Source organism: Conger conger, chromosome 10 (assembly GCF_963514075.1).
Source record: "Conger conger chromosome 10, fConCon1.1, whole genome shotgun sequence".
Lineage (NCBI taxonomy): Eukaryota > Metazoa > Chordata > Actinopteri > Anguilliformes > Congridae > Conger > Conger conger.
In genome coordinates, this window is record NC_083769.1 from 14,789,359 (window position 1) to 14,928,227 (window position 138,869).

Sequence of the window (138,869 nt, forward strand, 5' to 3'; positions counted from 1 at the left end):
TGCTTGTGTCTTTTGAAAGTTACTTTTCACTTATATTTACCCTTGTATTGGATGTTCAACCACTATGACTATGATCTGAATTATTTTATATTACTGCAAATTGGTAACTTTCTCCACACCATCCTACTACAGGACATACATTATATTATCATATATGATCAATATGTTTAATACCATTGATGACTGCAGCTGAATTGAGATGTGATTGAGATTCATGAGATCCTTAAAGCAAGTCGATTTTGAAAAAAATTATACAAATAATCTATTTCTTCATATTCCCTCATAATCTCTGGTTGCTTCATTCATTGATTTCAGGCTTAATTACAGACTCACATTGTAAGAAGTCCTGTCTGGTCTGGGGCTCTAGAACAGAGACTTCTTCCACTGTGGAGAGAGAGATCAAGTTTAGCTTCTAAAGATTAACCTTTTTTTAAGATCCCGGAGAAATTGAATGCTTGTTTCAATCTGCAAGTAAATGACAACTGATGTCACCCAGAATACAGTATCAGAATGGGTCTCAAATGTTACACTAAAACAGAGCAGAGAGAGGAGACAGGATGGTTTCATCATAACACTACTGAGGAATTTGACTTGTGTTCTCTCCTCTCATCTCTATGCAGTATCTTGCATCCTAGTAAACAAAAACATACTGGTCATACTGCATTTTGTTCTCTCAAGATTAAACAAAGCTTTCATTGAAAACATTTAGGGTTATGCCCTAGCCAGAAGAACTGCCCCTAACATACTGGGTACTTTTATAGATTTCATCCCTATTCACACTGAACACCTCTGTGATATTCTGGATCATCTGGAGCTTGTGAGCACTTGAAATGTCCCTCCACACTGTAATATATAAACCTTTATGTGACTAGGAAGTCACATTGAGATTAAAACCTCTTTTACAAATGAGACCGAGCCAAGACAGGGTCAAACAGCAGCATAAGATCACAGAATCACAATCACGGATCCATTACAATAATATACATAATTATGTAGGTATATACAGAACAAAGTGCATTACAATACATACAATATGACAGAACATAACACAGGGAAACAGTGAATTAAACATATCCGTGCAACTTAAAGCAGTAGCAGCTTAACATGAGAACATGCATTATTCTCAATTTAAAATCATTTAAAGACATGTCACTCACCCCTCTCATTAATAATATATAACCTGTGAGACAGACTGAAATGTCACTCACCCCTCTCATTAATAATATATAACCTGTGAGACAGACTGAAATGTCACTCACCCCTCTCATCAATAATATATAACCTGTGAAACAGACTGAAATGTCACTCACCCCTCTCATCAATAATATATAACCTGTGAAACAGACTGAAATGTCACTCACCCCTCTGATTAATAATATATAACCTGTGAGACAGACTGAAATGTCACTCACCCCTCACATTAATAATAAACATCGAACAAAAAGTTTGGTAATCCGTGTTTGGTAGATTACTTCTCTGTTGTAACAATGCTTTTGGCAACACATTTTATACCGTTAGAAAGCCTGTTCATTTCCCTTTTAAATGCTGCCCCAGTTGTAAGGAAAATTTGTGGGATGAGCAGCACAGCTTAGTATGTGGGTTGCGCTCATGTAAAATTTGTCAAATCTTCTGAAACGGGCGATGTCAGAGACAGACCGCGAAGTGGGCGTCCCAAGAAGACCGGTTCCTCACCCTTTCAGCACTTAGGAACCGTAGGCTGTCTTCTACAGATTTGCAGTCAAGGTTTGCAGGACGATATGGCACACGCCTTTCGGCCCAGACAATCCGGAACAGACTGTACGCAGCCAATCTCCGGGCTCATAGGGCTGCCAGGAGGCCTGCCATGACTGCCCTTCACCGTCAGGCCCGTTTGCACTGGTGTCAGCAACACCTGCACTGGAACCTGAACATGTGGAGGAACGCTATGTTCAGCCATGAGTCCAGATTCTGCCTACGGAAGTTGGATCGAAAGGCCAAAATGTGGAGAAGACGGGGAGAACGCTATGCTGATTGTTGCACCGATAGAGGAACACCTTTTGGTGGAGGCAGTGTGATGGTGTGGGGCGGCATCTCCATCACTGGAAAAACCAGGCTTGTCATCATTGGAGGCAATCTCAATGCAGAGAGATATCGAGATGAGATTCTGCAACCAGTGGCAATCCCATATCTCCACAGTCTGGGACCGAACTCCATCCTCCAAGATGACAACGCTCGCCCCCACAGAGCGGGGTTTATCATAGACTACTATTTGGGAGTAGAGAGAATGGAGTGGCCTGCCAACAGTCCTGACCTCAACCCAACTGAACATTTGTGGGATCAGCTGGGGCGTGCTGTTGGTGCTAGAGTGACCAACACAACCACATTGGCTGACTTGCGACAAATCCTGGTTGAGGAGTGGAATGCCTCCCACAACAGTGTGCGACCAGGCTGGTGACCAGGATGAGGAGGTGCCAGGCTGTTGTGGCTGTGTATGGTTCTTCCACACACTACTGAGGCCCCTGACTGTTTGTTAAATGAATAAATTGCTAAATTGTACAATATGTCTTGTTTCTTCCTTGTTACTGATAGACTTCAATCATCCAATCCACCAAACAACACCAAACAAGAGTCAATAGCAACAGCAGAATAAGCTGTTTGCATTGGCAGAGAAGATTTGGCAAGTTTTACATGAGTGCTACCCACATACTCAGTTGTGCTGCTCATCCCACAAATGCATGTTCCTTACAAATGGGGCACCATTCAAAAAAAACTTATTGCCAAAAAGTATTGTTACAACAGAGAAATAACACAAATTTCCGAACTCTTTGTTCGATGTTTATATAACCTGCGAGGCAGACTGAAATAAACAAAGCAGCTGTCGCTATTACAAGCAATACAGACAGCATATATGGGTAATAACTGCCATTCACCTCTGCCAGACCATATTTATCAATAAAAGAGCTATTCGCTATTTGTGGTAAAATGTGATTTTTGAAAATCAATCAATTATAATCAAGAAATGGGAGGAATAAATCATGTTAATCTTGTACAAATATAAATTAAATAAGGTTTTCGTCACGATTGATGTTTATTGCTTTGAACTGAACAAATTGGAAAAACTAATTTTACACAGTATTTTATGGAAATGATAAAGGAGCCCCAACAAATATTCATACTGGTCTACACAGCACATGAGAGACAGAGTTTAACTAAGAGCTGCACATGTATTCCCTGCACTTTACACAAGTGTACAGTGTTCTTCTCTCTTTCTTGGGACCACAGACATTGCAGCACTTCTTCTTGCTCCCGGCTGCAATCTAAAATGAGGGAACACTTCAGCAATTTTACTAACACCTCTCTCTCTCACTCACTATCACTGACAGCCACAGATCCTCCATCCCTATGCAGTAAACTCCTGAGTAGCACCTTTTGGCTTTTCTTTGTCAGGTAGGACAGCGGGGACGTGTCGGCCATGAACACAAACGTAGATGTTCTGTGTGGTCAACAGTTGAGGCGGGAGCTCTGGCTGATTTCTTCATGGTGTTCCTGCCATCATCGGCTTCCTCTTGGGGAGCTCCTGCCCCAGCTTGTACAAAGTGAAAAAGGCATGTGATGTTTTATTCACGGAGAGCCTGATGTGCTGGCTGCTGATGCACTGGTCCTGGGGCTGGCTGAGGGTCAGTCTCATCCTCTTCTTCAAACTCACTGTCACACTCTCAATCCAGAGACATGATTCTGACGTGCAGTGTTGCTGGAGTAGTGCTTAGCATAGCTGCCTTCCACGCCGTGGCCAGTGCCTCTTATCTCCTAAGCCAATGTCGCTCTAGAACAATATGCTGCTGCTGCAGTAGCATATCCGTGTTTGACGTGTTGTGTGCTCAGAGAAGCTCTTCTGCATCCCACTGTTGTAATGTGTGCTTATTTGTGTTACTGTTACCTTCCTGTCAGCTTTGACCAGTCTGGCCCTTCTCCTCTGACCTCCTTCATTTACATGGTGTTTCTGCCCGCACAACTGCTGCTCACTGGATGTTTTTTGTTTTTCACACAATTCTCTGCAAATCCGCTGATATTGATCTCTGTGTGGCTGGTGGCCTCTGGAACTGCCAGTCCGCCATCCAGAAAGCAGACTTCATATCAGCCTCCCACTTCAACCTTGACTTTCTTGCTTTTACAGTGGCTCTCATCAGAGAACACAGCCCTTTCCTCTGCCTTCTCTTTTTCCCACTATCACTGACGGCACACAATTCTCTGCAAACTCTAGATTCTGCTTGAACAGAATTTTTTGAGATACTGATACTCCCTGGCATCAACAATCATTCCACTGTCAAAGCCACTTAGATCATATTTCTTCCCCATTCTGATTTTGGTCTGAACAACAACTGAACCTCTTGACCATGTCTGCATGCTTTCATGCATTTAGTTCTGCCACATGATTGGCTAATTAAATGACTGAATTAACAAGCTGGTGTACAGGCCTACCTAATAAAGTGATCACTGAGTGTCTGTCATATAAATGTGAAGGGGGGTGCAGTGTGCATTAAATTAAATTTTGTTCTTTTAAATGAGGCCAGGCCAATGAGTCTCAGGTTGAAAAAAATATTTCAATGTATCATTTTTCTTTTAATAAACATTGAAAACAGGTCCCACAGACCCAAACACCGCACAATGGTTAATAATATATAACGTGTGTAAGTTCCTTTCATGTTGTAAGAGTGAATCTTAGGCAGATCACCTCACCACTGTGTTGTGTGCAGTGACTAAACACACTTTCTGCAGCAGGGTTTGCCCACCAACCCCTTCCAGAAACTTTGAACTCCACCTTGAAAACATCCTCCAGTCGCTCTTTCAGTTCAGAGACAGATTTCCTCACAGCCTCAAAAGAGACGTTTGGACTGACAGTGATGCTGGGTAAGTCTCCAGGTCCAGGAGGGGCACAGAACGACTGACAGCTCTGCAGCCAGACAGACAGAAAGAGACAGACAGTGAACACAGATTGCTGTGCAGATACCAGGAGCAGATCTTTGTAAAAGAGGAACACACCTCACCATGTATGTACAGTGTACACAGAGAGCCAGTGATGTTACCTGGAGGAAATGGATGTGATCCTCTGTGTGTGAAAGCTGCTCCAGCTCAGCCTCTCTCCTCCTCAGCTCAGCAATCTCCTGCTCCAGTCGCTCCAGGAGTCCTTCAGCCCGACTTACTTCAGCCTTCTCCTGATCTCTGATCAGCTCTTTCACCTCAGAGCGCCTTCTCTCAATGGAGCGGATCAGCTCAGTAAAGATCCTCTCACTGTCCTCCACTGCTGTCTGTGCAGAGCACTGTTAGGAGGAACAGAAGGAGGAGGGTTGTACATTTTAACAAGGCCTTTCACTCAGCTCTTACTGGGACCCCAGACAGCCTGTTCCCCACAATGTGGCTCAGTGGCATTGAGCCCCACAGGGCTGGAAAGTGGCCCAACACTGGGCTCCTCGCTGGCTGACTATCTTGTCTATCTACGGGTGTCCATCGAGGCTGTCTGAGAGCCTGATGATTGATTTTTGTTTTTGCTGCCTGCCCTCACTTCACTGTGTAGGATTCCTCTTGTCCCCCTTGTCCATGTGTTTCCTTCCCATCCCTGTCCTCTCTCCTCTCCCCAGGTCCCAGTCAGGTAGGAGGTTCGCTTCCCGCCAACATGGGAAGAATATCTCAAACCTCATCTTCCCTCCCAGATCCGCTGATATTGATCTCTGTGTGGCTGGTGGCCTCTGGAACTGCCAGTCCGCCGTCCAGAAAGCAGACTTCATATCAGCCTAAGCCTCCCACCTCAACCTTGACTTTCTTGCTTTTATCGAAACGTGGCTTTCACCAGAGAACACAGCCCTTTCCTCTGCCTTCTCTTTTTCCCACACATCCAGAACCTCTGGCAGAGGAGGTGGCACAATTCTCCTAATCTCATCTTCATGGAGATCTAGTGTCTTCTCCTCATCCTTCGCCTTCTCCTCTTTTGAATTTCATGCGGTTTCTGTTACTTTGCCGTGCAAACTGTTTATTATTGTTGTTTATCGCCCCGGGTCCTCTGGGGAGCTTCTTGGATGAGATGGACATCCTCCTTAGCTCCTCACCAGTCAATTACACTCCTCCTACTGGGTGACTTCAATCTGAACTCAGAGTCCACCCAGTCTACCTTTCTCTCCCTCCTTTCTTCTTTTGACCTTACCCTCACACTTTCCCCTCCCACCCACAAAGCAGGCAACCTTCTTGACCTCACCTTCACAAGGAGCTGCACAACAACCAACCTCTCTGTAACACCACTCATATATCTGACCACTCCTTCATCTCTTTTTCTCTTCCACTCTCCTCTAACACCCATCCATCACTCCCACCATCCACTGTCACCTGTCGGCGGAACCTACGCCACTTGTCTATCTCCACCCTCTCATCTTCAATCCTCTCCTCCCTACCATCCGCGGAGTCTTTCTCTCGACTGTCTCCCGATGATGCTGCTACAACTCTCATGTCCTCCCTCTCATCTTCCTTTGACTCTCTGTGTCCCCTCACCACCAAATTAGCTTCGGCCTCCCCCCCAAATCCTTGGCTTTCTGATGCTCTATGAGCTGTCCGAACCAAACTGCGGGCAGCGGAGAGAAAATGGAAAAAGTCCTGTCTCCCCAGTGATATAGCTTCCTTCCATGCCCTCTTATAATCTTTCCACTCCTCTGTCTCTCTAGCTAAATATTCCTTCTTTCACTCGAAAATTAACACGGCCGCCTCTAATCCCCGCAAACTGTTTTCAACCTTGTCCTCTCTTCTGCCCCCCCCCCCCACCTCCCTCATCACTCACACCCAACGACTTTGTCTCCTTCTTTGAAAAGAAGGTTGACGCCATTCGCAATTCGTTCTCCCAACCCTCTCCCCCTGCTGACCCTCTTCCCTAACTCCCTAACCTCCTTTTCTCCCCTCTCTGACCCATTGAAACACCTTACATCCCACCGCCCGACCACCTGTCCTCTTGACCCCATCCCCTCTCCCCTTCTACAATCTATATCTATTGACATTCTCCCTTTTCTCTCCTCTCTAATCAATACCTCCCTCTCTTCCGGCACCATGCCCTCTTCCCCGAAGAGGGCCAGAGTCACTCCCCTGCTCAAAAAACCTACTCTTGACCCCTCTGCTCTGAGCAACTACCGGCCTGTCTCTCTTCTTCCCTTTCTCGCCAAGACTCTGGAACGGCCGGTCTGCTCCCAAATGTCCACTTATCTTCTTCTCAACAATCTCCATGACCCCAAAAAGTCCGGCTTCAAGAGTGGCCACTCCACTGAGACCGCCCTGCTCGCAGTCACTGAGGCACTCCACTCTGCTAAAGCCAAATCCCTCTCCTCTGTCCTCATCTTCCTCGACCTGTCGGCCATCTTCAATACAGTCAACCATGAGATTCTTCTCTCATCGCTGTCTGGGATGGGTGTCACAGGATCTGCACTTGCTTGGTTTTCCTCCTACCTCTCTGGTCACTCCTACCAGGTGACTTGGAGGGGCTCAGTCTCTGACCCTCACCCCCTACAAACTGGAGTCCCGCAGGGCTCAGTTCTTGGTCCTCTCCACTTCCCCTGGCTTTTCTTATCACTCTTATGCCGATGATACCCAACTCTTTATTTCCTTCCCCCCCGACACCCAAATCACCACACGGATCTCTGCCTGCTTGGCTGATATCTCTGCGTGGATGACTTCCCATCACCTGAAGCTCAACCTTGCCAAAACTGAGCTTCTCTACATCCCTGCTAAGTCCTCTCCGTCAATCGACCTCTCATTGACTGTTGAGGACTTTGTAGTTTCCTCCTCCCGTACGGCAAAGAATCTTGGGGTGACTCTTGATAACTGCCTCACCCTGGCTCCACAAGTATCCTCCACTGCCAGAACCTGCAGGTTCTTTCTGTACAATATACGCCGTATCCATCATCTCCTGACTGAGAAAGCCACCCAGCTCCTAGTCCAGGCGCTCGTCATTTCCCGCCTGGATTACTGCAACTCCCTCCTAGCCGGTCTCCCAGCGTGTGCCATCAAGCCCCTCCAGCTGGTCCAGAATGCTGCAGCCCGCCTGATCACCAATCAGCCCAGGTCGGCTCATGTCACCCCGCTTCTCATTGGCCTCCACTGGCTTCCCATTGCCGCACGCATCCGCTGTACGATTGATGCTTCTCTTTCACCCATTAATACACACACTCACACACCAACGGCGATTAGCTGCCATGCAAGGCATCAACCAGCTCGTCAGGAGCATTTCGGGGTTAGGTGTCTTGCTCAGGGACACCTCAACACACCTAGGGAGGGATTGAACTGGCAACCCTCCGACTGCTCTTACCGCCTGATCCAATGTCGCATTTCCCTCACAAATCCCTGGAGGGGAAACAAATATGTTTGCCCAATTATGTTAACTGGTTAAATACTGGCAGCGCACAGTAGCCGGCATCTTGCTTTTATAAACCAGTTAGCCAGTTAAGTTGCTGTCGCTACAAACATAGTGCTCTATAAGCTAACAAAGAAGACAAGCAAAGTCCAGCCGTTTTGGAATGGCTAAACTAAATAGATATTTAAACATCCATCCATCCATCCATTATCTGAACCCGCTTATCCTGATCAGGGTCGCAGGGGGGCTGGAGCCCATCCCAGCATACATTGGGCGAAAGGCAGGAATACACCCTGGACAGGTCGCCAATGTTAGATATTTTGAAAAGCCAATGTTAGATATTTTGAATATTCAAAATATTTTTTATGAAAAAAAAAGAAAGAATATATATATATATATTTACTCACCAAGCACTTTATTTTTACTTTATTACACCTACTTATTCATGCGATTATCTAATCAGCCAATTGTGTGGCAGCAGTGCAATGCAGACAATCCTGTAGATATGGGTCAGGAGCTTCAGTTCCCATCAACCATTAGAATGGGGAAACATTTTTATCTCAGTGACTTTGACCGTGGAATGATTGTTGTTGGCAGACAGGGTGGTTTGAGTGTCTCAGAAACTGCTGATATCTTGGGATTTTCACGCACACTAGTGTCTAGAGTTTGCAAAGAATGGTGCGAAAAACCAAAAAAAATCCAGTGAGCAGCAGTTTCTGCAGACAGAAACGCCTTGTTAATGAGAGAGGTCAGAGGAGAATGGCCAGACTGGTCAAAGCTGATAGGAAGGTGACAGTAACGCAAAAAACCACACATTACAACAGTGGTATGGAGAAGAGCATCGCTGAACACACAACGCATCATAACTTTAAGTGGATTGGCTACAGCAGTAGAAGTCCCATCCATCCATCCATCCATCCATTATCTTAACCTGCTTATCCTGAACAGGGTCGCAGGGGGGCTGGAGCCTATCCCAGCATACATTGGGCGAAAGGCAGGAATACACCCTGGACAGGTCGCCAGTCCATCGCAGGGCACACACACCATTCACTCACACACTCACACCTATGGGCAATTTAGACTCTCCAATCAGCCTAACCTGCATGTCTTTGGACTGTGGGAGGAAACCGGAGTACCCAGAGGAAACCCACGCAGACACAGGGAGAACATGCAAACTCCACACAGAGAGGCCCCGGCCGACGGGGATTCGAACCCAGGACCTCCTTGCTGTGAGGCGGCAGTGCTACCCACTGCACCATCCGTGCCGCCCTAGCAGTAGAAGTCATGTCTTATAAATACCTAATAAAGTGATCGGTGAGTGCGTGTATATATATATATATATATATATATATATATATATATATATATAATTTTGGTCTGCCCTGACAGATTGGGGTGGGGCGGCGCCCTCTGTGCTCCTATTGACCAGCCGCACTGGTCAGTACCCACCTTGAGTGACTGCACTGCCTGTCTCAGATCCTGCAGCTCCTTCTCTCTCTCCTGGATTCTCTGCTGGAACTTACTCTGTGTCACCCCCAGCTGCTTCTGTGTCACAAATGACAATACAATGAAGAACTTTTCAACTACATTTTAATCTTCCATATGAAAATAAGACAAAATAAAATATATGGCATTCAGCTGGTCAGTGTGTAGAATTGTGCCGGTCTTATAGGTAAAACTGTGTGTGTGTGTGTGTGTAGGTGTGTGTGTGTGTGTGTGTGTGTGTGTATGTGTGTGTGTGTGTGTGAACTAGCGGCTCCAGCCCTGTAGATTCCAATTCAGGGAGTGAATAGGGGGGTAAGGGGTGTGAACATAGCTGTCACAGAGAGATGACTTTGGCTCACTTCATGATCTTTATCACTGTGGACTTCAGACCTGGAAATCACTGTGTTGTAGGGATAAGCAAATGAAATGTCAATCGTCACTGAATATTATTTCGAGTTTCAGTTCTTACCTGTTTCTCAGTCCTTTCTGCTGCAGCTGAGACCGTATCATGGCCTCTGTGTTCATCATCCATCACACACAGCATACAGATACACTGCTGATCAGTACGACAGTAAACTTCCAATAGTTTGTCATGATTAGAGCAGATCTTCTCCTGCAGGTTTACAGTGGCTTTGACCAGTTTGTGTTTCTTAAGAGGAGGAGATTCATAGTGAGTCTGGAGGTGAGTTTCACAGTAAGATGCCAGACACACCAGACAGGACTTGATGGCTTTGTGCTTTCTCCCAGTACAAACATCACACTCCACGTCTCCAGGTCCAGCGTAACAGTGAGCAGGAGGAGCAGCTTGGAGTCCTGTCTTCTTCAGTTTCTCCAACACTTCAGCCAGCATGGTGTTTCTGCCCAGAACAGGCCTAGGGGTGAAGGTCTGTCTGCACTGGGGACAGCTGTAGACACCAATATGATCATCCTGATCCCAACAGTCCTTAATACAGCCCATACAGTAACTGTGTCCACAGTGAATAGTCACTGGATCCTTCAGTATATCCAGACAGATTGAACAGCTGAACTGGTCCTGATCCACCGAGATATTGGCCTCAGCCATTTCACTGCTCACACTGACAGAGACATATTTTTTCTGTGGTTTTCTGACAGACACTGAGCTAAGTTTTGTTTCTGTGAAAGAGATTGAGTAATGTTTTGTTTCTCTGAAACTGCGTAACAGAGAGAGTCGCAGAGAATTCCTGCTTGTGCAAATAGCTCTAGGAGGTGAGGCCAGGCTGAGCAGAGCAGGCTGAGGGCAGATTCATGAGGAACAGATTCATGAGGGCAGATTCATGAGGAACTTTTTTTTTTTATAAACATTTATTTATTGAACCTTTTCGTTTTCACCCCCCCCCCAACATCTCATCACAGTTTACAATCTTACAATGATTTAAAAAAATAATAAAAATTATAATAATTATAATATTTTTGACAAAAAAAAAAAGGATAGTATATGGATACTCAACTACAAAAACTAAGAATGGAAATATGTGGTTACAACACACAGTGTCACAGGTCAATATAATACAGAATAGAAAAACAACAGAGAAATGCTTTACATATGTTCAAGCTGGGTCCACACCCACAACCACACTCGACATTGAATACCATTATTAACCATTATTATTATTAGGGATCTGAATCCAGAGCATCTTGTCCTCACTTTCAAGGAACTGTAGGAAAAGCCCCCAAATTTTATAAAATATCTTAAGCTTGCGTTTGACAGAGTATGTTATTTTGTCTAATGCAAGGCCATACGAAAGCTCTCTCAGCCACAGGTTGATGGAAGGGCAAGACACACTTTTCCAATGAAGAGCAATGAGTCGTTTTGCATAAATTAAACATAAATCAAGCATTTTAATTTCATGCCTCCTCAGGGACAAACCGTCGGGGTAAAGGCCCAAGATACACAATTTAGGGCAGAGAGGGATATTTTTAAAGGTGATGGAGGATAGCAACCTAAGGACTCCCTTCCAAAATACTTGCAACGCCTCACATTCCCAAAGACAGTGAAATAATGTGCCCTTATGAGTTCGACATTTAACACAGACGTCCGATAAATTTGGGTTGAATTTATTAAGCTTTGCCGGGGTCAGGTAAGTTCTCATTATCCAATTGAATTGGACCATTTTAAGTTTTGTATTTACTGTAAAACATTGTGCCTCTTTGCATATCTGGTACCATTCACGATCCAGTATCACATCATTCAAATCCTCGCTCCATGCTATCCTTTTGGAGTCCGAAGATTCATTGGAAGCGGATAAGAATTTTCCATAAAGAAAAGAGATCTGGCCCCGACCCTGTTGATAATGGAGTGCAAATTGTTCCAAAGTTGTTAAAGGGGGGCAGTCCAGGGAATAATTCTGTTTTGAGCTGATAAAGCTGTGCAGCTGAAGAAATTTAAAGAAATGTGTCTGTGGCACATTGTATTTCTCCTTGAGCTCATTAAATGTCATAAGTGTCTCCCTACTATACAGATCCATTATCCGACTGACACCCTTCTGTGCCCACTGCCTAAATCCTGCATCATTTTTCCCCGGGCTGAAGCTAGCATTGCCCCAAATAGGGGAAAAACGGGACACCGGTGGAACTTTGCCTAGGACGTGCTGTGCCTCATGCCAAACCATCAAAGTGTTTCTGACAAAAGGGTTGAGAGTATTTTTCTTTAAGTTTTTACAAGAGTCAGAGTACATGTATGTAACCAAGTCTAGCCCCTTCGTAGTTAATGATTCCATTTTAACCCAGGGCACTGTAGACTCTGAAGAGAACCACGAGAGAGCAGCCCTCAGCTGGGTCGACCAATAGTACCACATCAGGTTGGGCATTCTCGTGCTCCCACACACATCGGCTAATAAAACATGAGACATAATATTCAGTAAACTAGGCTACCCTTCCTATAATTGTTGGCTTTATGACCGCTCAAACAGTTTGACGTTACCTTGTTATATCCAGGATGCGAAAAGGAAGGGTGCCGAAAAAAAACAATCTGAAATAGTTCAGTCCTCGCCACTTGGTAGGTTATAATGCCAGGCTAGTCTCCCCCGGCCTGGACAGTATGAATGTAGGCTATGACGTCGTCTGGGCAGTCAAAGGTCTGGGAGCGACCATCACGCGTCGCCCTGAGCTTGGCTGGATGAATTGACCCATATTGAATGTTCAGAGCCCGTAGCTGCTGCTTCACCCCGTCGTAGCGCTTCCTCTTTAGGTGTGTCTCTTTGGCAACGTCTTGAAAGAACTTCACCTCTTGTTCATCGAACAGCACCTTCCCTTTAGCTCGAGCTGCTCTAGTCACCCTGTCCTTGTCGCTTGAGTTCAGGAATCGTGCAATGAGAACTCGGGGAAAGTTGCCGTTCACTCGGCCCTGCAAGCGCTGTGCCCTTTCAACAATGATCGACTTGGGAAAGTTGTCAGGGCCCAATGCCTCTGGGAGCCACTTCTCCAGGAATGCCACAGCGTCGCGTCCTTCAGCACCCTCCGGGATGTTAACAAGTCGTAGATTATTGCGACGACTCCGGTTCTCTTGATCCTCTAATTTCAAGGTTAGTGTCTCCACTTGCTTCTTGAGAGAGGACCTTAAGGTTTTTAGGGTGTTAACACTGTCTTCTGCATCACTAATGCGTTGCTCGGCTCCTGAGAGTCTGCACGAGAATCTGTTAATATCTTTCTTAACGTCTTGGATAGCAGTTAATACCCCCGTAATTTTCTGATTGAAATCCTCCCGCATGCCGTTGATAGCTAGTACCTAAATCCGAGTTAGCCGAAGAAGTTTGATTTTCTTTCTTCCTCGCACGACCACCAGTATGATTTTTGTCCGACATTTTCTGATCCCAAAAGTATTCAATGCACCTTATAACCACTTTCTGACCGAACTTATCGAAATTTACATGAATGAAATTATATTAGTTCGCCGAGTGTGTTGGGAGCAAAAGTTAACGCATGTGCTCAGCTCACCGCCATATTGGATCTCCATGAGGAACTATTTAATCTTAAGGGTCGAAGGGCAGATTTACTGAAGGACTGTGTGGTTTGAACCCCGGTGTAGCCACAGTAAGATTCACACAGCCCTTGGGCCCTTGAGCAAGGCCCTTAACCCTGCATTGCCCCAGGGGAGGATTGTCTCCTGCTTAATCTAAATCAACTGTAAGTCACTTTGGATAAAAGCATCAGCCAAATGATATGTAATGTAATGTAATGTATTGTGAGCAGTAAAGGCCTGTATACACATGCATGGGATTTAATGTGGCTGCGTCTGATCTGAGTACCCAGTCAGACATGCACAGATAATATGTATGGTATAATATGAGTATTCAGGTATTTTGTTGAGCATATATATGAGGTCTATGAACAATGAAAATGCAAAGTGGTCTCAGGTTTTATGTCCAATAATGTTGAAGAAAAGAATAAGATTAAATGTAAATTTTGGAGAATAATCATTTACACATGTAAGGCCTCTGGGGTATTCTGTGGCTTTACAAGCAGCTTTGGAGTCACTTCAGGTTTATTTTCTTGCTTAAAACTCACAAACTTGCAAATGGCAGCAGGTGATCTGAAATCTCTCTATTTTAAATATTCTTCCTTGTACTGCACTGACACACCTGCAGAAATGTAACTATTTTGCTTTTCAGAGAGAGAGATTGAGAGAGAAAGAGATTTTATAGATTTAAAAGAAGGTTTAAAGACTCCATGATACGGCCACACAATGACCCAGTTACCTCGCCTGGAAAAGGGAAACCGGGGCCCCCTTCTGGAGCCAGACCCGGGAGGGGAGCTCGTCGGTGAGCGTCTGGTGGCAACAGACTACGTCCTCGCCTACCGTTTTTGTACTTTTGCTTCGCTGATTGTTTCATGGTTTCGACTCCCGCTTCGCCCACGACTACGCCTCTGCCCGCCGTCCGTCTGTTCATCTGCCCCGCTGACAGCTCTCCTGCTACCGGACCTCCCTGCACGTCTACCGACTACGAGTTTGCCTCTTCCCTCGGCACCGTGCTTTTTGTTTGTTTACCTTTTGTTTGGCTGGATCTACGTGTATGGACTTTGCTTGTGTTGACTACTCTCCTGGGATTCGTCCCGAATAAAGCCCTGAGGGGTCTTTATATTACTATTGTTTCTGAGTCGTGCATTTTGGGTCCAACCCCCACGCACCCGTCTCAGAACAATTTCGCCACAATGGACCCTGCTGACTCTACTGCCATGTTCCACGCCCTCCAGGAACAAGGAGCCATCGTCCAGCAGCATTCACAAGGAATCTCCGAGCTTCACCTGGAGATTCGTGAACTGTGTGCGGAGATGAAGAAGCTCGCTGTCGCGGTCCTGCTACAACCACGGGAGGAGCCTACCCACCCACCCACATCCCCAGCGTTCAACCCCATGGAAACCTGGCAATTCCGGGAGCCCCAACAACCCCCCACGGAGAGGTTCGGTGGAGAACCTGAGAGGTGCAAGGCTTTCCTACTCCAATGTGACTTCGTATTCAGGCAACAGCCCCAGACCTACAACAGCGACGACCGTCGGATAGGCTATGTGATGGGACTGCTGAAGGGGAGGGCATTGGACTGGGCTACTGCGGTGTGGACCCGGGGTTCATCTCCTCCTCGTTACCCGGCCTTCGTCGAGGAGATTCGGAAGGTTTTCCAACACGCAAACCAGCGACCAGGAGCCATCCCAGAGATTGATTGCTCTGCGCCAGGGACGGAAGACCGCGGCAGACCACTCCATCGACTTCCGCACCCTCGCGGCGGCCACTAGTTGGAACAATGCGGCGTTGGCGAATCTCTTCCTGGCCAGCCTGAGTGAGACGCTCCAGGACGAGTTGGCGCGACTGGACCCCATCACCCAGCTCGACCAACTTGTGCGCACCACGATCCGCCTGGACAACCGTGCCAGACAACGCCGGTCGGAGAGACCGATCCTTCCCGGCAACCCACACCCCAGGCAGGGGCCAAATCCTCGACAAGAGGAGCAGCAGTCGGAGGGACCCGAACCCATGGACCTGTCCCGGGCCGGTACCAAGATCTCTAGCGAGGAACGAGCACGCTGCAGAACCACCGGCTCGTGCTTCTACTGTGGGAGGCCGGGTCACACCCAGGCTCGGTGCTCCTTCAGGACCAGGCGACCAGTAGAGGTGAGAGCAGTCGACAGGCATGAGGGTTCTGACAGAGACAACCATCGTCCCACGCTCACCACCCTGCTGATTCTCCCTGACGGAACAACCCGGGTTAACGCATTGGTGGATTCTGGAGCGGACGCCAACCTCATCGACAAAGTTCTGGTGTCTGAACTGAACATTCCCACCCTCCCTCTACCCCACCCTGAGAATGCGCGGTCGCTGGATGGAAGGACGTTCTGCCGCATGACTCACATCACTATTCCCGTACCACTGATCATTTCTGGGAACCATCGGGAGATGATCCAGTTCCGCGTCATCCAGTCCCCTAATGACCAACTCATCTTGGGATTACCCTGGCTCCAGAAACACAACCCCACGATCAACTGGAGTTCTAACCAAGTGCAAGCATGGGATCCTAAGTGCCATCATTTTGGGTCCAACCCCCACGCACCCGTCTCACAGGGCTCTATTTTCCAGAATCACTGTCGCATGGGTGCAGTCAGTAGCGTGTGGCGGGGGCACACTGGGCGTGGTGATGTAGTTCTGGTGTATTCATGACCAGAGGTGAGGACTGACAGCTGAAACCTTGTGGAGCAGCTGGGAAACGAGCTGAATAATGCTGAATCAGTGGGTGGGTTGCAGCTGGACTCACAGCCAATCAAATGTCCTCTTTTCATTCCCTTTAAGAGCCGTGTGCTTTGCGTAGGACATGGTACCAATTTCCATATTATATGACTGCCGTGGAGGATATGGAAGATCCTATCCTCAGGATATACTAATCAGAGGTCTCCCCCAAGACGTTATTATTTTGTGGGAGGTGCAGAGTTGGACAGTCCATTTTTTCCTATAGCATGACCCACATATTTGAAGTTTATTTTTAGGCTACCTAAGGATGTACCCTCCAGACAACACAATAACATGACTTGTTGTTTGTTGTCTCTCTGATTTTGAGCACTACCAGATTATGTTAGCCTGGGATGAGATAACTAATGGAGGTAATGCATGTAGCTTGCTGTAGTGGCACAAATTATGAACACATACTTTTTGCTCAACACACATTTTCTCACACATGAAGAGGTTCTTTAATTATTATAACTGGGAAAAATGATTCTGAATTTAAAACATTACACGATTACACATTCCAGTAAGTTTCTGTGCAGAGTACAGTACCTCACCTTCATTTGGTTTCTGTTTTTACCTTCTGCATTTATATTTCATTTTATTGTTTAGCTTGTGTGTTATGTTGCACCACATGTCCCAGAAATAAAAGCAGTGTGGCTGTGTGTGTGTTTGCACACATGTGTGGATGTATGTGTGTGAAGTGTGCATGTGTATGTGTGTGTGTGTGTGTGTGTGTGTGTGTGTGCATGCATGTGTGTTTGTGTGTGTGTGTGTGTGTGTGTGTGTGTGAGTTTTGTATGCATACATGCATCTCAGAATGAGATGTGATATTTAAATTATTTTTTACCTGTACTTCTGCATTGTACATACTTGTTCTGATAATGGAGTTTAACAGGTATATCAGTTCTGAAAGGTGACACATTTTTTTATTATTATTTTTTAAGCTAAATGCTTCCCCCCTTTGGACATTATATAAATAACTGAAACACCAATCCAAAACTAAGAAAGGATAATATTATCCTGTTCAGGGGAATGTTGATGGAATGTCTAAAATGGCAGTTTTGTGTAAAATGGGTACAGCCATGATCCCCTCACCTTTTCTTTGTACCAGATTTTGTTTGAAGGGAGTTTGGAGGCAGAAAGATCCATGGCACAGACAGACACACAGCTGCACATATCTTATTGTGGTCACACTGGGGCTTGAACCACCAACCTTCCGGGTCTCAGTGAAGCACCTTAGTCACTTGGGCTAGGCGCTAGGCTGCCCATGTTTGACATGGCATTTTGATGACCCCTGTCAACAGTGTTGATGGATTTTTATTTCAGTCATAGGCTGTATCTTCAAGCACTTGTTGCTGTTCCTACAGTTGTGCATGTTATTGTTCCCCACTGCTGCACGTGAGATCTATTAATTAATTTAATAGATTAATAAGTCCTGAAATAAAGTTGTGTGCCACATCAATAAACAACAAATAGGCCTGCTTGTTCTGAAAACAGATTAGCCTGAAACGATTGTCTCAATATAAGGTGCATATTACAACCACTAGAGGGGGCTGTAGAGTCGACATTAGGCTTATAATGATTTTTTTATGATTACTAAGAGACATTTAAGAAACAATTCAACCTTTTCTCAAAACTATTAACACAGTCCCACGCCAAACTCAAATTATCTTCTTAAGAACATATACTCTTCCATCAAAATTAAACTTTGCCTTCATATGGCACAAACAAGCCATCAAAAACACAGAAAATGTAGACTACCCCCAACACAACAGTCAGATAAATTCACAGCAATAAATTCAAAACTTTTTATAGCAGTGAGTTAGGATTCATAAGCTTATTTTCTGGTTCTCAGATTTTGATCTTTACAATGTTACACTACTAACAAATGAGGAAGTGTGCAAATTTCCATATATTTGATTTGCAGGACTGAAAAGTACTGTCCAGTAAACACAACACCGTCGAAGGAACAAAAAACTGTAGTCATTTAAAAGAGGAGTATCATTCAAAAAAAGGAACTCAGTATATGCAGTACTACAAACAAAAAGAGTAATTTAGAGAATAGTTCACAATTGACTGGACTCATTGTCAGCTTGACTCCTGTCTTGTCTCTGGGCTGGGTCAGGCCACATAATGTCATCCACATCACACATGATGTTCGCTCTTTCAAGGCAGCGTGGGAAATATGTCCTGGTATGCCTGATCCTCCCTGGGATGTATTCAAGTGCAGCACCTCCACACGCCTCCCCCACAGCCTGCACCTCCACCTGCACCTCCACACGCCTCCCCCACAGCCTGCACCTCCACACGCCTCCTCCATGGTCTGGACGAGAGTTTCCTGCACTTAAGGGCTGTGATCGTACACCCTCCACCGCCATGCAGAGAGAAATTCAATAGGGTTGAGGAATGAATATGCAGGCAGAAATAACACCAAGATATCTTGCCTGGTCAGTGAGCCAGGCAGGAACCAGAGCAGCAGGATGGAAACTGACGTTCTCCCAAATGACAACATCGTGCAACTGCTCTGGCCGCCCTGGCTCCCCTTCTTTCTGTTGCTGCATGTTGTTTTCTGTGTTATTTAGGATTACAACCAGGTGTGCCATGTTGTTTTCTGTGTTATTTAGGAATGCAACCAGGTGTGCCATGGTGTTTTCTGTGTTATTTAGGAATGCAACCAGGTGTACCATGTTGTTTTCTGTGTTATTTAGGATTACAACCAGGTGTACCATGTTGTTTTCTGTGTTATTTAGGATTACAACCAGGTGTACCATGTTGTTTTCTGTGTTATTTAGGATTACAACCAGGTGTGCCATGTTGTTTTCTGTGTTATTTAGTAATGCAACCAGGTGTACCATGTTGTTTTCTGTGTTATTTAGTAATGCAACCAGGTGTACCATGTTGTTTTCTGTGTTATTTAGGATTACAACCAGGGGTACCATGTTGTTTTCTGTGTTATTTAGGATTACAACCAGGTGTGCCATGTTGTTTTCTGTGTTATTTAGGATTACAACCAGGTGTGCCATGTTGTTTTCTGTGTTATTTAGTAATGCAACCAGGTGTACCATGTTGTTTTCTGTGTTATTTAGTAATGCAACCAGGTGTACCATGTTGTTTTCTGTGTTATTTAGGATTACAACCAGGTGTACCATGTTGTTTTCTGTGTTATTTAGTAATGCAGCCAGGTGTACCATGTTGTTTTCTGTGTTATTTAGGATTACAACCAGGTGTACCATGTTGTTTTCTGTGTTATTTAGGATTACAACCAGGTGTACCATGTTGTTTTTCTGTGTTATTTAGGATTACAACCAGGTGTGCCATGTTGTTTTCTGTGTTATTTAGTAATGCAACCAGGTGTACCATGTTGTTTTCTGTGTTATTTAGTAATGCAACCAGGTGTACCATGTTGTTTTCTGTGTTATTTAGGATTACAACCAGGGGTACCATGTTGTTTTCTGTGTTATTTAGGATTACAACCAGGTGTGCCATGTTGTTTTCTGTGTTATTTAGTAATGCAACCAGGTGTACCATGTTGTTTTCTGTGTTATTTAGTAATGCAGCCAGGTGTACCATGTTGTTTTCTGTGTTATTTAGGATTACAACCAGGTGTACCATGTTGTTTTCCATGTTATTTAGGAATGCAACCAGATGTACCATGTTGTTTTCCAGATTATTTAGGAATGCAACCAGGTGTACCATGTTGTTTTCCATGTTATTTAGGAATGAAGCCAGGTGTACCATGTTGTAAGGCAAGGCGGTGGAGGAAGCCCCACTAACTGATGGAGGCACATTGGCTCACGTTGCCTCCTCGTTGTTCTGGCACCTCAACAATGGCATGCTGGCCAATTATATTTCTTCCTCTGCTCTGCCTTTTCGTCAGGTTAAACTCTGTCGTGTCAACAAAGACATATTCGTGGGGTTCGGCCAGAGCATCAAGCTCAAAAATTCTCAACAAAAAATGGTATATATATTGTAAATACAGTAATACAGTAAGGTAGACATATTCGTGTTATTTACAGTAGGGCACTTCAGCACTCTAGCTCACTGGGCAGCTTGTTCATTTTGAGAATCCATTGTTCAGAAGCTCACAGACACAAACTGTGGCCGTATTGATTGATCCTGAGATGGTGACTGATTTGTGTTTACATCTGGAGAAAGGTGTGACCTGAGTTTAGGTTGTGTATGTTTGTTGTAAGAGCACAGCATGTAACCACTGATTCATGAGGGCACTTGTTTGTAGAGATTTGCAGGAAACATTTGAGCATCTGCAGCATGGGCTAAAACAAGTGAAAAGTGTTTTTAGTTTTGAGAGATGTGTTGGTCCTCTGTGAGCTGAAGTAATCACTTGGGAGTTTTTGCTCAAAGATCCAGTTTTAGTGAGTTAGCAATTGAAAAAAACTGTAATAAAGCAACCCATCAATTTACTCATGAAAAAATGACACCTACATTTTTATTTTATTTTAGAGATTTTACAGAGACAACAAACAATGCATGCAGGGCAGAATTAGGTCAATATCCATTATTCATCAAAATATCAAAGAGGACAATCAAGTTCTGGAAGCATCTAAACAATAGTGACACCAACTCTTACCATTACAAAGCCCTGCGATGCTAAGAGCTGAGCAAAGGAAAGAGTCCCCTCTCACAGCTGGTCCTGAGGCTCAGTTCACTAACCTCCCCTAACAGAGAGAGAATCATGATGTAATAACATTGTGTTGAGTTATTTTAGCTCATCAGGGTTAGTCCCTTCTTCAGTTTTAAGTACACTTTGTACAGTGTTCAGATGTGCCAGCACCAGCACCTACCTGACTGGAATGCCCTTTCGTTTTTCTCTGGCATAGAATCCATTCTGTTTATTGATACTGCATTGAAATTTATACATATGACCTTTGGAGAGGGGAGTTATGTACTGGCTTATCCTGTGGCAAAAGTCTATTTACCTGGGGGTCTGTGTTTTCCCATGACCGGATGCCACTGATTTTTCAGAGTTGTGTGGATTAGGGACATTGACCTAAATGAAGAGGGCACTGTGGCTTTCGTGTAATGCTTTAGGAGCAGGTAACATCATATTTATCAGCGATATGATGAGTAAAATAGACTGACATCGATTCCGTTTTAGAGATGAGGCGCTGAACAAAACTTGGCATCATCATTTGAAAGTTGTGACATGTCCTGAAAGCGCGAGGCCCATTGCGGAGTTTAAACAGATAAAGATAACACCTGTAGACTCACGTGTACATCTACAATACAGTGGGTGAGTGTACACCCTACAGCACAATTTCAGCACTGTTGCTGGGAAACCTCCGGCCAGAACGGCCAGTCTCCTGCGCACACAAAAGCTGCACTCAGGGCAGGTCAAGATCGCATCAGGGAGCCCGCTGTCTAAACTCCCCCCTCCTCCTGCATTTTTGGGTGGGTTTCACTCGCTGCTCCTCCTGGCTACTGTGTTTCTACCTTTCATTCACTGATTCCACCACTTAAAGTCCTTCTGATTGTTCATTACCTACATACTTCATCACATTTAACTGTGAAAGAGCTGCTGTAATGATCTGGAACAAATGACAAGCTTTCATGAAATACTGAACAAAAAACTGAGAGAAACTATTTGAGAGAAAATCATGTTTGGTTCATGGTGAATAAACGTACAGAAGATTGTATGGCGTGAATGTGTTTGGGTTTGATTTGCAAGTGCTGTTCCTGAATTCTGGGTTGCAGGGTGAAACCACAGATTTGAAAGACATCCTGCATGGCTTCTGTCCTCTACATCCTAACTCCAGAAGGTTTCTGGTTGGGAAAGTGAGTTTGGGGCTCTGGTGACAGGAAGGAAAAGTAGGGTGCTGTCCACCAGGTGGCAGCACCGCCCCTTCATACAGGGATGGCCACTGTAGTCTTGCTGTGTCCAAATAGCAGGTTATGAGGGCTACAAGAGGCCTGGCCTTTTCAGTAGAGGGAGAGTGGGGTTTGGGAGTGCTTCTGTGGACACTGTAGCAGGGCTGCTGATGATTACAATGGTTATTTTCCTTATCTCCATTTTCAGCCCCCTTGTGAAGATTAGAGGTTGCCAGATTCTTAATACTGCCGTTATATTTCTTCATAGGACTTTTGGAGAGGTTATGTATTGGCTCATGCTTTCTGGCAATAGTCAATTTGCCTGGCGGTCTGTGTTTACCCATGTGTTGCAAAAGCATCCATTCCCCTCTCTCTCTCTCAAATTGAAATTGAAATTGAAATTGAAATTGAAATTGAAATTGAAATTGAAATCGAAATCGAAATCGAAATCGAAATCGAAATCGAAATTGAAATTTGCTTCATTGGCATGAAACGAAAAAATACCAATGTTGCCAAAGCAATACAATAAATATAATAAACATTGACATATTATCAGTAAATAAATGATAATATGTGAATATAAACAAAATAAGAATATAATAATATAAAAATTAATTAAATAATTGAATCCAAAAAGTAAAATGACAGTTATATATAATAATTAATTAGTAACATACAAAGTGATATAGAGTATACATTTATCCCTGATTTTTCTCTCAGAGATTGTGGCATTCTAACACAAACTTTGCCACTAATGGCAAGGATTGTTCATGCTCTCCAAGAACAAATAACAGTTTTTGTTCTTGAGGGATCAAGCAAAAATGAGGGATTCTTTTTTTTAATTTGGGGAAATATTCTCTTCCAATTGTCTGACAGCAGAAAACGTGTCTCTGTCTCCACCTCCTGCGAATCACAATGGTTACCCAGTCTTTGCTCTCTTGGCTTCCAAGATTTAGTGTGTCTCCCTTTCTCAATTTCTAATTTATGATCCACACTCTGAATTTGGTCAGTGTTTTCCTTTCTCTTAATGTAGGGAGTTGAAGGTAGTTTGCCAATTTGATGTCTCTGTTTACTTGATTCTAGCATTCAGTTTTGGTTTGTGATTCAATTTCGGTTCTCCAATGTTTTGTGTAGTTTGATTTTAGGTGGTGGTCGATCAGTTTGATTTGTGGTATTTTTGGATCATGGCTCTGATTAATGCTAGTGAGCTGATCAGCAAGTTAGTCAAGAGGGTGAGACGGGTGTGTGGGGGTTGGACCCAAAATGCACGACTCAGAAACAATGGTAATATAAAGTCCCATCAGGGCTTTATTCGGGACGAATCCCAGGAGCGTATTCAAAACAAACAAAGTCCATACACGTAGATCCAGCCAATAAATCCAGCCAATAAAACACAGTGCTGAGGGAAGAGGCAAACTCGTAGTCGGTAGACATGCAGGGAGGTCCGGTAGCAGGAGAGCTGTCAGCGGGGCAGAAGTACAGGAGGGCGGCAGGCAGGGTCGTAGTCGAGGGCGATGCGGAAGTCGTAACCGTAAACAGAGCAGCGAGGCAAAGGTACAATAACAGTAGGCAAGGACGTAGTCAAAAACAGGCCATGGTCAACGAAACAGAAATCAATAAACGATGGTCGAAAAACAGGCTTGGATCTTAACGTGAATCAATCAGTACATAATGCTCAAGAGTTGCTATGACGGACAAGAGGCAGACAATTTTGCAAAGAACAGAAGTGCGACTGGGCTATAAATGCGGGTGTAGACAGGTGTAGACAATTAGTTAGAGAGCAGCAAGGGAATGGAAAACAGGTGCGATGGATGACAAGTTAAGTGTCTTGCTCAGAGACACTTTGACACACCCAGGGCAGGATTGAACCAGCGATCCTCCAACTGCCAGCTCCTACCACCTGAGCCAATGTCGCTAATGTCGAGGAACTCCACCCTGATTTAATGCTATTTCATTGATCCCTCCAGAGCTGGATGTTTAGAAATGCAGTGGCTGTGCAGAGATCACACTGCTGTGTAACACCTATAAATGGTAAATGGTTGGCATTTATATAGCGCCTTTATCCAAAGCGCTGTACGATTGATGCTTCTCATTCACCCATTCATACACGCACTCACACACCAACAGCGATTGGCTGCCATGCAAGGCACCGACCAGCTCTTCAGGAGAATTTAGGGGTTAGGTGTCGTGCTCAGGGACACTTCGACACACCCAGAGCGGGAATCGAACCAGCAACCCTCCAAATGCCAGAGGACTGCTCTTACCGCCTGAGCCAATGTGGCCCTATGTGGCCCTATGTGGCCTTATGTCTGGAGGCAGACCCCCACGGCTCTCAGTGATCCCCTGTGTCTCCTGGAGCTCCTCTGGGCTGCCCTGCACATCTCAGCCACACAGCTCCTGCAGTCTGCCTCCAGGACCGCTGGATTCCCCACAGGCCTTCTGTCCACCAGCAGCAGCATAACAAGTATCGGGGTTGATACTGTTTGTTTGTTTTACTGTTGGCATAGGCCTACAGAATGCATACACTACTAAAATGGCATTATGTATTCATTACATATGCAGTAGAGTGATGTCAGCAGGGGAGTGACAGGTGAGAGGGTTGGGAATGTTTAGGTGGGCAAGTTGAGGATGCGGTGAGAAGGTTGAAGACCACTTGGCCAACCATGTTCTGGATGAGCTATAGCACCCACATAATTACGATGCCAACATAAAACTGCAAATCAAAGCATTAGCAAATTATATCAAGTCTGCGTTATTCTTTTACAGGAAGCAAAGAAAAGGAATATTAATCTGTTAAAAAAAAATGGCTGTCGACATTTTTCTCTTCAAACTCTCTTCAAACTGTATAAACTGAAGACATTTTTCAAGATTTAAACTCTTCACTTTAAATTACTGAACTAATATTTAGCTGCATAACCATTGTTTTTGATAACTGCTGTGCATCTGTGTTGCATTGAGTCAACCAACTTCTGGCACCTAGAAACAGGTATTTCAGCCCAGGATGAACAAACTACATTCCACACTTCCTGTGAATTTTTGTGCTTGTGTGTATGTGTTTGTGTGTGTGTATGTTTGTGTGTATGTGTGTGTGCGTATGTTTGTGTGTATGTGTATGTTTGTGTGTGTGCATGTTTGTGTGTTTGTATGTGTATGTTTGTGTGTATATGTTTGTGTGTGTGTGTATGTGTGTGTGTGTGTGTATGTGTGTGTGTGTGTGTGTGTGTATGTGTTTGTATGTGTATGTGTGTGTGTGTGTATGTATGTGTGTGTGTGTGTGTATGTGTGTGTATGCATGAATGCCTGTGACTGACATACTGTTACAGGCATCCTGTCTTTGCAGACGTTCTTTCAGCACAGCGATCATTTATAATGCATCACATTTTACATTTTAGTCATTTGGCAGACGCTTTTAATCCAAAGCGACTTACAAGTGCATAGGTTCTTCCACAAGTCAAAGCATCACATCCATAACAAGGAAAATACATAGGAAGTGCTGTTCTAAACATATAGTCGTCATAAGTGCATCATAAGGGGGGTTAGACAAGAGGGATAGGGATATCAGAAAGGGGGGCGGGGGAAATCAGGAGGGAGGACTAAGGTAGAGCGCATCAAGTGCAGGGACAAGATGGCGTCTCGTTCTCCTGCTACGGTATGCCAGGGAAACTGCTGTTCTAATTAACATGCTCACTGACCCAGAATAAACATTTTATTTTCTATCTTCTGCACACGTGGGGGATTTCTGACATTGTCCTCGGATATCATTTTCAACACCCCCCGCCCCTTTTAATTTATGCATCAAATTCATGCATAATTAATTTTGCATTTACCACTGACTGAGTATTAAAATACCCAAACAAATTCCTTTTTATGGAGATGTGTAGGACTCATTATAAACTAAACTTTATTTACTTTTATTTACTGGAGAATGATGCCGGTTATTTATCTCTGTGACATGGCTCTGACTAAGAGGGTTCATTAGTTACTGTTCAGAAACAACCAAGTGTCAGACTGCAAGAGTGGCTTGGCTTCCAGCATTCACTTTTAAAAAGGCATTATTTTTTTCTCCAGTTTTTTTATGAAATTAGTCCAACGAGACGCTCACGGAAATGAGCTCATGTTCAACGTGTTTTTGCCCTTCAAATAAAAAGGAAATAAATCCTTATCCAACATGGCAGCTGGGCAGCAGAGATGATGGGGATGAGCGATGGTAGATGACAACATATCACCCTGCCAGTCTGCCTATTCTCCACATCCTTATATTTATGTCCTTATATCTTCATATTTATATACTTCTAGTGTAACTGAGTGTGCACGCGCATGCAAAAGGCATGACATCCACCCTCCTCTCAGGAGCCTGTCTTTTTCTCTTGTTCTCCAAATCTTTTTTCTCTCTTTGATGCAGAATAATAGGATGGTTTTCTCGTTATGTATTGCTTTTGGCACTCTGGCTGTAAATGACTAGCTTTCATGAAATACTGAACAAAAAACTGAGAGAAACTATTTGAGAGAAAATCATGTATGGTTCATGGTGAATAAACGTACAGAAGATTGTATGGCGTGAATGTGTTTGGGTTTGATTTACAAGTGCTGTTCCTGAATTCTGGGTTGCAGGGTGAAACCACAGATTTGAAAGACATCCTGCATGGCTTCTGTCCTCTACATCCTAACTCCAGAAGGTTTCTGGTTGGGAAAGTGAGTTTGGGGCTCTGGTGACAGAAGGGAAAGTAGGGTGCTGTCCACCAGGTGGCAGCACCGCCCCTTCATACAGGGATGGCCACTGTAGTCTTGCTGTGGCCAAATAGCAGGTTATGAGGGCTACAAGAGGCCTGGCCTTTTCAGTAGAGGGAGTTCGGGAGTGCTTCTGTGGACACTGTAGCAGGGCTGCTGATGATTACAATTGTTCTTTTCCTTTTCACCATTTTCAGCCCCCTTGTGAAGATTAGAGGTTGCCAGATTCTTAATACTGCCTTTATATTTATTCATAGGACTTTTGGAGAGGTTATGTACTGGCTCATGCTTTCTGGGAATAGTCGATTTACCTGGCGGTCTGTGTTTACCCATGTGTTGCAAAAGCATCTCAGTAAAATATAACACACAAAATATCAGTGAATATAAACAAAGTAAGAATATCCATCCATCCATCCATTATCTTTAACCCGCTTATCCTGAACAGGGTCGCAGGGGGGCTGGAGGCTATCCCAGCATACATTGGGCGAAAGGCAGGAATACACCCTGGACAGGTCGCCAGTCCATCGCAGGGCACACACACCATTCACTCACACACTCATACCTACGGGCAATTTAGACTCTCCAATCAGCCTAACCTGCATGTCTTTGGACTGTGGGAGGAAACCGGAGTACCCGGAGGAAACCCACGCGAACACGGGGAGAACATGCAAACTCCGCACAGAGAGGCCCTGGCCAACGGGGATTCGAACCCAGGACCTCCTTGCTGTGAGGCGGCAGTGCTGGTCGTTGTATTTCTCCCACTCCCCTACTCCCCTCCCTCCCTTCTGTTTTCTCTCCCTCTCCCTCTCCCTCCCTCCCTCTCTCTCCCTCCCCCTCTCTCTCCCTCCCTCTTTCCCTCCCACTGTCTCTCTCTCTCCCTCCGTCCCTCTCTCCATTTTTCCCTCCCACTGTCTCTCTCTCTCTCCCCTCTCTCTCTCGCCTCCGTCTCTCCCTCTGTCCCTCCCCCTCCCTCTCTCTCCTTCCCCCTCCCCTCCCTCTCTCTCCCTCTCCCCTCCCTCCCCCACTCCCCTCCCTCTCCCACTCCCCACCCTCTCTCCTCCCTCTCTCTCCCCTCCCTCCCTCTTTCCCTCCCACTGTCTTTCTCCCTCCCCTCCCTCCCTTCTCTCTCCCTCCCTTCCCCTCTCCCCTCCCTCTCTCCCTCCTTTTCCCTCCCACTGTCTCTCTCCCCCTCTTTCCCTCACACTCCCCGTCCCTCTCCCCTCCCTCCTCCTCTCCCCCTCTCCCCTCCTCTCCCCCCTCCCACTGTCTCTCTCTCCCCTCCCCCCCTCCCTCCCCTTTTCCCTCCCACTCTTTCTCCCTCCCTTCCCCCCTCCCCCTCTCTCCCTCCCTTCCTCCCCCTCTCTCCCTCCCTCCCTCACTCTCTCCCCTCCCCCTCTCTCCCTCCTCTCCCCCTCTCCCTCCCTCTCTCTCCCTCCCCCCTCCCTCTCCCTCCCTCTCTCCCTCTCTCCCTCTTTCCCTCCCACTGTCTTTCTCCCTCCCCTCCCTCCCTTCTCTCTCCCTCCCTTCCCCTCCCTCTCTCCCTCCTTTTCCCTGCCACTGTCTCTCTCCCCCTCTTTCCCTCACACTCCCAGTCCCTCTCCCCTCCCTCCTCCTCTCCCCTCCTCCTCCTCTCCCCTACTCCCCTCCCTCCCACTGTCTCTCTCTCCCCTCCCCCCCTCCCTCCCCTTTTCCCTCCCACTGTCTCTTTCTCCCTCCCCCCCTCCCCCTCCCTCGCTCTCTCCCTCCTCTCCCCCTCCCTCTCCCTCCCTCCCTCTCCCTCCCTCCCCCTCCCTCTCCCCCTCTCCCCCCCCTCTCCCCTCCCTCTCCCCTCTTCTCCCCCCCTCTCCCCTCCCCTCCCCTCTCTCACCTCCCTCTCCCCCCCCCTCCCCTCTCTCCCCTCCCTCTCCCCCCCTCTCTCCCTCCCTAAATAAAGAATTCAGGGTGTAGTTATTCATTGTATAAAAACCTTTATTGGCATCAGCCCAACATTTCCCACAGGATGTACAGAACAGAACCCATAAGACCTGGTTACCATGGTGTGGAGGCCCGATCGGGGACAAGGCGGAGAAGGGGGACTTCTGAGGGAAAGGAGCGGATTGGACGGCCCAGGCACTGATAACGGCGGACCAACGCGGTCACGTGAATTCCACATTTCTGTTATTTTTTATTCCACATTTCTGTTATTTTTTATTCCACATTTCTGTTATTTTTTATTCCACATTTCTGTTATTTTTTATTCCACATTAGTTCTTTTTTTCTTTCGGGTGTTCCTAATTTTTTGGCCGCTTCATTTTATTCCTCTTTTTGAAAAAGGAATAATTTTTTGTTCTGGACTATTGAGATGTGCCCTGAAGGCACTTATAAAAAAAAAATATATAATTTTTTGTTCACCTATTTTACTCTCTCAGTATTTTCAGGATGTTTCCCTCTCTTTGATCTTCCCTTCACTCTCTGCCTCATCCCAGATCACACAGTTTTACAGAGGATCCATAGGAAAACATCAAAAACCCAAACCCAAACCCAGGATAGAGGGGCTGAGTGAATGTGGTCTGGACTCTGTGCAGGAGGGTCATTGTGTCAGAGACGCTGTAGAAGGACAGAGTTCCTGCCCTGTGATCCAGGTACACTCCTATTCTGGAGGAGGAGGGAACAGGGATTTTAGTGTGAACATTATTGTGACTGAAAGAGTAACTGGAGGGAGAGCAGATCAAACTCCAGGACTTGTTATTACGTCCCATTACACAGTCATTACCCCCCCCTTTCCTGCTGATCTCTTTATATGACACTGCTATATAAACCCCATACTGCCCACTCCACTCAGCCTCCCAGTAATAGCGTCCAGACACACCCTCTCTGCACAACACTTGGGCGTAGCGCTCAAATCTCTCTGGATGATCAGGATATGACTGGTTCTCTCTCACACAGGTCACCTCTCTGTTCCCCTCAGACAGACAGAGGATTCTCTGCGCTGTGTTGGGGTCCAGTGTGAGCTGACAGCCATCTGATGGAGGAGAACAGAGGAGAGCTCCACTCACATATTTTACACATCATACATATTTTACACATCTTTCATATTTTATGTGTTTAAATCTCATATTTTCTTTATTGTTCTCATTTTTAAGATGTTTAAAGCTTTTTAAACTTGCTTGTGTCTTCTGAAAGTTACTTTTCACTTATTTTTACCCTTTTTTTTATTTTCAACCTCACCCCTTCATCCCTCTCCCCCTCCTCTCCCCCCCCCTCCTCTCCTCTCTGCTCTCTCCCCTCCCCTCCCCTCCCTCCCTCCCCCCTCTCCCTCCCTCTCCCTCCCCTCTCCCCTCCCTCTTTCTCTCCCTCCCCCTCCCCTCCTTCCTCTCCTCCTCCCTCCCTCTCTCCCCCCTCCCCCTCCCCCTCTCCCCTCTCCCCTCCCCTCCCCTTCCCCTCCTCTCCGCCCTCTCCCCTCCCTCCCTCCTCCCTCCCCTCCCCTCCCCTCCTCCCTCCCTCTCTCTCCCTCTCCTCTCCCCTCCCTCTTTCTCTCCCTCCCCCTCCCTCTCTTCTCCCTTCCTCCCTCTCTCCTCCCCCCCCTCCCCCTCTCCATCTTGCTCTCTCTCCCTCTCCCCTCTCCCCTCCCCCCTCCCTCTCTCCCCCCCTCCCCCCTCTCCATCTTGCTCCCTCTCTACCCCCCTCCCCCCTCCCTCTCTCTCTCTCCCCTCCCTTTCTCCCCTCCCTTCCTCCCTCGCTCTCTCCCTCTTTCTCTCCCCTCCCTCTCTTTCTCTCTCCCTCCCTCTCCCCTCCCTCTCCCCCCTCGACCACCCTCTCCCCCTCTCCGCCCTCTCCCTCCCTCTCTCTCCCCCACTCCCCCTCCCCTCCCTCCCCCACTCCCCCTCCCCTCCCTCTACCCCTCCCCTACCTCTCCCCCTCCCCCTCCCCTCCCCCTCTCCCCCTCCCCTCCCTCCCCCACTCCCCCTCCCCTCCCTCTACCCCTCCCCTACCTCTCCCCCTCCCCCTCCCCCTCCCCCTCCCCTCCCCTCCCCCTCTCCCCCTCCCCCTCTCCCTCTCCCCTCCCTCTCTCCTCTCCCCTACCTTTCTCCCCTCCCTTCCTCCCTCTCTCTCCCTCCCTCTCCAATCCCTACCTCCCTCTCCCTCTCTCTCCCCCACTCCCTCTCCCCCTCCCCTCCGTCTCTCCCTCTCCCCTCCCTCTACCCCTCCCCTACCTCTCCCCTCTCTCTCTCCCCCTCCCCTCCCTCTCCCCCTCTCTCTCTCCCCCTCCCCTCCCTCTCCCCCTCTCTCTCTCCCCCTCCCCTCCCTCTCCCCCTCTCCGCCTCTCCCCTCCCTCTCCCCCTCCCCTACCTCTCCCACTCCCCTCCGTCTCTCCCTCTCCCCTCCCTCTCTCCCCTCCCCTACCTCTCCCACTCCCCCTCCCCTCCGTCTCTCCCTCTCCCCTCCCTTCCTCCCTCTCTCTCCCTCCCTCCCTCTCCTCTCCCTCCCTCTCCCCATCCCCCTCTCCTCCTCTCCGCCCTCTCCCTCCCCCTCCCTCTCCCCCCTCCCTTCCTCTCCCTCTCCCCCTCCCCCTCCCCCTCTCTCCCTCTCCCTCTCCCTCTCCCCCTCCCCCTCTCTCCCTCTCCTCCTCTCCCCTCCCTCCCTCACTCACTCCCCCTCCCTCTCTCTCCTCCCTCCCTCTCTCCCTCCCCCTCCCCTCCCCCTCCCCCTCTCCCCTCCCCTCCCATCCCTCTTTCTCTCCCTCCCTCCCTCCCCCTCCCCCTCCCTCTCCGCCTCTCCGCCCTCTCCCCTCCCTCTCCCCCTCCCCTACCTCTCCCACTCCCCCTCCCCTCCGTCTCTCCCTCTCCCCTCCCTCTCTCCCCTCCCCTACCTCTCCCACTCCCCCTCCCCTCCGTCTCTCCCTCTCCCCTCCCTCTCTCCCCTCCCTTCCCTTCCCTCTCTCCCTCTCTCTCTCTGTCTCCCCCTCCCCTCCCTCTCTCTGTCCCCCTCCCCTCCCTCTCCCCCTCTCTCTGTCCCCCTCCCCTCCCTCTCCCCCTCTCCGCCTCTCCGCCCTCTCCCCTCTCCTCCCTCTCCCCTCCCTATCTCTCCCTCTCCCTCTCTCCCCTCCATTCCTCTCTCTCCCTCTCCCCATCCTCTCTCTCTCCCTCTCCCTCTCCCCCCTCCAAAACCTCCCTCCCTCTCTCCCTCCCTCTCTCTCTGCCCTCCTCTCCCGCCCTCCATCCCTCTCTCCCCTCCCTCTCTCCTCTCCCCTCCCACCCCCCTCCCTCCCTCCCTCCATCTCCTCTTCTTCCCTCCATCCCTCTCCCCTTCCTCTCTCCCTCCCTCTATCTCCTACTCTTCCTCACTCCCCCCCTCTCTCCGTCCCCCTCTCTCCCTCCCTCCAACCCTCTCCTCTTCCTCCCTCCCCCTTTCCTCTCCCCTCCCCTCCCCTTCCCTCCCCCTCCACCCTCTCCCTCCCTCTCTCTCTCTCTCCCCTCCCTACCTCACTCCATCTCCTCCTCTTCCTCCCTCCCTCCCCCCTCCCCCCATCTCCTCCTCTTCCTCCCTCCCTCCCCCCTCCCCCCTCCCCCCTCCCCCTCTCTCCCTACCTCCCTCTCCCCTCCCTTCCTCTCTTTAAGGCTTAATTACAGACTCACATTGTAAGAAGTCCTGTCTGGTCTGGGGCTCTAGAACAGAGACTTCTTCCACTGTGGAGAGAGAGATCACAAGAGAAAAAGATGAACCTTTTTCTGAGATCCTAGAGAAATTGAATGCTTGTTTCAATCTGCAAGTAAATGACAACTGATGTCACCCAGAATACAGTATCAGAATGGGTCTCAAATGTTACACTAAAACAGAGCAGAGAGAGGAGACAGGATGGTTTCATCATAAAACTACTGAGGAATTTGACTTGTGTTCTCTCCTCTCATCTCTATGCAGTATCTTGCATCCTAGTAAACAAAGACATACTGGTCATACTGTATTTTGTTCTCTCAAGATTAAACAAAGCTTTCATTGAAAACATTTAGGGTTATACCCTAGCCAGAAGAACTGCCCCTAACATACTGGGTACTTTTATAGATTTCATCCCTATTCACCCTGAACACCTCTGTGATATTCTGGATCATCTGGAGCTTGTGAGCACTTGAAATGTCCCTCCACACTGTAATATATAAACCTTTATGTGACGAGGAAGTCACATTGAGATTAAAACCTCTTTTACAAATGAGACTGAGCCAAGACAGGGTCAAACAGCAGCATAAGATTACAGAATCACAATCACGGTCCATGACAATAATATACATAATTATGTAGGTATATACAGAACAAAGTGCATTACAATACATACAATATGACAGAACATAACACAGGGAAACAGTGAATTAAACATATCCATGCAACTTAAAGCAGTAGCATCTTAACATGAGAACATGCATTACTCTCAAATTAAAATAATTTAATTAAATAAGAGAATCAAGTTTGAGTTTGGCCTGAAGCTCGTTCCAGGACCAAGGAATATATAACCTGTGAGACAGACTGAAATGTCACTCACCCCTCTCATTAATAATATATAACCAGTGAGACAGACTGAAATGTCACTCATCCCTCTCATTAATAATATATAACCTGTGAGACAGACTGAAATGTCACTCACCCCTCTCATTAAAAATATATAACCTGTGAGACAGACTGAAATGTCACTCACCCCTCTCATTAATAATATATAACCTGTGAGACAGACTGAAATGTCACTCACCCCTCTCATTAATAATATATAACCTGTGAGACAGACTGAAATGTCACTCACCCCTCTCATTAATAATATATAACCTGTGAGACAGACTGAAATGTCACTCACCCCTCTCATTAATAATATATAACCTGTGAGACAGACTGAAATGTCACTCACCCCTCTCATTAATAATATATAACCTGTGAGACAGACTGAAATGTCACACACCCCTCTCATTGGTAATACACAGTACAGTGCAAAAGTCTTAGGCACCTGTATAACATTCTGCACAGATAAGATTCTTTCAAAAATAATTCAGTAAAAGGTTCTAAATAAACGTACTATACACTTTCCATTACATTTGATTAATTTGGCAGAATAGTTAAAAACTGAATCAAACCTACATTTTGTGACCACCCTTCGGCATTAAAACTGTATCACTTCTCTGAGATAGCCAACGCTGTCCTGAAGTACAAGAAGACAATCAGCAGGGAGGTTGTTCCAAGCATGCAGGAAAACTTGCCACAGTTCTTCTGCAGACTTTGGTTAGCTCCTTGCTTCTGATCTCAGACCGCCTTGATCAAGTTGTTATTTAAGAAGTAGTCAATTACAAATAAAAATGTCTTTGCTAAATTTTATCTTTTGGAAAATGAAGATTTGGAAATCTCAAGTGTGTTCTTTAATATGAACACACACACAAAAACAAATATATATATCATTAAGTCTAGGGTGCCTCTTTTAAATGGTGCCCCATTTGTAAGGAACATGCATTTGTGGGATGAGCAGCACAGCTGAGTATGTGGGTTGCGCTCATGTCAAATGTGCCAAATCTCATGAAACGGGCGATGTCAGAGACAGACCGTGAAGTGGGCGTCCCAAGAAGACCGGTTCCTCACCCTTTCAGCACTTAGGAACCGTAGGCTGTCTTCTACAGATTTGCAGTCAAGGTTTGCAGGACGATATGGCACACGGCTTTCGGCCCAGACAATCCGGAACAGACTGTACGCAGCCAATCTCCGGCTCATAGGGCTGCCAGGAGGCCTGCCATGACTGCCCTTCACCGTCAGGCCCGTTTGCACTGGTGTCAGCAACACCTGCACTGGAACCTGAACATGTGGAGGAACGCTATGTTCAGCCATGAGTCCAGATTCTGCCTACGGAAGTTGGATCGTAGGGTCAAAGTGTGGAGAAGACGGGGAGAACGCTATGCTGATTGCTGCACCGATAGAGGAACACCTTTTGGTGGAGGCAGTGTGATGGTGTGGGGCGGCATCTCCATCACTGGAAAAACCAGGCTTGTCATCATTGGAGGCAATCTCAATGCAGAGAGATATCGAGATGAGATTCTGCAACCAGTGGCAATCCCATATCTCCACAGTCTGGGACCGAACTCCATCCTCCAAGATGACAACACTCGTCCACACACAGCGGGGTTTATCAGAGACTACCTCCAGTATTTGGGAGTAGAGAGAATGGAATGGCCTGCCAACAGTCCTGACCCAACTGAACACTTGTGGGATCAGCTGGGGCGTGCTGTTGGTGCTAGAGTGACCAACACAACCACGTTGGCTGACTTGCGACAAATCCTGGTTGAGGAGTGGAATGCCATCCCACAACAGTGTGGGACCAGGCTGGTGACCAGCATGAGGAGGTGCCAGGCTGTTGTGGCTGTGTATGGTTCTTCCACACGCTACTGAGGCTCCTGACTGTTTGTTGAATGAATGAATTGTAAAATCATCCAATCCACCAAACAACACCAAACAAGAGTCAATAGCAACAGCAGAATGAGCTGTTTGCCATTGGCAGAGAAGATTTGGCTAATTTTACATGAGCGCTACCCACATACTCAGCTGTGCTGCTCATCCCACAAATGCATGTTCCTTACAAATGGGGCACCATTTAAAAGGGAAATAAACAGGCTTTCCAACGGTATAAAATGTATTGCCAAGAAGCATTGTTACAACAGAGAAATAATCTACCAAACACAAATTTCCAAACTCTTTGTTCGATGTTCATAAAACCTGTGAGGCAGACTGAAATAAACACAGCAGATGTGGCAATTACAAGCAATACAGACAGCATATATGGTTAATAATTACCATTCACCTCTGCCAGACCATATGTATCAAAAAAAGAGCAATTCTCCAGTTGTGACAAAACATCATTTTTGAAAATCGATCAATCAGACATGGGTGGAATAAATCATGTTAATCTAGTAGAAATATAAATTAAATACGGTTTTCATCACGATTAATGTTTATTGCTTTGAACTGAACAAATTGGAAAACTCATTTTACAAAGTATTTTATGGAAATGATAAACGAGCGCCAACAAATATTCACACTGGACTACCCAATAAAGTGATCTCTGAGTGTCTGTAATATAAATGTGAAGGGGGGTGCAGTGTGCACTAAATTAAATTGTGTTCTTTTAAATGAGGCCAGGCCAATGTGTCTCAGGTTGAAAATAATATTTAAATGTATCATTTTCCTTTTAGGCGGCATGGATGGTGCAGTGGGTAGCACTGCCGCCTCACAGCAAGGAGGTCCTGGGTTCGAATCCCCGTTGGCCGGAGCCTCTCTGTGCGGAGTTTGCATGTTCTCCCCGTGTCTGCGTGGGTTTCCTCCGGGTACTCCGGTTTCCTCCCACAGTCCAAAGACAGGCAGGTTAGGCTGATTGGAGAGTCTAAATTGCCCGTAGGTATGAGTGTGTGAGTGAATGTTGTGTGTGCCCTGCGATGAACTGGCGACCTGTCCAGGGTGTATTCCTGCCTTTCGCCCAATGTATGCTGGGATAGGCTCCAGCCCCCCTGCGATCCTGTTCAGGATAAGCGGGTTCAGATAATGGATGGATGGATTTTCCTTTTAATAAACATTGAAAACAGACCCAAACACTTTCATGTTGTAAGAGTGAATCTTAGGCAGATCACCTCACCACTGTGTTGTGTGCAGTGACTAAACACACTTTCTGCAGCAGGGTTTGTCCACCAACCTCTTCCAGAAACTTTGACTAACTCCGCCTTGAAAACATCCTCCAGTCGCTCTTTCAGTTCAGAGACAGATTTCCTCACAGCCTCAAAAGAGACGTTTGGACTGACAGTGATGCTGGGTAAGTCTCCAGGTCCAGGAGGGGCACAGAGGGACTGACAGCTCTGCAGACAGACAGACAGAAAGAGACAGACAGTGAACACAGATTCCTGTGCAGATACCAGGAGCAGATCTTTGTAAAAGAGGAACACACCTCACCATGTATGTACAGTGTACACAGTGCAGACTGTCAGAGAGCCAGTGATGTTACCTGGAGGAAATGGATGTGATCCTCTGTGTGTGAAAGCTGCTCCAGCTCAGCCTCTCTCCTCCTCAGCTCAGCAATCTCCTGCTCCAGTCGCTCCAGGAGTCCTTCAGCCCGACTCACTTCAGCCTTCTCCTGATCTCTGATCAGCTCTTTCACCTCAGAGCGCCTTCTCTCAATGGAGCGGATCAGCTCAGTAAAGATCCTCTCACTGTCCTCCACTGCTGTCTGTGCAGAGCGCTGTTAGGAGAAACAGAAGGAGGAGGGTTGTACATTTTAACTAGGCCTTTCACTCAGCTCTTACTGGGACCCCAGACAGCCTGTTCCCCACAGTGTGGCTCAGTGGCATTGAGCCCCACAGGGCTGGAAAGTGGCCCAACACTGGGCTCCTCGCTGGCTGACTGGAGGAGAGCACTGACTGAGCCCTGAAATGGCTCTTCCAGCAGCCAGCTGTTGTCTTCTCCTCTGGTCAGTACCCACCTTGAGTGACTGCACAGCCTGTCTCAGATCCTGCAGCTCCTTCTCTCTCTCCTGGATTCTCTGCTGGAACTTACTCTGTGTCACCCCCAGCTGCTTCTGTGAAGAAACACACATGATCCAGGTTTAAAAACACTGGTGAAGACACTCCAGCAAGCCCTAAGGAATCAGGGCCGTACATTTTGGACCTCAGCCCAAGCAGAGGGTACTCACCCCACCGACACACACTATTCCCACCCCGATGTTGCCACAACACCATCATCCATAATCACACACTATGTTCATAACATGGGACCTGCTTCAATTCTACTGAAACACATTATTCTCACCTCACTGACACACACTATTCCCACCCCGATGTTGCCACAACACCACCATCCATAATCACACACTATGTTCATAACATGTGACCTGCTTCAATTCTACTGAAACACATAATTCCATGCACTGTCAGCAACCAACAGAGCAGATGGTCAAAATTAATGACTGACATGTTGATCCCAAACACAAAATAAAAGCCTAGACCTGAACCAAAATGTCAGCATAAGAGTTGTGCTGGCCTGGTACCTGTTTTACCTTTCTTTAGAAGAAATACAATTCTAGATCAGCAATCCGACTCTGGCATGCTTGATACATAAGCCCCCTGAATTTGGCGTTTCAAAACTGCCTCCTGTTTTCATGTTCTGTATCATTTTGTTCCACTGCATATATTTTATAAATGAAACATAAAGTACAACTACTGAACTACGGTTTTAAGTTTTTGAGTACACTGAGAGAAAAAGAAATCGCAGTATTATATTATATTCAAAAACATGCACACATACAAACCTACCTTAAACACAAGGTCAGGGAGAAGAGGAGTAGTTTGCCTTCCATTGGAGACAGCTGTATTCGCCTATTCTAGCAGAGTTCATGCTGCGTTTTATTTCCCATTCAAAATTTATTGATTGATTTAAACTTTTGTTTTAACAGGGAAAACACACTGCGACATGCCCAAACAATAATACAATTTTAAACATCACATTTTTAGAAAACTGGCTACAAAGAAAATGGTCTGACTAATCACTACCAAAACTATGCAAAACGTAACTACCTGCTTCAGAAATTAATATAATACATATTTGTAAGCTGTGCATGACGGAGATAACGTCGTTTGAATGATAATTAGACTAGCTTGCTTGCTCGCGAGTTCCGAGGGTCGTAGCTAATGATGAAATTACAACGTGAACGTGGCAACTGGAAAGTCCTACCTACCTTTTTAACCGATATATAAGATAAAAAGTAAGTGTTGTTGTTTAATCGTGGTTTCATAATTTAAAACGTGCCTACCTGAGTGACGTTATTCGCGAACTGGGGCTCGCGACGTGATGCTTTTCATTACAAGTTGTACTCGGATTGTCGGAAGATGCGACGACAGATTTTGACAAAACCAATTGGAGGGGGGCGGGGGGTGGTTTGGAGAGCGTAATATTAGACATTATTGATAAGGTGTATTTTTTCGTGGATAATACGATACAATTCCCTTTTTTAAATGGTAAAGAATTTCCATAACAAATAAATAAATTATAAATTCCATTAACACCAGCCAATAAAGGGCACGTCTGTGGTCACCTGATTCTGGGCACCCACTCCATGAAATACAACAAATGAATGCCTCTTTTGAACTTGACAGACTAGGAAACACGAAAAATAAACTAATGAATAAGGCATATGCAGTTGGAGTGCAGTGTAATGATTCAGCTGATTTCTCATTTTCACTGCTCAGGTATTTTCAGTACTTTTGGGTTTATGTTAAAAATGTATGTTTATGTTGCCAGTGAAGAGCTCCAGTCCTTACCTGTTTCTCAGTCCTTTCTGCTACCACTGAGACTGTATCATGGCCTCTGTGTTCATCCATCAGACACAGCAGACAGATACACTGCTGATCAGTACGACAGAAAACTTCCAGCAGTTTGTCATGATTAGAGCAGATCTTTTCCTGCAGGTTTTCAGTGGCTTTGACCAGTTTGTGTTTCTTAAGAGGAGGAGATTCATAGTGACGCTGGAGGTGAGTTTCACAGAAAGATGCCAGACACGCCAGACAGGACTTGATGGCTTTGCGCTTTCTCCCAGTACAGATATCACACGCCACGTCTCCAGGTCCAGCGTAACAGTGAGCAGGAGGAGCAGCTTGGAGTCCTGTCTTCTTCAGTTTCTCCACCACTTCAGCCAGCATGGTGTTTCTGCCCAGAACAGGCCTTGGGGTGAAGGTCTGTCTGCACTGGGGACAGCTGTAGACACCAATATGATCATCCTGATCCCAGCAGCCCTTAATACAGCCCATACAGTAACTGTGTCCACAGGGAATAGCCACCGGATCCTTCAGGATATCCAGACAGATTGAACAGCTGAACTGGTCCTGATCCACCGAGATATTAGCCTCAGCCATTTCACTGATCACCCTGACAGAGACGGAGTTTAGCTGTGTTTCTCTGACAGAGACAGAGTTAAGTTTCGTTTCTCTGAAACTGCGTAACAGCAAGATTAGCAGTGACTTCCTGGTTCTGCCCACAGCTGCAGGAGGTGTGGTGTTGGACTGGGGCCAGGCTGAGCAGAGAGGGCAGATTCATGAGGAAATATTGAATCTTACACTTCAAAGGGCATATTTACTGAGGGTCTGTGTGAGTATTGTGAGCAGTAAAGGCTTATATACACATGCATGGGATTTACTACGGGTGCATCTGATCTGAGTACCCAGTCAGAAACGCTGAGATAATAATATGAGTAGATATGATAAATATAGGCATATTTAATTTTAATAGAATTTGAGTTTACAGGTATTTTGTCTGCATGAATTTGAGGATATCATGAATGGAAAGAGTGAGCTCTGTACAGAAAATGAAACAGCAGAGCAGGCTCATGTTGTATGAGAAATAGTTCTGATAGCTTCCCAGTTTTACTACTGCTAGTTGTACCAGTACCACAAACATATTTTGTGGATTCATCTGACACTATTCTTTGTATCTTGCCTATCTACGTGTAACACCCTTTCTCAAGTCGTCTCCGGCTAGCCACTTAAAGGCTACTCATTCTTTTGATATGTATGACCTTGAACTGTATTTAAACACACCACACATGCTAGTTGGGGAGAGATATTCTCTGAACAGATTACCCGGATGCCCTGTGTTTGTCTCTCCCTTGTGAAATCTCTGAAGAGAAGTTGTCTGCATGTTCTTCATCGTCCTGCATTTGATTCTATGGAGAAGGGCTAAATATCCTAACAGCCGACACGCATGGATTTGCTCCTACAGCCATGAAATGAAGGCTTTTTAACTTCTGTCAGAGATTTGAGGGGTGTGTATTTTTGCTTTGTTCATATGGACTAGCGCTCCATGTTACACACCTGAGCACCTCTCCAATTCACTTCAAGTAAGCCAAGGTTGCGTTCCTTTATTATTCTTGTAGCACAGCAAGAGTTTCAGCCTTTTCACTTTTCAGCTTTTCAGCCAGGCTCGTTTAGTCTCATTCTCGTCTCCCTGATCCACTCCGTCTCTTACACTTTATTTCTGTCCGAGTTCAGAAACAACAACTCCAGTGATTCTGCTCAGTGAGGGAGTCTTTCAAAATCCAGAATTAATGTTCTCTGATATTTCTCAGAGCTACATTCTGAAAATGACCCTTCACTGCTTGTGTTGCCAGGGAAACAACCACAAGAGTTTGGTTTATTTAGAAATGGCTAAAAAAACATTACAATGTAAGTGGTACACAGGCTACACTAGCTTCAGCACAGGTGAGATTAAATGAAATTACAGATATTTAGAGTAATGTAAAGTACATGCATATGTACAAAAATCTATAAAACACCTGTGTTTTTGCCCGCATTTGATTTTATGTGATGTGTAATGTAGTGCAGTAATCGTTTGGTATTTTTCTGGTATTTGTCTGTTTTTATGGAATATTTGTTACATTTGTTCTTGTAATAAAAACATTAAGCAATAAAAAAAGCATTTAGATGCTACATTTATTTAATCAGGACAAAAAACAACAATACAGCTTAAACGATAACAAAAGTCAGTTGATTGGATTTTAAAATAAAAAGACAAGAAGTGGAATAAATCACTGATTCTCCCAGATCTGTCCATAATAGATCCATATTAAACGTAGACAGTGAATCAGGTAACAGAGGAAGTTGCAGATGATGATCAGTAGCAGTTCCCGCTGATCATTCAGTAAATCCCAGAAAAGCAGCAGTTGCAGTGGAACACTGAGGCAGTTCAGGTGGAGCAGCGTCAGGCTGCCATGGCAACAGCCCTCTGGGATTAAAACCTGTAACCTCTGGGCCACAAACACAGCTCTTCCAACAGACATTTTACCCATATTCAACTTTTCATCTGTCCTTCTTCAAAGATGAATACAAGCATCTACATATTTTTACAGGTAGATGTTGGCTATGTAGGAGAGACAGAGGCTCTTGGGGTGTCCAGGCTTGCTGTAGTCCTGGATTCTCACTGGTTTGAAGGTAAATGATCAGACTTAATGAGCTGAATGGCTTTTCTCATAACAAATTGGTTGTGTCTTTTTATGTACTCCATATATTGTATAAGTATAGCAAGCAAAGTACAACTTTAAAAAGTTACAATCTGAGGAACTATCAGGAATAGACAGGTGCATAAAATATATGAAGCAAATACTTGGTACAGACAAGATCTAATGGAAGATCTGGTATACTGTATTTCTTGCCTCTTCGGTCAGGAACTCTAAAACAGGCTCTCTGGCACCATCTGGTGGTGAAAACTGAATGTGCACATTCCCCTCCAGCTCCACCTGCGGGATGTTCAAACTGAAAACGTTTTGCTACGTTTTGCTTCCATTTCTTTTTTGGACGATATGTTTTCTCCCAACGGTGTACAACGTGTTTCAGCAGGTTCTGAGGTATCTTTGCTCCCGTTTGGTGGGTATAGCCCAAATCAATGAAGGCCTTCTCAGACACCATGGGAGTAAACCTTACTATGTCAGTCAGTCCGCCCACAGTCCGAACAGGGTGTTCAACGCGCCCCTTTTTCTGTTTAAATCAACGCTTTGCTATGTTTTGTTGGGCTGAACTTGGCCCAGGTTTCCAGTTGCATCTGGAAGCATTGTGTGTACAGCCCTGACCAATCACATCTCAGGACCACAGCCCTGACCAATCACATCTCAAGAACCCAGCCCTGACCAATCACATCTCAAGAACCCAGCCCTGACCAATCACATCTCAGGACCACAGCCCTGACCAATCACATCTCAAGAACCCAGCCCTGACCAATCACATCTCAGGACCACAGCCCTGACCAATCACATCTCAGGACCCCAGCCCTGACCAATCAGTGCATGCAGGTCAATCAGTGCCCTGAAAACCCTCCCAAAGCTCCTCACAGGATGTTTGAGAAACTGAAACATCTGAATTTAGGGATATGCTGCTGCAGTTGATCATTTTTATTCATCAATTCTACTGTTTTCATACTATTATGACATTATTCATACAGAAAGAAACAGGACAGCAGATACAAATACACAGTATGAAGGGGGAAGTCAAACACTGCCAAATTAAAAAATGTTAAATGAAAGATATTAAAATGTGTTCTGAATATTTGTCCATTTATATTGATCAGGTGCAATCTCAATTTGTTTATAATGGTGGAATTCATTTTCTGGAAATCTTTTAAAATATTATTTTACTTTTCCTGCATGATTTTGATTAACACAGACAGTTTTCATCTGCAAAGAAGTCTCAATGGTAGCTTTTACGTCTGAAAGACAATGCGCTTGAAGCAGCTCTAAACAGAGTGAACAGCGATGGAATTTCCAGAGGCTTCTCAAGTATCTTCTCTCAATCACTTGAAATATTTTCACATCAAGGTAAATCTCTACCCTTTGTCTAGTGAGCCAGCCTGGTTCAGCTCTACAGTGGGAAAGGGCTATAATGAGCCAGCCTGGTTCAGCTCTACGGTGGGAAAGGGCTATAATGAGCCAGCCTGGTTCAGCTCTACAGTGGGAAAGGGCTATAATGAGCCAGCCTGGTTCAGCTCTACAGTGGGAAAGGGCTATAATGAGCCAGCCTGGTTCAGCTCTACAGTGGGAAAGGGCTGTAATGAGTCAGCCTGGTTCAGCTCTACAGTAGGAAAGGGCTATAATGAGCCAGCCTGGTTCAGCTCTACAGTGGGAAAGGGCTATAATGAGTCAGCCTGGTTCAGCTCTACAGTGGGAAAGGGCTATAATGAGCCAGCCTGGTTCAGCTCTACAGTGGGAAAGGGCTATAATGAGCCAGCCTGGTTCAGCTCTACAGTGGGAAAGGGCTGTAATGAGTCAGCCTGGTTCAGCTCTACAGTGGGAAAGGGCTATAATGAGTCAGCCTGGTTCAGCTCTACAGTGGGAAAGGGTTATAATGAGCCCAGAATTGTAAACCATTAGCTAAAGTGTCTGCTGAGCAAATAGTCCAACCCTGACTATAAATGATATCAGAGCCATAAACACAATGGCAATGAAGGCAAAACCCAGGATAGATGGGCTGAGTGAATGTGGTCTGGACTTTTATTTAAATCAATTGAATTAACATATTTAAATGTAAATTCCTTTTCTGTCTCATTTTGCCGTTTTTTTACAGCTGATCTTCCCTTCACTCTCTGCCTCATCCCAGATCACAGTTTTACAGAGGATCCAAACCAAACCCAAAACCCAGGATAGAGGGACTGAGTGAATGTGGTCTGGACTCTGTGCAGGAGGGTCATTGTGTCAGAGACGCTATAGAAGGACAGAGTTCCTGCCCTGTGATCCAGGTACACTCCTATTCTGGAGGAGGAGGGAACAGGGATTTTAATGTGAACATTATTGTGACTGAAAGAGTAACTGGAGGGAGAGCAGAACAAATTCCAGGACTTGTTATTACATCCTATTATACAGTGATTTCCCTGCCCTTTCCTGATGATCTCTTTATATGACACTGCTATAGAAACCCCACCCCCACTCCACTCAGTCTCCCAGTAACAGCGTCCAGACACACCCTCTCTGCACAACACTTGGGGAGAGTACTCAAATCTCTCTGGATGATCAGGATATGACTGGATCTTTCTCACACGGGTCACCTCTCTGTTCCCCTCAGACAGACAGAGGTTTCTGTGCGCTGTGTTGGGGTCCAGTGTGAGCTGACAGCCATCTGATGGAGGAGAAGAGAGGAGAGCTCCACTCACATATTTTACACATAATACATATTTCATACATCTTTCATATTTTATGTATTTAAATCTCATATTTTCTTTATTGTTCTCATTTTTTTCTCAAGATGTTTAAAGCTTTTTAAATGTGCTTATGTCTTCTTTAAGTTACTTTTCACATATTTTTCCCTTTGTAATGAATTTTCAACCACTATGACTATGATCTTAATGATTTTATATTACTGCATATTGATAACTTTCTCCACACCATCCTACTACAGGACATGCAGTATATTATCATAAATGATCAATATGTTCAATAACAGGATGACTGCACCTGAATTGAGCTCTGATGGAGATGTACAAGACCCTTGAAGCAAGTGTTGTGGGTTCCCAGGTCAACAAATTATCAGTCCAATTTCAAATAAACAATCCAATTTATAAAATCAGGAGTCTTGTAGTAAAGTGTTGAATAATATAATAGGCCTTTATTCAATCAGATGGAATCCAAGTACAAAAAAGCAGTGATCATCATCAGTAGGGCACAGAACAGCAAGTACACACACACACACACACACACAGCGTGAGCTGAACAAGCTAAATCATCTGAGCACTCTGAACACTTGGTCTCTCCCTCTGTCTGGGTACGGCTACATCTTCTCCAGTCACCACATAGTTGTTTTCTTGCTTCTGATTGCCTTTTACACACAGCGTGATTGTCTTACACCTTCTCATCCATATCTCAGAAACTTTAAATCAACCCCCCTTAACATTTTACTTTAAGAAAACATTCTTTCCAGTGTTTTAAGGAGAAACAGAAATAATACAAATTCAGTGCAGTGTACTTCAATGCTGGGAATATATAAAAAAGAATACATTTTCCCTTTTTGTGTGCCTGACATTTAATAATAGCCAATGACTTTGGTTTTACCATTGCCATTATTAAATCCAATATCTGCTCTTTATGTTGAATTGGTTCTCCATTGCTTTTCTTAAATCCTCTCTGCATCCATACTGCTCCAAACAAATGATACACTCCATGCGCATATGCTGAATCAGTATATATGTCTACCTGCTGGCCTTCTGCTGCCTCACATGCCTGTGTTAGTGCTTTCAATTCTGCCAGCTGTGCTGAACATGGCTGTTCACACCTATTTGCAAACAAAGGTATAATTCTGTTGCCAACTTTTTCTACCACTGCGTACCCTGCATGGTTGCCTCTATGATCCCTATAGCATGATCCATCCACAAACAGAGTTCTTTTGTCACTCGTTTCCAATGGTTCAGACTTCAAGTCTTTTCTCAATTTGGAGAACTCTTTTGACTCAGCAACAGAATCATGGGGCTCTCCCTCATGTGGCAGTGGCATGGGATCTGCTATATTGTTTGTAGTGCATTCCTTTATGGTCATGTCTGGGTACGTCAACAACAGTCCATAATTGCTTATTCTTGCTGGTGTCAATACAAACATTCCCTGCTCAATTAGTTCACTTATCTTGTGAAGTGTGTATATTGTTACAGGATAACCCATAGTTATTGTAGCTGCCTTTTCATATGCAAAGTACGCTGCTGCCAACCCCTGGTAGCATGGTGGGTACCCTTGTGCCACGTCGTCCAATTTAGTGCAATCATAAGCAATTGGCTGCTTCTTTCTCCCCTTACATGTTTCCTGTGCCATCACCAGCTCCTTTTTTATCCCTTCAAACGCCACTGTAGCATCTTCATCCCATTTTAAAACATTTTTCATTCTCTCTATCCAATCTGAGATAAAGCCCGTCATTCCTAAGAAGGTCATCATCTGCCCTACTGTTTGTGGTTTGGGCACTTTGAGTATTGCTTCTATTTGGTGTTTGCCAATCCCCTTTTTACCTTTTTCGATCTCCCTACCCAGACACTCTACTTTTGGTTGACAATTTTGCAATTTTTGTTTGGACACCTTGTGTTCCCCTTCTGTCAATTTCCTTAACAACTTAATTGTGTCCCTCTCACATTGTTCTTTGGTTTCAGAACACACTAGCAAATCATCTACATATTGTAAGATTGTACTTTCAGCTTCTAAGCCGTCCAAATCGTCTTTTAACACCTGATTAAACACATGTGGTGAGTGTTTAAATCCCTGTGGCATTCTAGTGTAAGTGTATTGCTTACCTCCATAAAAGAAGAAGACTGAGCACAAGTCAATCACAGATAAATATTCTGCTTGGGCTGGTATATTTGTCAATAACGTGTGAGGGTTAGGCACTTCTGCCCCAAAATCCTCCACTACCTCATTGACTGCCCTCAAATCATGTACCAATCTCCATTTTGTTTTATCTGCTTTTAACACTGGCAACAATGGAATATTACAATTGCTCTTTGTTTCTCTTAATACCCCTGCCTCCAACAGTCCCTCAATTTTTGGTCTTATTCCCTCAACTGCCTCCTTTTTCAATGGATACTGCGGTCGCCAGGGCCCTTTGCAGCCCTTTCTTAATTTCACTACAATTGGGTTAGCTGACTTTACCCTTCCTACATCTGTGTCATGCTGTGACCAGAGCACTTCTGGTACTGAGGATAGGTCCCTATCCTCTGCCTTTGTCTTTCCTGCACTTAAGTTCATCACTTTCTGCAGCTTTGCGTTGTAGTAGTCTTTAATTTCTCTGTTCTCCTGATTTTTGACTTGCACTTCTTTTGGTGTTCCTGTCATTTCTGTGTCGTGAAATGACAGCACCAACATGAAATCCGCCATCATTGGTGCTATTTTCTTCGGCTTGTCTTTTTCTTTTTCTTTCTCTTTCTTTTTCAGTTCCCCAAGCTGCAGCTGCAACAGCTTCCGTTGGAGTTCTTTTTGTTGGTCATCTTGTTTCTTTTCCTCTTTGCGGTACTTCTCCACCGCGTGGACCACACGTTCAGTGAACTCCCGCTCACTCTTTGCCATCAGGCCTACCGCCTCATCCAGTCTGGACTTCACAGGAGGGGGCATGGCTTCCACAATGGCAGAGTGAAACATGGTCAGCATGATGGAGTCCTGTGTAATCTCCCTTTCTGTCAACGTGTGCCATCTTTTGAGCTGCTTCTCCAGATATGCTGCTGGATCTTCAGTGTCCTCCGTGGCTCCCCCTTCAGTGCTTTAGGATCCAGGCTGAATGGGAAAGTCTCTCTCAGGGCTGTCCACAGCACGTTTCTGTGACTGTCCAGTGGCACCCCGTCTGCCAAGGGGTTGTCAGCTACCTCCGGGAGATTGGCTCTGTTCAGCAGTTCAGCCATTCTTTCTGCACCCATCACCCTGGCCAGAAGGGCTTTGATGTCCCCCAATGCCAGCATCCTTCCACAAGTTTCTTCCTCTAAAACTCGGGCAGGGCTGACAGCAAGCCTTGGAGGTCTTGGCCCCCCCAAGGGAGATATTGGGCTCTTCCGTTTTTCAAATGAACCAGAAGCATAGAGTATCTTTCTGGTCCTTTCTTAGATCTCTGGCTACGCCTCGGATGGGCGCTTTCCTCATCTTCACTTGAGGATGGGTAAATGATGCTTTTCTCATCATCTTCCCTTCCTCTTGGGACAGCTGGGTACTCCCAGCTTATTTTCTTTGGTGGAGTCTTCATTCCCTCTATTCTGTATTCATACACTTTGTCATCTCTCAGTAATTTATGCATCTTAGTTTGGGTATCTTCTCTTTCTCCCTCCCTCCTTCAGGAAGTTCATCGCTTCACCTTATTCTCTCCCTCTCCTCCACTTCCAGTCTGTGCAGTCTCTCCTCAGCAATGCTGCATTCCCATTCTCTTCCTCTGGGGGCAGGGTCACTGCATTCCCATTCTCTTCCTCTGGGGGCAGGGTCACTGCATTCCCATTCTCTTCCTCTGGGGGCAGGGTCACTGCATTCCCATTCTCTTCCTCTGGGGGCAGGGTCACTGCATTCCCATTCTCTTCCTCTGGGGGCAGGGTCACTGCATTCCCATTCTCTTCCTCTGGGGGCAGGGTCACTGCATTCCCATTCTCTTCCTCTGGGGGCAGGGTCACTGCATTCCCATTCTCTTCCTCTGGGGGCAGGGTCACTGCATTCCCATTCTCTTCCTCTGGGGGCAGGGTCACCGCATTCCAATTCTCTTCTGTATAATTACGTAATGCAATTCCAGATTTTCTATTAGGTCCACTAATGCACTAATGATTAATAAATTAATCTCTAATGATTAATAATAATGTATTTCCCACTTTTTCCACAATCCAATTATGTATAATTATGCCTTCCCAATTTATATACGGCCACTCTGCGACTGAAATTAAAACCACAAATTTCTGATATTTGTCAGCGCTCTAAGCAATATATATATATATATATTATTTATTATTAATTCTGTCACTGGATCTACACACTGCCTCTCTCCAAAAATGCTCTCTTAACCCTTAGTTAACTGCACAATTACTCTTTTTCTCTCGTAATATTAGTTTGTCGCGTTTTCATATGTTAGATATCCATCCCACATTTATCACATTTCAACATTTGCCACATGGTCAACATTTACATAAAACAAAAACACTTATTTTACACTTCTAAACGCTCCTTAACCTTACAGTGATGATGATGATGATGATGATGATATCGGAAAAATACTTTTACTGCCTGAGCAAAGCCGTCAATTGCCTTCCGGACTTATGTACTTCATTCAACCTTGAATAAAGAAACCTTTATCGCCTGAACAAAGTCGTCAATGCCTTCAGGTACTTATGTATTTTTCACCCTTAGGGAGAAACAATCTTCACCGCCTGAGCAAAGTAAACAATGCCTTCTGGATTTATACATCTCTTTCTCTCAGACGGGATAACCCAGTGTCAGCACGTTCACTCTCACAACCCCCCTTTAGGGCTCAAACTCTGACCACCTGTCAGCACGTTCACTCTCACAACCCCCCTTTAGGGCTCAAACTCTGACCACCTGTCAGCACGTTCACTCTCACAACCCCCCTTTAGGGCTCAAACTCTGACCACCTGTCAGCACGTTCACTCTCACAACCCCCCTTTAGGGCTCAAACTCTGACCACCTGTCAGCACGTTCACTCTCACAACCCCCCTTTAGGGCTCAAACTCTGACCACCTGTCAGCACGTTCACTCTCACAACCCCCCTTTAGGGCTCAAACTCTGACCACCTGTCAGCACGTTCACTCTCACAACCCCCCTTTAGGGCTCAAACTCTGACCACCTGTCAGCACGTTCACTCTCACAACCCCCCTTTAGGGCTCAAACTCTGACCACCTGTCACACCACACCACAGAATATCATCAACGTGAATCACACACCTTTTCACAATAGATCCTAAACAAAAGCTTTACATGCAATAAGTGTTGCACATGCACATGCTTTTACATGCAATCTTTATCCAAAGCTTTCCTCCAAGTCTCCTGATTTCAATCACTTATGTTTCTATTTGACTTTAGGTTCTTTTGGGTAGCAGAGGTCACAGAGATCCTGTAGAGCGCCGGCCACAGACAGGCTGACAGAACCTTTTTGTCTATTTAACCACAGCAAGGATTTATGTGCGATTTATTTAAGTTTGCTTACCTTGCCGGTCTTGTAGATGGGTGGCCACCCTTGGTCTGTCAGTCTTTCTGGGAGCCGCCTCGCCCACGGGCCTCCTGGTGCAGCCGCCTCGCCCACGGGCCTCCTGGTGCAGCCGCCTCGCCCACGGGCCTCCTGGTGCAGCCGCCTCGCCCACGGGCCTCCTGGTGCAGCCGCCTCGCCCACGGGCCTCCTGGTTCAGCCGCCTCGCCCACGGGCCTCCTGGTTCAGCCGCCTCGCCCACGGGCCTCCTGGTGCAGCCGCCTCGCCTACGGGCCTCCTGGTTCAGCCGCCTTTCCTACGGGCCTCCTGGTTCAGCCGCCTCGCCCAGGGGCCTCCTGGTTCAGCCGCCTCGCCCAGGGGCCTCCTGGTTCAGCCGCCTCGCCCACGGGCCTCCTGGTGCAGCCGCCACGCCCACGGGCCTCCTGGTTCAGCCGCCTCGCCCACGGGCCTCCTGGTTCAGCCGCCTCGCCCACGGGCCTCCTGGTGCAGCCGCTCCCAGGCTTCCTTTGCGAGGTCCAGGAGTCCTCGTGGCCGCCTCCCGTAGAGCAGCTCGAAGGGGGCGTATCCCGTGGATGCCTGGGGGACCTCACGAATGGAGAACATTAGGTATGGTAGTAAGTGGTCCCAGTCCTTACCATCCGTGGTGATCATTTTCCTCATCATAGCCTTCAGGGTCTTATTAAAACGTTCGACCAGCCCGTCCGTCTGGGGGTGGTAGACCGACGTCCTCAGCTGCTTGACCTGGAGCAGGCGGCACATCTCCTTCATCACCCCAGACATAAAGCAGGAACCCTGGTCGGTCAGGACCTCTTCGGCAATACCTACCCGGCTGAACAGTTGGAAAAGCTCCTTCGCTGCGCTTTTCCCGGTCGCGGCCCGTAGTGGCACAGCCTCAGGGTAGTGGGTGGCGTAGTCCACTATCACCAGGATGTAACGGTGGCCCCGGCTAGACTTGGGTAGGGGTCCAACTATGTCCACAGCTATCCGGCGAAATGGCACGTCTATAATGGGGAGGGGTATAAGTGGGTTACGATACGTCACCCTTGGGCTGTGGAGTTGGCACACAGCGCACTGTCGGCAGTAGTCCTCCACGGCTCTCTTGATTCCTGGTCAGTAAAATCGGGTCAGGATCCGTTCCAGCGTCTTCTCACGCCCCAGGTGCGCCCCCAACAGGTGGGTGTGGGCCAGATACAGCACCTTGGAGGTGTGAGTCCGGGGTACAAGGAGCTGGTCCACTAGTTCGTCCTTAATTTTACAGACCCTATAGAGGAAGCCATTTTGCACTTTAAAATAAGGTAATGCCGGCCTACTCACCCCACCTTGTGGGACGCCCTCAGTGCGGGCCACGGTTTTCCAGGCCTGGGCGAGGCAATGGTCCGGGGCCCCTGTTGGGCCACATACTTTTTCATGCCCGTGGGTAGGGTCCGGATGCAGTGGTCTAACACTACCCGGTCAAGTAGGGGTGGCCCGTCGCCCTCCGCCAACCAGCTCTTGGTCAGCCGTCCCAGAGCCCTCACCTGGGCATGTGCAGGGAGCGCAGGGTCGTAGGTCCACTGCTGGAACCGCTGGGCCCGGGCTGGCAGGCTGTAGCCATACTGGGCTAGGATCGTGGTCTTCAGGGTGGGGTAGTCATGAGCTTCAGCGGGGGGTAGGTCTCTGTAGGCTTTCTGGGCCTCACCGCTAAGGAATGGCGCCAGGATGGAGCCCCAGGCATCTTGGGGCCATTTCTGCAGATGCGCCGTCCGCTCAAACGTCTCAAGATACGCCTCAACCTCGTCATCCGCTGTCTGTTTGAGGAGCACATCCTCTCTCTGTGGGGTGCCGTTTCCTGGCACAGTTCGGCCACGGCCTTCTGCAGGGCGCCTTGGGAGCGCAGCAGGGCGGTTAGGGCCTCCTCCATGGTTGGGGTTGGGTTACTGGATTCACTCACGTCGGGCTCTCTCTGTAGCGGGGTTCACCGTGCCCACATTCTCCACCATATGTGGTGCCCCGCTGGTTGAGAGAGAGAGAGAGAGAGAGCAAAAGGTGTGAACAAAAATTATTTTATTGTTCTTAGTGTCTTTCAGACACATTTCAACTGTCCAGAACAAAAATGTAGGTTCCTTTTCAGAAAATAAAAACCAACGGCCAAAAAACTAGGAACACCGAAAAAAGGAAAAAACAAAAAAAACAGAACCGGCATCCACGTGACGGCGTTCGTCCGTCTTTGTCCCTGGCTGGGCCGCTCCTGGCCTCCGTGTCTCCCCGGCCTCGGTAGTCCGCTTGTCCGCCCTCCTTAGGGGATTCTGTTTGAATTTAGAGCGGGATAGGTTAGCCGGTTTTACAACAGGAGAGATACGCTCACGTGAGGCTCCGAGTTAAGTTTCGGTCGCGGGGTTTCTCCCGGAATTCCACCCCGTTTTCCTCGTGGTGGCTCGTTCGGCTTTAGGCTGCACTCTTTAGTCAAGCACGGGCTGCACAGCTCTCCGCCTCCGTCGTCAGCCCCGCTCTGTTCTCCAGCCCGGCTTTTTGTAGCGTGCTGCTCTCCTCTCTCATTCAGCTCAGCTGTGCCTGTTTACTTAAAATTAGTTAGGGATTTGCATTCCGCACGCGCCTCGCCCCGGTGGTGCTGGCCGTGGTGCTGACTCTTCCTCCCGGCTCTCTCCAAGGTGCGGCTCTATTTAAAACGGACATAGGGACATATTCGCCGTAAATTACTTTACCCAGCTCCTGACGTCGGCGTCCTCGCCATTCCACTCCAGTGGGGTATCGATCCCTGATCGGGCCACCACAACACATACATACACACACACAGCGTGAGCAGAACAAGCTAAATCATCTGAGCACACACACTTTGCAAAACAGTCACCACATAGTTGTTTTCTTGCTTCTGATTGGCTTTTACACGCAGCGTGATTGTCTTACACCTTCTCATCCATATCTCAGAAACTCTCAACCCCCCCTTAACATTTTACTTTAAGAAAACATTCTTTCCAGTGTTTTAAGGAGAAACAGAAATAATGCAATTCAGTGCAGTGCACTTCAATGCTGGGAATATATAAAAAATAATACAATACAGTGCAAATATCATACTTCAGTGTACTTCTTCAGTGTTGTGTTCGTGCAAATTAGTACAGATACTGATACATAGAATAAAAAAATATAATCATACTGATTCATAAGGTAAACATAGAATATCATACTGATTCAGATAACATAAGATAATCATACTGAGTAATAAGGTAAACATGGAATAACTAGGAATAACTCGGGAAAATATTCTATAATTCCCCCCCGCTGCTCCTCCTGGCTACTGTGTTTCTACCTTTCATTCACTGATTCCACCACTTAAAGTCCTTCTGATTGTTCATTACCTACATACTCCATCACATTTAACTGTGAAAGAGCTGCTGTAATGATCTGGAACAAATGACAAGCTTTCATGAAATACTGAACAAAAAACTGAGAAACTATTTGAGAGAAAATCATGTATGGCTCATGGTGAATAAACGTACAGAAGATTGTACGGCGTGAATGAGTTTGGGTTTGATTTGCAAGTGCTGTTCCTGAATTCTGGGTTGCAGGGTGAAACCACAGATTTGAAAGACATCCTGCATGGCTTCTGTCCTCTACATCCTAACTCCAGAAGGTTTCTGGTTGGGAAAGTGAGTTTGGGGCTCTGGTGACAGAAGGGAAAGTAGGGTGCTGTCCACCAGGTGGCTTGTAGTCTTGCTGTGGCCAAATAGCAGGTTATGAGGGCTACAAGAGGCCTGGCCTTTTCAGGAGAGGGAGAGTGGGGTTTTGGAGCACTTCTGTGGACACTGTAGCAGGGCTGCTGATGATTACAATTGTTCTTTTCCTTTTCTCCATTTTCAGCCCACTTGTGAAGATTAGAGGTTGCCAGATTCTTAATACTGCCGTTATGTTTATTCATAGGACTTTTGGAGAGGTTATGTACTGGCTCATGCTTTCTGGTAATAGTCGATTTACCTGGGGGTCTGTGTTACCCATGTGTTGCAAAAGCATCCCCCCCCCTCTCTCTCTATCTTTCTCTCTCTCTATCTCTCTCAAATTCAAATTCAAATTTGCTTTATTGGCAGGAAAGGAAAAAGTAACAATGTTGCCAAAGCAATACAATAAATATAATAAACATTGACAAATAATCAGTAAATAAATTATAATATGTGAATATAAACAAAGTTAGAATATAATAATATAGAATGATTGAATCTAAAGAGTAAAATGACAGTTATATATAACAATGAATTAGTAACATACAAAGTAATATACAGTATACATTTATTCCTGCTGATATTTTGGACAGGACAGCAGAAAATGTGTCTCTGTCTCCACCTCCTGCAAATCACAATGGTTCCACAGTCTTTGTTCTCTTGGCTTTTTTATTGTCAGGGCCGCATGTTTTTCTTTGCTTCAGGGTTTTGATTTCATCCTCTATTTCAGTTCTGTTAATACAGATGTCTTGTGGATTTTGATGAGATTTTATTGTTTTTTCCAAATCGTGGTTCCAAATTGGTTCTGATCTGGTGCTGAGTCATTTTGATTTCCTCATACATATTTTCAAAGTCATTTTTCCAAATTGTGCCATTTTGAATAGCTGGTCCTGGCTTATGATCATCAAACTTTTTGTGTAGATCCCAAAATGTGTCTGTATCAACAGCGTCTTCAATTTGACATATTTTGGCTTCAATATGTTTTTCTTTTTTACCGTGCAAGAGCTGTTTATATACTTTTAGAGCATTTTAATAATTAGGGCAAAGCTCTTGGTTGCATGGATCTCTGTTTTTTGTTTGAAAGAGTACGCAAACAATTTCTTGATGCTCTGCATTCCTGATCAAAGCAAACCTGCCTTTGTGTTCTTTAGATTCATTCTCATTTTGAAAGGAGGAATATCTGCCAATGAGGGCAAAGTATTGAGAATCTCATTAAAATCTCTGCTAGCCAGGTTCACATCTTCAAAGGCAGATGTGTAAGTTAAGTAATGTTTAGATTTTTGGGTTTTCCAAATTTAGTTTTAATGTCTGAATATTGGCTTCACTCCATTCTATGGGGGCTTTAGAGGACAGATCTTCTCTGCGGGTGAACTGCTCAGCAGCTTCTCTGTCCTGTCCAGGTAAAGTACAGTCTGACAATTATCAGATATAGGGAGCTGTGGTTTAACCAGGAATGCCCTGATGAAGCTGGGGTCTAGGTCAGTGATGACATAATCCACCACACTTTGTCCTAAATGTGAACAATATGTAAACCTTCCCAGGGAGTCTCCCCTAGTCCGGCCATTCACTATAAACAGACCTAGACTTTTACAGAGCTGCAGAACCTGTTTCCCACTCTTGTTGACCACACTGTCATTGTTTTGTCTGGTCGTTGTATTTGGTGACGGGTTAAGAGGAGTGTAACTAAATATGTGTGTGTTTCCATTGGAGTTAATAAAATCAACCTCTTTTCCTGTTCTGGCATTTAAATCTCCACATATCAGCACATATCCCAGTGAGTGAAAATGAACAGTTTCTCTCTGTAAATCAGAGAAACAGTCCTCTTTGTAATGGGGTGGATCTCTTGGTGGCATTTATAAAGCACAGAGGAAGACTGGTTTAGATTGTAAAATAGAATCTATTCTGAGCCAGATATAGGAGTTGCCTTTTTACTGGCTTTACTGCCCTCTTTTTTCCTTTAACTGCCTCCTCTCTCTCTCTCTCTCACTCTCTCTCCCTATCTCCCTCTCTCCCTTCCATTTTCTCTCCCTTCCCTCTCCCCTCCCTCTCCTCTCCCTCCCTCTCCCTCCTTCTCTCCCTCTCCCCTCCCTCCCTCCCTCCCTCTCCCCTCCCTCCACCCCCTCCCTCCCTCCCTCCCTCTCCCCTCCCTCCACCCCCTCCCTCTCTCTCCCCTCCCTCCCTCCCTCTCCCCCTCCCTCCCTCCCTCCCCTCCCCTCCTCCCCTCTCCTCCCTCCGTCCCTCCCCTCTCCTCCCCTCCCCTCTCCCTCTCTCTCCCCCATCCCTCTCTCCCCCTCCCTCTCCCTCTCTCCCTCTCTCCCCTCCCCCCCTCCCTCTCCCCCCCTCTCCTCCCTCCCTCCCTCTCTCTCCCCTCCCCCCCTCCCTACCTCCCCTCCCCCCCTCTCCTCCCTCCCTCCCTCTCTCTCTCTCCCCTTCCTCCCTCCCTCTCCCCTCCCCCCCTCTCCTCTCCCCTCCCCTCCCTCCCCTCCCTCTCCCTCTCTCCCCTCCCCCCCCCCCCTCTCCCCCCTCTCCTCCCTCCCTACCTCCCTCCCTCTCCCTCTCTCAATCTCCAGCAATTATAAAAGAATAAATAAAGAATTCAGGATGGAGTTATTCATTGTATTAAAATTTTAATTCAGAATTTTAATTAATTTCCCCTCCCCTCCCTCTTTCTCAAGATTCAAATTAGCTTTATTTGCCTGACAAGTGAATTGTGTATTAAAGCATTGACAATAACAACATTACAGTCAAAACAACAACAACCCCCCCCAGCATAACACACATAGTAAACAACAACAACCCTTCCCCATATATGTATATATCTTTCTTTCTCCTCTCGATCCCCCTCTCCCTTTCTCTCTATCCCTCCTCTCTATCCCCCCTCCCCATCTCTCACTCTGTCTCCTTCTCTCCCTCTCCCCATCTCTCCTTCTCTCAAATTCAAATTCAAATGGCTTTATTGGCATCAGCCCAACATTTCCCACACGATGTACAGAACAGAACCCATAAGACCTGGTTACCATGGTGTGGAGGCCCGATCGGGGACAAGGCGGAGAAGGGGGACTTCTGAGGGAAAGGAGCGGATTGGACGGCCCAGGCACTGATAACGGCGGACCAACGCGGTCACGTGAATTCCACATTTCTGTTATTTTTTATTCCACATTTCTGCTATTTTTTATTCCACATTTCTGTTATTTTTTATTCCACATTTCTGTTATTTTTTATTCCACATTTCTGCTATTTACATTTTTTCTTTTTTTCTTTTCTTTCCGGTGTTCCTAATTTTTTGGCCGCTTAATTTTATTCCTGTTTTTGAATACATTTTTTTCTGGACTATTGAGACGTGCCCTGAAGGCACTTATAAAAAAAATCTATATAATTTTTGGTTCACCTATTTTACTCTCTCTCAGTATTTTCTGGATGTTTCCCTCTCTTTGATCTTCCCTTCACTCTCTGCCTCATCTCAGATCACACAGTTTTACAGAGGATCCATAATAAACCCTAAACCCAGGATAGAGGGGCTGAGTGAATGTGGTCTGGACTCTGTGCAGGAGGGTCATTGTGTCAGAGACGCTGTAGAAGGACAGAGTTCCTGCCCTGTGATCCAGGTACACTCCTATTCTGGAGGAGGAGGGAACAGGGATTTTAGTGTCAACATTATTGTGCCAGAAAGAGTAACTGGAGGGAGTGCAGAACAAACTACATCCCATTCCACAGTCATAACCCCGCCCTTTCCTGCTGATCTCTTTATATGACACTGCTATAGAAACCCAATCCACACTCCACTCAGCCTCCCAGTAACAGCGTCCAGACACACCCTCTCTGCACAACACTTGGGGCCAGCGCTCAAATCTCTCTGGATGATCAGGATATGACTGGATCTCTCTCACACAGGTCACCTCTCTGTTCCCCTCAGACAGACGGAGCTTTCTGTGCGCTGTGTTGGGGTCCAGTGTGAGCTGACAGCCATCTGATGGAGGAGAAGAGAGGAGAGCTCCACTCACATATTTTACACATCATACATATTTTACACATCTTTCATATTTTATGTGTTTAAATCTCATATTTTCTTTATTGTTCTCATTTTTAAGATGATTAAAGCTTTTTAAACTTGCTTGTGTCTTCAGAAAGTTACTTTTCACTTATTTTTACCCTTGTATTGGATTTTCAACCTCTCCCCTCCCCTCCTCTCCCTCCTCCCTCCCTCCCCCTCTCCCCTCCTCTTCCTCCCTCTCCCCTCCTCTCCCTCCCTCCCTCTCCTCCTCTTCCTCCCTCCCCCCTCCCCCTCCCCTTCCTCTCTCCCTCTCCCCCTCTCCCCTCCCTCCCTCCCTCCCCCACTCTCGCCCTCCCTCCCTCCCTCTCTCTCTCCCCCTCTCTCCCTCTCCCCCTCCACCCCTCCCCCCCTCCCCTTCCTCTCTCCCCTCCCTCTCTCTCTCCCTCCCCCTTTCCCTCCCTCTGTCTCTCCCCTCCTCTCCCTACCTCCCTTCCTCCCCCTCTGTCCCTCTCCCCTTCCTCCCTCTCCCTCCCCCTCCCTCTCTCCCCTCCCTCCCTCCCCCTCTCCTAATCTCTCCCTCCCTTTCTCTCCTCTCCCCTCCCTCCCTCGCCCCCTCCCCCTCCCTCCCTCTCTCCCTCCCTCTCCTCCTCTTCCTCCCTCCCCTCTCTCCCCTTCCTCTCTCCCTCCCCCTTTCCCTCCCTCCCTCTCCCCTCCTCTCCCTCCCTCTCCTCCTCTTCCTCCCTCCCCCCCTCCACCTCCCTCCCTCCCTCTCCCTCTCCCCTTCCTCCCTCCCTCTCCCCTTCCTCTCTCCCTCCCCCTTTCCCTCCCTCCCTCTCTCCCTCCCTCTCCTCCTCTTCCTCCCTCCCCTCTCTCCCTCCCTCCCCCCTCTCCCCTTCCTCCCTCCCTCTCCCCTTCCTCTCTCCCTCCCCCTTTCCCTCCCTCCCTCTCCCCTCCTCTCCCTCCCTCTCTTCCTCTTCCTCCCTCCCCCCCTCCCTCCCTCCCTCTCCTCCTCTCCCCTCTCTCCCTCCCTCTCTTCCTCTTCCTCCCTCCCCCTTTCCCTCCCTCTCCTCCTCTTCCTCCCTCCCCTCTCTCCCTCCCTCCCCCCTCTCCCCTTCCTCTCTCCCTCCCCCTTTCCCTCCCTCCCTCTCCCCTCCTCTCCCTCCCTCTCCTCCTCTTCCTCCCTCCCCCCGTCCCCCTCCCTCTCTCTCTCCCCTCCCCTTTCCCTCCCTCCCTCTCTCCCCTCCCCTTTCCCTCCCTCCCTCTCTCCCCTCCTCTCGCTCCCTCCCTCCCTCCCTCTCCCTCCCTCCCTCCCTCTCCTCCTCTTCCTCCCTCCCCCCCTCCGTCTCCCTCTCCCTCTCCCCTCCCCTTTCCCTCCCTCCCTCTCTCCCCTCCTCTCGCTCCCTCCCTCCCTCCCTCTCCCCTTCCTCCCTCCATCCGGACTTCATTCATGATTTTGACTTTTTGTCGGGGATCTTGCTTAAATATGACCAGATTTTAATTTTAGGTGATTTTAATGTCCATGTGTGCTGTGAATCAAGACCTTTAACCAGGGAATTTCTGCACTTAATTGATTCTTTTAATCTCATCCAATCTGTATCTGGCCCGACACATGAAAAGGGACACACATTGGATCTTGTCTTATCATTTGGTCTATCTGCTTCTGTAAATGAAATCTGTACAACAGCATGTATCTCAGACCATTTACCAGTCCTGTTTACATCTTCTATCCCATGCTCGGGAATCAAATCACGCGCCTCCGCACGCCGTTTGCGCTCGATCAACCAGTCGACCGCATCACAGTTCTCTGATATTTTCAGCGTCTCCTCGATTTGTGCGCTGGATGCAAACTGTGCTCTCAGTGCTGAGGAGCTTATCTCCATGTTTGATTTTACATGTTCTGAAATACTGGATTCTGTTGCTCCTTTTAGGCTTAGACGCACCAAAGCACTTTCAGAGCTGTGGCTTAATGATTCCACTCGTTCTCTCAGGCACGCTTGCAGGCGCGCTGAGAGAAAGTGGAAAAAGGATAAACTCTATGTCTCTCTAGAAATCCTGCGTAGTTGCCTATCAGACTACCAGAGAGCTGTTAAAACTGCCAAAACAGAGTATATATCTACCTTAGTCACCCACACTCTGTGAAAATGTTCAAAAATTTTTCATTGAGAAGGTCTCTACTCTTAGGCTAGCCCACACGAGTGTTAACACATTGAGTGTTACCATTGACCCTGCTCCATCTCTGTGCTCTGCCATTTTTGACCAGTTTGAGCCCATATCCCTCCCTTCGCTCTCAGATATTATTAAGCATCTGCGGCCTACATATTGCCCCTCAGACAGCATCCCCTCTCGTCTTCTCAAAGAAGTTTTTGATTCAGTTGGTGCTAGCGTATTATTGCTAATCAATACCTGTCTCAGTTCAGGATGTGTCCCAGCTGCATTCAAACATGCTGTAGTGCAACCACTGCTCCAAAAGAAAAATCTTGACCCCTCGGTTCTCTCTAACTTTAGATCTCCAAGTTACCTTTTTTGTCTAAAGTATTGGAGAAAGCAGTTTTTATTCAGTTACAATCATTTTTAGATAAAAATGACATCTGTGAAAAGTTTCAGTCTGGTTTTAAACCTCGGCACAGTACTGAAACTGCCCTTTTACAAGTTTTTAATGATCTGATTATAATACGACTCTGGTGAGCCTGCTATCCTGGTGCTCTTAGACTTGACAGCGGCATTTGACACAGTGAATCATGAGATTCTTTTATCTCGCCTTGAACACTGTGTGGGTATTGAGGGGGCTGCCTTGGAGTGGTTTCGGTCATACCTATTGGACAGGAGTTTCTCTGTCCATGTGGGAGATTACTCCTCAGATACAGCCCCACTCACTTGTGGAGTCCCTCAGGGCTCTATTCTAGGTCCTATTTTATTTTCTTTATTTATGCTGCCCCTGGGGTCAATTTTCAGGAAGCATAACCTTTCTTTCCATTGCTATGCTGATGATGTACAGATTTACTTACCTGTAAAATCTCAATGCAAGAAGTCACTGCAGCTTTTACTTGCATGTCTTAAAGACACAAAACTGGATGGATGCTAACTTCCTGCATTTAAATTAAAATAAGACAGAGGTCATTATGTTTGGACATCCAGCTCAATTAGAAGACATTGTTGGTGCTTTGGGCCCCCTGGCCCCCAAAAATGTTCCTGCTGCGAAAAGCCTTGGTTTCACCTTTGACAGTGCCTTTAAACTTGAGAAGCAAATTAGTGCTGTTGTCAAAGTTGCCTTTTTTCAGTTAAGACAAATAGCCAAGGTCAAGGCCTATCTTTCTCAAAAGGATTTGGAAAGAGTGGTCCATGCTTTTATAACATCTCGGCTGGACTACTGCAATTCTCAATATACAGGCTTAGACCAGTCCTCTCTCTGCCACCTGCAGCTAGTGCAGAACGCTGCTGCCCGCCTTCTGACTGGCAAAAAGAAACAGGAGCATATTACACCAGCACTGTCATCCCTACATTGGCCTCCTGTCCGTTACAGGATCAATTTTAAAATTTTATTATTTGTTTTTAAGGCAATGAATGGTCTAGCACCTACGTACTTGTCTGAACTCCTCAATATGTATACCCCAACTAGATCACTTAGATCATGCAATCAGCAACTTTTGGATATCCCTATGTCGAGCTGAGCTAGGAGGGGTGACCGGGCCTTTGAGGTAGCTGGCCCCAAGTTGTGGAACAGCCTACCGCCACATATTAAATCGATGGGAAATACTTTTCTCAATTCTGCGACATCTCGTTTTCTTACGAAATGCGAAAAACCGACCGATTTTTGCCCATAGGAATGAATGAGAATTCGTAAAAAAAAATCTCACAAATTTATCAAACCCACCCCTCTTTGGAGCCACACCACTTCGTCATACTTTGTCGCAGAAACGTGATTAAAGGTTTAAACGGGTCACAAGACTTTGAACTGTGTTGGTCTAAAGACACTTTTTGATATCTTCTACGGTTTTTACAAAATCACAGTTTATGTTTTATGAAATTTTTGAGATTTTCAGATTTTATAACGGGTGTGTATTGCGTGGCTTTAGAGTGCGGTGACATCACCCACTCTAGCATTCAGCCCTTCTAAATTTTATCAAAAATATTCAAGACATTCTCATCTTACTCCCACAGCTTCTACTCTACAACAACAATTTGTACATCTAAATGTAGAGAAACGTGTCCTCTCTCATTCAATGTTACTTCCATTTTTTAATAAATCGCCCAAAAGTGCAGAGAGTGCCGGATCCAGCTCATTGATTCCAATGTTATCCAATGCGTCAACTGCCGCATAAAGTAGACACATCTCATAGATCGGAATCGCCATTGAAGTCTTGGGTCCCTCAAAATACAAAATTAAATAAATAAATAAATAAATTAGATCTGACTTATACTTTTGAAGATACATGGATTTGTTCGGCACCAGCGCCAGTTAGCTTCACCACGAGCATTCAGGCCGTAAGCAGTTAAACATTTACACAAAGTTGTACACACAAACTGCCGCTACTCCTTATGAAGATATGACCTATAGTTTTGGAAAGAGAAGCGTTTAAACCCGAGCATGTCAGAAAAAAAAGTTAGTTCCTAGATCTCTAACAGACAGAGACTCTCACACACAGAACATGCACGAGCCCCTCTCTCTCTTTCTCTCTCTCTGGATACGAATCACCAGAGACACACGCGGGCGTGCTGGTTGCCTTAGCAGGCACATAGCAGGCTGTGACATGCTTGTATGTTCAGGCGAGGCTAGCCGAGGCTAGCCCTAGCTTCGACCACAACATAAATATGAAGTCTAAAACTGACACAAATAAGCACAATACATGTAGTATCACTCGTTTTAACCGCAGCATTCACAGCCTGTGACCGGAATAGAACCGGAAGTAGCCGAAGCTAGCGCTAGCCTTGGCTAGCTTCCCATGTTATCTGAGTGGTAAACTGCAGAGTAAAATAAATAAAATATGGCGATTTTTAAACTGCCACAACTCCTGCATTCTAAATCCTACCGACACATCTCAAAGATCGATCTCGCCACTGAAGTCTCGGTTCACTGAAAATGATTTTTTTTTAAATGTGAGTTATAGTTTTCAAGATACAGCGATTTGTTTGACGTTAGCTTCGGTGCTAGCTTTCGTTAGCTTCGTTGCGCTAGCTCGCGTTAGCTTCGTTGCGCTAGTTAACATTAGCTTCGGCGCTAGCTAGCTTAACTAACTAACTGACGGTCTGACTAACTGATTAACTAAGTGACTTACTAACTGACTAACTAACTAGCTAGCTGACTGGCTAACTAGTTAGCTGACTGGCTAACTAACTAACTAGCTGACTGGCTAACTAGCTAGCTGACTGGCTAACTAATTAACTAGCTAGTTAGCTGACTTACTGACAGACTAACTAGCTAGCTAGCTGACTGGCTAACTAGTTAGCTGACTGACTAACTAACTAACTAGCTGACTGGCTAACTAATTAGCTGACTGGCTAACTAACTAACTAGCTAGTTAGCTGACTGACTAACTAACTAATTAGCTGACTGGCTAACTAACTAACTAGTTAGCTGACTGGCTGACTAACTAACTAGCTAGCTGACTGGCTAACTAACTAACTAGTTAGCTGACTTACTGACTGACTAACTAGCTAGCTAGCTGACTGGCTAACTAGTTAGCTGACTGACTAACTAACTAACTAGCTGACTGGCTAACTAGTTAGCTGACTGGCTAACTAACTAGCTAGTTAGCTGACTGACTAACTAACTAGCTAGCTGACTGACTCCATCCTGTCCACATTATATGAAAATACCGAGGTTTTTAACTGTTTTATTTCTATGTCCATGTCTTAATGGTTGTGCTAACTGTAACAGGAGGGTGGGTGTGGTTGAGCAACCCATACTTAGCCAGACAACGCCACCTTGGGAATTGTACCCTTATACTGCCCAGACCACCCTAGCAACCACCCAGAACACCCTAGCAACCGCCCAGAACACCTTAGCAACCGCCCAGAACACCCTAGCAACTGCCCAGAACATGTGTATAGATGAGGATGTCTATTTTTGTGAGGACCAAATTTTGCTTTAGATCCGTGTGTGTGTGTGTGTGTGTGTGTGTGTGTGTGGCCTATGAACTTATCATAAGGGCAAATACACACACACACACAAGTGTATAGATGAGGTTCTCCATTTTTGTGAGGACCAAATTGTGGGTTACATCTGTGTTTGTGTGAGGGATGGGCACCAGCAGCAGCACACTTTAAATTTCCCTGGAATTTTTTCTAGTTATTATTATTATCTTCAAGCACTTGTTGCTGTTCCTACAGTTGTGCATGTCATTGTTCCCCACTGCTGCGCGTGAGATCTATTAGTTAATTAAGTCCTGAAATTGTAGGAGAAAATTCACAGAACAAGAGATCTCCCTCCTAATCATGATAATCAATCACAAGTCAAAATCAGACTCAACCCTAGTGAGTAGTGAGCAAGCTGGTTCCTCTGAGGCTCTCGATGATTTATGCTAGGGGTGTATCAATAAGTGTATCTGTGTGTGTGTATATATATATATATATATATATATCAGTGGAGGCTGGTGACTTCCAGAATTGAGGAGGCCATTTTTTTCCGCTTGCTCACTTCACTCGCGATGGAATGTTCCCTGTTCTCTTATCTGTCTTTGTGCTGGCCAAAGGCATACTATTTGGAGTGTAAGCTACAGTCAGAAAGTTCTGGCTGATGAAATTCATTGTGCAGAGCTTAGCCTTGTGCCTTCCTGAAGAAATGACATTGCTGTAAGTCTATGAGCCTGCCTGATAATTAAGCTGAGAAATGACATTTGGATGTAATATAAATGCCAAGTGAACATGTGTAAAAGGCAGGAATTTTAATGATGTAGTTAAAAACAATTTTGTTTAGCTTACATTTTTCATTCTTCTACAGCTTCAACATGTAATCACCAATTTAATCAAGTTTAGCATATAAAAAAGATAAGATAACACTTTCTTTATCATATGTAGTTTTATTCAATATATTTAATATAAAATATGTAAAAATATGGTTCCAGTTGGCTTTATCTAACGTTAACGTTATCCACTAGAGGGCAGCACTCTATTCGTATTTAGAGTGAATTTCCTCACAGAGCAACAATTCGGTAATTTGATATGGAAGATTATTAAATTGACTTGTAATAAAACGAAATGGACTACATTAAAAATAAAACTGTTCAATAAATCCCAAATGGTGTCTAACATGACCTATTGAATGTCATTCTCACTCCCTAGTATCTGGAATCTGCATATCTCCAGCCCAAGATCTCAAATTGCGCTAGAATCTCGCCGACTTCCGAGGTAGTTTTAAGCAAAAGTGTTTGGCCAAATGAGCTATAAACTCCAGGGATGATAGCCAGGGGTGTTCTCTAAATTTCCACAAGTTGATAGGACACTCGTAGCCACTATGGCGAGTGTTTGTTTGACTGAAGTGACTAGCGAATTCTCAAAATGGCTTCTGTGTTGAATAGGAAAGGAAAGGATAGTTGATTCCAAATGAACCAGTAGCATGTGATTGGACGAACAAAATGTCAATCTTTCAGCCCTGGACACAATGCATGGTGAGGCCAGGCCTCCGTTGCCCACCCATTTTCAGTGATCTGGCCAATCACATATTGGCATGAAAAAAAATGCATTACATTGACTTCTATGAGAATCTAATTTCCTAGGGGAGGCCTGGCCTGGCCTGGCCTCCCTTAATACAAACTGATAGGGAAATCTGGCCTGTTGCTTTACAATTGCAATATTGGGTTTTAGCCATGGGAAAATTTAGATTTATGAACAAAACTAAAATAATATGAATATAAAAAATAAAAAATATGTTTTTTAAATAAATAAATAAAATAAATATATTTATTGTTTTTTTTTAAATCTCTCTCTTCCCTCAAATTATTGGGGAGGCCAGGCCTCCTCCACCTCTATGGAGGAGCCTCCACTGATATATATATATATATATATATATATCAGGGTTATTAGTGCAAGTGCATGATGATCACCGGTGTTTTGGTGCCGCTCCGGCAGCGAATATCACACGGGTACTGCATTAGCCATTGTGGTTGAAAATAGTACTTTTTCTTCTTCACTGGCTCAGTCGCTCTCTCCCTACCTGCACTCTTACTACCTGTACCTTCATCATTAGTGCACGTGTACGTAGCGGCGCTGAAGACAAAAGGCGCGAAACAAACAAACAATCAAAAAAAATGAAGCGGTCCATTACAGATTATTTTAAAAAACAAAGTGAGGAGAGAGAGAAGGAGGCTGGTGGAGAGGGAGAGCCAACAATATGTCCCGAATCAGACATGACTGAAGATGAGAGTGCAGGCAGCAGGGAGAAGAGTGCAGGTGGAAGCAGGGAGCGACTGATGAAAAAAAAGTATTGCTTTCGAACACAATGGCTAACGCAGTACCCGTGGTTGCGGTACGAACGGGTGAATTTAGATTCAGATTTCCTTTATTGACATTGGAATACCACAAAATTCAGAGTTCAGTGTGGTGATGGCCTTGGGATAAAAACTGTTCATTAATCTTGTGGGTCCAAAACATTCAATGTTTGGCAGTGTTCAGTTCACGTATGAATGCTGCAGCTAATAAGTTATGCTGTGGGAGGACAACCGAAAAATTTATTTCCGGAAATCAACATGAATATTATGATTATTATCTTAGTTTAACCTTAAATTAACGTGTGCTGGACAATAATTCTGCTTAGGTTGAATTTTAATGTGACAAAATTACTGTTTTTGTGGCTTTTAAGCGCTCATTTTACCAGCATTCCATCAATGTTAAATGCTGGACCCCGACGGCACCGAAAAACAGGCAGATTTCACTGCCATTCCATTCTTTACGTATATGGAGCTCGAAAATGGTGATGCAACAATAGCTTTAGCTGGTTTACTTCACGCGCTCATACGTGGCAGTTGGTGGCAGTTCGAACTGTCAAAAGTGTGACTGGAGCCAGGTCAATCTCTACATTCTAAAGCTGGGCCAATGACGAATAAAGCTTCTAAAAAGTTTTTTTTTTTTAAGTTTGTTCAAAATGGATGTAATGCATATTTTTGAATCTGGAACAATGTGTCTAAACAAGTCTCACTTCAAAATGTTTAAATAATTTTTTTAACTGTATTTTTAACTTCACCGTCCAAGAAATGTCAGGTGGCGCAACCAAATATTTGTCAATATATTTTCCCACTATTTATTTTAAGTAAAACTTTGAGATTGTTTGAGATGCCAAAACATGAAAAAAATAAAATTATTTGAATGTACTCAATATGTATTAAATATGTACTAAATATGTTTTATAGAAGGACGTGATATATGTCATGAATTTATCTAATTATTTTACAAGGAAATAATGCACTCGGACACAGAAATTTGCACGTCATGTCATTGACCCAGCTCCACTTTGCCCTCCCTACTGTTATGCTAAGCAAAGCTGTTATGCTTTGCTTTTATGTTTGTTATGTTTTGTTATGTTCAGTTATGTTCAGATTAAAATATTTTGCAAATAACAAGTCTGGAGTCACTGTCAATCTTTACATCAATGCAAAACTAGGGTATGCAACTATTCATCAAGGTCATTGATTAATACCATGCTGTACAAAGAAAAAAGGTGCGACCAAATCATATGCTGGTGCGACCAACTGGGAAAGTTGGTAGCACCAGTGCTACCAGTGGAAAAGTTAGTCTGTATATGTATATATATATACATATACAGCCTGTAATCAATATATATATCATCATTTTTTTGCGATTGCGAAGAGACATTTCATGAAACAATTCAACCTTTTCTCAAAACTATTAACACAATCCCACGCCATACTCAAATTATCGTCTAAAAAAACATATACTCTTCCATAAAAATTAAACTTTGCCTTCATATGGCACAAACAAGCCATCAAAAACACAGACAATGTGTTTTCCGGTGGCGCCATTTTGTAGAAGGCATGTGAAAACAACTAGCTCTCATGAAACCTAGTTAAAAATAGCTTAACAAAACAACATAACGGCAAAAAGTCAGTCAAACCGTTGAAAACTTGATAAAGAAACTTAATAAGAAGAGATGGGCAGAAAGAAGCAGCCTAGCACTGCAGAAAACGAAGGCTCAGGCGAGGCGCATGGAACGCCGCCAGGGTCAATGCATGGAGGCGAAAATGACTCTGTTATACTGGCGGAGCTACGCAAGCTAAGAGAAGAGCATACAGACGCGGCTAATGCTAACAAAAAGGCACTGGAAAGACTAGAGACAAATATGAAGGAACTTGTGGGAAGAACAGCCTTGTTGGAGCAACAAACTAAAAATGGAAGAGAGGTTGGGAGACACGGAAGACAGGACAGTGCGACTGGAAAGAACGGTCGCCTTCCTACTTCACCAAGAGGCAAAGTTACTTGCGAAATGTGACGACCTAGAATCAAGGGCAAGGCATAACAACATACGGATGCATGGCTTCCCGGAGGGTTCCGAGAAAAACGACACCATAGGATTTGTGAGTGAGTTTATTTGTTCATCTCTGCTCTATTGAGAGAGCACGCCGCTCACTAGTTGCCAAACCAAAGGAGGAAGCTGCCCCCCCGAGAGCGATCATCGTCCGTTTCCTAGACGATAGAGTGAAAGACCAGGTAATCCAACAAGCATGGAAACACAAGACTACATACGAGGGACAGACCATCTACTTCAATCAAGACTACACGACAGAGATTCAAAAGAAGAGGAAACAGGTGCGGGACGTCATAAAAAAATTAAAGGAGAAGAACGTGAAAGCACAGTCCCCATACCCTGCACAGCTGAAAGTGTTTCTGGAATCAGGAACTAAGACCTTTACTACACTAATCGAGGCTGTACCAATGCTGAAGGACATGGGGATTCACATCGAGGACGATGAGACGGAGAGACTACAGAGGGTGATGATGCAAGGCAGCTGGATCACGGTGACAGGACGGAGTGAGAAGAGGAAGCAGCCACACATTACAGAGGCGGACTTGCATGCCCTCATCGAGTGAACTCTAACGTGAACACCAGTAGGCTATGGTAAGGACTAGAATTATGAGCCTAACAAAAATGCATAGCCTACTGAGTATAAGTGAAGCTAGTTAAATATATCACTACATATTGAAATTACTTGAAACATATTGGTTCAATTGAGCTAAATCGCTACTCAGATGGAGTATGAAGTAACTTTAGAGGATCGAGAAGTTACAGATGCACACAGTGCTATTTCCCCAGGGAGGATTCGCCACATCTCTCTGGAGACCGGACCTTTGGGAGTCCTATTATTTTTTTATTGTATGTTTGTTTTGAAGGAGATGTTTATTATTTTTTGTATTTTTTATTGTGAGATGGTTACTACAGCTGATTTGGTGTATACAAGGTGTACATATATTTTGGTTCCTATGAGGTGTGCAATGGATGGGTTTCAATTTAAAGTCAAATTAATAGATTAAATATTGTGTCATATAATGTTCATGGTTTAAATCATCCCATTAAGAGGAAGAAAATACTGAGCCAACTGAAGAAATTACAATGCTCAATTGCCTTACTACAAGAAACACATTTGGTTGAATATAAAAAATATAAAAAATAAAAAATTGAAAAGGGAATGGGTAGACCAAGTATTCCACGCATCATATGGCAAGAGAAGGGGTGTTGCTATATTAATAAATAAATCTTTACCATTTTCTACAGAGAAAGTGATAAAAGATAATATGGGAAGATATGTTATGGTTATCGGCTCGATAGGGGATATGACTATCTCTACTAAATATTTATGCCCCAAATGAGGAGAATGAGACATTCTTTAAAGACAAATGTAACTGCCAGTAATGGAAAAGGGATGATATTAATGGGTGGGGATTTCAAGCAGATCAGCAGAAGATTTGATCAAAATGACACAGCCGATTTCATTACAGGAAATATCGGATGCTATAAAAACTCTTAAAAATAATAAATCCCCTGGTACGGATGGGTTTTCGGGAGAGTTTTATAAATGCTTTGCAGAAGTGGTCACACCAGTACTATTTAAAGTATTCAACTATGCTCTATCATCAAGTAACCCGCCAAATACCTGGTCAGAAGCCATCATCTCAGTCCTGCATAAGGAGGGCAAAGACCCAACCTCATGTGAGGGATATAGACCTATTAGTTTGCTCTGCAATGATCTAAAAATATTAACAAACATATTGGCACAGAGAATGCAGAGATATATCGCTAAATTAATAAACCCAGATCAAACAGGTTTTATTCCTTGTAGACAAGGTGCTAATAATATTAGAAGAACCTTAAATCTTATATCCTGCACTAAAAATAATCCTCAGCCTACCATGATGCTCAGTTTAGATGCACAAAAAGCATTTGACCGTGTAAAATGGAGCTTTCTATACCAGACATTGGAGGCCTTTGGGTTTCACTCAACCTTTATAGACTGGGTGAAAATGCTAAATAAAAACCCCAAATCACGGATCAGAGTTAATGGGTGCTGTTCAGAATTTTTCTACTTCAAAAGAGGAGTTTGACAGGGAGATTGTCTGAGTCCGTTACTATTTGCTGTAAGCATTGAGCCACTGGCTGAGTCGATTAGACAAAACAAAGATATAAAGGGAATAAAGGATGTAGGGGGGGTAGAACAAAAGGTATCTTTGTTCGCGGACGACATCCTAGCTTATTTAAGTGAACCATCATTATCGATACCAAGTCTATTGAACAGTCTGCATGACTATGGAGAAATGTCGGGATACTTGACTAATGAAAGTAAATCAATAGCTATGATGCTTTCAGGGAAATGTCCAGCAGAACTAGAAGGGAAGGTTCATTTTAAATGGACTAATAAAGGGTTTAGGTATCTGGGTATCATCATTACACCGATCACATCACAGTTATTTGATGCAAATTATGCAAAATTGATAACTGAAATAAAGAAGGATTTGGTTAGATGGGAGATTTTACCTCTGACCCTGATGGGGAGAATAGAAACGGTGAGAATGAATCTATTACAAAGACTTTTGTTCTTGTTCCAGTCATTACCTATTATGGTTCCTAGCTCTACTTTCAAATTCAATCCATCCATCCATTATCTGAACCCGCTTATCCTGAACAGGGTCGCAGGGGGGCCGGAGCCTATCCCAGCATACATTGGGCGAAAGGCAGGAATACACCCTGGAAAGGTCGCCAGTCCATCGCAGGGCACACACACCATTCACTCACACACTCACACACTCATACACTCATACACTCACACACTCATACCTATGGGCAATTTAGACTCTCCAATCAGCCTAACCTGCATGTCTTTGGACTGTGGGAGGAAACCGGAGTACCCGGAGGAAACCCACGCAGACACGGGGAGAACATGCAAACTCCACACAGAGAGGCCCCGGCCGACGGGGATTCGAACCCAGGACCTCCTTGCTGTGAGGCGGCAGTGCTACCCACTGCACCATCCGTGCCGCCCATTACTTTCAAATTACTAGATAAAATTATTTCTAAATTTATATGGCAAAAGAGAAAAGCTAGAATTAAATATAAGACAATCCTTTGCCCAAAAGAGAAGGGGGGGTTGAATTTACCTAATTAAAAAAATTACTATTGGGCAGCACAGCTGAGAGCTATAATTATGTGGTTAACTAAAGAGACAGACTCAGTGGGGGTAGAAATGGAACAAAAGTCATGTCCAATGGTACCCTTGGAATCACTCCCATTCCTGAATGAAAAGGCACAAAAGAAACTTAAGATTAGTAATGAATGGATCAGGGGAACAATGAAAATATGGTCAGTGGTACGAAATAAATTAAAATGATCAACTTCTATTTGTAGGGCCACTAAAATAGCAATAAACCCAGATTTTTTACCAACATGAGAAATGGACAAACAAGGGGTTAGTATATATTGCACAAGTATTTAAGGAATACACCATGAAGTCATTTGAAGAACTTACAAAGCAATTTAATCTCCCAGCCCATGATTTTTATAAATTTCTGCAATTAAGACACTACCTTCAGAAACATGATGAATGGGAAAACCTTTGTAAAAAACCATGCAAAATAGAGTTATTATTAATGTCATGTGTAGAGGAAGGGAAAAAAGGGGGATCATATCAAACATCTATAAAGCATTACAACAGGAATCAAATGATAACAATATGGAAGTTAAAGAAAAATGGGAATTGGAAACAAATAGTACAATAATGGATGAAAAATGGGAGGAAACATTCAAAGAAGGTCATAAACTAACTCATAGCCCAACATGGAGGGAATTTGAATGGAAGGTGAAAATGCGGGACTTTAATACTCCATCCATTACTTCAAAATACAGCAACACCTCGGAACTATGTTGGAGGGGCTGTGGACTGGTGGGGCATTTCACACACTTATTTTGGCAATGCCCAAAGCTTCTGGACTTCTGGAAGAATATACAAAAGGAGATTAGGCAGATCTTGGGTATTAAAATAGCCCTAGACCCATTAATTTTCAAACTGGGTATAGCTCCTGACAATATCATGGATAGAAACACAATTTATTTATTGAGAATTTTGCTCTAAATAGCCAAAAAAATTATAACAATATCCTGGCTAAAGCCACAACCCCCCAGCATAACACAATGGAGAGACAGGGTAAAAAAGGTTCTTATCATGGAGGAAATCACAGCCATCTGAAAACGGACAGGTTTGCTGAACGATGGCTACCAATAACACAGGCGATGTCAGACCTTTAGTCACCTCTTCTTCTTTCTTTCTTTTTCTCCTTTTGTTTTCTTTACTATCTCATTGTACTAGCCCAAATCTACTTCATTGTTAGTTGGATTACACTTGTTTTTTTTCCCCTCTTTTTCCTTTTCCACCTTTATTTCTGTCTTGATCTCAGATACAAAGTATGAAAGGTCAATATCTCAGTTATGATATATATATATATTTTTTTTTTAATTTAAATTTAAGGTGGTATGAGATGCATTTCTATCCTCAGACCCCACCCTGCCTTTAAAATATTGTATCTTTGCAATATGAAAAATAGGATGAAGAAATACATTTACAATGGGGCTCAAGAGAAAGGGAGAGTTTTTGTGTAGGTATGTGGGGGAGTGTGTGTGGGTATGTGTATGTGCATGTATGTATGGGTACATGGAGACAGGCGTATGCATGTATGTATATATGTATGTATGTATGTATGTATGTATGTGTAAAACTACCAAGTCATATGTGTATGTAGGTATATGCATGCATGCACATGGGAACGAATGAGTATGTAGGATTTTGTGTATGTGTATATTTTAAAACAAGTGTTAATGTAAACATCTCCTTCTATTCTGTTTTTGTGTATTCTTGTTTATTAAATAAATAAACAAATAGTTCAATACCCCCAACACACCAGTCAGATAAATTCACAGCAATTAATTCTATTTTTATAGCAGTGAGTTAGGATTCATATGCTTATTTTCTGGTTCTCAGATTTTGATCTTTACAATGTTACACTACTCACAAATGAGGAAGTGTGCAAATTTTTATATATTTAATTTGATTGATGCTGAGTGAAAAGTAATGTCCAGTAAACACAACACCATCGAAGGAACAAAAAACTGTAGTCATTTAAAAGAGGAGTAGCATTCAAAAAAAGGAACTCAGTATATACAGTACTACAAACAAAAAGAGTAATTTAGAGAATAGTTCACAATTCACTGGACTCATTGTCAGCTTGACTCCTGTCTTGTCTCTGGGCTGGGTCAGGCCACATAATGTCATCCACATCACACATGATGTTCACTCTTTCAAGGCAGCGTGGGAAATATGTCCTGGTATGCATGATCCTCCCTGGGATGTATTCAAGTGCAGCACCTCCACCCACATCCCCCACAACCTGCACCTCCACACGCCTCCCCCACAGCCTGCACCTCCACACACCTCCTCCACAGCCTGCACCTCCACACACCTCCCCACAACCTGCACCTCCACATGCCTCCCCCACAGCCTGCACCTCCACACGCCTCCCCCACAGCCTGCACCTCCACACGCCTCCCCCACAGTCTGCACCTCCACACGCCTTCAACATGGCCTGCACCTCCACACACCTTCAACATGGTCTGCACCTCCACCTGCACCTCCACAGTCTGGACCTCCACATGCCTCCTCCACAGCCTGCACCTCCACCTGCACCTCCACAGCCTGCACCTCCACACGCCTCCCCCACAGCCTGCACCTCCATACGCCTCCTCCACAGCCTGCACCTCCACACACCTCCTCCATGGTCTGGACGAGAGTTTCCTGCACTTAAGGGCTGTGATCGTACACCCTCCACCGCCATGCAGAGAGAAATTCAAGAGGGTTGAGGAATGAATATGCAGGCAGAAATAACACCAAGATATCTTGCCTGGTCAGTGAGCCAGGCAGGAACCAGAGCAGCAGGATGGAAACTGACGTTCTCCCAAATGACAACATTGTGCGACTACTCTGGCCACCCTGGCTCCCCTTCTTCCTGTTGCTGCATGTTGTTTTCTGTGTTATTTAGGATTACAACCAGGTGTACCATGTTGTTTTCTGTGTTATTTAGGATTACAACCAGGTGTACCATGTTGTTTTCTGTGTTATTTAGGATTACAACCAGGTGTACCATGTTGTTTTCTGTGTTATTTAGGATTACAACCAGGTGTACCATGTTGTTTTCTGTGTTATTTAGGATTACAACCAGGTGTACCATGTTGTTTTCTGTGTTATTTAGGAATGCAACCAGGTGTACCATGTTGTTTTCTGTGTTATTTAGGAATGCAACCAGGTGTACCATGTTGTTTTCTGTGTTATTTAGGAATGCAACCAGGTGTACCATGTTGTTTTCTGTGTTATTTAGGAATGCAACCAGGTGTACCATGTTGTTTTCTGTGTTATTTAGGAATGCAACCAGGTGTACCATGTTGTTTTCTGTGTTATTTAGGAATGCAACCAGGTGTACCATGTTGTTTTCCATGTTATTTAGGAATGCAACCAGGTGTACCATGTTGTTTTCTGTGTTATTTAGGAATGCAACCAGGTGTACCATGTTGTTTTCTGTATTATTTAGGAATGCAACCAGGTGTACCATGTTGTTTTCCATGTTATTTAGGAATGCAACCAGGTGTACCATGTTGTTTTCTGTGTTATTTAGGAATGCAACCAGGTGTACCATGTTGTTTTCTGTGTTATTTAGGAATGCAACCAGGTGTACCATGTTGTTTTCTGTGTTATTTAGGAATGCAACCAGGTGTACCATGTTGTAAGGCAAGGCGGTGGCTGATGGAGGCACATTGGCTCACGTTGCCTCCTAGTTGTTCTGGCACCTCAGCAATGGCATGCTGACCAATTATATTTATTCCACTGCTCCGCCTTTTCATCAGGTTAAACTCAACAAAGACATATTCATGGGGTTCGGCCAGAGCATCAAGCTCAAAAATTCTCTCCAAGAAAAAGGTATATATTGTAAATACAGTAAGGTAGGTAATACAGTAATCTACAGTAGGGCACTTAGGCACCCTAGCTCACTGGGCAGCTTGTTAATTTTGAGAATCCATTGTTCAGAAGCTCACAGACACAAACTGTGGCCCTATTTATTAATCCTGAGATGGTGACTGATTTGTGTTTACATCTGGAGAAAGGTGTGACCTGAGTTTAGGTTGTAAGAGCACAGCATGCAACCACTGATTTGTTTGTAGAGATTTGCAGGAAACATTTGAGCATCTGCAGCATAGGTTAAAACAAGTGAAAAGTGTTTGAGAGATGTGTTGGTCCTCAGTGAGCTGAAGTAATCACTTGGGAGTTTTTGCTGGAGTTAATATGGAGTGGTGCATTTTAAGACAAATTTTAATTGGGATATATGTTTTGCCAAATTTAGATTTGATTGAGTGAAATGCTCTTCTGGCTTTCTGGCTGAGTTATTTTGTCACCAGGTTAAAGCTACCTGAGGACCTGATCTCCGAGCCCAGGTAATTGTGACTGTACTGTGTTTCAACACTTCACCCTCGTAGGTGAACTTGTATTTGTTCCCCTGCTGTCTGGCCTTCTTTTGGAAGATCATCACAGATGTTTTTACCAAGTTAACTTTTCAGGCCCATGTTTCACAATATTGTTGAACAATGTCAATGCTTTGTTGCCGTTCTTGAGCTGTTGATGACATTATGACCAAGTCATCAGCGCAACACTTTACTAACTGTGTGTGACAGGATTTGTATAGAGGAAGGGGCTTTGCATACGTGTCCTGCCTCACTGCTCCACACACGTTAAGACCCCCAGTACTGATCAGTGGCTGTCCAGTCCTTTCACAGACACTGACACAGGCAGCATTATGATGATGTAAGTCTTTCTACTGTTGGTCACACTGGGGCTTCATGTACAGGGTGAGACAGATGGGTCAATTTGAACTTGGGATATTGGTTATAGTTGATTATAATGTCTTTGTTTAATTTTCACAACACTGTTTTCATAACAGTCGCCATTGTTGTGTGGTTAAATTTACTAGAATATTGTACATTGTTTGACAATAGTCATTGGCATTAATTTTCATGTTTTGTCTTTCAGAATCCATGGCAGATATAGTTATGACTCAGAGTCCAGCTGCTCAGGCTGTTCAGCAGGGAGACACTGTCTCTATCAGCTGTACAGCCAGTCAGAGTGTGGGCAGCGCCCTCGCCTGGTACCTGCAGAAACCTGGTCAGGCTCCTAAACTTCTGATTTATTATTCCTCAAATCGCCAGTCTGGGATTCCTGATCGATTCTGTGGGACTGGATCTAGGACTCAGTTTACACTGAAAATCCAGACTGAAGATGCAGGAGATTATTACTGTCTGCAGGGCAACAGCTCGTTCACACAGTGATACAGAGCTGTACAAAAACCTCCCTCAGTCAGACTGCACAGAGACTGCACTGCTGCAGCTGGGACCTACTGCAGGTGCTGAGGGGGAGCCACTGATCTGGGATCTACTGCAAGGGGGTGAGGGGGAGCCACTGATCTGGGATCTACTGCAGGTGCTGAGGGGGAGCCACTGATCTGGGATCTACTGCAGGTGCTGAGGGGGAGCCACTGATCTGGGATCTACTGCAGGTGCTGAGGGGGAGCCACTGATCTGGGATCTACTGCAGGTGCTGAGGGGGAGGCATTGATCTGGGATCTACTGCAGGTGCTGAGGGGGAGGCATTGATCGGGGACATATTGCCAGCTGGCCTGTAGGAGGCGCCAGTGAGCTAAAGCCCTGAATACACATCTCTCTGTACTGAAGAGGAGCAGCTCTGTGTCATATACAGAACCCCTAGCAGAGCTGCTGCTGAACCACACACACTTCTGTAGCACAACATCACAGGATCACATCGTGTCTCAGTTCACAGGGAGCAATGATCACCCGGGTGCTCAGAGGATGTCTGCTTTCTCCCACAGGTGAAATGAGTGGGATTTCAAATGAATTGCTTTTAGAATGGGATTATCAGTTCAGCATTTATGTCATTAAAGCTGTTTCTACTCAGGTGAGATCTATGCAATATCACAGCTGTACTCGAATGAATCATAGTTCTGTATTATTTTTTACCATTTTCTGTGATATAAAGTCATTAATTGGCTTGATCATCATTATGATCATGGAAAAATAGTTGTTCATGGTGCATTTGTCTGACAAAACAGTCAATCCATAGCTTTATAGATTTTACTGTGATCAAAACGGCATGAATGTAACTCCATGACAAAGTCACATGTCAGTAAATGAGGGATTCATCCACATCAAGCAGTTACACATGCGTGTGTTCTATTTCAGACATGGACTCTGTTCCGGATTAGTATTACCAGTTTTGTAATAGTTTTGTGAACGAATGTTACATTTTTAACCTGGAATACTCAAGGACAGGAGATGTGAAAGTACACAGATGTGAAAGTGCACACGTTTCTGATTCTGAACAGCAGCAAAGCTGCCACTCTGGCACACATCACTAAGTTCAGCTGGAGTGGAGATGAGACTGATCTGTATGTGTCACTACAGGACACATAAGGAGCCTTACACAAACCATCCAGACAGTGAATACTGCATCACTATCGTTATAAACCCACAATACCTACAGTAACTGCTATATTGTTATCAAAGTCTGTAATGATTTAGTTCAAGGATTAAGGATAAACATGGAATGTATTTGGATGGAAGCACTATATGGCGTATCTTTCAAAGATGGCTTGTGATTGGCAGGTCAGATTCTGGTCAGATTCTAGGACTTTGCAGGCAGTCATGAGCATGTCTTTGTGCATGTCCGTGACCTGTTTTTCTCTGTCTATCTTGGCAGCAGTCATTTTAAGTCAATGTGAGCCATGTTCTTTTATCTAACATAACATACATGTATGTGGAGTTGTTCAAGTTAATAATATTAGTGCTCACTTTGGCTTGCACTTAAAATATGACTGACCTCTACCATAACAATGTTCTTATTTTTAGGCATCAAAGTTATTGACATTGTTGTTGACTTATTTATATTCAGAGTAAGAGTTTCTGGATATAGCTGTCAATCAACCTAAAGTTTTTGTGACCCCACCATATATGGACTGTTCCAGGGAAGTGACTCCTGTGTAAATTGTACTCTGGGTTTCATTCACTGTTCAGTCTCCCCTCTAATACATCTCTCTAACATACAACCCATGAAGGCCTTCTCTGGTGATACTTGTATACTTGTATTTGCAGTCAAACAGTGCCTCAATAGCAGCCATGTCTATATTAAAATAATGAATATATGTTTTGGACAATATAAAGTGCAGATAGAAAATATAATCAACTTTATGCGAGAATCTATTATGTACTGATATATTACAATGATTACATTCCAATAATTGACAATAATTCCAATAATCTATCTTTTTCATTGGTTTCTTTACTGTATGAAATTCAAACCAAAAACATAATTGCTTGCTGACTCCACATCAGTAATGACTCACACTCTCTTATCTAGTCTCTGAGTCAACTCTAAACCAGGCCATATCAGCTGATCCTGAGAAGCTGAGTCAGAACACAGAGCTGGAGTTGTGTTCTGGTCCGTTTGAGGGTTTCCCTGTAGAGCTTCTGACTCCACTCCCATGATCAGTGCTGCTGGTGTAGGAGCCGGTGAAGCTGCAGACCTGCTGCTCACACACACTGAGAGCCACACACACTCTTACACAAGCAGCGCCTGCACTGTTAGGAGCCACACACACTTACACAAACAGCTCCTACACCGTTAGGAGCCACACACACTCTTACACAAGCAGCTCCTGCACTGTTAGGAGCCACACACACTCTTACACAAACAGCTCCTACACCGTTAGGAGCCACACACACTCTTACACAAGCAGCACCTGCACTGTTAGGAGCCACACACACTTACACAAACAGCTCCTACACTGTTAGGAGCCACACACACTTACACAAACAGCTCCTACACCGTTAGGAGCCACACACACTCTTACACAAGCAGCACCTGCACTGTTAGGAGCCACACACACTCTTACACAAGCAGCGCCTGCACTGTTAGGAGCCACACACACTCTCTTACACAAGCAGCTCCTGCCCTGTTAGGAGCCACACACACTCTCACACAAGCAGCTCCTGCCCTGTTAGGAGCCACACACACTCTTACACAAGCAGCTCCTGCACTGTTAGGAGCCACACACACTCTTACACAAGCAGCACCTGCACTGTTAGGAGCCACACACACTCTTACACAAGCAGCGCCTGCACTGTTAGGAGCCACACACACTTACACAAACAGCTCCTGCACTGTTAGGAGCCACACACACTCTTACACAAGCAGCGCCTGCACCGTTAGGAGCCACACACACTCTTACACAAGCAGCTCCTGCACTGTTAGGAGCCACACACACTCTTACACAAGCAGCGCCTGCACTGTTAGGAGCCACACACACTTACACAAACAGCTCCTGCACTGTTAGGAGCCACACACACTCTTACACAAGCAGCTCCTGCACTGTTAGGAGCCACACACACTCTTACACAAGCAGCGCCTGCACCGTTAGGAGCCACACACACTCTTACACAAGCAGCTCCTGCACTGTTAGGAGCCACACACACTCTTACACAAGCAGCTCCTGCACTGTTAGGAGCCACACACACTCTCACACAAGCAGCTCCTGCCCTGTTAGGAGCCATAGAGCACTGCACCACCATCTACCATCTACCATCTGGTTAGGAGAAGATGTTCACATGTTCACACGGTCACATGTTCACATATAAAGACTTTATTCAAGAAAAAAAGCATAATGTTCTGCATAAATAATCCATGATGAAAGGCTCTGTGTAGTGAAACCCTTTTCTTTATATAATCATATTTTTATAGATGTGGCCGATTAGAATTTCATTTGGATATAGAAATTATTGTGAAGTAAATTATATAAGAAAAAAGAAAAAAAAAACACAAGGTCGCATTCATTCATGCGTGTAATACACATTTTTCTCCATAGAGTTTATATCAACTACCCTGCACCAATCCAGTAATGACTATCCATTCACATTCATACCATTGGTTCATAAATGTCTCTTCTTTGTCAGTTTGTGTTCATATTTTGCTTAGTTGAAAAACTTTTTATTCTTGGGTGCATTGCGAAAACATTTTCAGCAAGAGTGTGAATTCACCAGAGAAAGGGCTGACTTAAAGGAATCAGTGCTGACTTTGCACCAGAATAGGATTTCCAAGAGCACAAAAGTCTTTTTTTATAATAACAGCCACTGAAACAGCATCTCTTTAAACAATCTTTCTTATGTCAATGATGTTGATTTAACAGCTGTTGCCAAAATCACAGAAACACAAATAAGAATGCATGCTTGCATACTGCTGAAGAACACAAGCAGAGCACATGTCAGATATTAGCACTGGAAGCTCAGGCTGGAGGAAGGATTCACACACAGGCTCAGCTCAGCGTGACAGCAGTAAGGAGCAGAACAGGGTAAAAACAGTGTGATCACAGTGTGTGAGCTGGGCCTCCACCCGGCCTACTAAGAACAGTGGGCTCTCCTCAGTGTCTGAGGGGGGGCAGACAGGGAGCCCTTTGTGGCCTCACAGGTCAGTGACCCTGCCTTCATCCAGTCTTCCTCACTGAGAGTCAGGGAGCTGCTCCAGCTGTACAGACCGTCCTTCCCCAGGACCCCCACGCTCCCGGCCACGCCCGAGCTCCTGCTGGCACCGTCCACTTTCCAGCGCAGAGTCCAGTCTGAGGGGAAGCTCTGGTTGGCCAGACACACCAGTGTGGCCTTTCCCTTCTCCAGCTCCACATTGGAGGGGGGCAGGACTGTGTCACCTGGGAGACGCAGCAGAGAAGTGAGGTCAGAGAGTGGACACAGCCCCATGTGTCAATCATCCTGTCCTCACAATAATGATACAGAGAATATGAGCTGTCACACAGTGGCAGCGGCTGAAGTGGGTTTTTCCATATTTGTGTCACACTGTGTACTATGAAACGCACTGACTGTTGGAGCCATAATGATATGAGTTGATATTATATATGATATTATTATTTGTCTACCTATAGTAAGCCTCCCCCTTTTGGCCGGAGCCGCAACTGCATCTATTTAATCAGCCAAGTAATTTGCGGCACCTGTGTTAGTCCTAGGGAGACGGGGAGACGGAATAGTTTTTTGACCACACAAACAAAAGAAAGGATACAAAGAAAGAAACACACAAAAAAGGCCAAAGCAAAGTCTATTTTTGTTTATTGTAAAAAGTCAATTTGGAGAATATTTTTGTTCAATGTTTAAGCAGAATAAAATGCATTTTTTGTTTCAACTTGAAATCGGATCTCCACGATTGTTTGATTGTGCGTCAAACCCCCGCTCCGGCTTGGACAGTGGCTATTTTGAAGCATCAGTTTTTTAGACGAAATACGCCACTATAGCAAGTCAAAAAACTCTCCGCAAAGGATTGACGGACGAAAGCTCAACGGACACAGCCAGATACCGTTTGCATCGGACAAAAGGACAGCCCCCGAACAAGGATTCGCCGGTCGTGAGTAACCGCAACAAATTATGTATGGGCTGATCTGCGTGAGGCAGTGGTTTGGTCAAACATATTAAAAGAAAGCGCCCCGTGCGCTATGAATGGAATGTTTGATGACGGTGGAAACGGGAATAATAACACAGTGCTGTGAATAATACGTTGCATTGCAGATATTGGATGAACCAAATAATTAAGGAGTTTAAAAGACACTATGTAAAGTAAAGACTGATTGCAACCGCGGTCATAACTATAAAGACGGACTGCTACGGCTGTTTTAATGCGCCAATAGAGCGGACTAAAAAAAAGCCACCGTCAGCAACGCACCACGTTATACAGCGTGATTACAGTAAAAATGACTGACAATACTGGGGCCGCTGGTGCGGCAGAGGAAATGTTAACTTCACTCATTGCAACTCGCAGGGGGAAACTGAGTGTATGCACACGCAGGATGAATGAATTAAAAACTTTTCTTGTGGATGATGGAGATGTGGAGAAAGTAAATGACGGCCTTGCAGCATTCAAACAGGCTGTAAAAGAATTTAATGATGTACATAAATCTGTGCAAATGCTCTTATCAGAGGAGGGGCAGGAGAATGAAAATGTGGACTGGTATGAACCCAGAATTACTATTTTTAAATATTTTTTGAATGAAGTACAAACCTGGAAAAAGGGTCAAATTGCACAATTACATGTCACCCCTCAGGACAGCATTTCTAATGTGTCACACAAATCCAACAAATCCCAGACAGGATCAAAAGCCTCCTCAGTCTCTTCAGCATGCAAGAAAGCAGTGGCAGAGCAGGCAGCTCTATTAGCCCGTGCTGAGGCCTTAAAGACCCAACATGCCTTAAGACTGGAAGAAGTTCAACTAAAAACAAGAATGGAAAGGTTGGAGCTGGAAACCAATATAGCAGCATCAGCCGCCAAAATAAAAGCCCTTCAGAGTTTTGAGATGGATGAGCAAATCCAAAAAGACGGCATGGACTCTTATTTTGAAGCCAGCAAGGAAAAGACCACTGAGCTTGTGGAATCAGAGCCGCCAGTGGCTGAATTTATTCAACTAGGTGCTCTTCCAAAAATACCACTTCAAAGGGTTGTTTTTGATCGCCAAGGCAGCAGTCAGCAACCTCCAGCAGGGTCCAATCCATCTAGATCTAATGAGAATACCAATGCAGCTACTAACCATGATGACATCACCACTGTTATGCAAAGACAGAGTGACATTGTTGATCTTATCATCATGCAACAAAAAATAGCCTTACTCCCCACTAGGGAGATCACAGTGTTTGACGGTGATCCGCTGACCTATCAATCTTTCATCCGAGCATTTGAACACTTAATTGAGGATAAGACAAGTAACTGTCAGGACAGGCTCTACTTTCTTGAGCAGTATACTTGTGGCCAGCCCAGGGATTTGGTCCGCAGCTGCCTACACATGGAAGCAAGCAGAGGCTATGCTAAAGCTCAACGACTATTAAAGGAGCACTTTGGGGATGAGATCAAAGTCACAAGTGCTTATTTGGAAAAGGCATTGAATTGGACAGTGATTAGACCTGAGGATGGAAAGGCACTGCACGCTTATGCACTCTACCTGAGAGGATGCTGTAACGCCATGCACGACTTGCACTATATGGAGGAGCTTGATATGCCCTCCAATCTAAGGCTGATTGCATCTAAGCTTCCTTACAAGCTACGTGAAAGATGGAGATCAGCAGCCTATGACACGTTTGAGAGGACCAATACGAGGGCTACATTCCAACACCTAGTGGGATTCATGGAGAAACAAGCTAGAATCCTTTTGGACCCACTGTTTGGGGATATACAAGATCCTCTCTCCAGTAAAAGGGTGGTTTTAAAGAGCAGGATAGCTGACCTTAAACAGCAATCAAGAATGCCAAAGAATAGAGGGAGCAGCTTTGCCACTACAGTGGCAATAGTGGGTGATGGCAACACTAATGACAACTCTACTACTCTGTCATTCAAACAAAACCAACAAGGCAACACCCCAGGTGCTCGTACTGCCTCATGCAACTTTTGTCAGGGCAACCATTCACTAACTGATTGCCAACAGATCAAGGCACATACTCATGAGAAGAAGGTGGAGTTTGTGAAGATGAACGGCCTTTGCTTCGGATGTTTAACTAAGGGTCATCTAAGCAAAGACTGCAGAAGAAAGCTAACATGTCAAAAGTGTCAAAGGAGGCACCCAACTATATTACATATTGAAACAATGAAAACTTCAAACCAGGAACCTCCAAAGGAGGTGGGTCCTAAGGAATTGAAGAAAACATCAGTCAGCTGTGCTCTTGTTTCAGCTGGGGAAGTGACTGGGGCTGGTAAGGATTGTGCACTGGCTATTGTGCCAGTCAGAGTCAAAGTGGCCAAGGGAAACAAGTTTGTGTTAACTTATGCTTTCCTCGACCCTGGCAGCTCAGCAACATTCTGCACTGAGAACCTAATGAAGCAGCTGAATGCTAGCCAACGCAAAACAAATATTCTCCTTCGAACAATGGGGCAGAAAAGACCTGTCAGGAGCTATGAAGTCACTGGACTAGAGGTAGGCAGCCTGGATGGCAGCATATACCTGGACCTACCAAAAGTCTATACCCAGGATAAGATCCCAGTCTCAAAAGAAAACTTACTCACTCAAACTGAACTGGAAAGGTGGCCTTATCTACAGGGGATCCAATTAAAGGAAATTGATGCAGACGTTGAACTCCTGATAGGAATCAACGTTCCTAAGGCGATGGAACCCTGGCACATAATTAATAGCCAAGGGAATGGACCATATGCGGTGGAGACAGTTTTAGGATGGGTGGTCAACGGTCCACTCAATTATTGCACCGATATGGTAGGGTCTGGACCTCCTACAATGACGGCCAACCGAATATCGATTGCTGATCTGGGGGAACTCCTAGTCAGGCAATATAATCAGGACTTCTCAGAGAGAGCGTATGAGGAGAAAAGCGAAATGTCAGGTGAGGATCAAAAGTTCATGCAGATTGCATCCAGCTCAGTAATCCTCAAGAATGGTCACTACCACTTACCCTTACCTTTTCGCAACAAAGAAGTGGTCATGCCAGACAACCAAAAAATGGCAGAGCAGCGAGCCATGAACCTGGTAAAGAAATTCAAGAAAGATGAGGTCTATGCTGCAGAATATAAAGACTTCATGGAGGATGTAATCGGCAAAGGTTACGCAGAGAAAGTGCCCCGAGACCAACTCCACCGGAACGATGGCCAGGTCTGGTACATACCTCATCATGGTGTTTACCATAAGCAAAAGGCCAAGCTTAGAGTAGTGTTTGACTGTACATCATCGTACAAAGGCACATCTCTCAATAGAGAACTCCTCCAAGGCCCTGACCTGTCTAACACCCTCATTGGTGTCTTGCTCAGGTTCCGCCAAGAAAGAATTGCCATTATGGGAGACATTGAAGCAATGTTTTACCAAGTACATGTCCATAACAGCCACAGGGACTTTCTAAGATTCTTATGGTGGCCAGGTGGAGATACCAAAAAACACCTGGAACATTACAGAATGAAGGTCCACCTCTTTGGCGCTGTGTCATCTCCGAGCATCGCTAACTTCGCTTTACAACGGACAGCAGACGACAACAGTGGGAAGTATGATGAGGAGGTAACGGAGACAATCAAGCACAACTTCTATGTGGATGATTGCCTCAAGTCAGTAGCCACAGTAGAACAAGCCATTAGGCTCACCGAGGACCTCAGAGATGCATGCTCTCAGGGAGGCTTCACACTGACCAAATGGGTCAGTAATAGCCGCAGGGTCCTGGCATCCCTCCCTGATAAGCACAAAGCAACACTAGTAAAGGCACTGGACTTGGATAGAGAAAAGCTGCCTCTTGAAAGAGCACTTGGGATCCAATGGAATATTGAAAGTGACACATTTACCTTCAGAGTCACTATCAAGAGCAGACCTCATACGAGAAGAGGAATCCTCTCCACAGTCAGCTCAATATACGATCCATTGGGTTTCCTTTCTCCATACATCCTGAAGGCCAAGCAAATCCTCCAAGAGCTCTGCAAGGCAAAGTGTGGTTGGGATGAAATCATCCCAGAGAAATTATCCAAGCCATGGCAGAGATGGATTACAGAGTTAGATCAGCTGTGCAAATTCCAAGTTGATCGATGTGTGAAGCCTGAAAACTTCGGTCAGGTCAAGACATCAGAGCTGCATCACTTCTGTGATGCAAGTGAGCTGGGTTATGGCACTGTCAGCTACCTCAGGTTCACAAACAATATGGAAAAGGTCCACATTTCATTAATTCTGGGGAAATCTAGGGTGGCTCCACTCAAACAGATGACGATCCCCAGACTGGAGATGGCAGCAGCAACGCTAGCTGTGAGGGTGGACAGGATGCTGAGAAGGGAGCTTCAGGTACAGCTTGAAAGCTCCACTTTCTGGACAGACAGCACATCCGTGCTGAAATACATCCTCAACCAAACAAAAAGATTCCATACTTATGTGGCCAACAGAGTTGCAGTGATACGTGACCTATCTCAAGAGAAACAATGGAGACATGTGAGCTCCAAAGATAACCCGGCTGACGACGCTTCACGTGGGTTAAATGTAGAACCTTTCCTAAAATCCACAAGATGGCTGAAAGGTCCAGAATTCCTGAAGAGAAAGGAAACCGAATGGCCACAGATCCCAGAAAAACTGGGACAAATCCCTCCGGAGGATCCAGAGGTAAGAAGAGACTTCACTGTGAACAGTGCTAGCGTAGAGGAATATAATCCAACCAGCAAGCTAATTGAGTACTACTCATCATGGACCAGATTGCAGAAAGCTGTTGCCTGGATTTTGAAACTGAAAGGACTCCTTCTACTGCTAAGTCACAACAAGAAATCTCTAACAAAGACTGATCCAGCATCAGAGCTGACAACTTTAAAGTATTTAAAGGAACAAATGGACCAGTTCAAAGTTACATGTGGAGCACAAAACCTGTCTGTGGAGGACATGGACGAAGCAGAAAAGGCCATCATTCGCTTCGAGCAGAGACAGCACTTTAAAAAGGAACTGGCACTCTTGGATACAGGGAGACGGGTCAAGGCAAGCAGCTCCATCTGTAAACTGGATCCAATTGTGGATAAAGGAATTCTGAGGGTGGGAGGACGAATAAGCAAAGTGGCTATGCCATTAGAAGAGAAGAATCCAATCATCCTGCCCAAAGACTCTCATATATCCAAACTGATCCTACGACACATTCATCAACGAGTTGGACACTCCGGTAGAGGTCACATGCTCTCCAGACTAGGTCAGAGATTCTGGCTGCCTTGTGCCAACTCGTCTGCTAGGAAAATCACAAGGAGTTGTGTTTTCTGCAGGCGCATGCAAGCAAAGGTTGGAGAACAACAAATGGCTGATCTTCCAAAGGATCGTGTGTCTCCAGATCTACCACCCTTTACCCATGTTGGTATTGACTACTTCGGACCCATAGAGGTGAAGCGAGGCCGTGCTCACGTGAAACGGTGGGGAGTAATCTTTACCTGCCTGGTGAGTCGAGCCGTCCATTTAGAAGTTGCAAGCTACTTAGACACTGACTCCTGCATCAATGCCTTGCGCAGGTTCATATGTCGAAGAGGACCAGTAGCAAGCATTCGAAGAGACAATGGGACCAACTTCATAGGAGCACAGACAGAGCTAAGAAAGGCTCTGAAAGAATTGGATCACAATAGGATTCAAAATGCATTACTCGAGGACAGAGTGAAATGGACATTCAACCCTCCCTTTGGAGCCCACCATGGTGGAGTATGGGAGAGGCTAATCAGACTTGTGAAGAAAATATTATATTCAGTCCTGAAGGAGCAAAGACTGGATGATGAGACATTACAGACCACTTTGTGCGAGGTGGAGGCAATAATGAATGACAGACCAATAACTACGGTGTCAAGTGAACCTAATGATCTAGAGCCTCTCACTCCAAACTACCTACTTCAGTTGAAAAACAAACCAGTTATGCCACCAGGACTATTTCAAAAAGGTGACCTGTACTCCCGGAGGAGATGGAAACAGGCACAATACCTTGCAGACCTCTTCTGGAGGAGATGGATTAGGGAATACCTCCCACTTATGCAGCAACGGAGCAAATGGAATAACCCTAAACGGAACCTCTGTCTAGGCGATCTTGTCGTCATAGTGGATAACATGGCACCCAGGAACTCATGGCTTATGGGCCGTGTAGTGAAGACCTTGTTAGGGTCCAAAGGTCTTATACGGAGTGTTTTAGTAAAAACCAAGACCAACATCTTGCAGAGACCAATTGATAAACTCTGTCTACTACTGGAGGCAGATGGCTAATCTCAGCCAGCTAAGATTAAGAGGTTTCCAGAGTCAACGGTCAAGATGCACCTATGGGAGTTATGTGCTGGTAGTCCCTGATTCCCAGAAACCAGCCCTATACATCCACATGCACATACATGCCCCTGACCCCTGAACTCTTGCCCCCTCTTGCACGCCTCTGACCCCTGGACTGCTGTATTCCACCTACACATAACTACATGCACGTAGAACCTAAACATATATGGACTTTGAACATTCTGGAACATTCATGAATTATGATGTGTGTTATGTTTAATTTATTGGCTCCATTAAATTATGATTGATTAATTGTTTTGCTATGATGTTAACAATTAGGGGCCGGTATGTTGGAGCCATAATGATATGAGTTGATATTATATATGATATTATTATTTGTCTACCTATAGTAAGCCTCCCCCTTTTGGCCGGAGCCGCAACTGCATCTATTTAATCAGCCAAGTAATTTGCGGCACCTGTGTTAGTCCTAGGGAGACGGGGAGACGGAATAGTTTTTTGACCACACAAACAAAAGAAAGGATACAAAGAAAGAAACACACAAAAAAGGCCAAAGCAAAGTCTATTTTTGTTTATTGTAAAAAGTCAATTTGGAGAATATTTTTGTTCAATGTTTAAGCAGAATAAAATGCATTTTTTGTTTCAACTTGAAATCGGATCTCCACGATTGTTTGATTGTGCGTCAAACCCCCGCTCCGGCTTGGACAGTGGCTATTTTGAAGCATCAGTTTTTTAGACGAAATACGCCACTATAATATGTGACAGTTATATATAACAATTAATTAGTAACAAACAAAGTAATATACAGAATACATTTATTCCTGCTTTTTCTCTCTAGGATTGTGGCATTCTAACATAAACTCTGCCACTGTGAAGAGGACCTATATATCTTTCTCTTTCTCTGTCCCCTCCCTATACCCCCTCCTCTCTATCCCCCCTCCCTCTTTCTCCCTCTCCCCATCTCTCCCTCTCTCAAATTCAAATTCAAATGGCTTTATTGGCATCAGCCCAACATTTCCCACACGATGTACAGAACAGAACCCATAAGACCTGGTTACCATGGTGTGGAGGCCCGATCGGGGACAAGGCGGAGAAGGGGGACTTCTGAGGGAAAGGAGCGGATTGGACGGCCCAGGCACTGATAACGGCGGACGAACGCGGTCACGTGAATTCCACATTTCTGCTATTTTTTATTCCACATTTCAGTTATTTTTTATTCCACATTTCTGTTATTTTTTATTCCACATTTCTGTTATTTTTTATTCCACATTTCTGTGAATTCCACATTTTTTCTTTTCTTCCCTGTGTTCCTAATTTTTTGGCCGCTTCATTTTATTCCTCTTTTTGAAAAAGGAATAATTTTTTGTTCTGGACTATTGAGATGTGCCCTGAAGGCACTTATAAAAAATTTAAAAAATAATTTTTTGTTCACCTATTTTACTCTCTCTCTCTCTCTCTCTCTCTCTCTCTCTCTCTCTCTCTCAGTATTTTCAGTATTTTCTCTCCCTCCCTCCCTCCCCCTCTCTCTCCCTCCCTCCCTCTCCCCCTCTCTCCCTCCCAAACCATAACCCTCTCTCCCCTCCCCCCTCCCTCTTTCTCTCCCTCTCTCTCCCTCCCTCTCCCTCCCTCCCTACCTCTCCCCCTCCCCCTCTCTCCCTCCCCTCCCTCCCCATCTCCCTCACTCTCCCTCCCCCTCTCCCCCCCCTCCCCTCCCCTCCCCCCCTCTCTCTCCCTCCCTCCCCCTCTCTCACCCTCCCTCTCTCCCTCTCCCCCTCCCCCTCCCCATCTCTCCCTCCCTAACCATAACCCTAACCATCTCTCCCCTCCCCCCTCCCTCTTTCTCTCCCTCTCTCTCCCTCCCTCTCTCTCCCCTCCCCCGCCCCTCCCCCCCTCTCCCTCCCTCCCTCCCTCCCTCCCTCCCCATCTCCCCCTCTCCCTCTCTCTCCCTCTCTCTCCCTCTCTCCCCCTCCCTCTCCCTCCCTCCCTCCCTAACCATAACCCTCCCTCTCCTCTCCTCTCCTCTCCCCCTCCCCTCCCCTCCCCTCCCTGCCTCCCTCCCTCTCTCTCTCTCTCTCTCCCCTCCCCTCTCCACTCCCTCCCCTCTCCCCCTCCCCCTCCCTCTCTCTCCCTCTCTCTCTCTCTCCCCCTCTCCCTCCCCCCCCCCATCTCCCTCTCTCTCCCCCTTTCCCTCTCTCCCTCCCTCCCCTCCCCCTCTCTCACTCCCCTCTCCCTCTCTCCCTCCCCCTCCCCCTCTCTCTCCCTCCCTTCCCCTCTCTGTCCCTCCCTCTCCTCTTTTCCTCTCCCCCTCTCCCTCCCTCTCCCTCCCCCTCCCCTCCCCCTCTCTCCCTCCCTCCCCATCTCCCTCTCTCTCCCTCTCTCCCTCTCCCTCCCTCCCCTTCTCCCTCACTCCCTCTCACCCTCGCTCCCTCTCTCTCTCTCCCTATCCCCCTTTCCCCTCTCTCTCCCCCTCTCCATCTCTCTCCCCCTCCCCTTCTCCCTCTCCCCTCCCCTCTCCCCTCCCCCCTCCTCTCCCCCTCCCCCCTCCCTCTTTCTCTCCCCCTCCCCTCCCTCCCCCCTCTCCCCCTCCCTCTCCCTCCCTCTCCCTCTCTCTCCCCCTCTCCCTCTCCCTCCCACCCTCTCCCTCTCCCACCCTCCCTCTCTCCCCCTCCCCCTTCTCCTCCCTCCCTCCCTCCCTCTCCGCCCTCCCCCCTCCCTCTTTCTCTCTCTCCCTCCCCCTCTCTCCCTCTCCCTCCCCTCCCCCTCTCCCTCTCCCTCCCCTCCCCCTCTCTCGCTCCCTCCCTCCCCATCTCCCTCTCTCTCCCCCCCTCCCTCCCCCTCTCCCTCCCTCCCTCCCTCCCCCTCTCTCCCTCCCCCTCTCCCTCCCTCCCTCTCCTCTCCCCATTTATCCCTCTCCCTCTCCCTCTCCCTCTCCCTCCCCCCCTCCCCCTCCCTCTCCCCCAAAAGCCTTTTTTATATCTACAAAGCAGGCAAATATCTTTCCTTTGTTTTTTGTGTGGACATGATTCTTAATAAGTGTGTGTAGAGTGTAAATGTGGTCTGATGTTTGGTGTTTGGGTAAGAAGCCGATCTGACTTTTTGATAGTGCATTGCGTTCAATTAGGTATGTCGATAATCTAGAATTTAATATGCTACAGAAGACCTTTCCAAGGTTACTATTAACACAGATCCCTCTGTAATTGCTGGGGTCAAGTTTGTCTCCGCTTTTAAAAATGGGAGTTATGAGACCTTTATTCCAAATCACAGGGAAGCTTCCAGTTTTCAGCACCAGGTTGAAGAGCTTTAGGATAGCAAATTGAAGTTTAGGACTGCTGTGTTTCAGCATTTCTGAATTGATGCTGTCAATTCCACAGGCCTTTCCATTTTTTAGAGCTTTGAGTTTTTGTTGTAGTTCTTGAATGCTAATGAGATAGTCAAGAGCACATTGATTATCTTTTATTGTGGTTTCCAATATTTTTAGTTTTTCAATGGTTAAGGTCTGATTAGAAGTTAAACCTTGGCTCTCTGGATTCTTATAAAGATCTTCAAAGTATTTTTTCCAGATATTGCCGTTTTTAATTGGACTAGTCTCTGTTTGGGGAGTTGTATTCATATTTTTACATAGCTGCCAGAAGGAATTTTGATTTACAGCCTTTTCAATTTTGGTTAGTTCACTCTCCATATATTGTGATTTTTTCACATTGAGTTGTTTTTTATATTGTTTTAGAGCCTGAAAGTATTTGAGGCGTCCCACTTGGTCATTGGGGTTTCGATGTTTTCGATGGGGTTTTGACAGCTTTCTTAAGTTATTTTTTGATGAAGCACATTCTCTGTCAAACCATTTCTCTTTTTGCTTTGTGCTTGTTTTTCTACTTCTTGATATTTTTAGTTTAGATTTTTTTGCCAATTGTATAAATATGTTGTTCAAATCATGTGTGGCCAAATTCATGTCTTTTCTATTAGGCTGATATTGTGTGGTCAGAAATGTATCCACCATGTAATGAATTTAATCACAGCATAATCACATGTCTCTCTCTCTCTCCCCCTCCCATCTCTCTCTATCTCCCCTCTCCCCTCCCTCCCTCCCTCCCTCCCCCTCTCTCTCTCTCCCCCTCCCTCTCTCTCTCCCCTCCCCCTCCCTCACTCTCTCTCTCTCTCTCTCTCCCCCTCCCTCTCTCTCTCCCCTCCCCCTCCCATCTCTCTCCATCTCCCCACTCCCCTCCCTCCCTCCCTCCCCCTCTCTCTCTCTCTCTCCCCCTCCCTCTCTCTCTCCCCTCCCCCTCCCTCCCTCCCTCCCCCTCTCTCTCTCTCCCCTCCCCCTCCCTCTCTCTCCCCTCCCCCTCCCTCACTCTCTCTCTCTCTCTCCCCCTCCCTCTCTCTCTCCCCTCCCCCTCCCATCTCTCTCCATCTCCCCTCTCCCCTCCCTCCCTCCCTCCCTCCCTCTCTCTCTCTCTCTCTCTCTCCCCCTCCCTCTCTCTCTCCCCTCCCCCTCTCTCTCTCCCTCTCTCCTTCTTTCCCTCCCACTGTCTCTCTCTCCCCCTCCCATCTATCCATCTCCCCTACCTCCCCCCCTCTCTCTCCCTCCCCCTCCCTCCCTCTCTCTCTCTTTGCCTCCCACTGTCTCTCTCCCCTCTCTCTCTCTCTCTCTCTCTCTCTCCCCCTCCCTCTCTCTCTCCCCTCCCCCTCCCTCTCCCTCTCTCTCTCCCCTCCCCCTCCCTCACTCTCTCTCTCTCTCCCCCTCCCTCTCTCTCTCCCCTCCCCCTCCCATCTTTCTCCATCTCCCCTCTCCCCTCCCTCCCTCCCTCCCTCGCTCCCCTCCCTCTCTCTCTCTCTCTCTCTCTCTCTCTCTCCCCCTCCCTCTCTCTCTCCCCTCCCCCTCTCTCTCTCCCTCTCTCCTTCTTTCCCTCCCACTGTCTCTCTCTCCCCCTCCCATCTATCCATCTCCCCTCCCTCCCCCCCTCTCTCTCCCACTTCCCTCCCTCCCTCTCTCTCCCTTCCATTTTCTCTCCCTCTCCCTCCCTCCCTCTCTCTCTCCCTCTTTCCCTCCCACTGTCTCTCCCCTCTCCCCTCCCTCCCCCTCTCTCCCACCTCTCTCTCTCTCACTCCACCTGCGTCCCTCTCTCTCCCCTCCCCCTCTCCCCTCTCTCCCTCTTCCCTCCCCCTCTCTCTTTCCCCCTCCCCCTCTCCTCCCTCTCTCTCCCTCTCCCCTCCCTCCTCCTCTCCCCTCCCTCTCTCCCTTCTGCTTTCTCTCCCTCCCTGCCTCCCTCCCTCTCTCTCTCCCTTTTTCCCTCCCACTGTCTCTCTCTCTCCCTCTCCCCTCTCCCCCTCCCTCTCTCTCTCGCCTCCCTTTCTCCCTCCCACTGTCTCTCTCTCCCTCCCCCTCTCCCCTCTTTCCCTCCCACTGTCTCTCTCTCCCTCCCCCTCTCCCCTCCCCCTCTCTCCTCCCTCCCTCTCTCTCCCTCCCCTCCATCCCTCCTCCTCTACCTCCCTCTCTCCCCCCTCCCCCTCCCTCTGCCTCCCTCCCTCTCTCCCCCTCTCCCTCCCTCCCTCTTTCCCTCCCACTGTCTCTCTCTCCCTCCCCCTCTCCCCCTCCCGCTTTCCCTCCCACTGTCCCTCTCTCTCTCTCCCTCGTCCTCTCCCTCCCTCCCCTCCCTCCCCCTCTCCCTCCCTACCTCCCTCCCTCTCTCCTCCCTCTCTCTACCTCCCTCACCCTCTCCCTCCCTCCCCCCCTCTCTCTCCCTCTTCCCTCCCTGCCTCTCTCTCTCCCTCTTTCCCTCCCACTGTCTCTCTCCCCTCTCCCCTCCCTCCCTCCCCCTCTCTCCCTCTCCCCTCTCTCTCTCTCTCTCTCTCCAGCTGCGTCCCTCTCTCTCCCCTCCCCCACTCTCCCCTCTCCCCCTCTTCCCTCCCCCTCTCTCTTTCCCCCTCCCCCTCTCCGCCCTCTCTCTCCCTCTCCCCTCCCTCCTCCTCTCCCCTCCCTCTCTCCCTTCTGCTTTCTCTCCCTCCCTGCATCCCTCCCTCCCTCTCTCTCTCCCTTTTTCCCTCCCACTGTCTCTCTCTCTCCCTCACCCCTCTCCCCCTCCCTCTCTCTAGCCTCCCTTTCTCCCTCTTTCCCTCCCACTGTCTCTCTCTCCCTCCCCCTCTCCCCTCCCCCTCTCTCCTCCCTCCCTCTCCCTCCCCTCCCTCTCTCCCCCTCTCCCTCCCTCCCTCTTTCCCTCCCACTGTCTCTCTCTCCCTCCCCCTCTCCCCCTCCCTCGTTCCCTCCCACTGTCCCTCTCTCCCTCCCCCTCTCCCCTCCCCCACTCTCTTCCCTCCCTCCCTCTCTCCCTCCCTCTCTCCCCCCCTCCCCCTCCCATCTCTCTCCATCTCCCCTACCTCCCCCCCTCTCTCTCCCTCTTCCCTCCCTCCCTCTCTCTCCCTTCCATTTTCTCTCCCTCCCCCTCCCTCCCTCTCTCTCTCTTTGCCTCCCACTGTCTCTCTCCCCTCTCTCTCTCTCTCTCTCTCTCCCCCTCCGTCCCGCTCTCCCCTCCCCCCCCTCCCCTCTCTCCCTCTACCCTCCCCCTCTCTTTCCCCCTCCCCCTCTCCTCCCTCTCCCCTCCCTCCTCTCCCCTCCCTCTCTCCCTTCCGCTTTCTCTCCCTCCCTGCCTCACTCCCTCCCTCTCTCTCTCCCTTTTTCCCTCCCACTGTCTCTCTCTCTCCCTCTCCCCTTCCCTCTCTCTCTCGCCTCCCTTTCTCCCCCTTTCCCTCCCACTGTCTCTCTCTCCCTCCCCCTCTCTCCTCCCTCCCCTCCATCCCTCCCCCTCTCCCTCCCTCTCTCCCCCCCTCCCCTCCCCTCCCCCTCCCTCTGCCTCCCTCCCTCTCCCCCTCTCCCTCCCTCCCTCCCTCTTTCCCTCCCACTGTCTCTCTCTCCCTCCCCCTCTCCCCTCCCCCACTCTCTTCCCTCCCTCCCTCCCTCCCTCTCTCCCCCCCCTCCCCTCCCTCTGCCTCCCTCCCTCTCTCCTCCCTCTCTCTCCCTCGCCCTCTCCCTCCCTCCCCTCCCTCGCCCTCTCCCTCCCTCCCCCCCTCTCTCTCCCTCTTCCCTCCCTCCCTCTCTCTCCCTCTTTCCCTCCCACTGTCTCTCTCCCCTCTCCCCTCCCTCCCTCCCCCTCTCTCCCTCTCTCCCCCCCTCCCCTCCCCCTCCCTCTCTCCCCCCCTCCCCTCCCCTCCCCCTCCCTCTCTCCCCCCCTCCCCTCCCCCTCCCCCTCCCTCTCTCCCCCTCTCCCTTTCCCTCCCACTGTCTCTCTCTCCCACTGTCCCTCTCTCCCTCCCCCTCTCCCCTCCCCCACTATCTTCCCTCCCTCCCTCCCTCTCTCCCTCCCTCCCTCTCCTCCCTCTCCTCCCCTCCCCTCCCCCTCCCATCTCTCTCCATCTCCCCTACCTCCCTCCCTCTCTCTCCCTTCCGTTTTCTCTCCCTCCGCCTCCCTCCCTCTCTCTCTTTCCCTCCCACTGTCACTCTCCCGTCTCCCTCTCCCTCTCCCGTCCCTCTCTCTCTCTCTCTCCCCCTCCATCCCTCTCTCTCCCCTCCCCCCCTCTCCCCTCTCTCCCTCTCCCCCTCTCCCCTCTCTCCCTCTTCCCTCCCCCTCTCTCTTTCCCCCTCCCCCTCTCCTCCCTCTCTCTCCCTCTCCCCTCCCTCCTCCTCTCCCCTCCCTCTCTCCCTTCCGCTTTCTCTCCCTCCCTGCCTCCCTCCCTCCCTCTCTCTCTCTTTTTCCCTCCCACTGTCTCTCTCTCTCCCTCTCCCCTCTCCCCCTCCCTCTCTCTCGCCTCCCTTTCTCCCTCTTCCCTCCCTCTCTCTTTCCCCCTCCTCCTTTCCCCCTCCCCCTCTCCTCCCTCTCTCCCTCTCCCCTCCCTCCTCCTCTCCCCTCCCTCTCTCCCTTCCGCTTTCTCTCCCTCCCTGCCTCCCTCCCTCTCTCTCTCCCTTTTTCCCTCCCACTGTCTCTCTCCTCCCCCTCTCCCCTCCCCCTCCCTCTTTCCCCTCCCACTGTCTCTCTCCCTCCCCCTCTCTCCCCATCTCCCTCCCTCTCCCCCCCTCCCCTCCCCTCCCCCTCCCTCTGCCTCCCTCCCTCTCCCCCTCTCCCTTTCCCTCCCACTGTCTCTCTCTCCCACTGTCCTCTCTCCCTCCCCCTCTCCCCTCCCCCACTCTCTTCCTCCCTCCCTCCCTCCCTCTCTCCCTCCCTCCCTCTCCTCCCTCTCCTCCCCTCCCCTCCCCCTCCCATCTCTCTCCATCTCCCCTACCTCCCTCCCTCTCTCTCCCTTCCGTTTTCTCTCCCTCCGCCTCCCTCCCTCTCTCGCTTTCCCTCCCACTGTCACTCTCCCGTCTCCCTCTCCCTCTCCCGTCCCTCTCTCTCTCTCTCTCCCCCTCCATCCCTCTCTCTCCCCTCCCCCCCTCTCCCCTCTCTCCCTCTCCCCTCTCTCCCTCTTCCCTCCCCCTCTCTCTTTCCCCCTCCCCCTCTCCTCCCTCTCTCTCCCTCTCCCCTCCCTCCTCCTCCTCCCCTCCCTCTCTCCCTTCCGCTTTCTCTCCCTCCCTGCCTCCCTCCCTCCCTCTCTCTCTCTTTTTCCCTCCCACTGTCTCTCTCTCTCCCTCTCCCCTCTCCCCCTCCCTCTCTCTCGCCTCCTTTCTCCCCTCTTCCCTCCCTCTCTCTTTCCCCCTCCTCCTTTCCCCCTCCCCCTCTCCTCCCTCTCTCCCTCTCCCCTCCCTCCTCCTCTCCCCTCCCTCTCTCCTTCCGCTTTCTCTCCCTCCCTGCCTCCCTCCCTCTCTCTCTCCCTTTTTCCCTCCCACTGTCTCTCTCCCTCCCCCTCTCCCCTCCCCCTCCCTCTTTCCCTCCCACTGTCTCTCTCCCTCCCCTCTCCCCCCCCTCCCCTCCCCTCCCCCTCCTCTGCCTCCCTCCCTCTCCCCCTGCCTTTCCCTCCCACTGTCTCTCTCTCCCTCCCACTCTCCCCTCCCCCTCACTCTTTCCCTCCCACTTTCCCTCCCACTGTCTCTCTCCCTCCCACTCTCCCCTCCCCCTCACTCTTCCCTCCCACTTTCCCTCCCACTGTCTCTCTCCCTCCCCCTCTCCCACTCTCTTCCCTCCCTCCCTCTCTCTCCCCCCCTCCCCTCCCCTCTCTCTGCCTCCCTCCCTCTCTCCGCCCTCTCCCTCCCTCCCCTCTCCTCCCCCCTCTCCCTCCCTCCTACCTCCCTCCCTCTCTCCTCCCCCCTCTCCTCCCCCTCCCTCTCCCCTCACTCTCCCCCTCTCCCCTCCCTCTCCCCCTCTCCCCTCCCACTCCCCCCCTCTCTCCCTCCCTAAATAAATAATTCAGGATGTAGTTTTTCATTGTATGAAAATTTTAATTCAGGATTAATAAATTTCCCCTCCCCTCCGTCTTTCTCAAGATTCAAATGTGCTTTATTGCCTGAGAAGTGAATTGTGTATTAAAGCATTGACAATAACAACATTACAGTCAAAACAACAACAACCCCCCAGCATAACACACACATAGTAAACAACAACAACCCTTCCCCATATAAGCATGTATATATCTTTCTCTCTCTATCCCTCCTCTCTATCCCCCCTCCCTCTTTCTCCCTCTCCCCATCTCTCCCTCTCTCAAATTCAAATTCAAATTCAAATTCAAATTCAAATTCAAATTCAAATGGCTTTATTGCATCAGCCCAACATTTCCCACACGATGTACAGAACAGAACCCATAAGACCTGGTTACCATGGTGTGGAGGCCCGATCGGGGACAAGGCGGAGAAGGGGGACTTCTGAGGGAAAGGAGCGGATTGGACGGCCCAGGCACTGACAACGGCGGACCAACGCGGTCACGTGAATTCCACATTTCTGTTATTTTTTATTCCACATTTCTGTTATTTTTTATTCCACATTTCTGTTATTTTTTATTCCACATTTCTGTTATTTTTTATTCCACATTTCTGTTATTCTTTATTCCACATTTCTGTTATTTTTTATTCCACATTTCTGTTATTTTTTATTCCACATTTCTGCTATTTTTTATTCCACATTTCTGTTATTTTTTATTCCACATTTCTGTTATTTTTTATTCCACATTTCTGTTATTTTTTATTCCACATTTCTGTTATTTTTTATTCCACATTTCTGTTATTTTTATTCCACATTTCTGTTATTGACATTTTTTCTTTTTTTCTTTTCTTTCCGGTGTTCCTAATTTTTGGCCGCTTAATTTTATTCCTCTTTTGAAAAAAGACTAATTTTTTGTTCTGGACTATTGAGATGTGCCCTGAAGGCACTTATAAAAAATAAAAAAAAGAATTTTCTGTTCACCTATTTACTCTCTCTCTCTCTCTCGCTCTCTCTCTCTCTCTCTCTCTCTCTCTCTCTCTCGCTCTCACTCGCTCTCGCTCTCTCTCTCGCTCTCTCTCTCTCTCTCTCTCTCTCAGTATTTTCAGGATGTTTCCCTCTCTTTGATCTTCCCTTCACTCTCTGCCTCATCCCAGATCACACAGTTTTACAGAGGATCCATAATAATGAACCCCAAACCCAGGATAGAGGGCTGAGTGAATGTGGTCTGGACTCTGTGCAGGAGGGTCATTGTGTCAGAGACGCTGTAGAAGGACAGAGTTCCTGCCCTGTGATCCAGGTACACTCCTATTCTGGAGGAGGAGGGAACAGGGATTTTAGTGTGAACATTATTGTGACTGAAAGAGTAACTGGAGGGAGAGCAGAACAAACTCCAGGACTTGTTATTACGTCCCATTATACAGTCATTACCCCCCCCCCTTTCCTGCTGATCTCTTTATATGACACTGCTATAGAAACCCCACCCACACTCCACTCAGCCTCCCAGTAACAGCGTCCAGACACACCCTCTCTGCACAACACTTGGCGGTAGTGCTCAAATCTCTCTGGATGATGAGGATATGACTGGATCTCTCCCACACAGGTCACCTCTCTGTTCCCCTCAGACAGACGAAGGATTCTGTTCGCTGTGTTGGGGTCCAGTGTGAGCTGACAGCCATCTGATGGAGGAGAAGAGAGGAGAGCTCCACTCACATATTTCACACATCATACATATTTTACACATCTTTCATATTTTATGTGTTTAAATCTCATATTTTCTTTATTGTTCTCATTTTTAAGATGTTTAAAGCTTTTTAAACTTGCTTGTGTCTTCTGAAAGTTACTTTTTACTGATTTTTACCCTTGTATTGGATTTTCAACCTCTCCCCTTCATCCCCCTCTCCCCCCTCCCCCCTCTCCACTCCTCCCGCCCCCTCTCCCTCTCCTCTCCCTTCCTCCCTCTCTCCCCCTCTCCCTCTTGCTCTCCCTCCCTCCCTCCCTCGCTCTCTCTCTCCTCCCTCCCTCTCTCCCTCTCCTCCTCCCTCCCCTCTCTCCCTCTCCTCTCCCCTCCCTCTCTCCCCCCCTTCCCCCTCCCCCTCTCCCTCTCTCCCTCTCCCCCTCTCCCTCTCCCCTCCCTCTCTCCCCCTCCCCCCTCCCTCTCTCCCTCTCTCTCTCCCCTCCCTCTCCCCCCTCCCTCTCTCTCTCTCTCTCCCCTCCCTCTCCCCTCTCCCTCTTTCTCTCCCCTCCCTCTCCCCTCTCCCCTCCCTCTCTTTCTCTCTCTCTCCCTCCCTCTCCCCTCCCTCTCCCCCCTCGACCACCCTCCCCCTCCCTCTCTCTCTCCCTCCCTCTCTCTCCCCCACTCCCCCTCCCTACCTCTCCCACTCCCTCTCCCCCTCTCCGCCTTCTTCCCTCCCTTCCTCCCTCCCCCCCTCCCCTCCTCTCTCCCTCTCGCCTCCCTCTCTCCCCTCCCTTCCTCTCCCCTCCCTCTCTCCATCTCTCTCTCTCCATCTCCCCCTCCCCTCCCTCTCCCCTCCCTCTCCCCTCCCCTCCTCCCCACCATCTCTCTCTCTCCATCTCCCCCTCCCCACCCACTCCTCCCCCCCCCACCTCCCCCCACCCCTCCATCTCACCCACTCTCCCCCCCTCTCTCTCCCCTCCCTCTCACCATCTCCCCTCCCTTCCTCTCCCTTCCCTCTCTCCATCTCCCCCTCCCCTCCCTCTCCCCCTCCCCTCCCTCTCCCCCTCCCCCCTCCCTCTCTCTCCTCCTCCTCCTCCCCCCTCCCTCTCTCTCTCTCTCCCTCCCTCTCCCCCTCTCCCTCTTTCTCTCCCTCCCTCTCCCCCTCTCCCTCTTTCTCTCCCTCCCTCCCTCCCCCTCTCCCTCTTTCTCTCCCCTCCCTCTCCCCCTCTCCCCTCCCTCTCTCCCCTCCCTCTCTTTCTCTCTCCCTCCCTCAACCACCCTCCCCCCTCCCTCTCTCTCCCTCCCTCTCTCTCCCCCCACTCCCCTCCCCTACCTCTCCCTCCCTCCCTCCCTCTCCTCTCCCTCTCCCTCCCCTCCCTCTCCTCTCCCTCTCCCTCCTCTCCCTCTCCCACTCTCCCCTCCCTTCCTCTCCCTCTCCCCCTCTCTCCCTCTCCTCCTCTCCCTGCCTCTCTCCCTCTCTCCCTCTCCTCCTCTCCCCTCCCTCCCTCACTCCCTCTCCCTCTCTCTCTCTTTCTCTCCTCCCCTCTCCCCTCTCCCTCTTTCTCTCCCCTCCCTCTCCCCCTCTCCCCTCCTTCTTTCTCTCCCCTCCCTCTCCCCCTCTCCCCCTCTCCCCTCCCTCTCTCCCCTCCCCTCTTTCTCTCTCCCTCCCTCGACCACCCTCCACCCTCCCTCTCTCTCCCTCCCTCTCTCTCCCCACTCCCCCTCCCCTACCTCTCCCTCCCTCTCTCCCCTCCCATCCCTCTTTCTCTCCCTCCCTCCCTCCCTCTCCCGATCCCCCCCTCTCCCTCCCCCTCTCTCTCCTCCTCCTCCCCCCCTCCCTCTCTCTCCCTCCCTCCCTCCCTCCCTCTCCCCCTCTCCTCTTTCTCTCCCCTCCCTCTCCCCCTCTCCCCTCCCTCTCTTTCTCTCTCCCTCCCTCGACCACCCTCCCCCCTCCCTCTCTCTCTCCCCTCCTCTCCCCCTCTCCCTCCCTCTCTTTCTCTCTCCCTCCCTCGACCACCCTCCCCCCTCCCTCTCTCTCTCCCTCCACACTCTCCCCCACTCCCCCACCCCCACCTCTCCACACCCACTCCCCACCCCCTCCCCCTCCCCTCCGTCACTCCTCCCTCTCACCCCTCCCTCCCACCCTCTCCTCACCCACTCTCTCCCTCCCCTCCCACACCCCAACCCCCTCTCCTCCACACCCACTCCCACTCTCCCCTCCCTTCCACACCCTCTCCCCCTCACACCCACTCCTCCCACACCCTCCACTCTCCCTCTCCTCCTCTCCCCACCCTCCCTCACTCCCTCACCCTCCCTCACTCACTCCACCTCCCTCTCTCCCCCTCCCATCCCACTTTCACTCCCTCCCTCCCCCCTCCCTCCCTCCCCAACCCCCTCCCTCCCCCTCCCTCCCCACCCTCTCCCCCTCCCTCCCCTCCCTCTCCCCCTCCCTCACCTCTCCCCCTCCCTCTCCTCTCCCTCTCCCCTCTCCTCTCCCTCCCTCTCTCTCACCCCCCACCCACACACCCTCCCACCTCCCTCACTCTCCCATCCCTCTCCCTCTCCCTACTCCCTCTCCCCACTCCACACCCTTTCCCCACTCCCCCCCTTCGTCCCACTCTCTCCCCTCCTCTCCCTCCATCCATCTCTCCCCTCCCTCCCTCCCTCCTCCCACCATCCATCTCTCCCCACCCTCCCACCCTCCCTCCCACCCTCCATCCATCTCTCCCTCCCTCCCTCCCTCCCCCTCCCCCTCTCCCTTCCCTCCGTCCCCCTCTCCCTACCTCACTCTCTCCCTCAACCCTCCATCTCCCTCTCTCCCCCTCCCTCTTCCCTCCCCCTCCCTCCCCTCCCTTCCTCCCTCTCTCTCCCTCCCTCCCTCTCCAATCCCTACCTCCCTCTCCCTTCCCTACCTCTCTCTCCCCCACTCCCTCTCCCTCTCCCCCTCCCCCTCCCCCTCCCCCACTCCCACTCTCTCTCCCTCTCCCTCTCCCCCTCCCTCCGTCTCTCCCCTCCCTCTCTCTCTCCCCTCCCTTCCTCTCCCCTCCCTCTCTCCCCCTCCCCTCCCTCCCTCTCTCCCCCTCCCCTCCCCTCCCTCTCTCCCCCTCCCCTCCCCCTCTCCCTCTCCCCCTCCCCTCCCCTCCCTCCCTCTCTCCCCCTCCCCTCCCCTCCCTCCCTCCCCCTCCCCTCCCCTCCCTCCCTCTCCGCCCTCTCCCCTCCCTCCCTCCCTCCCTCCCTCCCCTCCCTTCCTCTCCCTCTCTCCCTCCCTCCCTCCCTCTCCCCCCCTCCCTCCCTCCCTCTCCCCCTCTCCCCTCCCTCTTTCTCTCCCTCCCTCTCCCCTCCCTCTTTCTCTCCCTCCCTCTCCCCATCCCTCTCCCTCTTTCTCTCCCTCCCTCTCCCCATCCCTCTCCCTCTTTCTCTCCCTCCCTCTCCCCATCCCTCTCCCTCTCCCCTCCCTCTTTCTCTCCCTCCTTCTCGTCTCCCTCCCCCCCCCCTCCCTCCCTCCCTCTTTCTCTCCTCCTTCTCCTCTCCCTCCCCCCCCCTCCCTCCCTCCCTCCCTCCCTCTCCCCCTCTCCCCTCCCTCTTTCTCTCCGTCCTCTCCCATTCCTCTCCCTCTCCCCCTCTCCTCCTCTCCCCATCTCTCGCTCCCTCTCTCTCCCCTACCTTTCCCTCCTCTCCCCTCCCCCCCCTCCCTACCTCCCTCTCCCCTCCCTACCTCCCTACCTCCCTCTCCCCTCCCTATCTCTCCCTCTCCCTCTCTCCCCTCCATTCCTCTCTCTCTCCCTCTCCCCATCCTCTCCCTCTCCCTCTCTCCCCTCCATTCCTCTCTCTCTCCCTCTCCCCTCCCTCTCTCCCTCCCTCTCTCTCTCTCTGCCTCCTATCCCGCCCTCCCTCTCTCCTCTCCCCTCCCTCCCCCCTCCCTCTCTCCTCTCCCCTCCCCTCCCTCCCACCCTCCCTCCATCTCCTCTCCCCTCCCACCCTCCCTCCATCTCCTCTTCTTCCCTCCATCCCTCTCCCCTTCCTCTCTCCCTCCCTCTCTCTCCCTCCCTCCAACCCTCTCCTCTTCCTCCCTCCCCCTTTCCTCTCCCCTCCCCTCCCCTCCCCTTCCCTCCCCCTCCCTCTCCCCCCTCCACCCTCTCCCTCCCTCTCTCTCACTCTCCCCTCCCTACCTCACTCTCCCCTCTCCCCTCCCTCCATCACCTCCTCTTCCTCCCTCCCTCCCTCCCCCCTCCCCCTCTCTCCCCCTCTTCCTCCCTCCCTCCCCCTCCCCCTCTCTCCCTACCTCCCTCTCCCCTCCCTTCCTCTCTTTAAGGCTTAATTACAGACTCACATTGTAAGAAGTCCTGTCTGGTCTGGGCTCTAGAACAGAGACTTCTTCCACTGTGGAGAGAGAGATCACAAGATAAAAAGATGAACCTTTTTCTGAGATCCAAGAGAAATTGAATGCTTGTTTCAATCTGCAAGTAAATGACAACTGATGTCGCCCAGAATACAGTATCAGAATGGGTCTCAAATGTTACACTAAAACAGAGCAGAGAGAGGAGACAGGATGGTTTCATCATAAAACTACTGAGGAATTTGACTTGTGTTCTCTCCTCTCATCTCTATGCAGTATCTTGCATCCTAGTAAACAAAGACATACTGGTCATACTGTATTTTGTTCTCTCAAGATTAAACAAAGCTTTCAATGAAAACATTTAGGGTTACGCCCTAGCCAGAAGAACTGCCCCTAACATACTGGGTACTTTTATAGATTTCATCCCTATTCACACTGAACACCTCTGTGATATTCTGGATCATCTGGAGCTTGTGAGCACTTGAAATGTCCCTCCACACTGTAATATATAAACCTTTATGTGACTAGGAAGTCACATTGAGATTAAAACCTCTTTTACAAATGAGACCGAGCCAAGACAGGGTCAAACAGCAGCATAAGATTACAGAATCACAATCACGGATCCTTTACAATAATATACAGAATTATTTAGGTATATACAGAACAAAGTGCATTACAATACATACAATATGACAGAACATAACACAGGGAAACAGTGAATTAAACATATCCGTCCAACTTAAAGCAGTAGCATCTTAACATGAGAACATGCATTATTCTCAAATTAAAATCGTTTAATGAAATAAGAGAATCAAGTTTGAGCTTGGCCTGAAGCTCGTTCCAGGACCAAGGAATATATAACCTGTGATACAGACTGAAATGTCACTCACCCCTCTCATTAATAATATATAACCTGTGAGACAGACTGAAATGTCACTCACCCCTCTCATTAATAATATATAACCTGTGAGACAGACTGAAATGTCACACACCCCTCTCATTAATAATATATAACCTGTGAGACAGACTGAAATGTCACTCACCCCTCTCATTAATAATATATAACCTGTGAGACAGACTGAAATGTCACTCACCCCTCTCATTAATAATATATAACCTGTGAGACAGACTGAAATGTCACTCACCCCTCTCATTAATAATATATAACCTGTGAGACAGACTGAAATGTCACTCACCCCTCTCATTAATAATATATAACCTGTGAGACAGACTGAAATGTCACTCACCACTCTCATTAATAATAAACACCAAACAAAAAGTTCGGAAATTTGTGTATGGTAGATTATTTCTCTGTTGTAACAATGCTTCTTGGCAACACATTTTATTCCGTTGGAAAGCCTGTTTATTTCCCTTTTAAATGGTGCCCCATTTGTAAGGAACATGCATTTGTGGGATGAGCAGCACAGCTGAGTATGTGGGTTGCGCTCATGTCAAATGTGCCAAATCTCATGAAATGGGCGATGTCAGAGACAGACCGTGAAGTGGGCGTCCCAAGAAGACCGGTTCCTCACCCTTTCAGCACTTAGGAACCGTAGGCTGTCTTCTACAGATTTGCAGTCAAGGTTTGCAGGACAATAAGGCACACGGCTTTCGGCCCAGACAACACGGCTTTCGGCCCAGACAATCCGGAACAGACTGTACGCAGCCAATCTCCGGCTCATAGGGCTGCCAGGAGGCCTGCCATGACTGCCCTTCACCGTCAGGCCCGTTTGCACTGGTGTCAGCAACACCTGCACTGGAACCTGAACATGTGGAGGAACGCTATGTTCAGCCATGAGTCCAGATTCTGCCTACGGAAGTTGGATCGTAGGGTCAAAGTGTGGAGAAGACGGGGAGAACGCTATGCTGATTGCTGCACCGATAGAGGAACACCTTTTGGTGGAGGCAGTGTGATGGTGTGGGGCGGCATCTCCATCACTGGAAAAACCAGGCTTGTCATCATTGGAGGCAATCTCAATGCAGAGAGATATCGAGATGAGATTCTGCAACCAGTGGCAATCCCATATCTTCACAGTCTGGGACCGAACTCCATCCTCCAAGATGACAACGCTCGCCCCCACAGAGCGGGGTTCATCAGAGACTACCTCCAGAATTTGGGAGTAGAGAGAATGAATGAAATGGCCTGCCAACAGTCCTGACCCAACTGAACACTTGTGGGATCAGCTGGGGCGTGCTGTTGGTGCTAGAGTGACCAACACAACCACGGTGGCTGACTTGCATCCTGGTTGAGTGGAATGCCATCCCACAACAGTGTGGGACCAGGCTGGTGACCAGCATGAGGAGGTGCCAGGCTGTTGTGGCTGTGTATGGTTCTTCCACACGCTACTGAGGCTCCTGACTGTTTGTTAAATGAATAAATTCTAAAATCATCCAATCTGCCAAACAACACCAAACAAGAGTCAATAGCAACAGCAGAATAAGCTGTTTGGCATTGGCAGAGAAGATTTGGCAAATTTTATATGAGCACTACCCACTTACTCAGCTGTGCTGCTCATCCCACAAATGCATGTTCCTTACAAATGGGGCACCATTTGAAAGGGAAATAAACAGGCTTTCCAACAGTATGAAATGTATTGCCAAGAAGCATTGTTACAACAGAGAAATAATCTACCAAACACAAATTTCCAAACTCTTTGTTCGATGTTTATATAACATGTTTATATAATAAACACAGCAGATGTCGCAATTACAAGCAATATAGACAGCATATATGGTTAATAATTACCATTCACCTCTGCCAGACCATATTTAACAATAAGAGCTATTCGCTATTTGTGATAAAATGTGATTTTTGAAAATCAATCAATTATAATCAAGACATGGGAGGAATAAATCATGTTAATCTTGTACAAATATAAATTAAATAAGGTTTTCATCACAACTGATGTTTATTGCTTTGAACTAAAGAAATTGGAAAAACTACCGAATGAAGTGATCTCTGAGTGTCTGTAATATAAATGTGAAGGGGGTGCAGTGTGCACTAAATTAAATTGTGTTCTTTTAAATGAGGCCAGGCCAATGTGTCTCAGGTTGAGAAAAATATTTCAATGTTTCATTTTTCTTTTAATAAACCCAAACAGACCCAAACACCGCACAATGGCTTATAATATATAACGTGTGTAAGTTCCTTTCATGTTGTCAGAGTGAATCTTAGGCAGATCACCTCACCACTGTGTTGTGTGCAGTGACTAAACACACTTTCTGCAGCAGGGTTTGTCCACCAACCTCTTCCACAAACTTTGAACTCCGCCTTGAAAACATCCTCCAGTCGCTCTTTCAGTTCAGAGACAGATTTCCTCACAGCCTCAAAAGAGACGTTTGGACTGACAGGGATGCTGGGTAAGTCTCCAGGTCCAGGAGGGGCACAGAGGGACTGACAGCTCTGCAGACAGACAGACAGAAAGAGACAGACAGTGAACACAGATTCCTGTGCAGATACCAGGAGCAGATCTTTGTAAAAGAGGAACACACCTCACCATGTATGTACAGTGTACACAGTGCAGACTGTCAGAGAGCCAGTGATGTTACCTGGAGGAAATGGATGTGATCCTCTGTGTGTGAAAGCTGCTCCAGCTCAGCCTCTCTCCTCCTCAGCTCAGCAATCTCCTGCTCCAGTCGCTCCAGGAGTCCTTCAGCCCGACTCACTTCAGCCTTCTCCTCATCTCTGATCAGCTCTTTCACCTCAGAGCGCCTTCTCTCAATGGAGCGGATCAGCTCAGTAAAGATCCTCTCACTGTCCTCCTCTGCTGTCTGTGCAGAGCGCTGTTAGGAGAAACAGAAGGAGGAGGGTTGTACATTTTAACTAGGCCTTTCACTCAGCTCTTACTGGGACCTCAGACAGCCTGTTTCCCACAGTGTGGCTCAGTGGCATTGAGCCCCAAAGGGCTGGAAAGTGGCCCAACACTGGGCTCCTCGCTGGCTGACTGGAGGAGAGCGCTGACTGAGCCCTGAAATGGCTCTTCCAGCAGCCAGCTGTTGTCTTCTCCTCTGGTCAGTACCCACCTTGAGTGACTGCACAGCCTGTCTCAGATCCTGCAGCTCCTTCTCTCTCTCCTGGATTCTCTGCTGGAACTTACTCTGTGTCACCCCCAGCTGCTTCTGTGAAGAAACACACATGATCCAGGTTTAAAAACGCTGGTGAAGACACTCCAGCAAGCCCTAAGGAATCCACTGTGGCCGTACATTTTGGGCCTCGACCCAAGAGAGGGTACTCACCCCACTGACACACACTATTCCCACCCCGATGTTGCCACAACACCACCATCCATAATCACACACTATGTGATTAACATGAGACCTGCTTTAATTCTACTGAAACATATTATTCTCACCTCACTGACACACACTATTCCCACCCCGATGTTGCCACAACACCACCATCCATAATCACACACTGTGTTCATAACATGGGACCTGCTTCAATTCTACTGAAACACATTATTCCATGCACTGTCAGCAACCAACAGAGCAGATGGTCAAAATTAATGACTGACATGTTGATCCCAAACACAAATTAAAAGCCTAGACCTGAACCAAAATGTCAGCATAAGAGTTGTGCTGGCCTGGGACCTGTTTTACATTTCATTAGAAGTAATACAATTCTAGATCAGCAGTCCGACTCTGACATGCTTCATACATAAGCCCCCTGAATTTGGTGTTTCCAAACTACCTCCTGTTTTCATGTTCTGTATCATTTTGTTACACTGCATATATTTTTATAATTGAGACATAAGGTACAACTACTGAACTACAGTTTGAAGTTTTTGAGTATCACACTGAGAGGAAAATAAACTGCAGTATTATATTATATTCAAAAACATGCACACAAACAAACCTACCTTAAACACAGGGTCAGGGAGGAGAGGAGTAGTTTGCCATTCATTGGAGACAGCTGTATTTGCCTATTCTAGCAGAGTTCATATTTCCCATTCAAAATTGATTGATTGATATCAACTTTTGTTTTAACAGGGAAAACACACTGCGACATACCCAAACAATAATACAATTCTAAACATCACATTTTTAGAAAACTGGCTACAAAGAAAATGGTCTGACTAATCACAACCAAAACTATGCAAAACGTAACTACCTGCTTCAGAAAATAATATAATACATATTTGTAAGATGTGCATGACGGAGATAACGTTGTTTGATGATAATTAGACTAGCATGCTTGCTCGCGCGTTCCGAGGGTCGTAGCTAATGATGAAATTACAACGTGAACGTGGCAACTGGAAAGTCCTACCTACCCTTTTAACCGACATATAAGATAAAAAGTAACTGTTGTTGTTTAATCGTGGTTTCATAATTTAAAACGTGCCTACCTGAGTGATATTTTTCACAAACTGGGGCTCGCGACGCGATGCTTTTCATTACAAATTGTACTCGGATTGTCGGAAGATGCGACGACAGATTTAGACAAAACCAATTGGAAGGGGGCGGGGGGTGGTTTGGAGAGCGTAATATTAGAAAGTATTGATAAGGTGTATTTTTTCGTGGATAATACAATACAATTCCCTTTTTAAATGGTAAAAAATTTCCATAACAAATAAATAAATCATAAATTCCATTAACACCAGCCAATAAAGGGCACTTCTGGGGTCACTTGATTCTGGGCACCCACTCCATGAAATACAACAAATGAACGCCTCCTTAAAACTTGACAGACAAGGAAACACGAAAAATAAACTAATGAATAAGGCATATGCAGTTGGAGTGCAGTGTAATGATTCAGCTGATTTCTCATTTTCACTGCTCAGGTATTTTCAGTATTTTTGGGTCCATATTAAAGTCCTTACCTGTTTCTCAGTCCTTTCTGCTACCACTGAGACTGTATCATGGCCTCTGTGTTCATCCATCGCACACAGCATACAGATACACTGCTGATCGCTACGACAGAAAACCTCCAGCAGTTTGTCGTGATTAGAGCAGATCTTCTCCTGCAGGTTTTCAGTGGCTTTGACCAGTTTGTGTTTTTTAAAGCCAGGAAATTCATAGTGAGGCTGGAGGTGAGTTTCACAGTAAGATGCCAGACATGCCAGACAGGACTTGATGGCTTTGTGCTTTCTCCCAGTGCAGAAATCACACGCCACGTCTCCAGGTCCAGCGTAACAGTGAGCAGGAGGAGCAGCTTGGAGTCCTGTCTTCTTCAGTTTCTCCACCACTTCAGCCAGCATGGTGTTTCTGCCCAGAACAGGCCTAGGGGTGAAGGTCTGTCTGCACTGGGGACAGCTGTAGACACCAGTATGATCATCCTGATCCCAGCAGCCCTTAATACAGCCCATACAGTAACTGTGCCCACAGGGAATAGTCACCGGATCCTTCAGGATATCCAGACAGATTGAACAGCTGAACTGGTCCTGATCCACCGAGATATTAGCCTCAGCCATTTCACTGATCACCCTGACAGAGACGGAGTTTAGCTGTGTTTCTCTGACAGAGACAGAGTTAAGTTTCGTTTCTCTGAAACTGCGTAACAGCAAGATTAGCAGTGACTTCCTGGTTCTGCCCACAGCTGCAGGAGGTGTGGTGTTGGACTGGGGCCAGGCTGAGCAGAGAGGGCAGATTCATGAGGAAATATTGAATCTTACGCTTCAAAGGCCAGATTTACTGAGGGTCTGTGTGAGTATTGTGAGCAGTAAAGGCTTATATACACATGCTTGGGATTTACTACGGGTGCATCTGATCTGAGTACCCAGTCAGAAACGCTGAGATAATAATATGAGGAGGTAAAATTAAATATGGCTATATTTTATCATAATATAATTTGAGTTTACAGGTTTTTTGTCTGCATGAATTTGAGGATATCATGAATAGAAAGAGTGAGCTCTGTACAGAAAATGAAACAGCAGAGCAGGCTCATGTTGTATGAGAAATAGTTCTTATAGCTTCCCAGTTTTACTACTGCTAGTTGTACCAGTACCACAAACATATTTTGTGGATTCATCTGACACTATTCTTTGTATCTTGCCTATCTATGTGTAACACCCTTTCTCAAGTCGTCTCCGGCTAGCCACTTAAAGTCTACTCATTCTTTTGATAGGTATGACCTTGAACTGTATTTAAACACACCGCACATGCTAGTTGGGGAGAGATATTCTCAGAACAGATTACCTGGATGCCCTGTGTTTGTCTCTGCCTTGCGAAATCTCTGAAGAGAAGTTGTCTGCATGTTCTTCATCGTCCTGAATTTGATTCCATGGAGAAGGGCTAAATATCCTAACAGCCGACACGCATGGATTTGCTCCTACAGCCATGAATTTAAAGCTTTTTAACTTCTGTCAGAGATTTGAGTGGTGTGTATTTTTGGTTTGTTCATATGGACTAGTGCTCCACGTTACACACCTGAGCACCTCTCCAATTCACTTCAAGTAAGCCAAGGTTGCGTTCCTTTATTATTCTTGTAGCACAGCAAGAGTTTCAGCCTTTTCACTTTTCAGCTTTTCAGCCAGGCTCGTTTAGTCTCATTCTCGTCTCCCTGATCCACTCCGTCTCTTAGACTTTATTTCTGTCCGAGTTCAGAAACAACAACTCCAGTGATTCTGCTCAGTGAGGGAGTCTTTCAAAATCCAGAATTAATGTTCTCTGATATTTCTCAGAGCTACATTCTGAAAATGACCCTTCACTGCTTGTGTTGCCAGGGAAACAACCACAAGAGTTTGGTTTATTTAGAAATGGCTAAAAAACATTACAATGTAAGTGGTACACAGGCTACACTAGCTTCAGCACAGGTGGAATAAAATGAAATTACAGATATTTAGAATAATGTAAAGTACATGCATACGTACAAAAATCTATAAAACACCTGTGTTTTTGCCCGCATTTGGTTTTATGTGATGTGTAATGTAGTGCAGTAATCGTTTGGTATTTTTCTGGTATTTGTCTGTTTTTATGGAATATTCAGTTACATTTGTTATTGTAATAAAAACATTAAGCAATAAAAAAAGCATTTAGATGCTACATTTATTTAATCAGGACAAAAAACAACAATACAGCTTAAACGATAACAAAAGTCAGTTGATTGGATTTTAAAATAAAAAGACAAGAAGTGGAAGTGGAATAAATCACTGATTCTCCCAGATCTGTCCATAATAGATCCATATTAAACGTAGACAGTGAATCAGGTAACAGAGGAAGTTGCAGATGATGATCAGTAGCAGTTCCCGCTGATCATTCAGTAAATCCCAGAAAAGCAGCAGTTGCAGAGGAACACTGAGGCAGTTCAGGTGGAGCAGCGTCAGGCTGCCATGGCAACGGCCCTCTGGGATTAAAACCTGTAACCTCTGGGCCTCAAACACAGCTCTTTCAACAGACATTTTACCCATATTCAACTTTTCATCTGTCCTTCTTCAAAGATGAATACAACAGCATCTACATATTTTTACAGGTAGATGTTGTTGTTACATTGTGCCCCTCATCTGAATATACTTAGTATATGAATGGAGAATAAATGTGGTCAGTTGTATTGTAGTGTTAGTGGCAGGTTCTGTCAGCTCTGTGTATTTGGCATCAGCATTTAAACACAAAAGTACACTGTGCTCATTCAGCAGAAGCTCTCGTCCACAGACTCTTAGAAAGTGAAGTGCATTCACTGTAAAGTGCACTGAGCAGCAGTGTCACAGAAACACTGTAGCCAGGCAACAAGGTCTGCTGTAACAAGGCTGGTCTAGAGCCATCTACAGATGGAAATTAGGCCAGGTTAGAGACAGAGGCTCTTGGGGTGTTGAACTCTAAACAGTGTGTACAATGATGTTATTTCCAGAAGCTTCTCAAGAATCCTCTCTCCATCTCTTCTCTATTCACCGTTAGCAGGCCAGTGTGGAGTCAAAAAGTAATATCGCCAAATCTCATGAAATACTTGTGAATTTACACATCAAGGTAAATCTCTACCCTTTGTATAATGAGCCAGCCTGGTTCAGCTCTACAGTGGGAAAGGGCTATAATGAGCCCAGAATTGTTAACCATTAGCCACAGTGTCTGCTGAGCCAAATAGTCCAACCCTGACCATAAATTATATCGTAGCTATAAACACAATGGCAATGCAGGCAAAACCCAGGATAGATGGGCTGAGTGAATGTGGTCTGGACTCATTTTGGTGCTTTTCCCTCTCTTTAATATTTTGGCCACTTAATTTTATTCCACTTTTTGAAAAAGGAATGTTTTTTTGTTCTGGACTATTGAGATGTGCCCTGAAGGCACTTATAAAAAATAAAAAAAAGAATTTTTTGTTCACCTATTTTACTCTCTCTCTCTCAGTATTTTCAGTATGTTTCCCTCTCTTTGATCTTCCCTTCACTCTCTGCCTCATCCCAGATCACACAGTTTTACAGAGGATCCATAACAATTAACCCATAACCCAAACCCAAACCCAGGATAGAGGGGCTGAGTGAATGTGGTCTGGACTCTGTGCAGGAGGGTCATTGTGTCAGAGACGCTGTAGAAGGACAGAGTTCCTGCCCTGTGATCCAGGTACACTCCTATTCTGGAGGAGGAGGGACCAGGGATTTCAGTGTGAACATTATTGTGCCTGAAAGAGTAACTGGAGGGAGAGCAGAACAAACGCCAGGACTTGTTATTACATCCCATTCCACAGTCATCACGCCCCCCTTTCCTGCTGATCTCTTTATATGACACTGCTATAGAAACCCCAAACTGCCCACTCCACTCAGCCTCCCAGTAACAGCGTCCAGACACACCCTCTCTGCACAACACTTGGGGCCAGCGCTCAATTCTCTCTGGATGATCAGGATATGACTGGATCTGTCCCACCCAGGTCACCTCTCTGTTCCCCTCAGACAGACGGAGGTCTCTGTGCGCTGTTTTGGGGTCCAGTTTGAGCTGACAGCCATCTGATGGAGGAGAAGAGAGGAGAGCTCCACTCACATATTTTACACATCATACATATTTTACACATCTTTCATATTTTATGTATTTAAATCTCATCTTTTCTTTATTGTTCTCATTTCTAAGATGTTTAAAGAATGTTCAACTCCTAAAGATTTTTCAGTTTTTATAATATCCTGGAGAAATGTATACTTATTTCTTTAAATAGTTAAATAGTATCACCCAGAATACAGTGTCAGTATCAGTTGTTACACTAAAACAGAGCAAAGAGATGAGACAGGATGGTTATCATAAAACTGCTGAGGAATTTTGATTGAAAACATTCGAGTCGTGCTGTAGCCAGAAAGACTGCCCCCTAAGCTGCTTTGACAGGTTTCATCCCTGTTCACACATAAAACTCTTCTTTTGGAGCTTGTGAAGGGTAAAATCTGACCCATGTTCATGTTAAGCTGTGTAAATACCATCTATTTTTTTGAGGTGGAACAAGACTTCATGGTTTCCTCAGCAATATGAACATAAGAAAACCCACAGTCACCATTTTGTTCTGAAGGTCTCTAAAAAAAACTGTTACACCAGTCTTGTTCCAGGTCAGATACCCGGCAAAGAATATTGGCTGCGGATGGTATGGCAGTGTTGAAGTTGAGGGGAGTTTTGTGGATCTAAAATTTAATCTAAAGATCAAAAGAACTTAATTTAGTCAAGACACCCAATTTTCTGGCAGAATTTGGACACTGACACACACACTAAATTAACTTGATCTATCTCTCCCACACACAGTCAAAAATAATACCTCTTGCTCTGTCATCACAACAACTCATTTCTTTCTCACAGACCAGCACATTATTAAGTGGACTTTTTCTCCAACAAGACATACAGTTGATTAGACTACACATCCAAGGGCCAATCCAAATGTGAGGTTAAAGGCCTTGCTCAAGGGCCCAGCAGCTGCACTGATGTTATTGTGGCTGCACCGGGGATTGAACCACCAACCCTCCAGGTCACCTTAGCCACCTTAACCACCAGGCTATAGCACAGTGTCATCTTGTGGGAGACTTTGCTGATTTCTTCGATGAGAAGGTCACAGTCATCCGCAGATCCTTTACAACCACCGTGAGACGGGTGCTTGGGGGTTGGACCCAAAATGCACGACTCAGAAACAATAGTAGGATAAAGTCCCGTCAGGGCTTAATTCGGGACGAATCCCAGGAGCGTAGTCACAACAAGCAAAGTCCTTACACGTAGATCCAGCCAAACAAACGATAAACAAGGGAAGAGGGAAGAGGCAAACTCGTAGTCGGTAAACGTGCAGGGAGGTCCGGTAGCAGGAGAGCTGTCAGCGGGGCAGAAGTACAGGCGGACGGCAGGCAGGGTCGTAGTCGAGGGCGATGCAGAAGTCGAAACCATAAAACAATCAGCGAGGCAAAGGTACAAAATCGGGAGGCGAGGACGTGGTCAAAAACAAACGATGGTCAACAAAACAGAAATCAATAATCGATGGTCGGTAAACAGGCTTGGAATGTAACGTGTAATCAATGACAGTAAATGCTCAAGTGTTGCTTTGACGAACAAGAGGCAGACAATTTTGCAACGAACAGTAGCGCGACTGGGATATAAATGCAGGTGTAGACAGGTGTAGACAATTAGTTAGAGCGCAGCAAGGAAATAGAAAACAGGTGCGATGGATGACAAGTTTAACAAGGTAATTAGTAATCGTTAGTAATAAACCTATCCTGCCCTAGCATTAGTAAATTAGTAAATGACATGTACGAGAAACGTAAGGTAACATGAACACATGATTAGTTTGATAGTTCTACCCAATCCTGATCTAGCGTTAGTAGTTTTAGTAAATCGACAAACAGAAACAATTAGGGTGTGAATGACAGAAAGAGAGAGAGAGAAAGGCGGAACGCAAGGTTTGCGGAAAGACATGTAAAAGTGTATCTTGAAACCGTGACCAGTCTACGTAACAATAAACATAAATCAAAACATAACACTAAACCAGGGGTCGGCAACCGTGGTGAGTACCAGTGTGAGTACCAGTGTGAGTACCAGTACCAGTGTGAATACCAGTGTGAGTACCAGTGCCAGTGTGAGTACCAGTACCAGTGTGAGTACCAGTACCAGTGTGAGTACCAGTACCAGTGTGAGTATCAGTACCAGTGTGAGTACCAGTACCAGTGTGAGTATCAGTACCAGTGTGAGTACCAGTACCAGTGTGAGTACCAGTGTGAGTACCAGTACCAGTGTGAGTACCAGTACCAGTGTGAGTATCAGTACCAGTGTGAGTATCAGTACCAGTGTGAGTACCAGTGCGAATGCGAGTCCAGCATTTATTTGAGGAGACTACTTCAGCTGTCCACAGTCTATCTGAGGACTATCTTCTTACTCGGTCTCCCATCTTTTTAACAACGTCCATGCCGTCTTTGACGAAGCCAAAGACCACGTGCTTGAAATCGAGGTGCTCCGCTTTCTTCAGGGTGATGAAGAACTGGGAGTTGTTGGTGTCACGGCCGCGGTTCGCCATGGAGAGCAGGCCCGGGCCTGTGTGCTTCACGTCAAAGTTCTCATCCTCAAACTTCTCCCCGAAGATTGACTTTCCTCCGGTCCCGTCCTGCTTGGTAATGTCTCCACCCTGGCAGTGGGGAAGGTCACAAAATATTAAAGGCCAGACTTAAAAGGGCTCTAAGAGGGCTTTTGTCAGTGTTCCGTTTTCCTGAAGCACACTCACACTATAATAGAGATGCTCCCATCAGGGTTGTTTCATTATTATTGTTATTGTTGGTCTTGACCAGTTTTCAATCATTTCGCTTGATTAACAATACAGTGATTAACAGTGATAGTCAAAACCATCAGATAGAACCAGTTCTCAATTAGGCTATTAGGCAAGCACTAAAATCCATCATTTCAATAGCAAAATTGTACACATTTTATGAACATTATTGTGCTGAAAAATAACAAGGTAGGGTAGTTAAAACTGGAGCGGTGCAGTTTCTCTGAATTCTATATAATATAGCTAGTTCTTCAAATGTGAGGCATGTCAATTTCTTAAAATGTGTACAATTTTGCTATTGAAATGATGGATTTTAGTGCTTGCCTGAAAGCCTAATTGAGAACTGGTTCTATCTGATGGTTTTGAGATGTCAGGTGTGATAGTCTGGAGAAGAGAAGAGGGGATAGGGTCAAGGGCACAGGTTGTAGGGCGGTGGGAGAGCAGGAGTTGAGAAACATCAGAGTCTGTGAGGGGGGAGAAAGTGGAAAAGGAAGAGATGGGCCTAGAGGGGGGGAAGGGCACAGTGAGGGGCGGTGTGTCACGTTTCAGGTCTGTCTCGCCATGTTTTATGTTTATTTCATTTTGTCTTAGTCACTAATTGTCTTATCATGTATTATGTTAGTCTAGGTTCGTCATGTTGTTTAGTTATGTTTCGTTACGATTTATTTTACCTTGTTATGTTGAGTGGTTATTGTCTTGGTTCGTTTAGTGCAGGGGTCGGCAACCCTGGTACTCACACTGGTACTCACACTGGTACTCACACTGGTACTCACACTGGTACTCACACTGGTACTCACACTGGTACTCACACTGGTACTGCGAGTGCCAGTGTCCCTGATTAATCCACAAAGTATCACTGAATCATAAGATGTGTGGGGGGGGGGGGGGGGGGGGACACAGATTGCAACATTTTCTTGTGGGGGGGAAATATACACTGTTTTTGTATTAGCTGCTGCTTATACATTATAAATGTCAGGTCAAGATACGATTGCACTGATTAAATAATTAAGAGCAGAAAGTAACATGACAACAGCATTTTCCTGTCAGAATTTACACGCCTTTTATTCTTTACATTTTTAAATCTCCCAATGCAAATTCGAGTTCCACAGAACATCAGCTGTCCACCGTCCAAAGTAAGATTGTTGTTTTGGTAAGCTCTTATCAAAATAACTATATGCTTGGTGCTTACTCACCCACTTATAAATGTCAGCGGACATTCCAGGCCAGAAAAAGATTTCATCTCTTTGTTGATTGAAATTGGTAAGCTAAGCAATTCTAAAACAATCTGCAGGAAAGTGTAAGGCTACTAGTATTTCTGAATTTTGCTTAGGCAACACACACTCTGTATATAACCACAGTTGATGCAAAAGGAGGTTTAGTTAAAATTGCTAGCCTAATTAAAATGAATGAACGTATGATGCTAGCCTAATTAACATGAAAGGTGCTCTGTCTGGGTCTGGCAGTCATTGAATAGGCTATCATTCCCCAGTGATTGCCACTCTTTATGCATTTAAGTTGAAAGTACACATTCTGTATGTTTCTGTCCATGTACACTGTAAACATCTTGCACTGGAGCTGAGGCACCAGTGAATAAACCACTTGATTTTTAAAAATCTTTGACTGACTGACGTTGCTTCATCCTCCAACTGCCAAACAACAGTGCTGATGATTTGAATCAGCTTCAACCAGTTTCAACCAGTTTCTTGAAGGATGGGTAAATGACATAATGGTGAAAAATGTGAAGGGCAATATAATGTCGCTACACTTATGGCAAGGCTAAAGGAGCAGTGCTTAATGCCTATGAATTGGAGCCGGAGGCTTTCCGTCGATATTGAACAAGTAAACACACGCATTCCCTCGAGACGTGCTTTTCCCATTGTTCCTGGTGGTGTATGGCTTCTAATGTTATGACCTTTTCTGATTTGTGTGATTTAGTTGCATTGGAGCAATTTAAGAATTCTGTCCACTGAAGTCCACTGAAGCTGCTGCTTTAACTGAGGATTATGACAGTCGGGGCAATGATAGGCAGAAAAAGCCATTTTCTCCTCCACGACTGGGAAAGGATGATGGTGTTCCTGCTGTGAGGTCGGTTCTGAGGACAAACATAAAATATGACCCTTCATGATTTGTCAGATAGATAGATAGATAGATAGAGTAATTTATTTATCCCCAGAGGGAAATTCTGGCATTCCAGCAGCAATAGCATCCATGTCCGTAACACTACATAACTTATATTACAAAACACATAAGAGGTAGGTAAAAAACAGAACAGAACGATGTATACATACTTAAAAGCAATAAATCATTTGTGTCAAAATACAAAAATATGGCTTCTAATGTTCTGACCTTTTCTGATTTGCGTGATTTAGTCGCCCCTTTTGAATTGTTATACGGCAGACGACCCCGGGGATCACTAGACCTGGCGAAGGAGGCCTGGGAACAGCAACCATCCCAAACCCGCAGCCTGATCGAGCACGTGGAGCAGATGGACCAGCGGATGGCCCAGATCTGGTCCATGATGAGGGCCCACATGGAACGGGTACAACAGGAGCAAGCCAGGCTGTATAACCGGGGAGCACAGGTGAGAGAATTCGCCCCAGGAGACAAGGTGATGATCCTAGTCCCCACCAGTGAGTGTAAGTTTCTGGCCCGATGGCATGGGCCGTATGAGGTCGTGGAGCGCACGGGACCCGTGAACTACCGGGTGAGACAGCCGGGGCGACAACACCGCCTCCAGATATACCATGTGACCCTGATGAAGAGGTGGCATGAGCCGCCCCCAGCTCCGCCCCCAGCCCTCTCCGCCCAGTGTGTCCCACCACTGACCCCTGACATAAGGACTGGAGAGCAGCCAAGCTCCCGCCAGAAGAAAGCGCTACGTGAGCTGGTGGACCGGAACCGGGACGTCTTCTCGACTATGCCCGGCCGTACCCACCTAATCGCCCACGACATCAGCACTGAACCCGGGAAGACGCTGAAGTTACGACCCTACAGAATCCCACAAGCTCGCTGACACGCCATACAGGAGGAGATTAAGAAAATGCTCGACCTCGGGGTCATTGAGGAAAGCCGCAGTGCCTGGTCCAGTCCCGTGGTGCTGGTCCCCAAGCCGGATGGGCCCCGCCCAATTCATCAGCCCCCTGGACCTGACGCGGGGATATTGGCAAGTTCACCAGGGAGAAGACGAACTTTGCGACCCCCACGGGCCTCTACCAGTACACAGTCCTCTACCAGTACACAGGCCTCTACCAGTACACAGTACTCTACCAGTACACAGGCCTCTACCAGTACACAGTACTCTACCAGTACACGGGCCTCTACCAGTACACAGTCCTCTACCAGTACACAGTACTCTACCAGTACACGGGCCTCTACCAGTACACAGTCCTCTACCAGTACACAGTACTCTACCAGTACACAGGCCTCTACCAGTACACAGTACTCTACCAGTACACGGCCTCTACCAGTACACAGTCCTCCCCTTTGGTGCGCACGGAGCTCCAGCCACATTCCAGAGATTGATGGACCAGGTATTGCGACCCCACCAGATGTATGCGGCAGTCTACCTGGATGACATCATCATCCACAGCACCCACTGGGACAGTCATGTCCGCAGGGTCGAAGCAGTGCTGATGTCCCTGAGGGAGGCCGGGCTGACAGGTAACCCTGCGCAGTGCCGGATCGGGTTGGAGGAAGCAGCCTATCACGGCCACACTGTCGGGAGGGGGCGGGTGAAGCCCCAGGAGAACAAGGTCGACAGCATCGTCACCTGGCCCCAACCGGTCTCCAAGAAGCAGGTGAGAATGTTCCTGGGTCTGGTGGGGTACTACCAGAGAGTTTGCAGCACGAGCAGCCCCGCTACATGACCTCACCAAAAAGGAGCAGCCCAACCGGGTCCAGTGGAACCCCCTCGCAGCCTTCCAGGACTTACGGGGCACCCTGGGGGAGGAACCCGTACTGATCACTCCCGACTTTCAGAAAGCCTTTGTGCTGCAGAGAGACGCGTCAGAAGTGGGCCTGGGAGCAGTCCTGTCGCAGATCCAGCACGGAGTGGAGCATCCAGTGACGTACATAAGCTGGAAACTCCTCAGCCATGAAAGGAATTACGCCACGGTCGAGAAGCAATGCCTCGCCATCATGACATAACGCCTCGGGCGGTAGGTAAATTACGATATTACCTACTCGACCGTGAGTTCTTGTTAGTGACCGATCACCCCTAAAATGGATGTTCCTTAACCGGGACAGCAATGCCCGCGTGCCCCGCTGGTTTTTAGAGCTGCAACCCTACCGGTTCAAGGTGGAGCATCACGCTGGGAAGCTGCACCAGAATGCTGATGCGCTGTCCAGGAGAGAGGATGGCCTAGGGGCTTGGAGCTGAGGGGGGGAGTATGTGGCGCCCCTGCTCCTGCATGTTGCGCCACGTGGGTGGAGAACCCCAGAAGGACCCGCACAACGCAACCACGCAAACGTTACGCATTGGGAGAGGTATGTGAAGGAGTGTAGTTCCCTAGAGAGGTGATGGGGAGATGAGCACCATGGAGAGAGATCCCTCTACCTGCAGTCCAGGACCCCGGACAGCACATGTGAGTGAACTCTGTGGAAAAGTACTAACCCAGCTGCCCAGGAGAACATGCAAACTCCGCACAGAGAGGCCCTGGCCGACCGGGATTCGAACCCAGGACCTCCTTGCTGTGAGGCGGCAGTGCTACCCACTGCACCATCCGTGCCACCCTCAGAATGAGATGTGATATTCAAATTATTTTTTACCTGTACTTCTGCATTGTACATGCTTGTTTTGATAATGGAGTTTAACATGTATTTAAGGTATTCAATGTAACACATTTTGTTTTTTGTTTTTTTAAGTGGGTAAATGCTTCCCCCTATTGAACATTATATAAATAACTGAAACACCAATCGAAAACTAAGAAAGGATAATATTATGCTGTTCAGGGGAATGTTGATGGAATGTCTAAAATGGTAGTTTTGTGTAAAATGGGTACAGCAATGATCCCCTCACCTTTTCTTTGTACCAGATTTTGTTTGAAGGGAGTTTGCAGGCAGAAAGATCCACGGCACAGACAGACACACAGCTGCACAGATCTTATTGTGGTCACACTGGGGCTTGAAGCACCAACCTTCCGGGTCTCAGTGAAGCAACTTAGTCACTTGGGCTAGGCGCTAGGCTGCCCATGTTTGACATGGCATTTTGATGACCCCTGTCAACAGTGTTGATGGATTTTTATTTCACTCATAGGCTGTATCTTCAAGCACTTGTTGCTGTTCCTACAGTTGTGCTTATTGTTCCTCACTGCTGCGCGTGAGATCTATTAATTAATTGAATAGATTAATAAGTCCTGAAATAAAGTTTTGTGCCACATAAATAAACAATCAATAGGCCTGCTTGTTCTGAAAACAGTAACCTGAAACTATTATAAGGTGTATATTACAACCACTCAGAGTCGACATTAGGCTTATAATGATTTTTTTATGATTGCTAAGAGACATTTTATGAAATAATTCAACCTTTTCTCAAAACTATTAACACAGTCCCACGCCAAACTCAAATGATCTTCTAAAGAACATATACTCTTCCATAAAAATTTAACTTTTTAACTATGGCACAAACAAGCTATCAAAAACACAGAAAATGTAGACTACCCCTAACACACCAGTCAGATAAATTCACAGCAATAAATTCAAAACCTTTTAGAGCAGTGAGTTAGGATTCATATACTTATTTTCTGATTCTCAGATTTTGATCTTTACAATGTTACACTACTAAATGAGGAAGTGTGCAAATTTCCAGATATTTAATTTGCAGGACTGAAAAGTGATGCTGAGTGAAAAGTACTGTCCAGTAAACACAACACCGTCGAAGGAACGGAAAACTGTAGTCATCTAAAAGAGGAGTAGTATTCAAAAAAAGGAACTTTTTTATGCAGTACTAGAAAAAACCCCAGAAATGTAGAGAATAGTTCACAATTGACTGGACTCACTGTCAGCTTGACTCCTGTCTTGTCTCTGGGCTGGGTCAGGCCACATACTGTACACAACACATGATGTTCGCTCTTTCAAGGCAGCGTGGGAAATATGTCCTGGTATGCCTGATCCTCCCTGGGATGTATTCAAGTGCAGCACCTCCACACATGTCCTCCATCTCTTGTACCTCCACCTGCACCTCCACAGAACTCCTCCACAGCCTGCCCCTCCACACACCTCCCCCAAAGCCTGCACCTCCACCTGCACCTCCACACGCCTTCTCCATAGCCTGCACCTCCACACACCTTCTCCACAGCCTGTACCTCCACACGCCTTCTCCACAGCCTGGGAAACAGCAGCTTCCAATATCAAGTTGATCAGTTTATATAGAGCATCTTCCATGTGCCTCACAGGCCTGCAGCGTTTCATTGCTCATATTGTCAGGACCGCATGTTTTTCTTTGCTTCAGGATTTTGATTTCATCCTCTATTTCAGTTCTGTTAATACAGATGTCTAGTGGATTTTGATTAGATTTTATTGTTTTTTCCAAATCATGTCATTTTCGTTTGGTCCTGATCTCGTGCTGAGTCAGGTCATTTTTCCAAATTGTGCCATTTTGAATAGCTGGTCCTGGCTTATGATCACCAAACTTTTTGTGTGGATCCCAAAATGTGTCTGTATCAATAGGCTTGAATATGTTTTCCTTTTTTACTATGCAAGAGCTGTTTATATACTTTTAGAGCATTTTAATAAGTAGTGCAAAGCTCTATGCAAACAATTTCTTGATGCTCTGCATTCCTGATCAAACCACACCTGCCTTTGTGCTTTCTTGAGATTCATTCTCATTTTTACAGTTGGTATAGTGGCACTCCGTTCGCCTTTTCCTTTCCTAAAATGTACCACTTGTTGGAGTCAGTCTAACAAACAGTATTCGCCACGCGAACGACGGGATGTTTAATTTGAAAACACAAATTATAATGTAATGTATAAAAACTGCGTTGCTTCCAATAGCATCTGACTCAAAAACTAACCAAAGTGACGATTACGTCATATTTATACAATCGGAAGTACAAAAAATATTGACATGTTTTTAGCATTTATACATTTCTAAATTATGCATTCTAGACTAATATGTAACTTATGCACATTAATGAAATTATCATTCACAAATAATAATTGTTTCAGTTCAATTATTATTCATCAACCTTTTCCTCATTGCCTCATAGATTACCCCCCAATTGGTTAGGCAGGAGGACTAAGCAATTGTCAAACTTAAACATTAAGAGCCAAACTACTTTTAATGTCCATGAACTATCAAAACTTATATTTGTTTCTTGTGATTCTTCCTTGCTTTCATTTTTCTTCTGAAATCTTCTCACTCAATCTTCCCTCCTGGCATTGTTTCTTGCAACAAGCACAGTTTGTTTATAGGCCTTTCCAGAATGCTGGTCTTAGTTTTTATCTTCGCTCTTCGTACTGTTCCACTGGAATCTGGCAACGTTTCAACTACTCTCCCCATGGGCCAGGAATTGCGAGGGGAAGTACTGTCCACTAGTAGGACAACATCTCCAGCTGTGAAGGTTCTTCTTGGCCTTCACCATTTCTGGCGTTCCTGGAGGAGTGGAAGATACTCACGCGTCTATCTGGTCCAGAATAAGTCCGCAAGATATTGGACTTGCTTCCATCGCTTTCTTGTGTACGTGTCGTCTTTGCTGAATATGCCCAGGGGCATGCTGGGTTGAGACTTCAGCAGCAATAAATGATTAGGTGTTAGAGGCTCGAGGTCGCTCGGGTCGTCCAAGACACTTGTGAGCGGCCTGTTGTTGATGATGCTCTCGACCTCACACATTATTGTCTGAATGCAATCGTCATTCACGGCTTGCTCTTTCAATGGAGAATTCAGGATTCTTCTCACTGTTCTAATTTGTCTTTCCCAAACCCCGCCCTGGTGGGAAGCAGCGGGGCTGTTAAATATCCACTTGATTCCTTTTGGTTGCAAGGCTCGTTCAATCTTGTCCTTATTCAGGTGTTGAATTGCTTCTCTCAACTCCCTTTCAGCGTCCACAAAGTTTGTGCTGTTGTCAGAGCGCATGATGGTGACTTGACCTCTTCTGCATACAAAACGGCGAATTGCGTTTGAGCAGGAGTCTGTGTCGAGGCTGTCTGCAACTTCGATGAGCACGGCTCTGAGGGTGAGGCAGGTGAACACTCCGTACCTTTTGACTGTGCTCCGGCCGCGCTTTACGTGAAATGGCCCCAAATAGTCAACACCGGTATTCGTAAAAGGAGGTTTGTCGGGCAAGAGGCGATCTTCGGGTAGGTTCGCCATCTTTTGCTCTCCAACCTTTCCATTAATCCTGCGACAAACTGTGCACTCAGATTAGTTTTCTGATTGCTGAATTGGCTTGCGGGATCCAATAATTGCGTCTTAATTGCGCCAAGACATAACTGCGTCCGCAGTGTCCTGTTCTTTGGCGTATGTCTGTCAATATCAGAGAATTGCTGGATGTTTGGCAGTCTCTGGCATGGCTGACTTGTTGAGTCTTCCACCAACTCTCAAAGTGCCATCTTGAAGAATCGGATCTAGCTTGAACAGCTGACTGCTGTTACTGACTTGTTTGTTTTTCTGCAGAGCTTTGATTTCTTCTCCGAAATGCTGTCCTTGGCTATACTGAATTATTTATAATTCTGCAATGACCAGATCGTCCAAGGTAAGTGGTTTCTTTTCAATTACTGTTCTGTATTTCTCCATATGTCGTTCAAACTTTGATTCATGCTTTTCAGGGTCCTTTTTGGTTTGATTGATTGATCTTGATAACAATTTTCTCTTCTCTGTCAATTGCTGCAAAGTTTAGTTTTAAAATCCAGGTCACTGACCTTTTTAGTTTATGCCAGTCCGAGTAATAGTTGATCAGATCATTCATTGGTTCCATGTTATCTTCAACTTTGATTGTGTTCACTATAACTGTGTTCTTGACCTCAGGATTATCTTGAAAGCTGTCTTTCATTTGAACAGGTTGTTTTGGCCAATCACATTCATTGTTCAGCAAGAAGTTCTGTCCATTAATTCATGTTCCACCTTCTATCAAATTATTGGCCTTCAGACCTCTGCTGGATTGATCTGCAGGATTTCCTGTTGTTCTAATGTACCATTGAGATGGCTTGGTGGCTTCTCGGATCAGTGTGACTCTGTTCGCAACAAAGGTTTTGAAACGAGCAGTTTCACTGTCAACGTACCTGAGCACTGTGGTGCTGCCTGTCCAGAAGATAGACAGTTGCAGTGGAACTTGAAGTTCTTGACGTAACATCTTGTCTACTTTCACCGCCAAGACTGCTGCTGTTAACTCGAGTCTAGGGATTGTGACCTGTTTGAGTGGGGCCACTCTTGACTTCCCCCATGAGGAAAGAACAATGTTTCTTGCCTTGTTTGATTTCTAGCAGCAGATAGGACACAGTGCTATATGCGTACTCTGAGGCATCTGAAAAATGATGTAACCGCGCTGTGGCAGTGCACCGAAGTCTGAACGTTTTAAACACCTGTTCACATGGAAGTCGGAGATGTAAGTAACATCTTCTAACCATCTTTTCCAACTGTCAGCATGTTTTTCATCAATGTTCTCATCCCATCCATGTTGCTCTTTACAGAGATCTTTCAGCAGGAGCTTACCAGACAAGATGACCGGTGCCAGGAAGCCGAGGGGGTCGTAGATGGAGTTAACGACAGATAAAATGCCTCTTCTAGTCATCGGCTTGTCTTGCAGCTTCATGCTGTCTGTTTCTTTATCCCACTGTACGCTGAGAGCCCTCTCGACTGGCAGAGCATCGTGGCTTAGATCCAGGTCTTTCACTTCACTGGCTCTGTGTACTTCGGGAATGGACATTAACACTTTCCTGCTATTGCTCATCCATTTCATTAAAGTGAAACCTCCACAGGCACACAAGGTGCTAAGACCCCTAGCCAAGGTCACTGCATTGTCTTCTGTAGCTACGCTCTTCAAGCAGTCATCCACATAGAAGTTGTGCAGGACTGTTTGAACAGCCTCTGGAGGTGCCGTGACTTTGTGGTCCTCAGCAGTTCTTCTCAGCGCGTATGCCCAGACACTTGGCGAAGAAGTGGCCCCAAAGAGGTGCACTGTCATTCTAAATTCTTCCATGGGTTCGTTCAGCTTGCCATTGGGCCACCAAAGAAAACGTAGGAGATCTGCATCTTCTTCTGGCACCTTCACTTGATAAAACATTGACTCGATGTCTGCCATCATAGCTATTGGCTCCTCACAAAATCTTGAGAGGACACCAACTAGCGTGTTGGTCAGGTCGGGTCCCTGTAGTAACTTACTATTCAGAGACTGGTCCTGAAACGAGACTGTGCAATCGAAGACCACTCGTCTCTTTCTTTTCTTCGGGTGATACACCCCGTGGTGCGGTATGTAGAACACCCTGTTGCTGTCACGTTTCAACTGGTCTGCCGGAACTTGGATAGCATAGCCTTTGCCAATGATGGTTTCCATGAAGCCTTTGTAGTCTTCAAAGAACTCGGGATTCTTCTTGAACTTTCTGAGCAAACTGGCTGCGCGCTGTTCCGCCCCACAACGGTTCTTAGGCATTTGAAGCTTCTCGTCCTTGAGTGGCAATCCAATGCTGTAATGTCCGTTCTCCACCCACAGACTGCATGAACTGTTTGTCTTCTCCAGACATCTCTTCTTTGTCGTCGTAGTTGCGCTCTGGAAAATCACAGAAAGCCTGTTCACTGAATAATGAGGCAGTTTGTCCCCTGTGTCACTCAGTTCCTTCTGTATGGGCCCGTTCACGACCCAGCCAATGGCAGTCTTCACCGCATACGGTCCTCCATTTCGACCATTGATGATGTGTCATGGCTCCATTGCTCTTGTAAAACCCCACGCTAACCCAATGACGGAATTTAGCGGGGGCCGAAGGGGGTTTTGCGTGCTTGTCCTTCTGGCGTTGCAGGGAGAACATTAGTAGGGTTAATTATTATCCTCCGTACAAGAACAGAGCACAATTATGTTTAAGAATATACTGGGTCCGTTGCCATGGGTCGGATATGGATTGACCTGCCCCATATCCCGCTTATAGCTGGCCAGAAACGGATCAGTACAATTCTTAATATTCTCCGTTCTCAAACGGGGCCGTATTGTACGCTCAGTGGTTACTATAGTTTTACTCGTTTATCTGACTCCATTTAAAATATAATTTAGAAATTTGGGTTTGCAACTTACGCGGACCTCGGGAGTGATTACATTCGACTTGTACCTGCGCCACCATTACTCAATATATGCTCCAGGGATTAGCATTACTGCTGAAATCTCAGTTTGGTGGAGAACTCAGAGGCTGAGGGTCCAGTCAACACAATACATGCAAACCTGCCATGATAGTTGCGAGCCCAGGTCGGCGTAGCATTGTCTGGGCTCCTTAGAGCTAATTTGGCAGGAACCAGCGCCGTAATGCCCATGGGTTCCCTTCGCACCAAATCACAAGAGCTATGCGTCACCCCACCCTTTAAGGGACAGAAATTGCTGGTCTCACAGCTTAGAACTACCACAGGTGTACCGCCCCGCCGATCGGTCGGTCTTTGGCCACCATTTCCCCCTGAGTATTCAGTTGTAATTTAGGCTGAGAAGGTACAAGATGAATTAGAGTCATGGAGTTACAAACAAAATAGTTTATTCGCAGACAGGTAGGTTATTAGCTTTAGAATGTCACAATCAAGTACAAAATACACAAATTAAGGATAAAAATAGAGTAAATAATCATACCTAGCCTTCTTGGACTACACACAAACACAGAGTATAGAATATGCCGTGTGGAAAGTCGAATACGATCTTCCTGATACTTACATACACGTACAATATGATGTGTGGGAAGTCGAATACGATCTTCCCAGATTGGTCTGTCTCCCTTGCTTTTATGCCAAATCATACGTTTGGAACCAGGCGGCAGTGCCATAAATCAACCTGGAGGGGTGGTCAAATCTGGAATTTAGACCCCCACCGTTGGGGGTTGTTCAGTAGGGAAAATGAGATGATTACCAAGAGAGGACGTGTAGGTTTTCCCTTGAGTAACTGAAACTATAGTTTATTAAATTCCATTTGGTATGAAATGTATCTCATAATGTATTTATTATGTTGCAGTTATCATGAAACTTCCCTCCTGATTATCCATTTCACATGCAATTCCTGTTACCATTACATAAGACTTAATGCAATAATACTAGGATCACATGGGCAATGTTTTCAAGGTGTTACCGGGTCTATTTACGATCTTAATAGCAGTTTTGAATATTTAATCTAGGAGAGCAGTCACCGGTGTAATGACAGCAGTGCCTAAATGAGGGCACTGTGGCATTGTCCAGAGTCTTCCCCCTTGGAAGTGACCAGGTATGGGGTCACAGGGAGGTCACCAATGTTCGGGAGGATTCTTTTCCCATGACCCAACTGGCCTTGGACCACTCATACATCTTAACTCCCCAACAGGTAGTCTAAACAACATTGAAACCCCAGCTCTCAGGCCCCTCACAAATGGCAGCCCTTCCTGACCTTAACCACTATGCTACAGGCCGCCCCATCATATCTATGAATGCTGTAGTTGGGAGTTTTCATGATAACTGCATTATGCTGTAAATATGTCTTTGTGCCTCTCATGGTAATATACCTTTTGGATAAACCTGATTTGGGTGAATGAAAGGAAAGGAGACATCCCAGACTGTTTGGTTTCTTCTCCTTATCTCCGAAATCCAGGCCTTAGTTCTTGACCCTAAAAGTGAGTCACCCATCTATAATTTACAGCCAGGCCCACCAGGCAGGGGGCTAAAACACATGGCTTCTACAGACACAGCTTTTGCCCAGTTTCCCCTCGGCTCCTGAATGGTTATCCTATCAAAGGTAGACTGTTACAAAAACTAGACCATTACACCAGTCGCACTGAACTAATCAGAATAACACCAAACACTACGATATTCTGACCTGGGATTATCATGAAACATCTTTATACCATCTCCAATATTCCTGTTCTGGAATGTGAGAAAAGGGGCAAGAAGGCGCCTCTAAGAATCCTTCTCTAGCTCTCCCCCACAGGCATGTGTGCCAATGGTGGGGGCTAACAATGTATGCTCCAGGAGGGGGAAGTCAGCAAGCTGACCAGCGCATGAGACCAAATGTTACTTTTGACTGGCTTACACTCTTGAACAGTTTCCTCCAATAAGTAGACCAACATCCGCTTCTAATTCTGGTAAGCGTACTTCTATGAGATCAGGCCATTTTTGGATATCTGACTGCTTGGGTATTACATTACATTACATTAACTGCATTTGGCAGACGCTCTTATCCAGAGCGACGTACAACAAAGTGCATACCCATGACCAGGGATAAGTGCGTTGAAAGACCCTAGAGCAGGCCTATTCAATTAGCGGCCCGCGGGCCACATGCGGCCCAGAACCAACCCCCGAGTGGCCCAGCCTGTGGCCCAGCCCGCCTGAATTGAATTGAAGAGATGCAGAGGGCAACTCGTTTCACAAGATTTCAGAAATTCCTACAGTGCTTCAGACCGTGAATGCAACACTCCGCGTAGCCTAGCAACAGTCTACCCCCAAAGTAGCGCGCTGTTTTGAAGCGTGGCTAGCGGTGCTGACATGAGTAGTGCCTAAGTGTCTAAAAACATGTCCTTTTCAACTCTGAAACGTAGAATTGACAATGAAAACCGTAGATTTAACCCTGTCTGGACGGACAAATACTTGTTTATTTTACCATCAATTTCAAACGCCAAACCCATGTGTTTAATTTGCCATGAGTGCGTTGGGGTACTAAAAGATTACAATGTCTGGAGGCACCACTTCGAGAAACACCCGACTTTCCGGACAAACTTCCCCGAGGGATCTCAGGAGAGAGCGGTAAAAGTGCAGAGTTTGATTGCATCTTACAACCGGAGCTGTACTACGATGGTGCGGACATGCACAGCTCAAGAGAGAGCTACAGCTGCTTCCCTCCGTGTTTCGTGGATTTTGGCGAAGAAGAAAAGGCCATTTACTGACTCTGAAACTGTGAAAGATTGTATGCTGGCCATCGTGGATGAAGTGATGAATGACGACAAAATGAAAATGAGTGTGACATCTGCTATTAAAAATGTACCCCTGTCAGACACGTCAAACATTCGCAGGGTTGAAATTCTAGCTACAGATGTATTTGAAACGCTGTTGAATGAACTGAAGAAAGCCGATGTCATGTCTATAGCAGTAGATGAGTCCACGGACAGAACTGATACTGCACAATTGTGCTTATACGTCCGTTTTTTTGATGGCAAATGCTTCAGAGAGGAACTGCTTGGCTTACTGCCGTTAGAAGGACACACAACTTGCGAGGTAATCTTTGAGAAGATTTCAAATTTTTTCAAAGACAATGGTCTGGATATGGAGCGTGTGTGCATGCTTGTGACAGATGGGGCTCCATCCATGGCAGGTAAAGTAAGTGGATTGGCAGCACGTTGGTCCGCTGTTGCACCCCAGATAACATCCTTACACTGCATCGTGCATCAGACGGTGTTGTGTGCGAAACTTAGCAGGGAGCTTAAAACGACAATGGACAGTGTGATGGCTACAATTAATTTTATTCGTTCCACATCAAGCCTCCAACATCGTCTATTCCGCAAGCTGCTGTCAGAAATGTCTGCTGAGCACCACGACCTTCTTTTGCATAATGACGGTGGCTGTCCAAAGGTAAAGCACTGGAGCGTTTCTGTGATCTCAGAGAGGAGATTACAACTTTCCTCCACAGCAGCAAGCAAAAAAAGGCGGAAGCACACTTGAAACTACATGGCCGATGTTTGCTTTCTGTGTGACATATTCAAACACCTGAATGACTTAAATGTGGGAATACAGGGTAGAGACAAAACTGTCACTGATCTTGTGGAACAGATGCGCGCATTCCAAGTCAAACTGGACCTTTTCGCGACCGACTTGAGCACCGGCAGAATGCTGCATTTTTCGACGCTACGCAAAAGCATCTGATCCCCGGCACATATCACGGATGTGATGACAGATTTCATTGCGAGGTTGAAAGAGAATTTTGCCAGTCGATTGGATGGACTTGCTCTGGACACAGAAGTAATGGGCTTTGCCAGAGACCCTTTCACTGTTGCAACAGCAGGGGGAATATCCACCAGAGGAAAGGAGGTGGTCCACTCCATAGACGAGGGGAAATTCATACTGGAACTTGTGGACTTGCAGTCATCCCTAACTATGGCACAAGAACTTCGTACAAAGGGACCTGTGAAGTTTTGGAGTGATGTCAACAAGCACCAGTTCCCCAACGTTCATAAAGTAGCCATCCGCGTGCTCAGTATGTTTGGATCAACATACACATGTGAATCAAGCTTTTCACACATGAACTCAATAAAAAGCAGCACTCGCTGTTCCCTGGCTGACAGCACTCTTCACCAATGTCTTCGAATTGCACTGACATCTTATGAGCCAAAAATCACTGCTCTTGTTCAGAACAAAAAATTTCACTTTTCCCATTGAGAAAGTCAGTGGGGTAATGTGGGATGTGTAACTAAAAAGAGTTTCCTAATCACACATGTGGTGATTTAAAACAAACTGCAGTAGTAGATGTGTGGTTTAGTTTCATTCATATGTTTGAGAGTTTTTTTTATTCAGTTAAATGCACTTTGTAATGTGCCAAGTTCAGATATGACCAGAAACAAATGTTATTGCTACAACTGTGCACATTTTGTTTTTATGCACTTTGAGATATGCCTGGGTAAGATGTGACCAAAATTATTATTTACAGAATTTCATTTTATTTTTTCATTCTATTTATTTTATTTTTATTTAAGTGAAAAAATATTTCTACTACCTCAGGTTCTGTTCAATTACAGCTCTGTTATTGTGTTTTTAAGCACTTTTTGATGTGCCTTTGTCATGTTACCAAATTTAAAAGGGAGACTATGAATAAAAAGTGCATATTTTTCATCACATTGATCTGTATTGGTTTGAAATGTGTCATTACCAGCTGCTTACTGGGCGCCTAACATGTCTGGCCCGGCTACATTTCTTGATTTTAAAATTTGGCCCAAATGAATTTGTAATTGAATAGCCCTGCCCTAGAGGGAAGGACAATGCCAACTGCTACCTGTACAACAAAGATAAGGACCATTTTTCTTTTTTTTTTAAACAAACAAACAAACAACAAAGCAAAAGTGACCAAACTTAACTATCCAAACACTGCTTACCTAGCCAACTAAAAATACCGATACACAAAGTAAACCACAGAAAGACAACAAGGTTCACAGGGAGGTAGGGAGGGACAGGGAGAGGTGCTGCTTGAAGAGGTGCGTCTTCAGTTTGTGCTTGAAGGTGGGGAGAGATTCTACAGTTCTGACCTCAACGGGGAGTTCGTTCCACCACCGTGGAGCCAGAACCGACAGTAGTCGTGAGCGTGAGGTAGAGGTTCGGAGAGGGGGAGGTGCCAAGGCGCATTTCTCTACATTTTACATTTACATTTTAGTCATTTGGCAGACACTTTTAATGCAAAGCAACTTACAAGTGCATAGGTTCTACCATGAGTCAAAGCATCACATCCAGAAACTAGCAAAATACACATGAAATGCTGTTCTAAACATAGTTGTCATCATAAGTGCTTTTTTTTTTTTTTTTTGGGGGGGGGGGGGGGTTAGACAAGGATAGGGATATCAGAAAGGAGGGGCAGGGGAAATCAGGAGGGAGGACTAAGGTAGAGTTTGAAAAGGTGCGTTTTAAGGGTTTTGAGGGGGGGGGATTCTGCTGTTCTGACAGTGGTAGGCAAGTCATTCCGGAAAACAGGCGTGAACGTGCAGCTCGACCGCCAGGTGCACGTAGAGAGGGAACCGTAAGGCGACCAGAGCTGGCAGACCGGAGTGGTCTAGCTGGGGAGTAGGGAGTGATCAGGGATTGTATGTAAGGTGGGGCAGTCCCCTTAGCAGCCTGAAATGCCAACACTAGGGCCTTGAAACGGATGCGTGCGGCAATAGGAAGCCAGTGGAGGCCAATGAGAAGCGGGGTGACATGAGCCGACCTGGGCTGACTGGTGATCAGGCGGGCTGCAGCATTCTGGACCAGCTGGAGGGGCTTGATGGCACACACTGGGAGACCGGCTAGGAGGGAGTTGTAGTAATCCAGGCGGGAAATGACGAGCGCCTGGACTAGGAGCTGGGTGGCTTTCTCAGCCAGGAGATGACGGATACGGCGTATATTATACAGAAAGAACCTGCAGGTTCTGGCAGTGGAGGATACTTGTGGAGCCAGGGTGAGGCAGTTATCAAGAGTCACCCCAAGATTCTTTGCCGTACGGGAGGAGGAAACTACAAAGTCCTCAACAGTCAATGAGAGGTCGATTGACGGAGAGGACTTAGCAGGGATGTAGAGAAGCTCAGTTTTGGCAAAGTTGAGCTTCAGGTGATGGGAAGTCATCCACGCAGAGATATCAGCCAAGCAGGCAGAGATCCGTGTGGTGACTTGGGTGTCGGGGGGGAAGGAAATGAAGAGTTGGGTGTCATCAGCGTAGGAATGATAAGAAAAGCCATGCCATAAGAAAAGCCTGCCTCTCTGAGCCTGAGGTGGAGCTCATCATTGGAGAGAATGTAGTGTTGCCTATTTAGTGTGCCAAGCCAAATAAACAGTAGCCTATTATCTATGTCCTGGCTATGTGCGTCTGTGGTAATGAAAAAGTTACTATAACATAGTGTTGGAAGGCTACTAAACATGTCATTTTAATTGTACTTTTCCTACACTGCATATGGATGTCATAAGCTGCAGAATTACTTACAATGAATAAATGCTCATGAGTTTTAAAGTAGGCTAGGCATAGGCTACACTGAAGTCAGTAAAACATTATTTTAATTTCATACAACTAGCCTTACACAAACACACACACACACACACGCGCTCTTTGTGATAACACATTTTTTTGCATTTAATTCATTATTATTCCTTTTCTAATGACAGACTTCTGGACAAAAAAGTGGACCGAAGAGTGTTGTTTGGGAGCACTTTACAGAACAACCACCAGGAACTGCACTCTGCAAAGAATACAACAACACTGTCAAACTTGGCTCTGAAACATCTAAAACTAAAAACACCTCAAATATGTGGTCTCATCTAAAAGTTCATCACGCTGATCTCTACAAGGCAGCACAGGAAAAACAAAAGAGGTCATCTGCCACTAAAACTGCCATTCAGTCCACTCAGTTATATGACCATCAAATAAAACAGCATTTAAATGGACTTAAGACAAATGTCTTTTTGTTGCTTTACATTTTCAACATTTTCTATTTTTCTACTATTTCTTAATAAACTGTTTTATACATTTTCTCATTAAAAGCATCCTTTTCTCAACTCTTTACATTGTTTCTTATTCCTTATAGACGATATTTAGAATAGAAATTCAATATACTTTTTTTTTTGTGAACAATGTGCTTCAATTTTTGTGATTTTTATAGTTTTTCCAAATGGAGGAGGGGGGTGGGTTACAGACATATCAAAAATCGTATGTTAAATTGAGAAAAGAAAAAGAAAAAAAAGAAAAAACATCAGGTTGGTAAGACAATACATAAAGCAACAAAATATCCGGAGTAAACCAGTTTTTTGAAATCGTTTTTTTTTTGCAGAGGTAAACCCTGAGAATACCATTTTGAACTGAATTTGCTTTAGATTTATCTCAGAATTATCATTAAGGAGACAAAAACCAGGATTAGGAACATGACAAATATCAAGTATATCCGCTAAAATTGAGTTTTAGCTTGATCCCAAAACATCCCAAAACATGTGTAAAAATGTTCCGGGTGAAGCAGCGTTACATATATGACAGTTGTTAGTAACTTGCAATTTCATCTGGAATCTCTTATAGGGTGTGATGTAGGCTCTGTGTATGGTTTTGAAGTGAATTAGTTGGTGAGCTAGGTTCTTAGAAGTCATACTTAAATTGCACCATATTCTCTCCCAATTTATATTCCAACTCCCCAGCTCCCTGTTCCATATGGATTCAATTGGTAAAGCCTTGGCCCTGTGCTGAATCAGTGTACTATATATTAAAGAGACAGAAGATCTGCCCAGTAATGGTGCAATCCATTGTAACATGGGATGTGAGGGGAGAGGAGAATTCCAGGGAACTCCATATGTTTTTAAGGCAGATCTTGGCTGAAAGTAAACAAAATAAGAGGACGCAGGAAGAGAAAAGCGTGTTCTTGAGTCTTGTATGCAACAAAGACCTTGAGTGTCATATATATCACCTAATGTATTCACTCCAAGAGATGACCAAGATGGTTGATGAAATGGCTTGTTACCGCATAATAACCTCGGGTTATGCCATAGTGGAGTGTTCTGACAGAATTTAGAAGGGGCGCCCATCCAACGTTCTGCTTTCTTCCACACCTGTATAGAGTTTGCAATGATGGGCCCAAAATTATTTTTAATTGTTTTGTTTGTTACGCTAGAGAATAGGATGTCTTGCAGCTTGTGTGGTAATATTTTAGCAGATTCAATCAATTTCCATGCAGTGGTAGACTGTGGGTCAACCCAAGAGCTGAGTGCTCTGATCTGAAAAGACCAATAGTAAAGTTCAAAGTTTGGTACTGCCAAACCACCCAGCAGTTTGGGTAGTTGCAGTGTAGTCAAACGAACCCTAGGCCGTCTCCCATCCCAAATAAAACTGGAAATCATGGAGTGAATGTCTTTAAAGTAATTTGGAGGGGGACAGAGTGGTAACATAAAGAAAAGGAAATTGAGACGGGGCAATATGTTCATTTTAACTGTATTAATTCTACCTTGAAGAGATGTCTTTAGATTCTTCCATCTATGGATGTCTGATTTTATTTTGCATAGCATAATGTTGAAGTTGTCTCTGTTAATTTTATGTATGTTTTTATAGACTGTAATGCCCAGATATGTAAAAGAGCATTTGGTCTGAATATAGGTGGGAATAGGAGTATTTGTGTGTATATTATTTAGATGCATAAGTGCAGATTTTGTCAATTAATTTTGTAGCCTGACAGGCTGCTGAAATTATCAAATTCCTTAATAACTGGGTGAATAGAGGTGTCAAAGTAATGGCTTGTGCCAAAGGTTCCAGAGAAAGACAAAATAAAAGTGGCGAGAGTGGACACCCCTGTCTTGTTCCACACTGTAGGGTAAATGGAGAGGATATTATGTCCCCTATTAGAACACTTGCTAAAGGTGAGTGGTATAGCGCCTTGACCATTGCTATAAAATTATGTCTGAAACCAAAACGTTGCAATACTGCCCACATATATTTCCACTCTATCCTATCAAAGGCTTTCTCTGCGTCAAGTGAGAACACGGCACAAGGATTTGGGTGTGTCCCTGCCATATCTATAATGTGGAGCAGCCTTCTCATGTTATCAGATGCATAGAGTCCCTTGATAAAGCCTGTTTGGTCTTCATTGACTAGAGATTGAATTACTTTTTCCAGGCGAAGAGCAAGTACTTTGGCATATATCTTAAGATCACTTGTAAGTAAGGATATTGGTCTAAAACTAGAGCACTCAAAGGGATCTTTTCCCTTTTTCAAGAGTAAGGTGATGAGTGCTGTTTTTTGGTCTCTATGAAATGTCCCACTCTTGATTGCAAAGTTAAATGAATCAAGCATGAGTGTTCCCACAATGTCCCAAAGTTCTACATTAAGCTCTGGTGGGAGGCTATCCAAGCCAGATTTGCCTTTATTGAGACATTTAGTTCATCCAGTTTTAACGCGGCTTCCAGATCATCTTGGTCTGTTTGTTCGAGGCATCGCCATAAGCAATCTCTGATTTGTATAGATTTTCATAAAATGTTAAAAATTTATTATTGATGGCCTGCGGATTGGTTGTAATTTTGCCATCAGGTTTATTTATTGCAGGGATGTGAGCTTTTTTACATTACATTATTGGCATTTGGCAGACGCTCTTATCCAGAACGACGTACAACAAAGTGCATACCCATAACCAGGGATAAGTGCGCTGACCCTAGAGGGAAGTACAATTTCAACTGCTACCTGCACAACAAAGATAAGGACGAGGGCCAATATTTTGTTTTGTTTTTGGAACAAAGAAACAAACAAACAGAGCAAAAGTGACCAAACTTAATTATCCAAACACTGCTTACCTAGCCAACTAAAAATACCGATACACAAAGCAAGTCACAGAGACAACAATTAAGGTTCACAGGGAGGTAGGGAGGGATGGGGAGAGGTGCTGCTTGAAGAGGTGTGTCTTCAGCTTGCGCTTGAAGGTGGGGAGAGATTCTACAGTTCTGACCTCAACGGGGAGTTCGTTCCACCACCGTGGAGCCAGAACAGACAGTAGTCGTGAGCGTGAGGTGGAGGTTCGGAGAGGGGGAGGTGCCAAGTGGCCTGTGGAGGCTGAACGAAGAGGTCTGGCAGGGGTGTAGGGTCTGATGATTTTTTGTAGATAAGCTGGGGAAGACCCTTTAACTGCTTGGAAGGCTAGCACCAATGTTTTGAATTTGATGCGAGCCATGACAGGCAGCCAGTGGAGGGAAGTAAGCAGGGGGGTGACGTGTGAGTATCTGGGAAGGTTGAAGACCAGACGAGCTGCTGCATTCTGGATGAGTTGGAGGGGTCTGATGGCGGACACTGGGAGGCCAGCCAAGAGGGAATTGCAGTAGTCCAGGCGTGACAGAACCATCGCTTGGACCAGGAGCTGGGTCGAGTAGGGGGTGAGAAAGGGGCGGATTCTCCGTATGTTGTATAGGAAGAACCTGCAAGACCGGGTCACCGCCGCAATGTTCTCGGAAAGGGACAGTCTGCTGTCCATCACCACGCCGAGGTTCCGTGCACTGGGTGATGGCGTGAGTGTGGTATCCTCGAGGGAAATGGAGAGATCCAGATGGGGAGAGGTATTAGCAGGGATGAATATCATTTCAGTCTTGCCTGGGTTGAGCTTTAGACGGTGGTTGTCCATCCAGCTCTGGATGTCCCTCAGGCAAGCAGAGATACGGGCTGAAACCTGCGTATCAGACGGCGGGAACGAGATGAAGAGTTGGGTATTGTCCGCGTAGCAGTGGTAGGATAGCCCATGTGCAGTGATCACAGGGCCAAGGGAGCGAGTGTAAAGAGAAAAAAGAAGCGGGCCTAGGACTGAGCCCTGGGGAACTCCTGTGGCGAGGGGCCGAGGTGTCGATACCGAACCAGCCCAGGCAACCTGGAAGGAGCGACCAGAGAGGTAGGACTCAATCCAGTCCAGGGCTGTGCCACAGATGCCCGTTGCTGACAGGGCAGACAGGAGGATGGAGTAATCCACAGTGTCGAAGGCAGCAGAGAGATCTAGAAGAATGAGGACAGAGGAGAGGGAGGCTGCTCGTGCGGCATGGAGTGACTCAGTGACGGAGAGGAGCGCAGTCTCTGTCGAGTGGCCCGATCTGAAGCCAGACTGATGGGGGTCTAGCAGGTTGTTGTTAGAAAAGAAAGAAGAAAGTTGAGTAGAAGCGGCTCGTTCTATAGTTTTAGAAAGGAAAGGAAGAAGAGATACCGGGCGGTAGTTCTGGATGATGGAGGGATCCAGAGCAGGCTTTTTTAGCAGCGGAGTGATGTG

The 138,869-nt window shown here is 46.4% G+C and overlaps 6 protein-coding genes across 17 annotated transcripts in view; all 6 read right to left on the minus strand.

The window, feature by feature from the left end:
- LOC133138113 (tripartite motif-containing protein 16-like) overlaps window positions 1-10,925 on the minus strand; it is an 11,655-nt gene extending 730 nt beyond the window's left edge. The window contains exons 1-6 of one of the 9 annotated variants that reach the window (XM_061256592.1): window positions 10,314-10,907; window positions 9,809-9,904; window positions 5,064-5,297; window positions 4,794-4,930; window positions 1,504-1,535; window positions 334-375 (exon numbers count right to left, since the gene is read on the minus strand). In XM_061256592.1, coding sequence (XP_061112576.1) covers window positions 334-375; window positions 1,504-1,535; window positions 4,794-4,930; window positions 5,064-5,297; window positions 9,809-9,904; window positions 10,314-10,907 — 1,135 coding nt within the window. The other 8 variants (XM_061256591.1, XM_061256590.1, XM_061256593.1 and 5 more) reach the window with 8 other exon arrangements.
- Window positions 10,926-29,100: 18,175 nt separating this feature from the next.
- LOC133138136 (tripartite motif-containing protein 16-like) lies at window positions 29,101-40,116 on the minus strand. Of its 2 annotated transcripts, none has more exons than XM_061256629.1 (6): window positions 39,425-40,116; window positions 37,591-37,686; window positions 37,117-37,350; window positions 36,811-36,970; window positions 32,744-32,794; window positions 29,101-30,129 (listed from the first exon to the last, which is right to left on the minus strand). In XM_061256629.1, the coding sequence occupies exons 1-6, from the start codon at window positions 40,013-40,015 to the stop codon at window positions 29,585-29,587; spliced, it is 1,677 nt and encodes a 558-aa protein (XP_061112613.1). In that variant the 5' UTR covers window positions 40,016-40,116; the 3' UTR covers window positions 29,101-29,584. The 2 variants fall into 2 exon arrangements, with proteins under 2 accessions (XP_061112613.1, XP_061112614.1); XM_061256630.1 differs by having other exon boundaries at window positions 32,744-32,836.
- Window positions 33,852-110,177, minus strand: LOC133138117 (E3 ubiquitin/ISG15 ligase TRIM25-like). Of its 3 annotated transcripts, XM_061256601.1 has the most exons (6): window positions 109,486-110,177; window positions 107,690-107,785; window positions 107,216-107,449; window positions 106,913-107,069; window positions 103,661-103,710; window positions 98,957-99,331 (listed from the first exon to the last, which is right to left on the minus strand). In XM_061256601.1, the coding sequence occupies exons 1-6, from the start codon at window positions 110,074-110,076 to the stop codon at window positions 99,257-99,259; spliced, it is 1,203 nt and encodes a 400-aa protein (XP_061112585.1). In that variant the 5' UTR covers window positions 110,077-110,177; the 3' UTR covers window positions 98,957-99,256. The 3 variants fall into 3 exon arrangements, with proteins under 3 accessions (XP_061112586.1, XP_061112587.1, XP_061112585.1); XM_061256602.1 differs by lacking the exons at window positions 98,957-99,331; window positions 103,661-103,710 and adding an exon at window positions 33,852-34,284; XM_061256603.1 differs by lacking the exons at window positions 98,957-99,331; window positions 103,661-103,710 and adding an exon at window positions 33,852-34,394.
- LOC133138131 (stonustoxin subunit beta-like) lies at window positions 57,399-57,976 on the minus strand (the record flags this gene model as incomplete). Its single annotated transcript, XM_061256623.1, has 1 exon — window positions 57,399-57,976. A coding segment is annotated over one exon (525 nt), but the record flags the coding sequence as incomplete, so codon positions are not given.
- Window positions 110,178-112,915: 2,738 nt separating the features above from the next.
- On the minus strand, window positions 112,916-113,967 carry LOC133138687 (stonustoxin subunit beta-like). Its single transcript, XM_061257642.1, has 2 exons — window positions 113,964-113,967; window positions 112,916-113,535 (listed from the first exon to the last, which is right to left on the minus strand). The coding sequence occupies exons 1-2, from the start codon at window positions 113,965-113,967 to the stop codon at window positions 112,991-112,993; spliced, it is 549 nt and encodes a 182-aa protein (XP_061113626.1). The 3' UTR covers window positions 112,916-112,990.
- A 1,937-nt stretch (window positions 113,968-115,904) lies between these two features.
- Window positions 115,905-117,517, minus strand: LOC133138688 (E3 SUMO-protein ligase RanBP2-like). Its single transcript, XM_061257644.1, has 2 exons — window positions 117,494-117,517; window positions 115,905-116,162 (listed from the first exon to the last, which is right to left on the minus strand). Exons 1-2 carry the CDS (start codon window positions 117,515-117,517, stop codon window positions 115,905-115,907), a joined length of 282 nt encoding a protein of 93 aa, XP_061113628.1.
- Window positions 117,518-138,869: the final 21,352 nt, after the last annotated feature.

Coding starts and splice junctions, on each gene's coding strand:
- LOC133138136 (XM_061256630.1), bottom strand. CDS start 40,015: ATGGCTGAGGCTAATATCTCGGTGGATCAGGACCAGTTCAGCTGTTCA. Junction 36,971..37,116: donor ATCACATCCATTTCCTCCAG/GTAACATCACTG, acceptor GTCTGTCTGCAG/AGCTGTCAGTCCCTCTGTGC. Junction 30,130..32,743: donor CAGACAGGACTTCTTACAAT/GTGAGTCTGTAA, acceptor CTCCTCCATCAG/ATGGCTGTCAGCTCACACTG.
- LOC133138117 (XM_061256601.1), bottom strand. CDS start 110,076: ATGGCTGAGGCTAATATCTCGGTGGATCAGGACCAGTTCAGCTGTTCA. Junction 107,070..107,215: donor ATCACATCCATTTCCTCCAG/GTAACATCACTG, acceptor GTCTGTCTGCAG/AGCTGTCAGTCCCTCTGTGC. Junction 103,711..106,912: donor GTTCAAAGTTTGTGGAAGAG/GTTGGTGGACAA, acceptor CTCTCTCCACAG/TGGAAGAAGTCTCTGTTCTA.
- LOC133138688 (XM_061257644.1), bottom strand. CDS start 117,517: ATGTCCGCTGACATTTATAAGTGG. Junction 116,163..117,493: donor CCGCTGACATTTATAAGTGG/GTGAGTAAGCAC, acceptor CCCCACTGCCAG/GGTGGAGACATTACCAAGCA.